This window comes from Lemur catta, chromosome 1, assembly GCF_020740605.2.
Source record: "Lemur catta isolate mLemCat1 chromosome 1, mLemCat1.pri, whole genome shotgun sequence".
In the NCBI taxonomy this organism is placed as follows: Eukaryota; Metazoa; Chordata; class Mammalia; order Primates; family Lemuridae; genus Lemur; species Lemur catta.
This window is the reverse complement of record NC_059128.1, coordinates 271720367-271864545: the sequence shown is the minus strand read 5'-3', so window position 1 is coordinate 271864545 and position 144179 is coordinate 271720367. Positions and strand designations below refer to the sequence as shown.

At 38.8% G+C, this 144179-nt stretch overlaps 1 protein-coding gene and 1 non-coding gene across 5 annotated transcripts; one reads left to right on the top strand and one right to left on the bottom strand.

Annotated features, from left to right (window-relative positions):
* Positions 1 to 24005: 24005 nt before the first annotated feature.
* On the bottom strand, positions 24006 to 120360 carry BACH1 (BTB domain and CNC homolog 1). 4 transcript variants are annotated; one of them, XM_045540521.1, is made up of 5 exons: positions 120211 to 120306; positions 97791 to 98086; positions 93261 to 94604; positions 90646 to 90852; positions 24006 to 24084 (listed from the first exon to the last, which is right to left on the bottom strand). In XM_045540521.1, the coding sequence occupies exons 2-5, from the start codon at positions 98022 to 98024 to the stop codon at positions 24028 to 24030; spliced, it is 1842 nt and encodes a 613-aa protein (XP_045396477.1). In that variant the 5' UTR covers positions 98025 to 98086; positions 120211 to 120306; the 3' UTR covers positions 24006 to 24027. The 4 variants fall into 4 exon arrangements, with proteins under 4 accessions (XP_045396477.1, XP_045396474.1, XP_045396475.1 ...); XM_045540518.1 differs by lacking the exon at positions 24006 to 24084 and adding an exon at positions 76107 to 79823 and having other exon boundaries at positions 120211 to 120360; XM_045540519.1 differs by lacking the exons at positions 24006 to 24084; positions 120211 to 120306 and adding exons at positions 76107 to 79823; positions 119586 to 119819.
* On the top strand, positions 36065 to 36164 carry LOC123630964. Its single transcript, XR_006732888.1, has one exon. It is a non-coding gene; the product is annotated as a small nucleolar RNA U13 (small nucleolar RNA).
* Positions 120361 to 144179: the final 23819 nt, after the last annotated feature.

The following is a 144179-nucleotide window of genomic DNA, read 5'->3' as shown; positions in this document are numbered from 1 at the left end:
ATAGTATATAAAACCAGATGTGGACTCTCTCTTTTCTCTCTGCTTATCCAGGCCTTTAAAGAACATTTACAGATTCCAGTTTTGAATCCATTGCTGATGTTTTTTCAGCTTCTATTGTTGCCTCCAGTTTGTTCCTCCATTTCCTAATTGCTCACTTGTTTCTTCATTTTATTTATAGGTCTATTTTTTTCCCACACTGTTGGTATGATTTCCAGCTGCAATATTCGCTCTTTCAAGTATTTCTGGGAGGAAAAAAAAATCTCATCTTCTACAGAAATAGCCAACCTCAAAGTGATTCATTTCATTGTCCAGGCCTCTTTACGATTAAAAGACCTTTTCATATTATTCATGAGTCTAAACTGATTCATCCATATAATTGAGATTTTAAGCTTTTAGGTTAAGGACTACAATTTCCCAGTGACATTTTCAGTGCTAGGTAGAGAGCCTGCACTGAAATTGATGTTCTTTCTCTAAAAAGAAATGTTAGCACTTACTCCACCTTTTAACTTAGGCTGCAGAACTAAAGAAATAGGTTTATATTCTTTAAGGAGGAAAGGATTCTTAATAACTGCCTGAAGTGACAAACTGTAATAGGAAGTGGATTTTTGTGCTAATGGATTTCTGCTTAATAAAGCACACATTCGTGTAAATCAATAGAGGGAAACCATTATGTGTGGGTATACCACTTTTCAAAACTTTCTTGTTTTATCCATTCTAAATGAATATGCTCATTATGCTCATTATGGAAAATAACAGAAAAAGAGAGAAAAAAAATCAACTATACCCCCCCTAACCAAAACAATGTCAATGTTAACATTTGGTGAATTGATTTTCTTTATTCATTTATCGAAATGGAATTTGGGATTTTGTTTCATTCTTTTTTACTTTTTATTTTTACATAATTGTGATCATTCTGTATGTGGAACTCATTATATATACACATTCATATATATAATAAAAGTATCTTGCTTTCTTAATATATGGCATGAACATTTCTCCTATTACGAATTTTTACAAAAGCATTTTAAAACAATTACATAACACATCTCATTGAGTGCTGTTACCTGACCTTATTTAACTATTTTACTATATGGCATGTTAAAATGGTTTCTAATTTTTACTATTACATTAAGCTAGAAAGGAATATCCCTAACAGAAAGCTTTTTCATTAGTTTGGCTCACTTTCTTAGGCTTGATTCCCAGGAATAGAGTTATTAGTTCAAAGGGAAGAAATATTTGAAAGTTTTTGACATATGTTACCAAATATTTTCCCAAAAGACTTGCAACAATTTGCACTTTCTTCTGCAATGTAGACAAAAGCCCATCTCTTGTACCCTTACCTTACTAGCAGTCAGTACGCTCATTAAAAACAAATTATGTTTGTGAATTTTCTGGGAAGAAATAATATTTTATTGGCATCTTGATTTGCAAGTCTTTGATTACTAAGGTGCTGAAAATGTTTCCATATGTTCATTTATTAGTTGTTCATCTTTTATGATTTTCTGGTAATTATTTTTATACATTATCTTTCATGGCTTTAAAGTTTCTATTATTGATTTCTGTGATTTTTATAATAAATAAAATGAACTTGATTCATAGTTGATGTAAAAATATTTCCAAAGTATTTGTCCTTTGATTTTTTCTATAGGCATACGTTTTTATGTTTATAGTATTAACACTTTCTTTGCCCTTTAAGCTTAGTAAGTCTTCCCCTATCCAGAGATTTCATAGTTTTCTTTTAATTTTTTTAAATTATATGACTTTTACATTAGTCTTTTATTCTTGTAGTAATTGTTTGTTTGTTTTTTAGTGTGCAGCAAGAGATAAGAATCCCAAGATCCCTTTTTTTTTTGGTAAACAGATAACCAATTGTCCCAATATGACTTTTGAAATACTACATTCTTTAATCATTTGTTTGTGGTGCCTCCTTTACCATATATTGAAGCTTACATATCATAGAGATCATCTGAGTAATCTGGTTCTGTGATCATCCTCTATCAGGCCCATGCTGCTTAATGTATCCTAGTTTCATAATACTTCTTAATGTATGGTACAGTTCCTCACCATGCGTTAATCTTTTTTTTTTTTTTTTGGAGACAGAGTCTTACTCTGTCACCCTGGATAGAGTGCAGTAGCATCATCACTGCTCACTGCAACCTCAAACCGCTGGGTTCAAGGGATCCTCCTGACACAGCCTCCCCAGTAGCTGGGACTACAGGTGTACTCCATGACACCTGGCTAATTTTTCTACTTTTAGGAGAGACGGGGTTTCACTCTTGCTCAGGCTGGTCTTGAAATCCTGAGCTCCAGCAACCCTCCCACCTTGGCATCTCAGAGTGCTAGGATTGATTACAGGCATGAGCCACTACGCCCAGCCAATATTCTTTAAAAAACATAAATAATGAGAATTTAAAAATTTTTTTTACAAAGTTTTATTATTTTTTTACAAAGTTTCTCTCAAAAGAATCCCCCAAGACATTGAATAATTATAGTACAATGTCAAATTAATTTGAGGCAAGTTGAGAATTTTATAATATTTAACCCTCTAATGAATAAAATAGCATGTCTTTCGTTTGCTAAAACTTTATTTGAAGTCATCTGGTAATCTCTTATAGTTTTTTTCTTATGTGGGTCCTGCTCATTTGTTATTCAAATTATTTCTAATAATTTCAGATTTGTGTTGTTCATGCCTTTGGCTATTTTATTATACTTTGTAACCTAAGTAGTTATACAGTTGTCAAGAAAAGCTAAGCAAATATCTTTATGTTTAACTTATATTCAATATGTTTATTTATTCTTTTATAAAATTTAATAGTTTTCCATTTGAATTTATTTATGGTTTCTAATAATATGATACATTATAATAGAATCCACATATATAAACATATCATAAAATACATTAATATAAAAATCCAATTTAAAGTTTCCAATATTATCACTTGCTTTATCCCTTCATGTATTTATAAACCCTATGTATGTTTAATCTTTCACTGTATTGACTGGACATTCTAGATTGGTAAATAGAGAATCCTGAGTTTGTAAGATAATTTAATGGGAACTGAACTTTTTAGTGTTCTCAAAAAGCAAGTTATTTCAAATAAAATCAGTAATAAGTTTCCATAATATGTGAAGTAACCTGGTATAAGAGATTCTTTTGTAATTCACAAGTCCCACACATAAAGAGTGTTTAAAATGAAACTCATTTGTGATAATACATGTAAAATACCGTTTACTGGAACCATAAATGAATTCTTACATTCAAAAGTACAGTTTTAAAGACTTCTTTGAACACTTCAGCTGATTCTAACTGGTTGATATCTTCACTATGTGTTAGATTATGAAAATTTGCAGCGAGTGGAAGCCTGGGAAAAAACACTCCCCCTTTAATTTATGATGAATTATGACACTCAAAATGTACAAGGTGATAACATATTATGTCAAAATTAATTTTATTAACCTTGGTATCAGATCTAATTTATTTACAAAAAGAAAAGAAAATATTCTGGCAAACCCAGGGTATGGGAAAAAAGTGAAAAAAATAAAAAGGGAGGCAGGAGGAAAAACAAGTTTAGATAAGCCAGAAAGCTGGTATACAGGGTAAACATTTGAAGTGCTGCAGAAAGCTGCCACTAGAAAATAATTGTAAAGATACAAAAGGTCACTGCAGGGAATTAATGTAGCCAGAGAGAAGAATGCGGGAGTACAGACTTAATAAAGAGGTCTTTGGTAGGATCTAGGAAAGGATACATGGCAGGATATTAAAATGTCACCCTTCCTGTCTCACATCGTCACTGGAGACCCTAAGTGGAGACTTCCCCTCCCAAGGCCCCTTGGCATGGCTAAAACTAGTTCTAACAGCTTTTGCCAGTCATCCCCACTGTCAGAGTACATTAGCGAAAGCTGAAAGGAGAAGAAAAGAATATCTTTGAGCAGAAAGCTTTTTCTTTATTTGGGCTTAGTTCCTTAGGATTGAAACCCAGGAATGTAATTATTAGTCAAAGGAAAGAAATATTTGAAAGGGCAACCTCATGAGGAAGTTGAAGATACTGGCGTCTGAGGATTGCTTTAGCCATTCTGTGTTATGGAACTTCTTGTCCCCCCCTGGAGTGCAGGGAAGATGGCTTTAAGGAGACCAGTCAGAGGACAAGTGTCCCTTAAACTCAGGGATGGTACCAGCCTCATGCACAGAAAGTCCAAAGGAGAGAGGCTATCCTGCCAGGAAGCAGAGCCAGAAGGCAGGATCTTATTGGTAGGCAGATGTGTGTCTAGAGTTGAACAAAACAGAAGTCAATAGAGAGGCCAGACATGGACAGCCACATCTAGAATCTGAGGGAGAATGGGAAATAGCCAGCTGCAAGCTCAATCTCCTCGCTAGAAAATTGGATTGGAAGTCCTCAGGGAACAATGTCTGAGGAAGCCATGAAAGGGTCCTACAAGAGAAAGAGGCAGCTGGAGACATCTGCCATCGCTACCCCCCACCAGCTGTAGCAGGAAATAAGACCTTCTCTCCCACTCACCAACACCCTCAACCCCTACAGTCTTCAACCCTGAAAAAACCAGAAGCAGCATGGGGGGGGGGAGTTGGCGGGGTGGAGGGAGTGAAAGAGCAAGATAAGGAAATAGCCATGAAAGGCAGTCCCAGTGCTCAGCCCCACAAGACTGGGCCTTGGGCTTGGAACACTTCCTTACCAAGTTCCATGGTCAGTGTATTCTCCTGTTAGCCTTAAACATGTATGTTGATGGCCCTTGGTCATGCCCCCAGCTTTCAGTATTTCAGACCCCACAGGGACAGGAGCAATGACAAGAGCAGGGACAGTGTCCTTCTACTGCAGCACAAGAGGGATGTGTGAAGGCCACTTGCCCTGCATCAGCTGCCAGGGGGACCCACTAGACGAGGGGGACCTGCACACATTGTTGGGGCTGATCTTGCCGTCTCTTCTCTACGTGAGTAAAAGCATTGCTCCATCCAGTGTTGTACTGTGTTGTGTTTTCGTTGGCAAGTCCAATACCAAGATGCATGGAGCAGAAGTGTTTGGACTGCTATTCCTTCTACCCAAAGTGATGGTCTTTGCATTCCTCCAGGTAGCTGGAGTCCTCCCCTGGCACTGGTAACTGGTCCATGGTGTTCTGCTCCACAGTAGGTTTACAGACTAGGGCAAGTCCAAACTGGAATAGAGAAGTTTTAGCTTGAATGAGCACTTGTATTAGACTTGATTAGATATTTTAATACTAAAAATTACCAGAAAAGCTATAAGATCTGCCTGGGATTTCTTCCAGGTATGGGAGAGGGAAAAATGACAAAAAATTTTTCATGTAGCATGCCACACTAGTATATTCCATAAGTGAGTTAGAGAGAAAACTGGTTAATGGGGCACTAGAGCCACCTAGTGAGATGCCACTTATATGCATTTCTTTCCAATTCCAAGTTCAGTGGCATCACACTGTAGATTGGAAATCAGTCATTGTGGTAGTGTTTACACCATGGAAATGGGCAAATGCTACAAATCAGATTTTTCTTCTTCTTCTGCAAGCTGGTTGTTAAACATTTACCAGCACATAACAGGAAAGAAACTGTCATCTAAAGTTCAGATGGCCTGTAGAGAAGTTTTAACCTGAACCAAGGGTTGGAACCAAGAACCAGCAAATAGAAGAACTTGGCATCCCCAAGAATCAAAGCTAAGAGAGGAAATAATAACCACCTAAAAATTAACCCAAGCATATAATATTATAAAGTCCACTTTACCTTTGGGTATGCCATTTAGACTAAAAGTCACTAAAAAGTTAGCCTGAAGGTTAGCAAAGAAATGCTGGAATAAAAACAGGAAGGCGAGACCAGCACAGTTCAGAGACCAGTGGACCTTACGCTGACTTCTAAGCATGCTGGGCTAGTGCCCAACATAGATAGCACTAAAAAAATTAATAAGTAATAAATAATAGAAAACACTAACAAAACAAGCAGGAAATATCGGTGGAAGGAGTCTGCAAAAGAGGCTACCAGAGTGTATATGCAGCCCTGTTTACAGTTTAGAGAATTCTAGGGACGATCGCCTTAGTATATTTTGAGATTCTTCTCTGAGACCTGTTTTGTCAATCCACACATGTTTTTCCATAGTTCTTAGCAATATAAACAAATAACAATGAAAGAGAGTTGTTAGACTTGCCTCAAATATAGCAGGGCAGGGAGAAGTTAAGGAAAATATATGCATAGGAGAAGCCTAAGGGAGAGAGCTGGGCAGAGGAATATGAACAACCATAGTTGGAAAAACTAGTTCTGTGGTCAATTAGCCAGCACGAAAGTGTCACCATTCCTCATGATTCCTCTGAAGCTCAGGAACAGTACCATTCACAGGAATAGTTTTTCTTAAACACACTCCTGCATCAGGCATCTCATTATCCTGTGGATTTGCTACAGATTCCTTTCCCTGTTCTTATGGTAATTTTTAGCATCTAAATTTTATCTGTTAGTCATGATTTGATGTGGAATTATAAGCCCCACTAAAATGAGTTAAATCTCTTAGAAAAGGCCAAAAGCTGCTGCAGTTAGTTCTCTCTGTGATAACACCACTTGAAGATAACAACCATACTTGTCCAGAGCGACTGAACAGTCTTTTGCTTGTACATAAATAAGTCTTGGCATAGTTGATCTTTCAGGAATGCTGATCATTCCATCAGAATCACTGTTGGTTTATTATTTCCTCAGCAAAGATAAAGCATGCAACTTAGATATCATTTCCCATAGATGTCATATCTTGAACCATGATGAACTGGAAGATCATCATTGAACTTTAGTATTGAAAGATATTCTAATTTAACTCATCCATTTTATAAGTAACCCAGCACTAAGAGAAATTAAATGACTTATCCAAAATCACACACTTCAGTAGAATTCTATTGACCTAGGCAATTAAACATTTAGCAATTGGTTAATTCAAAAGGTGATAAAGTGGAGAGGCACTGCACGTTAGAGAAATTAATTCTATTTTTCTATTCCTGCATTAATGTAATGCCTCTTCATAATGACCAAAAGAGCAAGTCAATTAAGGCACAGAGAGGTGGTTGCCTGTTTATGCAATTTAAGGTGTAACAGAAAGGGCCCCCAGCTCACCAGTCACATACCCCACTGCCTGGAAGCACAGACGGAGCTATTTGTTTCTGTGGATTAAGTTCTCATACTTCTAAGTAGTATATGTTAAATCCCTCAAGATTGTGTGATCTTGGGAAACTCACAGACGTTTTTTGAGACTTGGTTTCAGTAATATTTTTTTAAATGTTGGAAAGCAGACCTTTAAGCTACCTCCCAGTTATAAACGTAATAGAAATGAAACTCAGATATGAAAAAAGAAAACACACTCAAACACATACACACACACACACACACACCCCAAAACTCATCAACAACTGTTCATCGGTTCATTCTCAAACTCTATCACAAGCAGCCAGAAAATCAGTTCTCTTTCCCAGGAAATGGAAAGAAGTATCTGTATCCTGTCCTTCTCCTGCAGGAGGGGTGGGAGAAGGAGACTGCTAAATTTCCATATCAAACCAGGAGGAACTTGGTATTATAGTCTATGATCTACCACTTGTGAGTGAAGTCAGTACGGATATTGTTATCAGAGCATCTCTCAGAAGTCAGAGTATTGGAAATAGATTTCTCAGGACAGTATTAGTCCCAGGAGAGGTAAGTTTTAAAAGAAGACAATTAGCAAGGGAAGAATCAATGGCAGACCAAATACCTGAGAGGTAAGACAAGAGAGACCTTTGGGTCCCCAGAGGGCACAAAATGGTGTTAAGAGGCTATGTTATAAGGGACTAAGAGGCAAAGCCTTTGAAAGAGGAACAAAGGCAGAGTTACTTTCCCATTATTCTAAACCTGCTGGATTATTTTTCTTCATGTGTGCTCTAATTTGAGGTTTTCATATGGACTCCACCCCTTCTCAGGTAGTTTTCCTCCGAAAGGTGTACTTGATATAAGTAGCATTTTCTCCTGTCCTTCAATAATAGCATTTATCTGCTAACCACTCAGCTCGTGGTGGGCTCCGATGGTGGACTCTCACTGAACACACAGTTATCCACTCTGGCTGCCATGAATGCTGCATTAATTCCTGACTCGCCGAGATAAAAATTAAATTGTGCTCTAAGTTCTCAGGAGTTTACCTGACATTGCTAAGTGATTGATTCCCTGGCAATTATAGAATTTTAAATTAAGGCTGGATCTTTAATTAATAGCCCACAGAACCTCCCTCGGACCTGCAGTCATTTTTGTGATATGCTAAAATAAACTGTGATCCACCTGTCCAATTCTCATCACGCGCTCGGAGACCAAAGGGCAGGCGACTTTGCCATCCAGGCTCACGCGCCTCAACTGATTCCACGTTACTGACTTACTGAGAGATAAAAGCTTTTGTCTTCAGCATCTCCTCTGCCAGGTTGGTGATAAATTTACCAGTGCAAATTACCATCGGGGCAATACTGCAATTCCACTTCGCTAGAGGCAGCTGATTTTCTTTTTAAAGGTGAATCGGCTCCTAGTTCCTGAAAACAACTTTTTCTTCTCACATTCAGCTTTCACACGTTTGCAGAAACCATTATTAGGAATTTTTTTTTTCTCTCCCTCTCCAAGTCTAGTAGGAGACAATTGCTAAATACAGAGCACACCCAAAACTGAAAATGGAGGAAGATTTGTGCTCCTGGCCCTCAGAACCACCATTTAACCCTTCCTGAGTTCTGAGTATAGTCCATATCCTCTGTGATGGATTTTTTTGGTGTCAACTTCCCCAAACTATAATCCCCACTTATTCAATCCAACACTAATCTAGGTGTTGCCGTGAAAGGATTTTTTCATATTTAATAAATGTCTCTACTCAATTGACTTTATTTATTTATTTTGTATTGGATGAAGCAGCTTTATTTTTTCCTTTAAGAAATCACAATAAAATGCAAGCAATTATAATGACAAAGAAATGTGCCTTTGCTAATGTCAAAGCTTTTGGATACGTTAGTAGGTTAACCCACATATTATCTGGAGAGAGCACTGAACTAGGAGCTAGAATTCTTGAGATTTGGTCTTTTTTTTTAAAGGTCTTGTTTTTTAATTTCAGAGTAATTTCAGGGGTGCAAATGCTTCGATTACCTAAATTGCCTTTGAGATTATCCTGGAGAACCTGGGTGGGCCTGGCTTAATCAGTTAGAAAGCCTTAAAATGCAGACCTGAGCCTTCCCTGGGAGAAGGATAAGTTCCACCTGTGGACAATTTTGGCCTGTGCCGAGGAGATCATCCCTTCCTTCTGCACCTGCTTCTTGAGTGCTAGGTGATGTGCCCACATACTGTCCCACACCTGTGCCCACTGGGACTGTCACTCTGGTGGCCTCTGCTCTGGGCTACCCTTTCTCTCTTCCTTTACTCAGATTTCACTTGTATGCCACAGTGATGGTGTTTCTTGAACAAAAAACTGGGACCTGTGGTCTAACCATAGATTTTTTTTTATGGTTCGTGAACTTGTTTAAATGAATGATCTCATCACAGTATGAATATCAAATTCTGTTTAATTATGCACATCATGGCCCACATTTATTGAAAGGAATAAAACAACTTGAAATTGGTATATCCAGGATAATTCAGGGCATATGGTCACCACAACTGTACCAAAACCAACTTATCTTCCCATTAGAAATGAACATTATTCCATTTATGCTAAGGTGTTAAATATCTGGACATTGGATATTTATGCCATATAGACATAAACACTTAAGTGTAATGTATCTCAGGGTGTATTTTTATTTTTATAGAACTCTTCCAAAGTTATTGCTTCATAAATCAGTGCTTCTGACACTGTGGTTCCCTGACCAGCAGTATAAGCATCATTTGGAAACTTGTTAGAAACAGAAATTTAAATTCTTATGACCTTCCCCAGACCTGCTGAGTCAGAATCTCTGGGGTAGGGAGAGGGTTCCCAGTAATCTATGTTTTAATAAACTTCCAGGGCAGTCTGATATCATCTGAAGTTTGAGAATCACTTCCTTAATCTAAGGGAAAGAATCACAGTCCTGGGAAAACATGGACTATTTTTGAATGGCAAATTTGTGGGGAGTTAATTACTTAAGGTTTAAGACAAACCAACTAGAAATTGCTCATTCAAAAATGATTCATTGAGGAAGTACTGACATCTACCATCAACCAGGTGAATTTAACACCTTGGGATATAGGTAAACAGGTAGCCCTGGCTGCAGTCCCAGTGTTCGTGAAACTTCCTTCTAGAGCACATAGCCACTAGCAACTCAGTTCCCACCTCCTGACAGTTACTACATCTCAGTTCAAACTAAGAAATTCCAGGTATTCTGGACTAGAAAGGCTCAGCCTAAGTCAGGGGTTCACCCCAGTAGCCAGGCAGGGTCACAGAGTGGGAACACAACCATGAAAATGTTTCATCCCTGGGTCAAAGCCTTTTGTTCCAGAGAAAGAAGAAAGCCTGTAAGCTAATCAGCTACCCTAAGCCATACCTACTAAGAGGCATCCTTGAATTGCCTTGATTCTCACATGCTGCATGGACTGCAGATGTAGTTTCCCTTCCTCAGCATGACACCACATCATGCCACTTCTATTCATCTTGCCTAGTTCCTTTTAAATGTCATCTCCTCCAGGAAGCCTTCCATAACCCTTAGATCTGGGTTAGCTGACATTTCTCACTCTCATCACACCAATCAGAGTTCACATCAGCCCCTTTTAAAATCCTTCAAACTCTCCCTCTGCCTCCAGTCTCTTGCCATATCATTCCACCAGACTACATGAGTTTCTAACAAAGATACACATTTAGAATACAGAGTTGAAGGTCAGGAAAAGGATATTATTTCAATACTTTCAAACTAAAAGTCTTGAGCACATGATAAATTCAATAGAAAATGAGTTATATAAGCTTCCAGTCTCTGGACAAAATTGAAATCAGCAAAGTATTTGGAAAATAGTGTAAAGTTCAGCCCTGAATAGAGTTGCCCTTTTATTCAGAAATTAAGAATAATGTATATATGCTGGGACCATGTAGTGAAGTACCGTTGTTATTCTCCGTCAACCTGCCCCATCATACTAACACCTCTCCTCGTTCTGGCTGCTGGGCAGGAGGAGTCCATGAACCACGTTCCATGTGTGTCATCACAATCTACACAGAGAACTCTGGCGTTGCATTTTAGCTTTTAATTTTAAAAAAGTTTATTTTCCCGGGTACCATCACCCACACCCCACCATTTCTCATCTGTACAGTAGACACAGAAAATTCTCTGTCTGGGGGAGAAGAAACATGCAAAGCAATTTAAACCATTTGTCCACAAAAGAGTGAGTTTTAGTCATATCAGACAATTTGGGAGATGTGCAGACAATCTTATTCCACAGTTAAAAAACAGAAAGGGAGCAGAGGGAGGCGGGAATGGAGGGGTGGGGAAGAAGAGAAAGGACAGATCTCAACCCGAAGCGAAGCGCTTGTTTGGGCTCTCACTCGGCCCTTGTTTGGGCTCTCACTCGGCCTCCTGGAGAGCCATCTCACAGGATACAGAACAGCCCCAGCAAAAGCAGGTGAGCTTGCCAGCAACACTTGAGTAAAATGTCCAAACACCCTGGAACAACATGGAAAAGCAATGTGGAAAACTGGAGAAACAAGGACCAAATTGGGAAAATTTGTAAGAGTGTGTTGACCTCAGAATCATGACCTCGTACTTGAGATTTTCTCAGAAGATGACCAGAGAAATTTGATTGACCTAATTGAATTGATGTTATTTCTAGACACCCTCAGGCTGTCTGGAATTTCCAAGTTGTCCAGCACTCATTTTTTTTGACCCCGTAGACTTGGCAACATTCTGTTTAAAGTGAAGGATCAAATACCATGGATGTCCTTAGATCTTTCTCTACTCTCTTCCCCTCTGCTGCTTTCTTATATCAGTTCCATTCCTTTCTTCCCTCCCCACCTCAACTGTTCTTATCTTCCCTTTTTATTCCCAGTTCCTTGGGTCAGCCGTATTTGGGAGGTTCAAACTGTCTGGACTTACCTCTTACTTTGGGTAAGAACAGCTTCCCCTGTCATTCTCTCTTCTTTGTATTCATGCTTTAGAACCTGCTCTTGGGCAGTTTGCTTATTTATTCTGTGCCTTTAAAAAGTCTGTAAGAGTTAGACCACTGGAATCAGAGTAAAGAGGACTGCTTTCCAGCCCCACATTTTTGTTCTCTAAATAGCTGGGAAAAAAACGTTTACTTTTTAGTCATTATTCTCCTCATCTGTAAAATAAATGAGTTAGGCTAAATTTCCATTAAAGTTCCTTCCAGTTGTAAAATGCTCTGATTCTTGGTAGAGAAAGACCCATATCTAAATTCAGGTTATTCAGGGAAAAGAAATTAATTTTGTTTCAGACACTAAGAAAGATTCTTCTGTGTTCAGAGAGGAAATAATATAAAATCTCATAGCAGATGTTCATTCAGAACCACTACAACTAAAAATTACCTCTCTCATTTTTTTCTGTCTTATTTTCTCAACTATCCTCTAATGTATTAATTTCTACATTGATGGTATGTTTTTTTCCATGCTTTCTCCTTCCTAGCTTGCAAAATGGGAAACTAGTCCGGTTCAAAGCTTTCTTCTTCCTCTACATTACTAGAACCTTCTGTTCTGCTTTCCTGAGACATCACCTAACACCACTTGCTATCTTTACCTCCTACTCCCATTTTCTTCTTATCCACAGGGCACTGTTCAATCATCCCTCTCTCTGCTGTTTCCCATGTGAGCTTCATGCAAGCAAAGCAGTTTCTTATTTGCCTTTTGTGTCTCTCAGCTTGCCCAGGACTGGATGCAATGCATTTCGTAACTAAGGATTGAATTAATTAATTATAAAAATTGAGCTATTAAGGCATGAAAGAAACTTTAAATGCATTTTGCTAGGTGAAAGGAGCCAGTCCAAAAAGGCTACATACCGTATGATTCCAACTATATGACATCCTGAACCAGGCAAAACTATGGTGGTAGTAAAAAGATCAGTGGTTGCCAGGAAATTGGGGAGATGGAGGGAGGGAAGTGTAGGTAGAGCACAGGGGATTCTTAGTGCAGGGAAACTATTCTGTATGATGCCGTATGGTAGATGCATATCATTATACATTTGACAAAAACCATGGAATTGTACAACACCGGAAAGAGTGAGTGAACCCTAATATAAATTATGGGTATTAGTTAATAACATTGTATCAACATTGGTTCATCAATTGTAACAAATATAGCACACCTAAGTAAGATGCCAGTAATAGGGGAAACTGAGACAGGGATAGAGAAGGCACATGGGAATTCTATACTATATGCTCAATTTTCTGTAAATCTATAACTACTCTAAAAAGTGAAGTCTATTAATTCTTTAAAAAATGAATGCACCCCCATCACACGCTCTTAGGTCACTTGGTTTTGTCTAAAGAAACTTTTAACATGGAGAAGGTAAGGACAGCTAGCTAGACTCACACAGTTCATGCTGGCGTTAGAACTAGATTCTGGGCCTCCTACTTTCCCACCTAAGGAGTTTTTCTATAGCTGATTTGCTTTTCATTCAGGTCTTATTTGCCTGTTAGTTTAGTGTTGTTGTTTTTTTTAATATGGGAGCTTTTACCTTTTATTTGTAGCTTTTCCTGCAACCTGGGCATGGTTTATATCATTATCCTGGCTGTATCACTGATTTTCGATTGATTTCTAAAAATTTAGTTCATCATCAATAAATGCTGTTACTAAGTAGTCAATTAGAAAGAATGTCTCCCAAGGATTTATGGGGTTATTAAGTCTTGGATGTAGTCTTGGTGGAGGCATACATTAAGCCCCCATATCCCAGGAGGACTGTCTGTGGTGACAGCAACAGGAGGTGAACCTGCTCTGCCCAGCTGCAGAGTTCAGCAGCAGACTGGCGAATCCGTCTTCCCGAGACCTCCTGCTGTCGCAGCCGGCAGACTTATGCTCTAATTATGTGCCCCTCTTTTGCAACCCCTACAGTTTAATGGGTTTCACATTTTCTTCAGGCCTAATGTCCATTTTTAAATTGACTGCCATGCCATTAGCTTTTAGGTTTGGGGGGACTCGCTTCTTCCTAGGAAGGGAGTTTTGCAAATACATCTATCGACCTGCTCCTGCCTGGTGCATAAAGGAGAGCTCTTCTTCTTCAATCTTGTCTTCCCGCAAATGGAGTAGCACTTTGTTCTCTTAGAGAAACTCTTTTTATGTCACTGCATTAATCACCCACATAAACCCACCTCCTCACGCATTCCTGCACTTGTGTTCCTCCTCTCTGAAGCCCTCCTCAGTTGGCAATGAAAGGAAGTGTAGACAACGAGCTGCGGCTTCTTGAGGGGCACAGGTGGGCTCCTCAGTCAGTCTCTGAAGAATGATTACAAGAATTCATTGTGCAAGGTGGTGAAAAACACCTATGTTGATGCAATATCCGGGCTTTCAAATGCTCCAGATGATGTCTACTGGGCAAAAATTAACACAGCCACCTCACTCAAAGCCTGGGTCTCTGAGCAGCAGCATTAGATGTGCTCATTTTAAATCAGAGCTAACTATCTCTCTGTGTCTCTCTCTGTCTCTGTCTCTCTCTCCCTTCCTTCCTTCCTGCAAGCCTATGAGAGAATGAATACGACAAAGACAAAATATGAATGATTTGTTTTAAATAAAGAAAGACACTATCTATAGGCTATTTCCCTGGCCAGTTAATAGCTTAAATAAGTGAGGAGAGTGAAAATAGAATTGGTGAAGAAAGGTCATTCAACAAGTAATAAGAGTTACTGGTAATGGTGTTATAGAAAAAAAAATCACCTATGTAAGTTTCAAATTCTAGTGGAAGATAACACCAGCCCTTAAAAATAACATTTTAAAAGAATATTTATAAGACCATATGAAACGTCAATATACACCACCAGAACACTAAAAATAAAAAATAGTGACAATATCAAATGCTGGTGAAGATGCAGAGAAACTGGATCTCTCGTACTGTGCTGGCAGAATGCAAAATGGTACAGCCACTCTTATACCATATAACAGGGTAGTTTCTTAGACTTGTCAATTTCTTAAAAATAATTTTGCAGTTCCTTAAAAAAAAAAAGTTGAACATATATTTACCTTATGACCCAACAATCACATTCCTGTGAATTTATACCAGAGAAATGAAAACTTCAATCCACAGAAAAACCTGTACACAATGTTCATAGCAACTTTGTTTTATAATAGCAAAGATCCAGAAATACTCAGACATCCTTCAGCAGGCGATTGGTTAAACAAACTGTGGTACGTACCATGGAGTACTACTTAGCAATAAAAGGGGTTGAACTGTAGACACGCACAGTAGCTTGGATAGCTCTCAGGATATTATGCTGAGTGAAAAATCCAACTTCAAAATGTCACATACTGCACAATTGTATTTATATAACATTGTCAAAATAATATTATAGAGATGGAAAACAAATTAGTAATTACCAGAGGTGAGGAATTGCAGAGGACAGAGTGACAGTATAGTTATAAGGGGGTAACATGAGTGAGATCTTTATGGTGACGGAATAGTTCTATATCTTGACTATGATGGTGGTTACACAAATCTGTATACATAATAAAATGACAAACACGTTGTACTGATGTCAATTTCCTGGCTTTGATATTGTACTATTGTTATATAAGATGTTATATTGGGAGAAACTGGGTGATATTGTACTGTAGCTTTATAAGATGCTACCAATGGCAGAAACATGGAACTTCTCACTACTATTTGTGAATAAATAATTTTTTCAAATATAAAAAGTTTTAAAAGAATATTTAGTAACATTAGAAAATACTCCTGTTATAAGCAGGATACTGACTATACATGCAGGAAAACTATTTATATTTACATGCAACCACCAAATAGTGGCTGGAAGGAAAAAAACACCCCTATTGATATGGTAGTGATTGTGCCTAGGAAGCAGAATTTAAATTTTCTGTTTCTTATCTGTACTTTACACAGCTCCTACAATGGGCATATATTAATTTTATAATCAGCTCCCAAAATTCTGTTCCCGTGTGCTCCACTAGAAGGACAGTCCTTTCAAAAATGGCAAGTTGTATATGTTCTGCTAAAATTAGCGAGCTAGAACTTGTTTCTGGAAGGAAACTGCAGAAATGAAAGTAATTCCCAAAGAGAAACAACTAGTCCCCCATATAGAAATCAAGCAAAATCTTACTTTGATTACAAGGGCTCTACTTGTGGTGAGGTCATTTGTTTTTTAGTTAATATAGACCCAAAATTAATAAGACTAACGAAATACCGTGACTATACCATTTAAATCAGATAGACTAATTTTATAGCTACTAAAGCAATGATGTTGATTTACTTGGGGTATATTTTCCGACTTCAACAAGGTAACAATCAGAAAGAATGTGCTACTCATTATGCCTAATATAAATCATCCATTATGGCCACTAGAGCAAGATTGACCATGAAGTAACTGGCAAATTAACCTGAGGTAAACATAAATGTTCAGGTCTTTACTGAAGTGTTTTATATGGAGTAATTACTCTGAAGCTGTGCTCCCTTACATCCTTCCTCTGTGAGCTTTGTTGGTGTTCACATATAACAAATAAATTATTCATACTCTCTACATTTAACACTTAATGTTTTCTCTTTAGATAATCTACATTTATGAACTTACTTTTCGTAAGTATTCCTAAAGTAGACTCCACACATCACCAGGATGAATTTAATGACAGGAGATAACTGAGATTTATGATTTTTCTCCAGCTATTTAGGAAAACAAAGAACAGCCTATTTATTATTCAAATATAAAGCCTCTATTCATCAAAAAAGGCATTGATTTCATATTTTTTGACTAAAAGAATCCTGAATTATTTTAACTCATAAGACAAATGCCATCCAAATTATGATTTCAAGATAGGTTCCCAATCAAAAGGAACATAGCACTGAGTTGAAATTCAAATATTTCATCTCATTTTTTAAGAAACTTGAATAATAGGAATGCAAATGAGAAAAAATACACACACAAGTCCAAATAAAGAAAAATTCTCTTAAGCCAATTGACATTCAAAAGAAAATCCTGCCCGTTGTATCAGAAATAGAAACAGACATAAATGTAAGCATCTTGGAAGGACAAAACAAATATACGCGTAGATGTAGGCAGTGCGGTGTAGAGAAAAAGGACAGACAAACACAGACTCAAATCCTGCTCCTCGAGTACTCATAGTTGAGCAATGATCAAGGTCAGGGCCAGACCGGGAACCCTCTAGGTTTCAGGTTATAGCCCTGCCTTGGAACCTCTCCGTAAGTCAGCACTGCTACGTCCCGGTGCAGAGATGCCCAAGTTCTTGGTGCCACTCACGCCAGTGCTGCACCATTGCTGTCAGAGCTCACTTGAATGTTCTGAATTTTTCAAATTGCTGATCCATAATCCCCCCTCACCAGATACCTCCCACCCTCCCTGGAGTGAAGTGGTAGACCCTGGGGCTGGTGGCCATCATAAGGTTCCTCTCTTCCCACCCTCTCTTGAGCCCCTTCTAATATTCTGGCTAAGAGAGAGAAGTGGTCATCCAGCTCTGCTGAGGATCCACCGCATAGGAACTGTCTCATTCCCAGGTAGCTGTACTCACCCCAAACACCTGTTCTGTCTCCACCTTCTGGACCCACACAGAAAAAGCTCAGTTTCTCTGCATTAGCATTATCATCCCCATGCTTACTAATATTTCATGGGCCTTTGTTCATGTATCAGACACTTGGCTAAAAACTCTACTTATATTACCTCGTTTGATCGGCTAACAGTCTATATCAGCAGGTGCTAATATTTTGTTCCATTTTACAGAAGAAATCCAAGGTCAGAGAAGTTAAGTAACCAGCCCAAGACCGCAAAGGCAGTGAGTAGCAGGACCAGAATTTGAAACTTCCACTCTTAACCATACATCACTCTCCACATATTAGGGCAACAACTTTGGACACTTCCTGAGCCCGCTCTCATGCAGATTAAACATGCTTGTTTTCAAAGCAAAGAAATCATGACATTTTATTACAGTGCAATAACCAATAGGACATTGACTCAGACATCCTAGTTGGGACGCAAACAGTTCATTAGAACGGCTGGTAGAATTCAGAATATGGCAAAAATAACACAGAGAGTGGGATGTGCAGGAGTTGCGTGTTTGCAGTGTCAGAGCTGAAGTGGAGAAGACAATGTCAGATTACTCAGTCCCACTGCTCAAGAAACCCTGCAGGGCCTTTGTCTTCTTTCTTTCCTCTCAATACTTCAAAGTTGCAGAAGAATCTTCCAAGAACTTTGCAGTGATGACTGTGATGACAAATTTTTATGGATTATAAACTTTTCAGTTTGTAAACTCTTTGAAAGTAGGAGCCACACCTTAGCTGTGTATCATATACACGTATGTTTGACTAAATGAAGGAAAAAAACAATAAGGAGCAATCCACCTAAAATCAACAGAAAAAAGCAACTCAAAAGTAGACATTGCTTCAACCTCACAGCAAAAAGTTACCCCAGTCAAAAAACCACTTGTTTAAGTTTAGGTTCCCCAAGAAGCAAATCTGGAGTTGAAGACTTGGCACCAATAGTTTGTTCAAGAGTAAACCCCCAAAACAGAAGTAAAGGAATAGAAAAAGTGAGACAGGAAGGGAGAAAAGTCAATAAATAATGTGCTAATGAACTGGATTAACACTGTGGGCAGCTGTGGCTCAATCTCACCAGAGACGCCCTGGGCAACTGTGTCAGATGTTCCTCAGAATTGTACCAGGTGACAGAAGGCGAAGGCATTATTCCCCTCAGGTGAAGGTTGCCTCTGTGGGTGCTAACTCCCCTGAAATTCTTTATTGTACATGAAAAGGGCTAAGCAGGCTTCTGCAGCTTTGGAGAGAAGGCAGCTCAGAGAGACCCCCAAGAACAGGCTTGGGGAAGGACACTGGCAGTGGTGCATGGTGCAGCTGTGCTATAATCGAGCAGGCTGAGGGCATATGGCATGGTCCTTCACAAGTGTCTATCCACCATCTTTATCCAAGCCTTCTAAAAGAAGTCATGGAATAGAACGTTTCCTGTGGTCTCATATTTTCAGGTAAAATTCCAGAGCTGAGTACAGTAAGCATCCTAAAGAGTGCAATCAAGAAACTGCCTGACACTTTCCAATTTTTAGAAGTGGGGGTGCTTATACAAAATGGAAATGAGTTTTTGTATCAGTTTGCTAGGGCTGCTGTAACAAAATACCACAGTGGTGGTTTGAACAACAGAAATGTCTTTTCTCACAATTTTGGAGGCTAGAAGTCCACGTCCGAGGTATCCGCAGAGTTGGTTTCTTCTGAGGCCTCTCTCCTTGACTTGCAGATAACTGTCTTCTCCCTGCATCTTCACCTGGTCTTTCCACGCATCGGTGCCCTAATGTCCTCTTCGTACAAGGGCAACAGTCATATCGGATTTGGGCCTCCTCTAATGGACCAATTTTAATTTAATTACCATTTTAAAGATCCTATCTCCAAATACAGCCACAAGTTGAGGTACTGTGGGTTAGAAAATCGATACATAAATGTTACGGGAACCCAATTCAGCCCCTAAGAGTATCTCACTCCCCAGCTAGAGGCTTGCTACACCATACAAATTCTTAGGTCTCTGGAGAAGGATACAATGGAATTGTTCTCAACTGGACGAACTAGAATTTCGGCGCATATGTGAACATAGGGACTGGTGCCTGCCTCCCACTGGAGAATGTGGAAAGTGGGGCTGCAGGCAGGAAGAAGGATAGGGGCCACAGAAGTAGCCCAAGCATGGCATGACAAGGACCCACATGATTTCCATAGTTTCAGTGAATGCGAGAAGGCAGCCAAGCTTGAGCTGTCTTGGTGGGCTGCAGTGGGCTATGCAGTATATCACAGGGGCAGAAGATGGTAGAGGGAGGGTTGAAAGAGGTCAGCTGTCTATTATATCTCTTGACACACTGTGCAGAGCCCATGTGGAGCACACAACAAACCTCACAGCACCCCAAAAATGAGTCAGCATATGGAGGCCTACCACATGGACCATCAGCAGGCAAGAGAAACCTACAAATAACACAAACTAAGTAAAAATACCTTTCCCCCTTTCATGCTAACCCCTGCTTCCCAACCCTGGAAGAGTTGGGAGAAAAAGAGAAAGGAAGAGCATAAGAAAAGACCACACCTATTTTCCTAGACCACAGATCAGACCTGAGCTTAGGGAAGGAGAGAAGTTCAGAATTGGACATGATAGTGAAGTTTTTATTTAGACTAGACTGGACTGTTTAAAACCTGATGGTGAATCTTAACAAAATAGGACTTGTCCAACAAGCAAAAAGGACAAGAAAGCTATAAGATCATCCCCCAGATTGCATCCAGGGATAAGGAAAGGATCTAACAGAGCATAGCTAAATCCAATGGATGAAGAGACAGTAAATGGGTTCCCATTTCTACCCCATTGAGTTCAGCTCCCTCAACAAACCAATAGCACTTCATGTTCTCAAGTAGAAATTATTGATCTTTTTGATGTGTTATTGAATTCAGTTTGCTAGTATTTTGTAGAGGATTTTTACATCTGTGTTCATAAGGGATATTGGTCTGTAGTTTTCCTTTTTTGTTGTGTCCTTTCCTGGCTTTGGCATCAAGGTGATACTGGCTTCATAGAATGAATTAGGGACAGCTCCCTCCTCAATGTTATGAAACAGTTTCAGTAGAATGGATGCCAGTTCTTCTTTGTAGGTCTGGTAGAATTTGGCCATGGACCCATTTGTGCTGGGGCTTTTGTGTTGTTGTTGTTGGAAGATTTTTTATTACTGTTTCAATCTAGCTACTTATTATTGATCTGTTCAGGATTTCTATTTCTTCCTGATTTGGGGTTGAGAGAGTGTGTGTTTTCCAAGAATTTATCCATTTCCTCTAGTTTTTCTATTTAATAGTTTGTGTACATAGAGGTTTTCATAGTAGTCATAGACAATATTTTGTGTTTCCATGGTATCGGTTGTAATGTCTCCTTTTTCATTTCTGATTGAGCTCATTCGAGTCCTTTCTCTTCTATTTCTGGGTAATCTAGCTAGTGGTATATAGATTTTGTTTATCTTTTCAAAGAACCAACGTTTTGTTTTGTTTATGCTTTGTATTGTTTTTTGGTTTCTATTACTTTTAGTTCTGCTCTGAGCTTTGTTACTTCTTTCCTTCTGCTGGCTTTGGGTTTGGATGTTCTTCTTTGTCTAGTTCTTTGAGGTGTGAAATTAGATTGCTAATTTGTAATCTTTCTGTCTTTTTGGTGTAAGCATTTAAGGCTGTGAAATTTCCCCTTAGTACTGCTTTTTCTGTATCCCATTTATTTTGGAAGCTTGTGTTGCCTTTGTTGTTCAGTTAAAAAAAATTATTTATTTCTATCTTGATTTCAAGGATCCTTCAGCAGAAGGTTGTTTAATTTCCATGTATTTGTGTAGTTTTGAGAGTTCCTCTTGGAATTGATTTCTAGTTTTATGCCACTGTGGTCTGAGAAGATGCATGGTATGATTTCAACTTTTCTAAATTTTCTGAGACTTGTTTTGTGGCCTAACATATGATCTATCTTGAAAAATTTCCATGTGCCAATGAGAAGAATGTATTTTCTGCAGTTTGGAGGTAGAATGTAAATGTCTGTTAGGTCCATTTGTTCTAGAATCCCATTTAAGTCCAGTGTGTCTTTGGTGATCTCCTGCCTCAATGATCTGTCTAGTTCTGTCAGTGGGGTGTTGAAGTCCCCGGCTATTATGATGCTGCTGTTTATTTCTTTCCTTAGATTTAGTGGGAGCTTGTGTGTTAGATGCATATAATTTAAGATTGCTATGTCTTCTGGTTGATTTATCCCTTTATCATTATATAATGACATCTTTGTCCTTTTTTACCATTGTTGATTTAAAGTCTTTTTTATCTGATGTGAGAGTAGCTAGTTCTGCTCACTTTTGGTTTCCATTTGTATGGAATATTTTTTTCCACCCCTTTTATCTTGAGTCTATGAGAGTCTTTGCAAGTTAAATGGGTTTCTTGTAGAAAGCATATATTTTAGTCTGTTTTTTAATCCATTCAGTCATTCTACATCTTTTAAGGGGGACATTAAGACTGTTAGCATTGATTATATGACACACTGTTCTGGTCATCATTTTCACTGTTATCTAGTTGCTTTGTTCTCTCCCTTGTGTTCCTCTTTTATTAAGAGCTGTGAGTTTTAACTTTTGGATGTTTTTACACTAGTAGGTATTAGTTGTTCTGCTCCATGTATAGAACACTTGTAAGCATTTCTTGTAGGGCAAGTCTGGTGGTGACAAATTCCCTTAGTGTTTGCTTGTCTTGAAAAGTATTTTATTTTATTTCTCCTTCATTTATGAAACTTAGTTTTGCAGGAGACAAAACTCTTGGCTGGCAGTTATTCTGTTTAAGGATACTATAAGTAAGGCCCCATTCCATTCTGGCTTGTAAGATTTCTATTGAGAAGTCTACTGTTAATCAGATGGGGAAAACCATATTTTAATCTTAGAGTTTGGAAAGGCTACCTCATTAGTTTCTCAGGGATTCTTTCATCATGACCTGGGAGGTTTTGAAATACAGATTACAGGTCAGAGAACCCAAAGCCATCCATGCCCTCACTTAACTATAAATAGCAAGTGTTGGCTACAAAGTATGAGCAATCTATGGCTCTCCTGTGTCCCAGCTTTCTTAAAGATTCCATGTTACCACTAAGTAGGGTCCATTATCTTTATATCTGACATTTCCCACCTTATGAGGTTGTACCTCAGGACCTGATGATGATTCTCTTTCATATATTTGGACCTTATGTAGGAATCCAAAGTCTAGCTCTACCTTTCTCTTAGTTGTCTTTGGTACTAAGTGAGGCCAAGAAAAGAAGGTAATGTAGGCCTTTTTATATGACCCTGAGTTTCTCAAACCCCTGACCCCCATCCCACAGAGGAGAAAGGAAACCCTAAATGATTAAACTTGATCTTCTTACTGCTAAAGAGATGGGACCAAGTAAAATAGAAACCCTGAAAAATTAAATGTGCTTAGGAAACTCTTGGGCAAGTTATCGAACCTCAAGTAGCAAAGTCTCTATAAGAGTTTCCTTGGACTTTTACATTTTCTTGCAACAAATAACAGATTTAAAGGGCAGTGGATCTCATCCTTTATCAATCAGAAAACACATTTGCAGAATCCATAATCCAGTCCAGAATTAAGATGAACTTTTTTTTTCCTGGTCCTTTCATTTATTTCTTTAAAATTGTTTTATCATTACTATGCAAGCTTGTGCCTGAATTACAGCCTTTAATAAAGCAATGACAGTTTTATTTCTCAAATGCCTGATGACCATATTAACCTCTCTTCAGTCAAGTTATTAATTGCACACGTTCTGCCTGCATCCTTTTGGTGTGGTCTTTAAGGAGAGAGAGTCAGAAGGCTTCTCAGGAAGGGAAGGGCATGTTTATAGTTGACTCTGTAGGAGTGTTTGCATAATTACTGGAATGATTAAGGTGGTGTTTTCTAAAACAGACAAGTGTACTAAGTTTTAATATGTTTCATGACAACGCATAAGACAAGAGTGCGTGTCGTATCTGATATAGGACCTTGCAGGTCGCCAAAATAAATAAATATATGCAGAGGTGCCGGAATGAATTCAGTTATGAGTATAAACAGAAACTTCAAGGGGAAATGAGCTTTGATTCTCGACAAGAGAATTGTTTGTGATCTGAATGAGGACAGCTGTATAGCAAAGGTGACAAAGAGCCTGGGGACATGAAGTCTTAGATAGTTTTCTCTAATCCCATGTTGTAAAGACAGCTTAATATGAGGGAGGGATGGCAGGATGGGCTTTGATGAATCCTGAGATTGGAGTTAAACCTTTTCTAATTTCACTCACCAGTATTTAATCTTATAGCTGCGCATCCTTAATCAAAACTCAGAGGGAATCTTTAATCTTGTGTATATAAAATGAAAGATGATTAGAGGCCCCTGACCTACCTGTGCTTCCAGCTGTTGCCTTCTGTTCTATCTTCCACGTTCTTCATGTCGCCCAGTCGTCCCAGTTACAGAAAAGATAGTATCCTGATTTTTTAGGAGAATGAAAATGAAGAACCTAACAGTTAATGTTGATGTTCAATCTTGCATCTATTCATTCATTAATACTTTCTGTCAGTGGTTAATGGACATCTCTTATGTGGCAGGCGTTGTTTTACATATTGATACAGAGCATGAACAAGACCCACATGTCTATTTTCACGGACTGCATTTTAGAATCTAACAAGGACTTTTTCACTCTTTCCTTGCTAAGTAAGCAAATGCGACTGATCCAGGAACATAAATATGCTCGTAAGGAGTAAATAATACTATAGAAAAATTTTTCTGTTTCAGATGACTGCAAGGTACAAATGGTTTACTGAAGAAATTCTTTATGTAGCTGGTAAAATGTTTGGATCCTGTTAGGAGATTGATAACCAGGTGATAAAATGCATCATTCCAGCATCACAGGATTTTAATGACCAGATGAAGGCTTTGAATAATGCCTGATGAATCTTTTTATGCACAATAAACAGGACTCCAGGACCAAGTCCCCCGCCCTCCCACCATGCCCCATCCTAAATGTGACTTTTATAGTGAAATGTCCCTGGGGACAACCAGGACAGTACTCTTATTGTACTTTTTCCCTTGATCCAAATCCTACCATATCCAGGTCATACCTTCTTCCTATTACTGCTCTAGAAAGCTTTTATTTTAAGAATATTATTAATATTAAAATCTTTCAATTCTTCAGCAACCAAATTCAATTTCAGTAGAGGAACCAGATTTAAATGACTGACAATTGACAAAAGTAAACACACTGAAAAAAATACACAACAATAAAAAATATTAAATTCCGGAGAAAGCATCACTCCTCACTATAACCAAAATAATTATTTTTATAAAATACAGATTTTCAAGGGGGAAAAAAGTATGCTTTCCATCTTTGAAAAAGTTTTCTAGGTTGGACTCTTCTAAATTTTCATCAGCAAAGGAGTGGTAGGTTTCTTTGCATTCCCTGCTGTGGTCCTTCTTTACAAATTAATGAGTCTGCCACACAGGATGCTGGTAAGAGGACAGAATCATGGAAATAACACAAAAAGAATAATATTCTGCACTCAGATTTACTCCATCCACCGTACTAAGATATTTGGGCAAAACTCACTGCAGCAAAGTATTAAGTGACAACATCCACAACCAAAATGGTATTTTCTGTTGACATTGGTGTGTGTAAGAGCATAAGCAATAGCGAGATTGCTTATTAACTTGGGCGGAAAACACCTCCCTCTTTTCAGCTGTTCTTTCTGATTGAGACCAAATAGATTCCCAGAGATACAGTATAAGCCACTCTGGAGTCACCAGACACCAAGCTCATTGATTCTTCTTTATTGCTTGTCTTGAAGACCGTTTGGTTGTGTGGAGGGGGAATATTAGCTGTATGTCAGCCATACTTCATTTGTGCGCTATGAGCAGGTTAATAAAAGGGATACTAGAAAACACTGGATCAAAAATGGCGTGGCAAACACAAAAGGTTAGAAACCACCATGACTCTTCAAAAACAAGTACTCACCCTGAAAAAGAACTTGACTGCCCACACAGTAGCCTATCCCAACCAGGAGGAAGAATGAACTATAGGACAGAAATGTAAAGATCCTGGTCTTAGAAGAGAAAGAAGAAGAGATTCTTATAGCACGTCTCTTTTCCCAGCATTGTTCTGGAATAGGAAAAGGGGTGTGAAGGGAAGTCAAAAGCAGCAAATACTATGGCCACTTCCTGCCTGTCTTCTAACCTGTAGCCCCAACATTTGACATTCAAGTGCATCACTTTCTCCACCAAATTCAGTGGCTGCCAGACAATCTCTTTCCTTTCTTAAAAAAATTATTTTGCAATATCTGAGACATAGAAAAGGAAATAAGTACTGTGAATCTATTGGGGTCAGAAAAAAAAGAAAAGGAAATGAGAATGATGCTAATACCTATGTATCCACCACTTAAGAAATAAAATATCCCTAACCCATTATATTTGAAGCCCTCTGTTTACCTCTTCCCAATTATATCCTCTACTTCACTCCCAGAGGCAACCATTGTCCTGAATTTAGGGTTTTCCTTTCCCAAGCATTTCTTTATACTTTTACTCAACATATATGTAGTTCTAAACAATTATTGCATGATGTTGTATGTTTTTAACCTTTATATGTTTTTGTATTTTTTAACCTTTACATAGTTTTCTTTTGTATGTTTTTAATTGTTATATATTCTTCTGCAACTTGATTTTTCAAGCAACATTATGTCTATGAGGTTCTTGCATGAATATGTTTGGCTCTAGTTCATTAATTTTCAGTGCTATATAGCATTCCATTATATGAATAAATCAGCATGAGTTAATCCACTTTTCTGTTGAAAGGTACTGAAGTTGTTTCTAAGTACTTTTTTTTTTTTTTTTTACTGCAAACCATTTGGCTCTATCTCCTTGCATATATGGGCAAAATGTCCCAGGACATATTTCTAGGAGTGAACTGTGAATCACAGAGCAAGTGAATCTTTAACTTCACTGAGTATTGCAAAATAGATCACCACAGTGGCTATACTGATTTACATTCCCCCCTGCTGTGCATAGGACTTGGTATTGCTTTATGTCCTTGTCATATTCAGTATTGTCAAATTTTAAAATTTCTGCCAGTATAATTAGTGTTAAATTTTATCTCACAGTGATTTCATTTTCCATTATACCAAATACTGGTGGATTTAATCACCTTTTCAAATGATTATAAATAATTTATGATTTCTCATTTGTGAAGTTCCATGTTCTCTTTTTTGCCTGTTTTTTGATTGTCATTTGTCCTTTCCTTATTTATGTGCAGAATTTCTTACATAGACTGGATATTAATCCTCTGTTGATTACATATGTTACAAATATCTATCTCTTTTTCACTCTTATTATGGTATTCTTTGATAAACAAAAAATTTTAATGTAGTATAGGCCATCAATATTTCCTTTTATAATTTGTGTTTTTTTGTTTTATTTATTCCCTACCCTAAAGTTTTGAATATATTCTTCTTTATTTTCTTCTAAATTTTTTGAGTTTTTATTTCCACAGTCAAGTGTTGAATGAACCTTGAGTTCATGTCCATGTGAGGTGTGAAGCAGCATGGCACAGTGTCTAAGAGCGTGGAGTCTGGAGCCCGACTACCTGGCTTCACTTCTCAGCTCTTGCCCTTTTTAGCCTGTCATTTAACTTCTATGTGCCTCAGTTTCTTAATCTGCAAAATGGGTATAATAATAATAATGTGCCTACTCATAGGTAAGAGTAAAGTTGCAATTAGAATATGTAAAACCTTTTAAAACAGCACCAACCAAGTGCAATGGAAAGGATTACTGCTATTATTATATGAGATCTAATTTTATTTTTCCACATGGATAGACAATTTTCCCACTCCTATATATTTTCCTAGTCCATCTCTTTCTCACTGACCTAACAACACCATGTGTGTCATACCTCAGCTTTCATGAAGGTGTAAACATTTTTCTAGGTTCCCTATTCTTCCACTGGTCTATCCTGCAGGGAAATTTCAAGCCTGTATTTAAAATTTCCTGAATTCTAGAAATCCCGGCAGTTATCATTATTGCCTCCTCTTTCATCTATAGTCCCATTTCCACAATGTCATTTTAATTGTTTGTGAAACCTAAAGGAGAATATTTCCTATTAGTTTCCTAGGGCTGCCGTAACAACGTACCACAAATTAAGTGACATAAAAGTACAGGAATGTCTTGTCTTGCTGTTCTGGAGGCGGGAGGTGCAAAATCAAGGTATCAGCAGGGCCGGGCTCCCTTTGAAATCTGTAAAGAATCCTCCCTTGCCTCTTCCTAGCTTCTGGGGATTTTCTGGGCCACCTCTGCTGTTCCTCGGCTTATAGGTGCATCACTCCAATCCTTTATCTTCACATGGCATTTTCTCCATGTTTCTTCTCTTCATATGGAGTTCTTTTTAAAAGGGTACAAGTCACATTGGATTAGGGCCCACCCTACTCCAATCTGACATCATCTCAACTCATTATATCTGCAGTGTTCCTATTTCCAGTCACATTCTGAGGTCCTGTGGGTTGGAACTTCATTTTCTGGGAAGGTCAAAATTCAACTTGTAACAAGGGCGCAATCAAAAACACTAACCTTGGGCTTTAATCAAAGCATCTAACCCTCTCCCGGATGGCCCAATCCACCCCCTGAAGATACTTGCCATACTGTCTTCAAGTACAATAATGAAATCCTCTTGGATCCAGATGTACTAACTCAGATTTTAAAACAAATAATTGCAAACTGAAAATTCTAAACAACTGCCTTGGGAGTTTGTGAAGAATGAAGACTTCAGAACTCTACCTCCAGAGATTCTCATTCAGTGATTCAAGCGGATCGATGCTAATGCAGGTGGTCAAGAGACCATGCTTTGGGGAACACTACTCTACGCAGAAATGTTAAAAGACATGTCCCCCAGGGGAGGGACACTTGGGGGAGCAGGCAGCCTTGTCACTCAGCTTTCAAGTGGTTGCCCCCAACCCAAAGGTCTTGGAAGAGACTGTCTATGGAGAACTCTGCTCTGCCACTTGATAAGCACTCTGGAAAGTTCAATTAATACTACTTCACTATTTAAAATCCCTTCCTTAGAGAATCATAGAATTGAACTGGTTCCAATTGTTAATTAGCAATTCAATTGTGTCTTTAGTTTTCACAGGCTGCCGTTTCCCTCAAGGCTCAAAGTATGACACTGCAGGAATCTATTCCACATTAATGAAACTCGGAGCAAGGATTGCTTCTTTATTTGGAAAAAAAGAAAAAGAAAGACAACAGCTGATATTTTTTGAAAGACTACTATTTTGCCAGGCATTCTTCTAGGCACTAGCAATATGGCACAAAACAAAACAGAAAAGATACCTATTATTATGGAGCTTTTCTTCTAATAGATGGGAAATGATTGAGAAGCAAGACAAATTGGTAAAATATGTGTAAATGCCATGATGGTGGAGATTTCTGACTGTTTCATTTAATGCTCCATCCCAAGTGCCCATAATGGGTCTTGGCACATAGTAGAGGGTCAACAAATATATATAGATTACCTAATGGTGGTAATGGCACACAAAGGCAAAAATAAAATAAGGTAGAGAAATGAAATAGGGATTGTGGTATAATTTTAAATGGAAGAATCATGGAAAGACTCCTAGAGAAGGTGTCATTAGAGTACAAACCTGAGGAAAATGAGGATGCGAGCCACGTACACATACCTGGGGAAGAAGAAAGCCTTAGAACAGCCTGTGCAAAGGCCCTGAGGTGGGAGCATACTTGGTGTGTTCAAGGAACAACATAGAGAGAAGGAAAGGAGGGGAAGAGAGTAGGAGTATGGAAAGACAAGGAGGGCAAGGGGCAGCCAGAGCAGGGAGGGCGAGATATGCCACTGGGTGACACTGGCATTTGCTCTGAGATGGCAAGCCACTGAGGGTTTTAAACAGGGGAGGGATAGAAACTGCTTATATTTAAACAGGTTTATTTCAACTGTTGTGTTGAGAATACACTGAAGGAAAACAAGACATGAGCAGGAAGCTATTGCAAAAATCCAGTGGGAGATAAGCGTACCTTGGACGAAAATGCTAACAGTAGTAAGATAAGAAAGAGTAAGATTCCAGATATATTTTGAAGGTTTGGGCAATTAGATGTGCTGATGGATGGGATATTGGATGTAAGAAAAGGAGAGCAAAGATGCAGCCAGGTGAGGATGAGAAAGAACTGGAACTATAACCCACGGCCACTGGAAAAGCAAAATGGTACAGCCACTGGGAAAACTGAAAGATTCTTTAAGAGTTACACAACACACCTACCATCCCACCCAGACATTCCACTCCTCGGTGATTTACTCAAGAGAAATGAAATCAAATGTCTCCAGAAAGACCTCTACTGAATGTTCATGGCAGCTTTATTCATAATAGCCTAAAACTAGTAGCAACACAAATGTCCATCACATGGTGAATGCATAAATAAACAAATCACAATTTCTGTCCATATAATGGAATATTAATTACAACAAAAAGAACATGAATGCATATCAAAATATTTATTTGAGATAAAAGATACACACAAAAGAGTACATGCTGTATGATTCTATCTATATAAAATTCTAGAAAATGTAAACTACTCCTATAGGAATGAAAAGCCAATCAGGAGTTTCCTGGGGACAGACATGGAGGGAGGGATGGGTGACAAAGGGAGATAGAAATGTTCTATAAATAATTGTGGCAGTGGATTTATGGGTATCTACATCTGTCAAAACTCATTGAATTGTATGCTTTACATGGATACAGTTTACTGAACATAAATCATGTCTCATAAAGTTGATTTTTAAAATTTAAGAAAAAAAGATAAAGCCAGGATTTTTAGCCTAAGTGATTGGAAGAATAGAATTGTAATTATCAGAGATGAGAAAGATTGTGAGAAGAGCCAATTTTGTTGGTGGTGAAATATTAAGAGCTCCATTATGGACATGCTGTTAATAACTTTGAGATGTCTATTAGGCGTCAAATTAGAAATGTTGAGTGAACAGTCAGGAATATGAATCTGGAGTTTAGGAAATGGGCCATGCCGGAGATAAACATACAGGAATCACAAACACATGGATGTTACTTAAAGTAATGACACTGTGTAAGATCATTACAGGAATGACTATAGATAAAGAACAAAAGAGATCCAAGGACTAATTCCTGAAACTCTCCAACATTAAAAGGTAGTGAAGATGAGGAATCAGCAAAGATTCTGAGAAGGAGAAGCAGTGATTAAGGAAGAAAAGCAACAGAGCCCGGGACCCCAGAAGCCAAGAGAAGCAAGGGCTTCAAGAGGAAGGAACAATCCCAGCGACAAACACTGCGCATAAGTCAGCAGACGGGGCCTGAGAACCTCTCATTGGACTTTGATCGGGTAATGGCAAAGAAAGAAGGGAAGCAGTGATACTGGAGTTAGCCCCTGTAGTTAATTCATTCATGGAGTTTTGCTGAGAAGAATATTAACGGAGGGTAAGCAGTAAGTGGAGAAGAAGGTAGGGTTAAAGGAGAGTTTTTTAAGATGGGAGAAATCACAGCATGTTTTCACCCTGATAGGGAAGATCCAGTGGAAAAAAATGTTAGTGCTTTAAAGGAGACAGGCAGAGCGGTTGGGGCAATGTTCCCGCGCGAGTGGAAGGCGGCAGGCTGGGCTGCACGCACAGAGGGGCAGGCTGTGTCTGGAGACCAGAGACGGGAAGAGAATGTGGGCACTGCGAGGCGTGGCACAGGGAGCTGGTCTGTGCTGCTCTCTGCTGTTTTCTCGATGAATGAAGAGGCAATATTGAGAGAGAGCATGAGTGAGAAGCTGTTGGAGGCTTGAGAAGAAAGAAAAAACTGCCTAACAGTCAGCTAGTGCAGGGGCTGGCCCACCTATTTTTGTATGGCCTGAGTACTAAGAATAGCTTTTACATTTTTAAAAGCAAAATATGGAAAGGACTATTAGCCTTTGAGAGAAAACAGGTACTCAAAGAGTTGAAGACATTTCCTCTTGGCCCGCAGAGCCTACAATATTTATTATTATCCCTTTATAGAAAAAGTTGGCCAACCCTTGACCTAGCAGAGTGAGCGAGTGAATGGGCTGAGCCACACAGCACGATATGCCCGGCAGCAGGGAAGCACTGGCCAGGAGCTTGACAGAATATCAATCCAGTGCATCCTCACACAAGGACTACAAGTTAAATATTAATAACCGAATTTTAGATGAGCTAATTGTGTCTCAGAGAGGCTTGATAACTTCCTCAAGGTCACACAAGTAGTAAATGGGAGATAAAGATTCATTTAGCAAATACATTAATGTCTCAAATTCCTGTTTCCTTTCCACTCTGCCATGTTGCATTACAAAAGACTGTGACCTCTTTGTCTTTACCTTGCATCTTGGCATGGGCAACTGCAAGGTGACGCAGATTTCCATCTGCAGCACCTGCAGCAGAGCCAGACAGACTTAGGTGTACACCTCAGCCTGCTCTCGCTGGCTTTGTGGCTTTGAAAGAGATTTGTAACATTTCCATGTCTCTATTTTTCTCATCTATAAAATCAGATTAATAATAATTAAACCACTTGAAATTGCAAATATCCAAACAATTTCAACCTATGAAGATGACTATTGGAGTTCTCACTGATATCTATCATGCAAGGATTTTGTGTGGATTAAAGGTAATATACATAAAGCATGTATACTTTGTAGACCCTTAAATGTGATTTTGTGGACAATCATAATAGAAGCATCCTAGCATCTAAAGAAGTATTTATTTAGAGGGAAGGGGCTATGAAATAATCTCAATTATGTACTCCCAGCCCAGAGCCACAGGGAAAAATGAGATGTGGGAGACTGCAGGAAGCCTGGATGGGGCCTGTCGGTCTCAAGCCACACTGACCCTAACTCTAAAGTCATCTTGATAACAGTTGGCCTGTGGGCCACTTAATGGCCAATTTCCAGTACCTGGAAGACTGTCATGGGGAAGACAGATTCATCTTACTCCGTTTGGCTACAGAAGATAGAAAGAGGAATCATGGGTGGAAATTACACGAAGACAGGTATAAATACCACTAAAACTAAAACTTTCTGATAATTAGAATTATTAACCATGGAATGGGCTGCAGTGGAGGGTACAGACTTCCAGGGGAGACCAGGAAAGCAGTAGATAACATATTGCTGGAGGAATCACATAATGGGTAAGGGTTGGACTAAATGACCTTTGAGATTCTTTCCAACTCTAAAATTTTATGAGTTAGTAGCCCCTGGCGCTGGCCTAGCAGTGCTCTGAACTTGCACCAGCTAGTCAAGTGTCCAGAGTAGTACCTGACACAGAGTTGGCATTTAAGGAATGTTAACTCTCTCCTTCATAGTTCCTCTGACTCAAATTCAAAAACAACCATTAAGTTGTCCTATCATTCAGCAACTGTACGTATCTCCCCTTTATTTCATTCGTTTTGATTCATCATCAGTCTGCTAATTAAGAAATAGAGGAGACTGAAATTTGAATCCTAGTCTATTCTTATGAAGCTGCTGTCAGATCAAAGTCAGTGATATTACGTTTGAATAGGCTTTTCCAAGAATGGATTACTGGGATTTATATAGCTAATAAGGAAAGAAATTGTTTTCCTAAAAAGACAAGATTAAAAAGAAGCAATTGGCATTCGAGAGAGAGTCAGATCGCTTCACTCACAGGTGGAGGGAATAGAAATGAAATAGAGGAAGGTGAACATTAATATTTAGATTGTTTCTTCCCCAGTCACAGGCTGCAGCAAATTTTAAAACAAAAGAGCTGTCTCATAATATAATGATTAAAGCAAGTTTCCTTTGCTTCTCTTAAAAGAGACAGGTTATAAGTAGGAAACTTGCCTGGTAACAAACACTTCTAAATTACAGTAATGGGGAAGACCCATTACTCCCCCAAAATTAAAAGCAATTGAGAGTTATTAGAAAGTTCTTCATATCTTCCAGGTACCAGGGTTTGAGGAGAACTGTGCAGGGAAATGCACTTAGAGCCATCCAGACCCCACGGCCTCCTAGCTCAGTGACCTTGGACAGGTTACTCACATCTGCAAACCTAGTGTCTCATCTGTAAGTGGAGATCATATAACATCGACATCATAGGATCATTTTGAAGATTAAATAAGATAATATTTATCAAGCAGTGAGCCTATTACCTGGAAAATCACGAATGTTAATTACATATGCATATCTGTTAACCCAGAAGGTGACACCATGGGGATTAGCACCCACTCCCAAATATTGCTAGAACACTTTATAAAGGCAAAGATTAACACCATTTCCACCAATATCTGAAATCGACAAGCAATTACTGTCAAAATTTCCAACCATAAATTCTGTGGAGTGGAATTGTGAAAATCAATCTGTAGTCTACACAGTTTTGTCCAAATAAAATGAATGGCAACTTGGATGTCCTTATCAGTATGCCCCAGCTAATATCCAGAAAACTTAAAAAGTAGTTGCTTCTCTATTAAACAGGTACTATGTTTTGAAGTGATCAGAATGTTTCTACTGCATCGTAATTTTTCTATATTTTTTCAGTGCTGCAACTCCCCAAGAAACAGGGAGTCATTGGGAATAGTAGAAATGATTCTATCCTGGGCAATATTATTACAATATTTTAAGCTCTGCAGGGCAGGGCAGAGAAAATTAAGGTACTAGTGGTAGTGCATGCTGGAGATTACAGTTTTTAGCATCCCACTCTCAGAAGACCAGAGAATCAAGCAGAAGGAGTAGGAGAATAGTCCACTCCAGTACACCAGCACCATGTCAGGGAGAGCTTCCTGGGCACTTGGGATAGGGGCTCCCACAAAGACCTGCCTTCAGCTGTCCATCTGAGAAGGAAAAACATACCCGCTCCCCTTACCTACACCAGATGCCAAATCCAGACAGTTTCTCCTTTATGGCTAAGGAGGAAAGAAAACAAGAGCTTGGGACCTTGCAAACAATACATCAGAATAAGAGAAAGGGGAACAACAACTATAGACTCAAGAGATAGAACTCACCTCTGAAAATTATCTACAGAAAGAAACAGAATTAGGATCTAGGAAACTGGGGGCCTTCAACAAGCCACAAGACCACCTGGCTTCTTCCAAGAGCTACAAAGAGCAAATAGATAGCAGTGAGCAAAAGAAACGATGAAAAGATGAATTAAATCTAAAGCTGAGATTTAAAAATCATCATAATAACACATGACTACAAGGAGGCAGACTGTGCACAAGGAGGGGCTGGAGGAGGGAGACTAAAAAGTTAATAATAGCAGAGAAAAACGAGCGAGTGAAAAGCAGGTGTCACCATGACAAATCAAACACATCTGATGTTCAGAAACTTTAAAGAGAAGAAAGAGACAAAGACGCAAGTGATGAATAAGATGATGATTTTGAAGGAGAGTTTGGAAAACCAATTAAATAATTTAATGTCTTCCTCAGGAGAATACCAAGATAATTAGGAGCAAAGCAATAATCGAAATCATGAACAAAGAAAATGTTTTTGAGCCGAGGAAGCCCTAAGTATGCAAACAAAAGGACATACTCCCTGTGATCCGTAAAATAAATAGAAGAAAATATAAATTACACATAAAACATTCTGAAACTGTTGTATAACTGCAAAGACAATAAAAATACATCTTTAAACATTCACCTGGAAAATACCTGGTCACTATGCAGAAACAAAGTCAAGATGATCTTATACTGCTATGTAATGTTAAATTTCACACACACACACTCACACACAATGTTTACAGAATCTTAAGGAGAAAAATGTGGAACCCAAGAATTTTCAATTCAGGCAACAGGAAAAACATTTTTAATATCTAAGTTCTTATGTAAGGCTTTATGATACCCTTCTTGGAAAAAAATAACCTAAAGATATCTTTAAACAAAGCAAAAGAAAAGAAAAATTGAGATTACAAGCCTGAGAAAGTTGTCTTAGAAAATAAATAGTATCAAGAACCAAAATCATCTCAGTGGTGAATTTAGTCTAAATAAGTATTATTACAAACAGAAATACAAATTATACAAGGTAAACTTAAAAATAAGAACTGTAAATTTTTTCTAAATAATTTAAGGGTAATTATATACATTGTATTAGCAAAGCCTAGCATGGTAAGAGACAGGTACCAAAGTGAAATAAATTTATCATGCTACTTAAAATGAGGACAAATGATCCAATCTCCTTGATAACTGAATAAAAATGTGTTCAAAAATGTACCTTTAAAATTCAAGGGCAATCACTAGAAGACTCTGAAGAGGATATGTAACTTCCAAACCATGAGAAAATAGAAATAAAGCAAATATGGTTAAAGATCAAAAGCTAGGAGACAATGAAAACTACAAAATGAAGTAAAAAATGAAAATTATAAAATAACATGACACATTGAATTAGTTAAGAAAAACTAAATTAATAATGGCTTTAAAACGTGGTTTTGTTTTCTTATCTAAAAAAAATATAGAAGTAAATCTTTTCGTGTTTCATTAGTGTGATGATTGAGGGTCTTCATGCTCATGTGTGAGATGTGGCCCCCTCAGACCTTGTTACATCACATTACCTGTCTGATGTGAAAAAGAAAAAGGGGGAAGGGAAGAAAGGGAAAAAAAAAAAAGAAAAAGGAAAAAAAAAATCCAGAAGTAGGAAATCTGGGCAGACTTAGTGGTGCCACAGAATCATCCAGCATCTGGGATATGTCCAGTTTTATGCACTGCTTCCTAGTGTGGTCCCTGTCCAATACGGATGCTCCAGCTCCAAATATCATGTCCAGATTCTAGCTAGCAGAAGGCAAAAAGGAGAGAGATGCATGATCCCTGCCCCTCCAAGGACACCATCCAGAAGTCATACCAACTACATCAGCCTTCATCCCTTATCTGCAACTTAGTCACATGCCAAACTTATCCCACAAAGGAGCATGGAAAATGAATAAAGACCATTCAAGGGGCCCTCTGGCCTTTGCTCGGCTAAAGATTGGGGTGCCAGTTCTATATTTAAATAATTTTCATAGATCAAATCTAGGAGAAAAGTGTGTAAAGGCCAGCACTAGTAAAACGATTTGGAAAAACCAATTAACTTGGATTTCCACCGCACTTTTTACACCAAAATCAATTTTTAACTATGAAAAAATGAAAACAGATCAGTGCTAGAAGTAAATGATGAATAAATATTTTTGTAATATTTGGCAAGAAGAGTCTTTGTAAGAAATGCTAAATTAAACATATAATCCTTCAACATGAAAAGCATAAATGTAACAAAAATTAAAAGTAATTAAAATCTGGGAAAATAGATCATATATGATAGTGATTTTATTTCTATAATATATAAAGAAGTGTTATAAATCAAAAAGAAAAAGATGAATGCTTCAATATAAAGATGAGTTAAAAGCATAAAGAAGTAATCTGAGAAATGAATACTAAATGGCAAATACACGTTCAAGAAAAGTTTTTATGTTACCAATCATCAGTGCAGTTAAAATCAAAATAATAAGATGCTATTTTTTCTCATATCAATGTCAAATTTTCAAATACCATAATGCCAATGATGGCAAAAACATTTTGAAATGGAAAATCCCACTTAACACTGGTAAAAGCATAATTCAGCAATAAAATCCAAAATTCAAAATCTCAAAATTATTTAATGACCATTGACCCAACAAGTCTCCTAAGAATCCATCATAAGCAATATAAGTAGATTATACATATCATATACCTATAAAGATGTATAAATAATGAAAAATTGGAAATAGCCTAAGTGTCAAATAAGAGAAGTTTATTAAAATAACTTACTAGACCCCACAGGCATCGCTTTTATTTCTTTCTTCTTTTTTTTTTTTTGAGACAGAGTCTCACTCTGTTGCCCGGGCTAGAGCGTCATGGCGTCAGCCTAGGTCACAGCAACCTCAAACTCCTGGCCTCAAGCAATCCTACTGCCTCAGCCTCCCGAGTAGCTGGGACTACAGGCATGCGCCACCATGCCCGGCTAATTTTTTCTGTATGTGTTTTTAGTTGTCCATATAATTTCTCTCTATTTTTAGTAGAGACAGGGTCTCGCTCTGTCTGGCTGGTCTCTCAGGCTGGTCTCAAACTCCTGAGCTCAAACGATCCACCCGCCTCAGCTTCCCAGAATGCTAGGATTATAGGCATGAGCCACCTTGCCTGGCCCATTCCTTTTATTTCATCCAAAAGTACCCTATACTTCTTCTATAAGATTAATTGTATTGTATGATTTTGAATCTTATTGTACAAAGGCATTGTTTATTTTGTATATGCCTATATACACAGTTATACCCTCTGGTAGACATAAGCACCTTGAAAACAGAGCCATGTTGTCTTGTTCAACAACAAGAATCTTGCTTAGCTCTGTAAATGGTAAGAACTCAAAAAATGTTTGCAAAAAGGAGTATGACCCACTAAAAACAATAATGTAGAGCTGCAGTCCCCAACCCCAGTGAGTATACAAGCACCATGTCAGAGCTCTGCCACCCACCTCCAGCCCCCGACCTCCGTCTGTGAAAAAATTGTCTTCCCTGAAACTTAGGAAGGGGCACACACAGCAGAAGGTGAGCAGTGGTGAGCAACCAAAGCTTCATCAGTATTTACAGCTACTCCCCATCACTCACATCACTGCCTGAGCTCCACCTACCCATCCTCCCATCCCCCTGTCCATGGAAAAATTGTCGTCCACAAAACTGGTCCTTGGTGCCAAAAAGGTCAGGGTCCACTGATGTAGAGGAATTCTTTTGTTCATACAACAAATAATCACTGAGTACCAACCATGTGCCCAATACTGAGCTAAGCACTAGGGTTCAAAAGTGAACAAGATATTCTTGACTCTCGTGAAGGTTACATTTAGTGTGGAAGACAGAAAAAACCCAAACAAACAAATACAGTCATGTGCCACATAATGACATTCTGGTCAACAATAGACCACATATACAGCAGTAGTCCCATAAGATTATAATACCATATATTTACTGTACCTTTTCTATGTTTAGATACACAAATAATTACCATTATGTTACAATTGCCTATAGTATTCACTTAGGTTTATAGCCTAGGAGCAATACACGATATCATATAGCCTAGGTGTGTAGTAGCCTGTATCATCTAGATTTGTGTAAGTGCACTGTATGATGTTTGCACAATGGTACAATAGCCTAATGATGCATTTCTCAGGAAGTATCCCCATCATTAAATTACAAATGACTGTGTATAAATGTTTATATAGTGTGAAAATAGCTATGACCATAGCCATCAAGAAGATGAAATAGAAAATAAGAGAGACCTACTTTAGTCACACTGATCAGAAAAGGCATCAGCATGACAATATTTAAGCTGATTTCTGATGGATAAAAAGTCACACATGGCAATAATGGAAAGAAAAGCATTATAAGCAGAGAAAATAGCATATATGAACAGCTAGAGGCAGGAAGATTTGAGTGTGTTCGAGAAAGCGTGACTTTGGTGTAGTGAGGGAGTTGCATAGCCTGAGGTTGGAGAGAGATGAGGAGACAAACCATGAGGATCTGTAGAGCCATCCAGCCTCTGTACAGAGTTTGGATCTATTACAGGTGTAACTAAAAGCCACTGAAGGTTTTGAAGTAAGATTTAATTTATATTCTAAAAGATGATCACTCATGCTTATAACATGGGAAATGGATTGGGGAGGAGCAGGTGTGAAATCAAGAGACTCATCAAGGAGGTGTTGACATAGTCCAGGTAAAGGATGGGCCATGGCCAAGGTGTTGGCCATGGAGACAGGGAAAAGTTGACAGTGTCAAGATATTTTAGGGGGTCAAATCAAATGGAGTTGCTGATGCTTGAGATATAGGGGCTATGGCAAAGGTGAAATCAGGACTGACTCCTAGATTTCTGGATTGAGCAACTGGTGGATAATGGTGCCATTTACTGGGCTAGGACAGATAAAGGAAGGACTGAGTTATGGGCAGAAAATGAGAAGTTCTATCTTGTACACATCTAATTTGAGATGTTTGTAAGTCATCCGGGTTGAGCTGTCAGGTAAACAAAACTGGATATGGTGTTCAGGAAAATTATCTGGTTGAAGGTATAAACTTTGAAATCTTGAGTCATGATGATAATTTTAAAAGCTGGTAATTAATGAAATCACCCAGGGAAAAAGGAGAAAAGAAGACGACCTGGATTCATACCAGAGCAATACCAACACTTAAGGGGAGAAATAGGAGCCAGCTGGAAAAGGAAACTGATGGGCAAAGCCAGTGAGTTTGTAAAGCAAAGAATCAATGGCCTGAACATACCCAAGAGAAGAGTGTTTCAAGAAGTGAATGGCCAACTCCTCCACATGCTGCTGAAAAGGTAAGATGAGGACAGGGAGGTATACATCACATGTGGCCACATGCATTTCCAGTGATTCAGAGACAAGAAATTTCAGTACAGTGATGGGGCTGGAGAGAAGCCAGACTGGAATATGGAAGAAAATGAGTTTAAAAAGTGGAAACGATGTAGTTAATAACTCTTGAGAAGTTTGGCTAAGCAAGAAAATAGAGAAATGGATGGTACCTTCCAGCAGACATGGAACGAGGGAAGTGATTATGTTTGTTGCTAGTGTTGTTTTTAAGATGGGGTTGGGAAGTTAGAATATAGTGACAGAAATGATCTAGTAGAAGACAGGGAAATGTTGATAGAAGGAGGGAGGGAGGATAATCAGAGTGAAGTGTTTTTAAAGGTCAAAGAGCATTGGATGTAGAGAAGAAAGAGAGGTCCTGGAATTTGCTAGGAGGAAGAACATGCCCTCCATTGTGCCTAGAGGGAAGGAGGTGACGATAGCTACAGGTGAGGGCAGTTTTTGCGTTGGGAATTCTAGAGTTATTATCTGAAGGTTTTTACTTCAGTGAAGTGTGGGGCAAGGTCAACAGCTTAGTCAAGGTGAAAGAGGGAAGGATTGGGGTAGTTTGAGGAGAACATCTGAAATAGTTTCTGGGTCACAGTGAGTGCATGTGGAGGCTTTAATCATCAAATGCAGAAACAGTTCAGTTAGGCTCTAGTAACAGCCGCTCAGACACAGGTGCAGAGGAGGTGAGGGTTGAGGTTTTGCCACACATCATGTAACAAGGCTAAGGATGAGGGGTGGTTGACAGCGCTTCTGAAAGTGATTATAATGATGGGTTGTGGGGTCGTTAATGATATATTAATACATAAGAGCAAAGAAAAAGAAGGAAATTCAACAAAATTTGGAAATGGAGATACTTCTGGGTGAGGAGAATACAAGTGATTTTCATTTTTATCTTTATGTAGGTCTTTGTTCTTTAAATTTTCTACAATAAGTATATTTTAGTTCTAAGTACAGTAATATTTTTTAAAAAACAACAGAATGGCACATAAACAGTTTTATACTGAATTTAAGAGCAATCCCATTAAAATTGACATGGAGACAAATTTAGCGTCATTTGCAATGGGTTGCTTAATTGAAACCCATTGATTGAAATATATTAAATATAAGTATATAAAATCTTCTACTATATTAACATATAAAATATATAAACATATAAAAATTTTAAGTGCATAATGATATTTTGAAAAACAGAAACCACATTGGTCACATTTGGATGTTGTTGGGCTCATTATTCTGAAATTGGATAAATAAGTGTATAAAATGAAGCATTTATCTTGCCCCTCTCACTTAGGAACTGTGCATCAGGTTAACCAAATAGATGTGAAGGAAGATTCTTCCCCATAGAAGAATTCCAACTAATTCAGAAAAATGATTGAATTAGAAAAGTGTCATTTTGCGACCCCAGTGAAACAATGGATGAGGCCATGATCATAAATGGTGGTTGATGGGAAATCTGATAATGGGTTGGTCATGCTGATGACACCTAAACCCACAGATCAATCACAGCATCACTCAAAGTGGCAGCAACAGACATCATGTGCCTGTCAATGTGATGCAATAGCTAGTACCCAACCCTGCCTTTGAAATGGTCTTTCCCCCCACAAAAAATAAACCTAAATTTAATTATATTTCTGGACTTACTACCAGTTAACAAGAAATATGGGGCATAGAGAAACCAGGTAAACAATACCAGAGGATGTGATCAAATAAGTCTAAGATGTGGGAAATTCAACAGGAAAAATGGCTCATCTCTTCAACGAATGGCTTCGAAAAAAGAGAAGGAGAAACTTTTTTTTTAATAAAAAAATTTAAAACAAAGTTGAAATGAAAAAGACAATTTGCCATCAAAATCTAAAAAAGGGAGAGGAGAAACTGTTAAGTAGTAATAGAGGCTTAAGAGAGAGAGATCAACCAAATTCAACAAAGGAACTCATCCGGGTCCTGATTTGAACAAATGTATTATTAAACACAATTTTTGAGATAAGGAAATTTTAGCATGGACTGGAATGATATTTAAAATGATCGCTTTGATAGGTGTAATAATAGCATTGTGGTCATATTGTTTTAAAGCCCTTATCTGTTAGAGGTTCACATGGAAGTATTTACAAATACAATTAGTGTGACCGAGAGTGGGGATTGATTAAAGATAATTGGCAAAATATTGATAATTACTGAGACTGGATGGAAGTAGCATCAAGTGTCATTACATTATTATCTCTAGATCTGAATATCTCTGAAAATGTCCTTCATAAAAAATGTAAAACAAAGTTGAAACAAAAAAGACAACGTGCCATCAAAATCTAAGAGTCTTGAGACCAGAGGCTTATAAAGCCCTTTCAGAACTTTAAATCACCTGCAATTTTATATTATACAGGAATGATACAACTAGCAAGGTGCGGCGATATTCTGTGGGACTGACATTTGCCTGTTTTCAGTGTCAGTTCCAGAATTTATGATAATTCAAGCCATTCAGCAATCCATGAAGAGCTTTCTTGTCTTTACCATTTGGCGGAGAAAGAAACAGGTTGCTAGACCCATTAAAATGCCACCCACCCCAATCTTCAGGCAGGTGAATGCCTATGAAGGGGCTAAAATTCCTAGCCAGTTATCTCATAGCCAGCATTTAAACTAGCTGTCTCACACAGATCCTTAAGGTAAATCAGAAGAACAAAGAAACACAAGTAGTAGCTGTGTAGAGGCAAATATTTGCCTAGCTTACTCTTCGAATGCACAGAGTTTTCACATGTAGTCTGAAAGCATAAAATGCAGATACAAGCATTGTATGTGAGGCCAAGATGTGTCAATTTAGCAGCCCCTGTGGGCGGCTAAACCATCTAGGAATTTCATTTCAGAGAAATCTCAATAGGAGAAGCATCAGCTGTCAGGAACACATCAGTGTTTCTCTTTCTCTTGTCCTCTCTCCCTGACACCTTTGGAACTTGGACTCGTTCGAGAACATCTGTGGCTTTCTCACAAAGATCTATACCTGCGAGCTTTTCTAAGTCCAGGCCCTGCCCTGGTCACACCCTACCGCTACTCCTGCTACCACCACTGCCACTGCATACACACATACACACACACACACTGACTTGTACATGAATTGTACATGGTACGATAGCAGCCGATCTGCAAGTGTGGTCCTTAAACCAATGGCATCAGCACGTCCTGGGAACTTGTTATACGTGCAAATTCTTGGGCCCCATCCCAGATCTACAGAATCAGAACTCTGGCAGTGGGGCCCAGCACCCTGAGTTTTAACTAGCTTTCCAGGTGACTCTGATACATGTTAAAGTTTGCGAACAGTAGAGGAGATTCTTGCCTGCAAAGGAAGGGCAGACTTCGGGGAACATTGCAGCTCCTTTTAATCCACAAAAACCTAGGATGAATTCTCATTATACATAAGAGGGAAAAGGAATAATTAAGAAACTGAAAAATATATAGTCAATGTAAATTAACCATAGAAAACAGTAGGGAAGAACATGTCAGATAATACTAAATAAGTGTCAAATAACTGTTATTGTTTCTGCACACTCATGTTCCAAACTGTGTCTACTATAAAATTGGTTTGCATTTAATCAATTTGTTAACAAGTATTCACTGAACACCTTTGATGTCCATTACTTCAAAATATACCAACCAACGGAGACACCAGAAAGAGAGTATTTACAAAATTCTCTGAATGATTTACAATTTTAAAATCATAACATGAGTAATGTAATGTGAATATGTATAAATGATATCATAGTAAACCCTAAAGTGATTCCTACAAGGTTAGAAAATACAACAGAGTTTCTACAGTATTCTCTCTTCTGCCCCTCTGTTGAGAGTAAAAAATAATAAAAGTCTGTATTTTCAAAGGAACAAATAAGGAAAATATGCTCAAAGACTATGAATGTCTGTTCTGTATCTCAGTTCAAATGTAAAGCCAATTATTGCTGAATTTGGATTCAAAGCCAGGTATGGCTCCTAGAGCTTCATATTTGCTAAGTCCTGTTGAGAAGGGCACCGATGGGCTCCACTTCTTTGGAACATCTCCAAGAAAAGAATTTCTAGAATGAGGATTCTGAAGTATGAATGTATGGGTAACGTTTCTAATTTCCCAAAATACATATGATTTCTTATGATTAAAATACCCAATGTTTATCTTTTACTTCGATTTTTATTAGGTTATAAAACTGGTGGGATAATTATTCATGTTAAAAAAATTATTTTCACATTTTAAGCTATCACCATATTTCAAACTCTTTTTGTGTTATTTTAATTATGGTGAGACTGTAGACTATAAATTTAGAATAAATTCACCCAGATGATAATATTTCAAATACTCCCTGCATTCTTTTTAATTAATAAACCCAGAAGCCATCTTTTGCAGAAATGACTGCCTTAAGCTTCAAAAAAATTTTCAGTTTGAAAGTAGCAAAGTTCAATATTTTAAAATGGGCTGTTTTATTATAAATTCCTGTAGTGACAGGAAAAATGGCAAAAGTGATCCATGGGGGAGATTCAAAACATCCCGAAGAGAACACCCCTTCTTAAACTTTTATAGAATACACACGATTCTTATTTTTTTCTCACTGTTTTGCCATTTTACTAAAGGCCTTTCTTGTAATTGTGATTATCTGAGTATCATTGAATTTATTTCTATAGAAATAAATTAATACAAACCACATGAGAAAAGCAAAGTCTATTTAGAGCTTGCTGTGTCAAGGGAGTGAGCCACCATCACTTGCATTTTGGCTGGGCAGAAGGGTGGGAAAACTGCACAGTGTAAAAAGGGAAGGCCCTGGTATCCCCCGACTGTGGGTGGTTGGCACGAGGAAGCTGTCGGAGGCCTGAGTAGAAGCTGGACATCCTGTTGCCTATTGGCTTTCTCTGGTTGGTCCTAAGTTGGAAATAAGGACAAAAATTAGGGAAGCTGTTAGTTGTTCATAAAGTCCTAGCCATATTGTTAACCTCGGACTGTCACCAGAGAGCAGTCTGACTTCTACACGTCTCCCTTACAGAAGGCTGGTTCCTGGAATGTTGATTGAAAATTAGAAGTTGGTTTTCTGGGCATGTTGGTGCAAATGACAGGTACAGGATTCCATTTTTATATAAGGTCTGGCCATCGTCTGTTCGTATATTTAGTCCTTCGTTTCCAAATCAATTGTAATTTAATGTGCAGCTGAATATTGATATAATTCAGATCCAGAAGAGAGAATCTGCCTCTATGGAAAGTTAAGCCCAGCAACAAGGGGAGGCTTCATATAATTCCACTTGTATGAGGATCTGTACATGTGGTGACGAGCTGAGAGGACATGTTAGGAGAGAAATTGGAGCTAATAGCTGCTGGACATAGACCGGTCCACAAAGAAAGGTTTGAGAACAGCCTGGCACAAGCAGATGCTTTTCAGAAACCGGGAGTAGCATAAATGAATGAAGCCAGCCAGCTCTAGGACAAGGGACAGGAGGGGCTACTGGGAATTAGAAAGTCATGCTTAGCCTAAAAGCATTCTAACACTGTATTTCAAAATCACTCTGCATACGAAACAAAACTAATCTGCTGGCAATGTCGCCCAGAGTCCGGCCTGTTTGGGCCCCTGCCGAATCTGATACTCACACAGTAGGCAACGGTTAGAACACACTGACTGGTCAGTTACTGAGGTTATCAGCTACCCAACACACCTGATCATTAAATATGCATTTTGAGTATCACCCCACTCGGAAGTGAGAGAGTCAGGGTGTCACGGCCCTGTGCACGGCTGAACTTTGAAGTGTTGCCCCCATTCTTGGGCTCTGGGCTTGGAAGAATCACAAGCCTTGGTCTGCACAATGGAGACAGACACTCAGCAAGTATGCATGAAAAATTTGCTGTGAGTGAAGTTTAAGGGTGCAAAATGAAAGTACATTTCTGAAGGGGAAATGGGTCTGTCTCCACGAGTGGAGAAGACACTGGCTACTTCTATGTTTCCCTTTTTATATGCTTTACGTTTAGGTAAAGGTTAGTTGTAAGTAGGACTGAATTCCTTTCTATGTTTGGACATGACTTAAAGGTTATGTTACACGTACCGTGGGGAAAGTTCCATAACCTGGTGGTCAGTGTTGCACGGCCTAATTACCCCTTTCTTTAAGACTGAAATAACTGTTCCTTTTCGTATTTTTCTGTAACCATTTCCTCCTTATTGTTTTTTCTATAACTGGTTTCTCCTTTCTGTCTTTCTGATTTCCATTACCTCTCACTTGTTTTTCTGTCCCTAACAAGGGTGCCCCTCAATTGGTGGTCACCAAGAATAAACGATTTGGGGTGTAGTTGTGCAGGTGCACTGCACTGATGTCTTCTTCCAGGCTAGGCACCCAGTAACTTGTGTCAAGCTTTCCCTGAGTTGAGAAGTTATGAGAACTTAAAAGAAGGAATCAAAGAGGAAGTACCCCTTATGAGAAGAGGGCACTCTTCCCTTGATAAAAGAGAACCACAAGAGAGGTACAAATCTCAAAATCACACGTCCATTGCCGTTCTGGGAGCATCAGGAAAGGGAGACACATGCAGAGCAGAGGATGGAGGAGATGGAGGAGATGAAGAAAGACACTGGCTGGGCGCAGTGGCTCACACTTGTAGCCTCAGGGCAACATAGCAAGACCCTGTCTCTACAAAAAAATTTTAAAAATTAGCCAAACATGGTGGTGCGTGCCTGTGATTCCAGTGCTTTGGGAGGCTGAGGCGGGAGGGTCTCTTGAGCCCAGGAGTTCAAGGTTACAATGAGTTATGATCATATGATCACACCATGGCCCTCTAGCCTGGGCAACAGAGTGAGAGCTGGAAGGAAGGAAGGAAGGAAGGAAGGAAGGAAGGAAGGAAGGAAGGAAGGAAGGAAGGAAGGAAAGAAGGAAGGAAAGAAGGGAGGGAGGGAAGGAAGGACAAGAAAGAAAAGAGAAGGACATTAATTCTGATAATTTCAACAAGACACCAGCCATCCCCACTGATAACGTGAGAGTTACCCCCGCGACCCAGCCAAAGAGTCTTGTCGATGGAGGTTCAGGGTATTTCTGGGCAGTGCTCAGGGCAGAGACACTGTCTTTATCCCTTCATGTGACAACTTGACCCTGCACCCTTCCAGGGTAACATCTACTTCCAGTTAAAAAAGAAAAAAGAAAACTGAAGGGGCATTTAATGTACCTTTGTTACCATTTGAATTTTTCACAATAGCTAAGTCTATTTCTACAATGGTAAATTCACAGACTCTACTTGAAAAAAAAATGTTCATTTGTCACACAAGCATGGTGAATTGTTTACTAAAATGGCCTAATAAAATAAAAGCAATTTTAAAATATCTTTTTTTTAATGTTAGGAATTCAATAAATTCTGGAGTTTCTACAAATAAAACTCTCACTAATAGTAAATATGATATGAGTTTTTTTTCCAAGTCACTTCTATTTGATGGAAATGCATTAAAACCCAAAATATCTTCACTAATCCTGAAAAGGTGGAGTACTCATTCTATGTTTAGGCATTTTTAGTTTTGCCTCCTTTTAACTCTGGAAAATACCTGCCCCGGGGCAGTGTGTGGCTGCAGTGTGGACCAGGTCCACACTCAAGGCCACAGGCCTTCTTCCAATTGGACAGACTTTCCTTAACACACCACCCCTTGGCCATGTGCTCAGGCTTGTTTATAGACATTTCAAAACTTCAGTTTCAGAGCCATTTGGCTTACTTCTTCAAAGTATGGACAGGGTAGATGATATGGATCTCTTGTCCCACGTGCAGTGGGTGTTGATGGTGCTATTTCTGTTGTCCTAGAATTGGTGAACAAGACCTGGAGCAAAACCAAAGCCAAAGACATATCAAGAACCTCCCATTCTAGAAGGAGCTTCCAACAGCTGGAGGCCATATACCCCTCCAAGACATTTTAACAGCTGGACTTGATCAGCTCTGTCTCTGCTAGCTACCCACAGACCCCCCTCTCATTCCCTCTGCCCCATACAAGCAAATTGGGAAGGTGGGAGAGAGGAGAGACTGCTTGTCATGAGTTGTCAGTGGAGAGTGGAGAGCTTTGTCATTGTCCATGGAGGAAGAGAGAAAGAGGAGCACTCACAGACATTGGGGGTGTCAGGAAGAAGAAGAGGCATCTGGATCCACAGTGGGCCATTGATTACGGGCAGGGGAGATGAAAATTTAGATGGGAGAGAGGGAAGCAAGTCCTCCTGCCATTGGGTGTTCCAAGGAAGCCTGAGTCTCCTGTGGCCCAGGTGGACACTGCAGAAGGCAGCTGTAGTCAAGCTATCTTGTACCTGAAACAAGAGGGCCACCTGTGTGTTGGGAGTCTCCAGCAACAGGAGACAACAGAGGGTGTTACTGATGGCAAAAGCTGGGGTGAGATTCAAAGAGGTTGAGCTAGAGCTGATCTCCCATGTCAGAGTATTTGGCAGACACTTAGAGAGAAGCCCTTCCCTGACCCTGAATGGCCCAAGTAGAACCCGTGTATGTACCCCAGGAAGGAACCAGCCTGGGATGTCCATCATCAGTGAGCATCCCCACTTGGTCCACCTGAGCCTAAGAAACAACAGCCAAGAGAAAGCTGGTGCACATTAGGAATGAGAGCTCTGTCCCTTTCCATTTTTCTTCCCTACTCTAGGGGAACAGTGCCTTGTGAGAGGGGATATGAAGAGTGAAAAAGCAACCAAGCCTCTTCCCCACTCTAAGTCCCCATGGAGAAGCATGGCCAGGGCTCGGCAGATAGGGGAGGAGGTAGAGGGAATTATACTGGATCTGAAATGGATTTTTTTAAAACTTGACTGGCCTTTCCTTAATACTCAGAAGGAGATAAAAATTCTATGGAACTCTCTGAGCACAATATAGAATTTCCCCCCAAAAATGAATAAATATTTACAGGGCTAAAATTGGAAGAAGTGTCCTTCTGCAGCAAGGGATGTGGCCCTGAGACGCTCCTGATAAAACAGGAGCTTCTAGGAAGTGACCCCTGCAAAGAGTTTAAATTCCAAGACTCTCTCTCCCTGGACTTCAGGAAAAGTAGAATTAAGCAGATAGGTTTAAATTAGTTCTCTGCTAGTTTCCCAAACGCCTTAATAAAATTGGGTATAGCTTCATATCAAGTTTGAAATGAGTGAGATACTGGGTCACAAAAGAGAAAGAGGGAAGCTTACCTGGATTCAATTCCCTCCACCCTGTCCTCACCTCCAGGACTTCGCAGAGGTGGCAACATTGTATCAGAGGGTTGTCTGAGCCCAGGACCTCCCTGAAGGGCAGCAACTAGGTACTTGCTTTGATCTTGTGGACTGAATGTTTGTGTCTCCTAAAAATCATAAGTTGAAATCTTGTCCTCCAATGTGATGGTGTTTGGAGAGGAGGTGGGGCCTTGGGAGGTAATTGGGCCATGAGGGTTCCCAGGGATTAGTGCCCTTATTTAAAAAAAAAAACAAAAACAGCTCCATTCCCTCTTTCTAAGTGAGAATACAAGAAGACATCAGCTGGTGAAGAAAAGGCAGTCTGGAAAATAATCAAAAGAACCTTGCAAGAGCCCCCACCAGGCTCAGTGAATACACTAGAGCAGTGGTCCCCAACATTTTTGGCAGCAGGGACTGGTTCCATGAAGACAATTTTTCCATGGACAGGGGGTGGGGAGGGCAATAAGGATGGGGTTGGTTTCAGGATGATTCAAGCGCATCAGCATCACATTTATTGTGCAGTCAAACCTCTCTGCTAATGATAATCTGTATTTGCAGCTGCTCCCCAGCACTAACATCACCACCTCCGCTCCACCTCAGATCATCAGGCATTAGATTCTCATAAGGAGCAGCAACCTAGATCCCTCACATGCACAGTTTATAGTAGGGTTCGCACTCCTATGAGAATCTAATGCTGCCGCTGATCTGACAGGAGGTGGGACTTACGCAGTGATGTGAGTGACAGGGAGCAGCTGTAAATACCAATGAAGTTTTGCTCACCCGCTGCTCACCTCCTGCTGTGCAACCTGGTTCCTAACAGGCTATGGACTGGTACTGGTCCGAGGCCAGGGATTGGGGACCGCAGCACTAGAGCAGCAGCTTGCAATCTCCCTGTACCAAGACTTACCAGAAAAGTGCACTTTACATTGTGAGCCTATACACATGTGCATGCATAACTGATTAAAGTTTCATAAAATATTTGCTCACTATGTATAATGCGCACTGATATTTTATATTCTGTTCTGTTTTTTCGATGCTGGTCACAACCTATATAAATTGGTCTCTAAATCCTAGTAGTTTATAACCAACAGTGTAAACAACTCTCATTAGAAAGAGATGGCCCTTAAGGGGCAGGCGAAACCGTGGGTTGCGCAGGCATGGGCAATGTTGTTTCTTCTCTCTGAGATATGCCTCCCACAGCCACAGCTCCTTCTTTCACATCAGACTGGGATCCTAAATTCCCAATTACCTACTTTCCAGGCGAGTTATTCCTCTGGAGTTCATACCTCTCTCCTGGTTCTCTCACCTAACCATCCTCAACATCTTTCTAGTTCTACTCATTGTATGTGGATTGGACTCCTCAATGCTCTCTCAGTTAATTAGATACTTTCCAAGCCCTTCTATACACAGCATGTACAAATTGTCCCCAGGGCTTTATTAACAAGCATGTCTCAATAATAACAAGTAACATTTATCTAATATGAGGATGTGTCAGTCACTGCTGTCAGCTCTATCTTTATCTCTCTCTCTGCAATCCTTACAACTATCCGATAAATAAGAACACAGAGGCCCACAAAGGTTAAGTAAAGTTGCATAGCTGTGAAGTGGTAGACTTGAGCTTTGAATGCAGGTGTTCTTGGAAAACTTGCGGATCATAGAGAAGCATGGACACAAATAAGTTTGATCTTCTAACGGTGGGTGTGTGGAGTGTTATGAGACACAGGGCACTGGTAGGTCTTCTGCAAAGCCTCTTTAGAATTTTATGCCACAGGTAGAATAATCTCTCTCTAGACCAACGAGTTCAAACCAAAAGACTTCTTGCTGTGTCACAAAGACACACATTTGTCTATTAAGCCACTGGGTTTCCCGTGGACCCTGAGGAATGACAGACCTTTGGGAGGCTCTTGTTTCTAGGTATGAGAGCTGCTGAGAGACTGGAAAGCATGTGACAGTCCTGGCCATCCTGTTCTCTAGGCAAGAGGGATGGTTATTAAAGTGCCTGGCTACCTGGCCAAAGGTTTCAGTCACAAGTCCTCCTTTGTAAGTCAAACTGTGAATTCACTTCATCCCACAAAACTGAGAGGGGAGAAACACATGGTGACAGTATTAATATATGGTTTGTTAACCACCTTCTACCTTTTTCATTTGTTTCAAGAATTTAAGGGCTAGAGTTAGAGTATTGCTGAAGAAAACCTTTCTCAAAGTCAGAGCTCTCTCAAGGGCAGGGCTCTCAGAGATCATGTTCTCACAGGTTCCAGGAACTAATCCTCAGGTTTGCTGGTTTTAAGATGACTGGAGTCCAAGGGACACTCAAATCACGTGTGAATAACAATACTGGGTCATGCGTTGACAATGGATGATATTCTTGCCTTGTCCACGAGGGGGCGCCATTCACACAGAATTCAGTACCAGCGGCCTCCACAGGGACTACTAGGCAAAGCGGTGGTTCTGAAAAATACACTTGACCATCCCATACATCTGAAATATCAGACACCTGAGAAAACAAATTAATCAAATAAATCAAATTAATTCTCATATGGTTGCTTGGTATCCAGGGAATTCTAAGGAAATGTAGAAACTGACCCTTACATCACTTCTTTCTTGATGGAGTGTGTTGGCTACATTTTCTGCCCCATTATTTAAGGTTTCTATTCTGACCATCCATCTATGATGGACATATTGTCTTTAGATGCATCAGTTTTATTATTAGTCAGGACTGATTCTCAATCATTCTGTTAGTTGACTCTGCAGAGACCTGATCTCACCCTCAATAATATAGATTTTCACGTCAAATTTAGCTCTCAGAGTTCCCCTCAATGCAGTGGTGGTTCTCATGGTGTATTCCCCAGGTGCTAGCATGGATGTCACTTGGGAACTTGTTAGAAATGCAAATTCCTGGGCCCCAACCCAGATCTACTGACTCAGAAAACGCAATCTGTTTCTTTGCAAGTCTTACAGGTGATTCTAGTGCATGCTAAAGTCTGAGAACCACCAACTTAAGGTACAGTTTCCAATCCAGTTGATGCTAGAAACAACCACAGAAATTTTTTAAAAATCTAGATGCCCTGGCTTCCCCCAGAGCCATCGGGATAGTGGCAAGAACATTGGAATCAAATGGATCTGGGTTTGAATTCTAGTTTTGTCACTTGTCAGCTGTGCACCTTGTTGAGATTCCATCCCCTCACCCATAAAGTGAAAGAAGTGGGACCTGCCTTAGAGGAAGGTGTTGGAGGGAAGGTGCAGCCAATGCCTCATACAGAGGCTGACACGTGTACGTCCTCTTCCCTGGCCCCCCTCACAGCTGGAACCTCATTCGTCCAGCCTGTGATGGTGCAGTGCTCATCTTACACCAGAATCACAAGACAAGAATGAGTTGCTAGAACCTGTGTTCTGAAGTTTCACAATAGACAAACATTATCCCAGTAGTTATTGGGGTTTTGCCATGAATCAGTGGGAACAACACAGCCCTGAGATCTGACAGCTATTTCAAACTCTAGAATGATGAGTAGGGGAGTTCCTATGAAGCAGTGTTTACCAACTAAAAGTATGATCATTGTTAAAGTAGCTCTTGGGAGCCAGATTAAATTCTTGTCAATAATGGGGAAGAAAAGAATGAAAGTTGTTGCCTAGAAAATTAGAAGCAACTACCCAAGTTACCTGCCACATACAGGTTTGTTTTTCCTTAGTTATCTAGGTAATTGCTTTGGTTCCCCTACTTGTCTTTACCAAGGGACACCTAGACAGAAAAGTGAAGAATTAAAGTATCCATGGAGTTTTCCTGCCAAGTAAAGCTCAGGCTGCCCATTCTGTTGCACTGGGTCCTCTGCTGTCAGTGGGCTGTTCCTACCAACGCCCCCTCCCTCAAAAACTCATTAATGAGGCCTCTCTAATTAATCTGGGTTCCTGCTCTTGTAGAGTTGGGGGGATTGTTTTTGATATTAAATTATCAGCCTAAAGCCAAATCCTTTCATTTAAAAACATAATACTTAAACTGGCCTCCTAATATAAATGCTAGGGGAATAGTTAAGATTAGAGACCTTCAGGTTTTGCCAAAGATGCAATTGTTTTCTCAAATGTAGTTTTTAACAATTATGTATGAATCAAACCAAAGTTCATCAAACACACTCTCTGAATTAGTCTGGGTACATTGCTCATAGACAGCTATCCCTAGAGACAGCTCTCCCCCTGAAGATTATGGGGAAAAAAATTAAAGGCAAAAGTTGAAATTGGAGCTGGTAAGAGAGTTAAAAAATACACCATTTCCATGGAGGAAAAGACATCTCAGAGGAGTATAGATATACTATTTGGCATCAATATAAAAGCCCATGTGCAAGTACAAGTCAAACAGCAACCCAAAGACTCACAGGTCTTCAAACCACAGAAAACTTCCTCCTACTGGATGGGAACAGAAAATTCAGTCTTCCATATTCTACTTCCTTTGTGTTTGTGGAAAACACCATTGTGTAAATCAGTGTAGGCCAGGTTATGCTACAGTAACAAATAACCTCAAAGTCTCAGTGGCTTACAACCGCACAGGCTTACTTCTTTCCCACTGTATTAGTCAGGGTTCCCCAGAGAAACATAACCAAGAGGAGAGAGAGAGAGAAAGAGAGATTTATTATAAGGAATTAGCTCACTTGATTATGGAGGCTGAGAAGCCCCATGATATTCCCCGGCAGAGGCTGGTGGTGTAGCCTGGTCTGAGATCCAAGGCCTGAGAACCAGGAAAGCTGATGGTGTAAGACCCAGTCTGAGGGCAGGAGAACGATGTCCCAACTCAAATAGGCAGAAGCGGTGAATTCTACTTCCTCCACCTTCTGTTCTATTGAGGCCCTCAATCAACTGCATAATAGCCATCCGTTTAGGGCAGGGCAATCTAATTTACTGAGCCTGCTGATTCAAAGGCACATCTCAGCTGGACACTCCCTCACAGACGCACTTAGAAACAAAGCTTAGCCAAATATCGGGGCACTCCATGATCCAGCCAAGTTAACACACAAATTAACCACACACCTACATAACATGCCAAATGAAAGTTGGCTATGGCTTGGATGTCCCCCGACCCCAACCTTCATTCCAGGACCCAGGATGGAAGAACATCCAGCTGGAATATAATTAGGACAAGGGTGATGGAAGAGAGACGTGGAGAACAATGCACTGGTTCCCCAAAAATGACACATTTCTCCTACCCGTATTTTATTGATCACAGCAAGTCAGATGGTCTCCCTTGAGGTTAGCAAACTAGGAGAGTAAAATACTTCCATAGCAAAAGATGGAAGACAAATAAAATCTTTGCCAAACAGAAATACAGTCTGCCATACCAATGGAATTCTGATGAGTCCACACCTTAACTCTCATCTGGACCACTGATCACCATTGCACATCTTCTTGTCACTTTTCCACTCAAGCCAGCTCTTGCTTTATCCAAGGAGAGTTGCAGGCTCCTCCCTTAATTCCCAAAACTATAGCAAACACCTGGATGAGCATTTAAGACAATTTACTGAAGGCTTGAGAATATCAAGGAGAAGTATAATGGAGAAAAAGAAAAATGTAGCACTGGATATGAACTATCACTGCTCCTGGAGCTGCATCCATCAGCCGTGCCCCTCCACTGGCTTTCTCTCCACTTGGCCTCCCCTGGTCCACCTGTTAGCATGAGCCTCCCATGCCCAGGGCACACTCCTCAACCCTGCTTTTCCTCACTGAATAAAGGACATTATCCACCACATCCTCATCCACAGGCAACACCATCATAACCCTACAGCCTTTGATAATGTTATTCAGAGCTGTGGTTCTAGCTTCTTGATTCCAGAATACGATTTTGGCTTTCCGTAAATAAAGGGCCCATTGAAGAGTAATTTCACTCAAAGATGAAGAGTGTCTCCTATCTGAACAAGAGAAAATTACAGATAGATTTAAAATGTTATGCTTTTTCCATTGCACACAAAAAGAAAATGTTTGTGTAGGTTTGTGTGTGTCTTGCGTGTGTTTGAATGTGTAAAGTAGGTATCCATGGCGAGTAAGCATATGTACATAGTTTGGATATTTATGTAAGGACTATTTTATTTTCTGCTTTTTCACGTATTATGTCATGAACAGATTTCAATATTTTATATGATTTTCTTAATTAACATTATTGAAGACTACATACCAATCCCTCCTAAAAAACTGACAATTTATTAAAGCATTCTCTTATTTTAGACATTTTCCTTTATTGAATATTATGAATGAGGCTGTCACAAACCATTTCATGCATAGGGATCTTTGCTTCTATTCGATTATTTTATTGAGGTAAATTCCCAAGGACAAAATTGCTAGGTCAAAAGTATGAACATTGTTGCCTTGAGCTAACTGGTTTTATATGTCTTTCCCAATTTACACTGATTATATATAATTTTTATGGCAAATTTTTATTTGAAACTTATGTGGTCCAGTTTAATTTAATAAACTAATAACCTGTGAAATACAGGTGATTCGTTTTTCTAATATGAAAAGAAATAATCCCCCAAAAAATAAACCTAAAAAGCTTTACATTGGGATAGGAAATGCATCCCTTGATGTAAAGGCCCTCTGATGTAGGAAAAGAGTATATATGGGCACCAGGCCATTCGTGAGGGATCTACCCCCACAGCCCAAACACCTCCTGCCAGGCCCCACCTCCAACACTGGGAATCAAACTTCAACGTGAGATTTGGAGGAGTCAAACATCCAAACCACAGCAGAGACACATGCAACAGACGTGCAAACATGCAGCGTGGACTGCAGACATCCCAGCTGCTACGGTCTAAATCAGTTAACCCACTGCCAGGCTGAAGACACATGAGCAAGGCTGCTGAGATCAACTGAGCCAACCCCGGCAGACCTACAGGTGTGTGAGCTAAATAAATGCTTACTGTTTTCAGTGACTTTTATTTTATGGTTCTTTGTGATGCACCAGTAGCTGACTAATACAGGGGGGAGGGGTTCCCTCTTCCAGCTCTAGTTTGAAAAGTCTCAGGAAAGAATGCTCTGGCCCAGGTTGTGTCAAAGGTCTATATCTGTCCCCAGTCAGATACCTTAAGAATAGAGAAATGATGGTGGGCATCAGAAAAAATAATAACTTTTTACCCTGTCATGAACCCTTATTTTTTTAAGAGACAACTATAAAATACTCCAGTCATCCATTTTTTTGAACTAACATAAAAAGTGAGTTTTGTTAATATAGTAAATAATAAAACAACATGTAATTTAAATCTACAGTATGACAAGATAGTAAAGAGAAAGAAGAGATAGGAAAAGAACAAATGAAAAGAAATATTTGCCCAAACTCTGAGAAGCAGCAATATTTCTTTAGATAACAAAATTTAAAAGTCTATTTGCTAATAAACAGATTTTAACATCTGTCCAAGTAAGAAAAAAAACAGAATTTTTGAAAATGTCATTTTACCCCAACTGAGGAAAAAACACCAACCATTTTCCTGGGGAAGTAAAGACTAATGTCTCTCAATTCACAGGTATAAATGTTGCCTTTAATATCTTCTTATTACCATCTGGTTACCAGCATAAGCTCCTTGGCAAGGGATTAGAATAAACTCCTATTTGGTGCCAAATGCAGACGGCTCAGACAAACTGAGCCAGCAGAAGATGTAGAAGGAAACTAGCTAGAAAAGTGAGGCAAAGGAGAAAAAAACAGTAGGCTCAGAACAAGGACCCAGAGGGAGCAGGAACAGGAGAGTGTCACACCCATTCTAGTTCCAGATCACCCCAGGGGGTGATCTTCAGTGAGCAGGAAAGAAAACAACAGAGCAGAGAATCCCGGAACATCAGATGGCAGCTTCTGATGTTTGCTCCATAGGAATCTATCCCCAATAAATGCAAGAAGAAGGAAAACAGGATCCACAAGAATGAAGTGTACAGGGGGGGAAGGAGATGCCAGCTCCTGCCTTGGGAAAGGGCACAAGAGCAAAACCCAATCCCAAGAGAGGCAGGCAAAAAGAGGCCAGGTAGGTAGCAGGGCTTCTCTAGGAAGGGCATTCCTGGGATTGATCGCTTTTGTTAGGAAGCAGCTGACATCTATTTCCAAACTTCACTCTTTGGCAAGAATGATTCCATTGATATATGGTCCCAGTGGCCTCTCCTTGGTCCCAGAATGAACTGCAAACAGCCTGCAGATGATTGAGTGCTCAGTAGGAACAGCTGGGATGGGGCTAGAGCAAAGCGGAGAATGAAATTTGGGGGCCCTTTAGGATTCTGCCACTAAAGACTTTAAAACCGATGTTACATCTTTATAACTGTGGGCATATGTTGATCCAACTTTTGATATTTGCAGTAGGAAATTGGGTTAAGTGCTAAAGGTCTCCTCCCTTGCCTTACACCTTTTTAAGCATTTATGGCTTCTATAAAATCGTGTTTCCTCTTGCCATGAATCCTTAAGAACAATGGGCAAGTGTTATATATAGCAAGTTCCAACTTATAAATAGTAGTACACCAAAAGTATATTTTTTGGTACGTTGAACTCAAAAAAGCATATTATTTTAGAAGTGAATATATGCATAGTAAATTAAGCTTTCAGGCTAGACCACAAACCTCTAATTAAAAGCCATACAATGGCAGAAATAATTTAGGTTTTTAATGCCACCTGGTATATGTCAGACAATCACAAATGTTCAGTATTTTCATTACACTTATGGACTTAAGAACTTGTTGTGGGTTAGCTAAGAAAGCTAACCAGCATTTCACCTGTTTTTTATTAGAAAATGAAATCCAAATGGCTGTGGAGTTTGCTATAGCGGCTTGAAGAAGTTTTGTTTTTGCTTTTGTTTGTTTTTGCATTATAGATCAGAAACACATTTCTATCTCCCCCTTCTTTTATTTCCATCTCCAATGTAGCATTTAAAATTCTTTAGGTAGCACGGGATAGAAAACCCAACTCAAACCATCTCTATAAAGCAAATGGTTCATGTACCTGAGGACACAGGTGCTTCAGGCAAGGCTTGATCCAGAGGCATAAGCACAAACCCTTGCCAGCTCAGATCTCTGCTCTCTTTATCCTCAAGCTCCACCTAGTGATTTCTCAAAAGGTCCTGGCGCTTCTCTTATGAACACAGCTGCAAAATTTATATCCTTACATCACACTCAGAATGCTCTCTCTCAGTAGGCTCCATGGAAAAAAGGAGAACATTTTCTATCTCAGGAAGCCTTGAAAATATCTTTCCCCAGCTCTGACTCTCAGGGGTTTAAATGCCCATTCTGTACTTATGACTATGGCCAGAGAGATAGGATTGTCTGCATGATTTAATTGTGCAGGACTGGAGCTATTGTGTGCAGCTGTACAAGTCATACACCGCAGAACTCCAAATTCACTATTCACATTTACTACAATGCAGGCAGTGCCCCCTGGAGCTATCTGATACAGCAGCCCTGTTTGGGGCCCATTTCTTGAGATGGGGAATGGGACCTACATCACTTATAACTGAGGTCCCCAACCCTTGGGCAGTAGACTGGTGCCAGTCTGTGGCCTGTTAGGAACCCGGCTGCACAGCAGGAGGTAAGTGGCTGGGGAGCAAAGCTTGATCTGTATTTACAGCCAGTCCCCACCACTCACATCACTGCCTGAGTTCCACTTCCTGTCAGATCAGCGGTGGCATTGGATTCTCCTAGGAGCGTGAACCCTACTGTAAACTGCGCATCTGAGGGATCTAGGTTGTGTGCCCTTTATGAGAATCTATGTGTCCAGCACACTTCCACTGTGCTACTGCCTTATGAGAATCTAATGCCTGATGATCTGAGGTGGGGCTGAGGCGGTTCTGCTAGCACTGGGGAGTGGCTGCAAATGTAATAAATGTAATGCATTTGAATCATCCCAAAACCAGCCCTCCACCCTGGTCTGTGGAAAAATGGTCTTCCATGAAACCAGTCCCTGGTGCCAAAAAGGTTGGGGACCACTGACCTATAACACACATTTGTGAACAGGGGAGGCGGTGTTTCTGCACTGGCTGGAGAGGGTACAAAATAGGAGCCCACTACTGCCAAACGGCAAGAAAGTAGCAGAGCCCCGGCCCCTTTCACACATTCCCTACTGTGAAGTGGGGACCCCAGATTATTACAGAAAGAAGAGACCAAAGCAATTTTGGGAATACTCCATCCACCTTTGAGTACTTACTATGTGTAAGTAAAATACACAAAATGCTCATTCTCATCTATGCCATTATTTACGATTTGCAAAGCACTTTCCTGGTGAGCTCTTGCCCTACACAACAGCAGCTCCAGGGGGCAGCTGGGTGGACACTGTTACCCCCGTCAGAGACGTGCAGCAAGCCAGGCTTCTCCCCGCTCAGGTGGAACCCGTCTCACACTTACTTCAGGGGACACACCCTGCTTACATGTGCTATGAGACTCAGAGGCTACGAGAGGGGGCGGGAAAGCTGAGAGACAGAGAGGCCAGAGGAGAAAGCGCAGAGGGAGGAGGATGGGAGATTCAAGCAGGGAAAGGAAAGCTACAGAATTATGGCACAAAGCAGCAACTACCAACGAAACGTTCTACATTAGTTTGCTACAGCTGCCATAACAAAGCACCATGCAATGGGTGGCTTAAACAACAGCGATTTATTGTCTCACAGTTCCAGAGGCTGGACGTCCACAATCCAGGGTTGATTCCGAGGCTGTTTCAGGCCTCCCCTCTAGTTTCTGGGGGTTCACTGGCAATCATCGGCATTTCTTGGCTTGTGGAGTTATCACTCCAATTTCTGCCTTCACCGTCACATGGCATTCTCCCTGTATGTGAGTCTGTCTTCAAATTTCCCCGTTTTATAAGGATATCAGTCATATTGGATTAGGGTCCACCCTAAAATGACCTTGCTTTTCCTTGGTAATGACCGTATTTTCACATTTCACATTTTGGGGTCCTGGGGAGTAGGATTCCATCATATAAATCTGGGAGGACACAATTCACCTCCTAACAGGTACATCTTTAGAGCCGAGTTGGGTATTATAGTGGCCTCTGGCCATACACATATGGCTAGTGAGCACTTAACAGAGTGGCTGATTCAATTGAGATGAGCTATGAGTGTAAAATGCCCACCCGATTTCCACAAAAATAAAGAATGTAAAATATCTCAATAATTTTTATCTAGATTACCTGCTAAAATAATATTTTGGCTATACCAGGTTAAATAAAATATATTACAGTATTCATATTAATTTCACCTCTCTTTTTTACTTTTTAAAATGTGGTTTCCGCAAACTTTTAACTTTCATATGCAACTCATTGGTGGCTTGCTTTATATTTCTATTGGACAACACCAACCTAGAGCCAGAAATTCCCAAATCCTTGACACGTGGTCACCTCATGAGAAGAGTTTCTGAACTTTTTGCATTGTTCTCTGACAATGATGGCAAAGTTAAGCATTCAATTCACTTAAAATGTGACAATATTATAATAGATGGTAAATATTAAACTATTAATATATACCAGTGCAGCCTACTCTAACTGTTTAACTGTCTACTCGTATAACCTAAGAGACAGATGTACTTGATCAATAAGAGTCACCCTTCAATTTTATTACTAAGAACTCAATTTGAAACAGGCCACCCAATATCATCTTGTAAGAGTGGCTTTCGGCTTTTGTTTAAGGTAATCACCTTCCATTTATCGTGTGTGAAAAAAAAAATGAGGCTCCATATAAAGAGTGCCTTTATTAATAATTACATCAGAATGGCACTGGTCCTTATTAAAGATGGTTTATAAGTGAGATTTTGCATATGCTTCAGACAGTAAATCATGAGTTCCATAGTGAAGTTACATAAGTGTAGATAGGTTTTACTTCACGCAATGCACTAGGCTATAAATACTCTGACCTTGTTTATAGAGAAAGCTGGTTTGTTCGGTTAATGAAGACATTAATTTGCCATTCTGCTTGGACTGATTACTCATTAACTGCTCTTTCCTGACCAACAGCTCTGACTTACAAACCCAGCCTGTTTATCTGATCGTAGACAGTGGTGTGCTGCCATCTATAGCTGGAAAGGAAAAAATGATTCCGTGCATCAGAAGCTCTGACAAGGCCACAATTGTTGAAAAGAGTTATAGCCAAAAAATAGAAATTTTTTAAAAAGCTAGAAAAAAATTACATTTCGAGGTATGCAACTATGACTTTTCCCCACGTTAAAATCATTGTCAGACATTGACTGATTTACAAAGTAAAATCTAGATAAAGCAAGCTGTATAATATCCCAGCTGCAAAGCCTTAACCCAATTATTCTTGCTGAAGCAGGTTCAGAAAGGTCCACACTACCGATAACTTAAATGGTACAAATTCTACTATAATTGTTTTCCAAGTCACCTACTGCTTTTATTTGCCCAGAATTCATGTCATGATTTTTTTTTTTTTTTTCACTCTTCAGTCTTTTTGTTTTTCTCTACTCTGGGACTCCACCATCAGCAACATTCAACAAACATTTTTGGAGACCCTCCTACGTTCCAGGCATTGTCCTAGGTACTAGAGAGGCAGCATGGACCAAACATATCTCCTGCCCTTGAGATGCTTATATTCTAGTGCAGTGGGACAGATAGTAAACACAAGACAAAATAAATGAGCCCATTCTACAGTATGTTGGAAGGTGGCAGGTGCTATGGAGAGAGAAAACAAAGGACAGGATATGGGGGTTCGAGGTAGGATGGTAGGAAGGAGGAAGAATTCAGCTTTAATTAGGGCAGTCGGGAGCCTCAGTGGGAAAGTGTCAGTTGGGCAAATGTACCTGGCAGGGGCTAAGGAATATCTGCAAAGAGAGCATTTTGAGAAAAGGGACCACTCAGGCCAAGGCCCCATGGTGTGATGGTACCTGGAGTGTTGAGAAGGAACAGGTCTGGACAGTGGGGGACCCAAGAGATGACAGCGGGCTGAGGAGGAGGCCAGAGAGAGGGGAGCTCTTCACGGAAGACCTCAGAGGCCACTGTCAATGTATCAGCTATCAGCTGAGTGAGATATAACTTCTTGCTTCTTGATGGATCCCTACATTTTTCTCATTTCATTTTTTTGTTTTTTAAAAACATGTTTGGTTTTACCATTGTGGTGGTGATTATTGTCTCAAGATTCATGAGTACTCATGAAAGCAAATTTTAATAAATAACAACTGTTTACCTTCGATAGACTTCTTTTCAATATTTTTTTATTCACAGAGAGATTTTAACATGCCTGGTTATAGTCATACTGGATATGTAAGTCACTGGCATTTACAGTAATCATTTGTCATGAGCATTTTTTATGTTATTCTGTGTTTGTCATAAACACAGAAGGAGCTGAAAAACTCCTAAAGGGAGACAAAAATAGGAGCAAACTTTTGAGGTTATTGTGAGGATTAACTGAAAAAATTTATGGAAAGAGCCAAACATGGTGTCTGGCACAGGGCAAGCCCTCAACAAAGTTTGGCTTTGAGCAGATAGATGGAAAATACAGTGATTTGCTTTTGTTCCATTTCTAAAAGTTTATTCACAACTGCTTACTATGATAGATAAGGCTGTGATGAACATCTTGATACAAAAAGGAATTTTTAGGATTATCTTTCAGGATGGATTCCTAGGAGCATAATTAATGGATCAAAGGTTATGGCTAGTTAACAAGGTTTTAAATAAAATAACAAATTGCTTTCCCAAAGCTTGAAAACTATTTTAAATACTACCTTCTCTGTGTGACAATGCCTATTTGACTACCCCTCATTTTTTTATATGTTTTCTGATTTTATTTATTTTCTAATTGTTTTTCTACTTAACACTTTTACATATTTAATGAGAAAATAATAATAATAATACTTGTGTATCACTTAAATAGTGTGTATGTCAGGGATAGTCTAAGAACTTTACATGTATAAACTCATTTGGTATGTAAAACAATCATGAAAGTTAGATGCTATGATTATTACTGTTATTATCTCCATTTGACGGTGAAGAAACTGAAATATATAGAGATTAATGAGCTTGCCCAAAGATATGCATGTAACAAGTGGAGGAGCATTTTTAACCCCTGCAGTCTGCCTCCAAAGTCTTTGAGTCTATGCTTCCTAAATACTCTTGTTTTTTTCTTTTCTATTCCGTGAGTCCATGTCTGTTATTCCTTCATCTTTTACAGTTTGGTGTTTTTCTTCTTGAATGTTGTTGAATGTTTAAATATTAAAGATATTAACCCTTTAGCTGTTGTTTGGATGACTGTTTTAAATCTTGAGTCCAAATTATTTTCACTTTTACCCTTAATTGCTAACATCCAAAGCACCCTTCCTGTCTGTATCCACCAAGGGAAGGGCAGAGGAAGAGACTTGGCCCCTGTGTCCAGGATAGAGCATCACCCATCTCCCTGGATCAGTCACTCCAGCAGGGAAGCATCAGGAAAGAGCAAAAGCTGGGCCACAGGGACTAGCTGTAAGGGCCTACTGGGGCTATGGGAGTCAGAGGAGAAGGAGAAGGAGAAGGATTAGAAGGAGTCCACCAGATCTAGAAAGAGGAAACAGAATTGGTCTCTGGAAACCAGTCTCACATCCTGCTATGGTCTAATGCTTATGTCCCTCTCCAGAATTCATATGTTAAAATCCTTACCCCCAAGTGAAGGTATTTGGAGGTGGGAACTTTGGGAGGTGATTAGGTCATGAAGGTGGGGGAGCCCCCATGAATAGGATTAGTATTCTTATAAAAGAGGCTCCAGAGAGACCATTTGCCCCTTCCACTATGGAGGGACACAGGAAGAAGGCACAGTCTCTGAATCAGAAAGTGGGTCCTCAGCAGACACTGAATCTGCTGACACCTTGATCTTGGACTTCCCACCCTCCAGAACTGTAAGAAATAAATTTCTGTTGTTTATAAGTCATCCAGTTTGTGGTATTTTGTTATAGCAGCCCTAATAAACTAAAACACACCCCATTCCAGGTTCCTCTCTCCCTAGCCTGATGTTACACAATCTGCATGAGACATGGAGATCCTCAAAACAGTTTTGCAGGAGAAAACAACATATGTGGTTAGACTATTTAAAGAGCAAATTGCACATCTACACGCATACACCGCACCCTGTTTATGCACACTCACTCTCTCTCTCTCGCACATACACACACAAACACACACATACCAGACACTATGCACATAAACACACATACACATACATACACACACATGCCCTTGAATTTGATCTGTATATATCTTACATAATTCAGAAAGAAAAAAAGGAAGTAATTATATGGTATCAAGCCAACAGAAAGGGAGCCCTGACTATAAACCAATGTGTTTTCCCATATGCTACTATGGCAGTTTGATTATTTTTGATTTCTCCCTTTTAAATATGCAAAAGATTTTTACTTTTATCTACTAAAATATTTCATATAATTTTATTCCCATTATTTCTACATTTAAAAATTACTGGCATCTTCAAAGGTTTGATAAAGATTTACTTGCATTTTATCTTTCTATAATTTGACTTTTTATCACTTAACTATAACATATCTGAAATTTTTTTGATGGTAATGTGAATGAATCCCTTATCTCCTATCCCTTACAAAAATATCTTATTAGAATTTTAATTTGAAATTCATTTATTTGGCTAGAGCTAACATCTTGATGGTGTCCCTTTGTTGTGCACTAAATTGTGCCCGCCTCCCACAATTTATATGTTGGAGCCCTAACCCCACATGTGATTTTATTCAGAGAGAGGGCCTTTCAGGGAGATAATTAAGGTTAAATGAGGTCAAGAGAGTGGGGCCCTAATTCCATTGCACTGGTGTCCTTATAAGAGGAAGAAATACCAGAAAGCTCGCCCTCACTGCACGTGCATAAAAGAAAGGCCATGTGAGGACACGGCGAGAAGGCAGCCACCTATAAGCCAGGAAGGGAGCCCTCACCAGATGCCAAATCCATAGTGCCTCCATCTTGGCCTTCCCAGCCTCCAGACTGTGAGAAATAAATATTTGTTAGTTATAAGCTACCCAGTGTATGGTATTTTGTTATAGCAACCTAAAAGAATGAGATAAGGTGGCTTAAACAACAGAAATTTATTTCTCACAGTTCTGGAGACTGGGAAGTCCAAGATCAAGGCACTGAAAAATTTAGTGTCTGGTGAGGGCTGCTTCCTCGAAGATGGTATCTTCTCACTGAGTTTTTGTGTGGTGGAAGGGGAAGGCAGCTCTGTGGAGTTTCTTTTATGTGGGCACTAGTCCCATTCGGGGGGCTCCATCCTCATGACCTAATCACCTCCTAAAGGCCCCACCTCAAAATACCGTCACCTTGGGGGTGAGGATTTCAACATGAATTTGGAGTGCCACAAACACCTCCAGACCATAGCACCCCCAGTCTGTGGTATTTTGCTATGGCTGCCAGAACAAACTAATTCACCTTCTTTCCACTCAGGAATACGGTACAGTTCTCTATTTATTTAAGTTTTCTTTTATATCTCTCAAAAATAGTTTTTCAATTTATTTTAAATAAGATCCAGCCATTTCTCACCAGCTTTATTTCCAGAAATGGCTGTTTTGCTCTTATCGTTATATATGAGAAATCTTCTTTATTGGGATATTTTCTAACAAATTGCTCATAAATAGAAAAACTGCTCATTTTGTCCATCTTAAATCTAGCCACTTTATTGAATTATTATATGTGATAAATTAATGCAAAAGCTAAGAAGGAAATGGAAAATAAAATAAAGCCAGAAATAATATTAAAGCATATTGGTCTATAAGGTTCTATGTAGGTACAAGTGGGCCTCAAATCTTCTCTGTGATTCAAAGCAAAAAAAAGCAAAGGAGGAAATATAATCAGTTCAAAGTTACTACAAGTAGCTGCTGCAGTTGGTCACTCTTCCTACTTCTAAAGTCTTTCCTACTACTGAAAAGCAATTTTTTCTCACACATCTTAAAGAGGACACAGATTACTAACCAAAGAGACTACTGTGTTCTTTAACAGGCCATGATTTAAACATGTTGACCCCTTCAAACAAAATATTTCAGTCTGTTTCCAAAGTTTCTAGTCATCTTGGAGTTCCTGCAAAAAGGGAGAGATTCAGAATCTTAACCTAAAAGGAAGTCATGCTAGGCACATATATTACACACTTTTTCTGCAACAACAGGTTTCTCTGCAACTTGAACTCACAAATATTCTACTTAGCCTCTAGAGAGGGATGTTTGTAGAAATTTCAACTCATTGCTTTATCAGAGCAGTGTGTCCATATTTCATATGCTTTCTTCTGTGATGATGCAGTTGATGAACATTCTATTAACTCCCCGAAATCACATCTATGCTCCATCATTTCCCCAAAGTGGAAAGCCCAACCCGATACACATCATGCTCATTGCCTGAATCATTTGGCAGTCTTCCTTCTTCCAATGTCACTATTTCATTATGAGGAATGTTTCCATGGAGATGGGCAGCACATCAGCTCAGCAGTCTTCGGAGACTTCTCTAGGTTTGCATCAGTTGTGGTTCCTAAAAATGGACATAAATCCCAATCCTGAAAGAATGCAGCAGCTAACAGATAAAAATACACAGCAAGATCTATTGTACATCATGGTGACTATAGTTAATAACCATGTATTGTATACTTGAAATTGCTAAGAGAATAGATTCTAAGTGTTCTCATCACACAAAATAATGTAAATATGTGAGATAATGCTTATGTTAATTAGTTAGATTTAGCCATTACATGCTGTAGGTATAAATCAAAAAATCATGTACACCATAAATATATACAATTTTTATTTGTCAATTTTAAAAAAGAACACACAGCAATATAGGAGTCAATGGGGAAACATGCATCATGTTTTTCTTCTTAACTCAATACTAATTTTACATATTCATTAAATTTACTCATCTGCATCCCATATTCACCCTCCTAAAACCAAATTAATGTGTATTTTATTTATAATTTCCTTTTAAGACCATACTGTTGTTTTTGCTTGTTCTCGATACTTGTAACAGTCAACACAGTATCCCATAATTTTTAAAGTAATTAATACTAGAAACATCATGATTTTAAAACCACATTGGAACAGATGAATGGACAAACAAAATGTGGTATATCCATATAATAGAATATTACTCAGCCATAAAAAGGAAGAAAGTTCTGACACATGTTGCAACATGGATGAACCTTGAAAACATTATGCTAAATGAAATCAACTGGACACAAAAGGACAAATATTGTATGACTCCATTCATATGAATTACCTTGAATAGTCAAATTCATAGAAACAAAAAGTATATCAGTGGTTACCCAGGGCTTGGGGAAGGAAAGAATGTGGAGTTATTATTTAATGGATATAAAATTTCAGCTTGGATTATGAACATGTTCTGGAAATATATAGTGGCAATGGTTGCACAACACTGTAAATGTACTTTATGCCAATGAATTACACACCAAAAAATGGTTAAAATGATAAATTTTATGTTGTATATATTTTCCCCAATAAAAAAAATTTTAAAAATAAACCCATTGCAATATATAGGGAGTCCCCTAACCTAAGCCTTGTCATTCTACCATCATAACACCATTACATACAGTTTTAGCCATATTCCTTTAACTAGACCATAAGATATTAAACAACATTGTGAATAATAATCTTTAGACATTGTCAAACCACCACCAGGAAGTCTGTACAATTTACTTCTTAACTGATAGTCTTCTTTCTTCACACAGTTGTTGAAATTAAGTTTTCACAATCTTTGAAATCTTTCTCTGTAAAACTTTAGTTTTATTTTCATTTCCTTGGTTATCAGTTGAGTTTGAAGATCTCTTCACATGTTCATTGGCCACAGCAGACCAGGTGTCTCTACACACACTGTCTCTGCTCTTGTACCTCTCACTTATGAACTCATCTCATCCCACCTCAAGGCAAGCTCACGGGGACCACCTCATCACAAATGGAGATGCTTAATCCTTATCTCAGCGGCCTCTCTCCTTACACTCTCCTTCCTGACACTGCTCTTCCATGTTACTTTTCTCTTCTGATTTTCCTTCTCCACTGGTGCTCTTTCTTATCTCTTTTGTGGTTTTTTTTTCCCTAACCATCAGTATTCCTTTGGGGTCTGTCCTGGGCTATCTTTTCTGTTCACTGTACACTCTTCCTAGCCAAGCTCTTCCATTCACACAGCTTCAAAAGTGGATCTCATGTTAATGGCATGAACATAAAGCTTTGGCCCAAATCTTCCTCCTGGGCATGAGTCATATATCATTTACCACACGGATGTCACATGGCAGGTCACACCTGCTGTACTCTGCTCACTGAACTTCAGCATCTGGTGCCTCAAGCCAGCTTTGACCTTGTGTTCACCATCTCATTGAATAGCACCATTTTCTACTCTGTTATTCAAGAATGAAACGTGAGACTCATCCATGATTCTTCTTTTTTAACAGCACTTCTGCCCTACCTCAAATCAGTCACCTTCCCCATGTTTCACGAATCTGGCTGCCATTTTACTTTCCCACAAGCACATTCCTAGTCCAGCCACCTTGCCCTCTTCCTTAACTCCAGCCATAGCTCCCTACTGGTCTCTCCCATCCCACTCTTCCACTCCACAGTCTGCTTTCCTCGCTTTTACCAAAGCAAACTTTCTGAAACACAAGATTGATCATATCATACCTTTCAAAAGTTTCCCATTGTCCTTAAGATATATTCCGAACTCCATAATATTTCTAAGAAATCTGGACTCTTCTCATCTGTCTCCCAGCTCATCACGTGTCATTCCTCCAACCTGGAGCCATCATCTCCCCCAATCACAGCAATCAACCATGCCAAACACATTCTGGCTCTACAAATAAATCACAAGAGGCTCTCTCTCATCCCTCAACTTTTGCAGATGCAATTTCCTTGGCTCAGAACTCTTCCCTAACCCTCCTCAGCCAGCTTCCTGCTCATCTTACAGATCTCTGTGGGTTGGCCACTTGCAATCCCTCCTCAGCTTCTGCACCTGAGGTTAAACCTCAGCCTCTTTCTTTTGAAGCTACCTCCCTCCCTGCCAGGAGCCCTCTTGTATAGGAGCCCTTTGTAAATTACCTCACTTGGGTTCCACATCTAGTGGCTGGAACCCTACAACTCTGACTCCGACCCGTGCCAATCCCACTTCTTCCAAAATGCTGCTACATACTGCTGCCACAGGTGTTTCATCCAGCTTCTACCCAGCCACTTTTTGTCTTTTTTTTAAATCAGTAAGGTGCCAGTCTTTTGTGTCCCCCCCAAACTGTAGTTGACCTCATGTCAAGGCTTTCTTACTTGGCCTTTCATAGCCTCTTTCACTAAGATTAAGATCAGAGTCCCAGAGCTACCACATCTTTATCTAAAGAAATTCTCTATCTTCCCCAAAAAACTCTTCTTAGTCTTTTCAACCACCTTTGTAGGCTGGAGGTGGGTGGTTAGCTAGGGATTCCAAATGCAGTTCTTGGCCAGTTCCTTTTCAAACGCTGCACAGGAAATGGAGATGAACTTTAACAAGTTGGAGGAACAGAGGGTACCTCTGTCTGAAAGGTAATAAGAAAAGAAGGCAGTGATATGTAGCTAATGGATACGGTATCGCATGGCACCATTCTATATAAGAAGAAGATGAAAGCTGATTGCATGCTAGCTATTATGTACTAACTGAGCCTTCTAATAGAAACTTTTTCTTACATTATTTCATTTGATCCCTACTGCAACCATACAGGATTGGTATTTCCTCCATTTGTACTTATAACATAGTCAAAAATAATTTGCAAGGTGTAACCAACTAAAATTCGCTTCTCCCCCTTCAGTTCTTTATTCAAGTATCACTGTCTCAGTGAGATCTTCCATTGCTACCTTATTTAAAACTGCAACCACTATCCTTCTTCTGCACTTATTTTTCTTATGTCAATTTTCACCATCTAATACGTGATTTATGCTTCTGTTTATTGCCCATTTATCCCATTTGGTGAAGGTAGAGATTTTTGTCTCTCTTTCTCTAAAGCATCCCTGGAACCCAGAACAGTTGTGGCTCCTCCTGGGCTTCATAGATACTTTTGAGTGAGTAATGAGCTGCCTTCTAGAGGGAGCAGATCCTGCTCCATGAAATGCCTTTCTGTTCTGCTGAGCCCTTGTGTGGATTTATAAGTGAAGATGGTCGAAAGCCAAGCTCAGAGTGTGAGACTGGGGAGAGATGAACTGCTCCACGTATTCCAGGGAGAAAAATGTGGGGCCCCTGGGGGCAGTCAAGGAGTGGTAGGGAAGAGAGTGGAGCCAGTGGGTGGAATGAGGCTGAGACACAGCCTGGGCTTGGGCAGCCTCTGAAAATCCCCCAGTAGGAAGGGAAGATCTTAAGACAAGGCTATCTAATAGCATTCACTTGCTGGCTATCTGTATTGCTGTGATATAATACAATAGTTCCCAAAATCCCAATAAGTCTACTCTACTCATAAATGTCCAGTGCCAGGGGTATATGAATCATTTCTTTATTTACCTATTTATAATATTTATTTTGGTGGGACTCAAAGAAGTGGTCAAGTTTAATGTCTCTATCAACAATGTATAAAACATAGAACAAGACAACTGATAAGCAGGATGAATTTAATGGAAGCAAGCGCCTTAAACAAAGGGACCATGAGATTCCAGAAATCTTCCCCCATCCACTGCACCAAACTAGGGAGAGCATAAAAAAACAAAAATGTGTGTTGAATTGATTTGGATTTTCACAGGGTGTGAATGGAAGTTTGAGTCAGTCTTACTCTGATTTCAAGGGCCAAAAGATCCAAAATGAAAGGCAAACATATAAGGAAACTATCTCTGAGAGACACTAAGTGACTTTCCTGTGGCTACAGAGTCGCTAAGCATCAAAACCAGGTGGGAACAGAGCTGCCTGAGCAGATAGCCAAAGTTCTCAGAAGGGTATGGAAGCCTTCTTGGCAGATTTTAGATTTTTCCAAAGAACCCTGAAACAGACCCCTCAGATGTCAGATGTTGAGCATAGTGGTTGAGATCTTCTAAAAACCAGATTAGAAGCTCAGATGAGACCAAAACATGGTGTTTTTTTTTTTAAAAAAGAATTCCTTCCTCTGAAAAATTTATTTTAAAGGTAATAACAATAGTCCTGTGCCCAGCATTTAAGGTTATCATTTAAATAAAAGCAAGCAAAGCACAAGCATGCCTATTTCACAAAGGAAAATTCTTTGAGATTAACAGCCTAAAGCAAAAATACTGTCAGTCTCTGAGGTAGACCAAAGAGGTATTACTTTAGAAAGATTAAATTATAGTGGATATTTTCATATGTAACAGCACTCTGGGTATTATGAATAGGATCTTCTTGCAAGAGATTAATTTATCACGAGAAACCTGCATGTCAAGATGGTATCTAGACAATTATTTAGGTCCAGTCTCGTGAAAGAAGGAAATTAACCGTTTAGGAAATAGCTGACTTTCTGGACAATGATTAAATGGAAACTAAGAGGGGAGAGGGAAAACAGTAACTGCTGAAAAGATGGCTATTTTTATATGAAAAGGGAATGGACCGTACTCCATTTTTAACATCTTTTCCATGATCTTTTCATTTATACCTCAAGAACAATGTAGGTAATAAAAAAGAGGGAGAGGAAAAAGAAAATGTTTGCAGTTAAGTACAAGGTCAGACTTTGTTTTTAAACCTGAACGTATGTTCCCACTAGGGGTGGAGTGTGTGGATGAGAGTGCAAGTTCGTGGCTTTCATTGGGGCCTGCTCCTTTCCCTGGCATCTTGCTGTTTCTCTTCCTGCAAACGTTTCAAAGCCTCCAGACCCGCAGCCTCCATACAATTCTCTCCACATTCTTCTCTTAACCTCCTGCACTCTTGGCCCTGGGAGAAGATCTTCCCTTAGCCTGTTTTTTTATCAGTCCCTGGACAGATGGAGCGCCCTGGCTGCTTGATAAATTTGAGAAGAGTAACTGGTTGTCCCTGCCCAGCACATTCTTCCTCTTGGGATATGTCTGTCTCCAAACCCCGCCACACAGCATGCTGCCCGGAGCAGAGGCAGAGTGTAGTGATATTGCACTTCCTACGGGAAATCTTTCTTCATGGACACCAGGAATAGGAAAAACTTACCTCCCTCTAACAACAGGAAAACAAACTGATAAAGTCAACTTGCCTAGTTCTGGAGTTTGTACTACGTTCTTACTCTAAGCAACTCCTTTATTAGCAACTGAGGTTTTATTCTGGTTTTCCATCTACCATTCCTTTGTTTTCTGTCTTGAATTGTTCAAAACTCAGAAAATGAACATGAAATGCTCCTTTGGAAACTTATCATTTGGGGAGCAATGTTCAGAGACATTAAAATCGGAAGAATATAACTTGGGTGGTCACGTATACATATGACTGGGAATCTCGTGAGCCGAGGTGTGTCGTGGAGGCAGGGACATTTTAACTTTACGTGTGGAGGCCAGGTGGGTTTTACAGTAGTTAAGCTGGTCTAGGTGGGAGGTTTTAGAGCAGTTCGAATGTGGAGGGTCACTGTGGCTTATGGCGTTTTACCCTCAGAGTGTGACTTTCTGTGGAGTCCCAACTGCCCTACTTGGGCCTTTGAAAAGGTTGAGTGAGCATCTTTAAGCAAAAGGCTCCAGGACCTCAGCAGAGGTGTGGGTCACCTCTCACTGGAACAGTTCAATTGTTTTTCAAGGACTCAGAAGTTGAATTGGCTCAATGCCAAGGGTCTAAAGTGACTCAGCGTTAATAATGGGACACACAAGATTATCATGGCATTTGCACCACTTGTTTTGAAAGCAAGCCAATCCCCAGCCATTAGAGCAGCCATCCCAGGAAAAGTTACATTCCCAGAGTGCAGCACCTGGTGTGCCCTAAGGCCATGCAAGACACTCGGTGGTATCTGAGGGAAGGAAAGTGGCGAATATCCTTACATCAGCTTCCCTGATGCCCTACCAGTCAATGCCACTTCCTAGAATGCACGACCTGTGATCTTAAACACGCCTGGCAGAAATTCCCCCCACACACCCACCCTGTGGGCTGCAAGAGGCCTTAAAAAGTGGGTGCAATGTGGCATACATGGAATTGTGGGAAGTGGGCCTGTGGGGTCCCTCTGCAACCCCAGCAGCACAGACCCTCGGCAACAGACCCTCGGCAGAGGCAGGACCCTCAAGGCGCCACTGCTGCAGTCTCCAGGGAAAAAGGAGCTTTCACGGGCCTTTTAAGTGTGACTGGGAAGAATAACGTGCTGCTTTGCAACTCCTTTCGATACAGCCAGGCTCCAAGGTACTACAGAGAGCTCATGAGGTTCTAGCTTGTAACTGGTAGTGCCAAGCCAGCACGGCCCGGGCCCATAGGCTCCCCCAGGGAGGAGACAGTGGAACGACCAGCCTCAGATGCATGTGGCTCATCTATAGTTGACTCTGGATTGCTTAAATCTATATTAAAAAAAGAAACCATCCCCAGGAGGGAACTTTCTTAGGCCTAAACAGCCCTTGTGTCTCAGGCCTGAACATGCCTGCACACAGGAATGTGGGCTCGAAGCCCCTAGAGGGAGCCCTCACTCAGTCAGTCCCAGGTGCCAGAAACGCCTCGCAGGAAGGAGAAATGTAAACGAAGGCCGCAGGCAAAGGTGAAGTCTTTGCCCCAGAAATGATCCATGCATAAAGCCAAATTAAGCCCTGAGAGTCCTCCCAGTAGAGATTAAATCACAGGTTGTGAGATCAAGAACACTGGCATCTCTGGGAAGCTTTTGTTTTTTTCAGGTACCACTGAGTTTGCACTATGGCCTTTGGCAGCACTAGGTACAGAGTTTTGGGAAAAAACTTTTGTCCGTGATAACGGCTTTAGTCCCTGGTAATTGGCTTATTTCGAAACAAGTGTGGTCGTGGGGCCAACCAAGGCTGTGATAATTTTGTGGTAACTCTTCAGACTCTAAAGTGAGCATATCAGAGACTCAGCCTTGAACCCAGCTCCTCCCGGGGCCCTGGAGGAACTACTGCACCAGGAGAGAGTCCAGCTCGGCTTCTGAAACCACCTCGGCTGCACACACACATCAAGAACTCCTCTGGCTAAGACCAATCCAAAGGAGAAATCTAGCAGGATAGTTTTTGGATTTTATTTTTTGTAAGGTTTTCATACTTTGAACTCAGGTGGGCAATATAATTTGATTTAATTCCTTTAGACTTTAATGTCTTTGGATATTTTAAATCCAAAAGGATTTCATCTCTGAACTGTTTTTTCCCCTAAAAGTTGAACAACAGGAGATTTCTATTCAGATTTCAGATATCATTATGATGCTAGCATTTTATTATTGGACTATCTTTCATTGCATTTTCATATGGGAATCTATGTTGGGATTTCATCTCAATGCAGAACTTCTGATACACTGTATGGGGCAAGGAGACAGGAGTGAATTGGAGACGGGAAATAGAATAGGGAGTTATTTTTCAGTCTCTGGTACAGAATAGCTGTTGAATTTATTTGCTTACTAGTATATTCTCGGATCCATTTCAGAGCCTTCTGAGCCAAATATCTACCATCCACTAACAACAGCTCCAGGGAGTTACAGCTCCAGAGGCTGGTACTGGGAAGCAGCCTCACAATGGCGAGAGTAGATCTGCCCTCTGAAACCGCCCTCCTCCTCCAGGCTGTGAGCCACAGTCCTGGCTGTGTAACGAGCCTGTGTTCCAAGTGAACTTAGAGCTGGGGTCTCCAGGGAAAGAAAGGGTTTTCCCCTACACACCCTCCTGGCTTCTGTATCCCTTTACTCCCACTGGCCCTGTGGAGGAAGTCTTTGATCCTGATGAGTAAATTTGAAGAGTAACTAAGCCTACTTGCCTCAGCCCACCCCTAGTCTTAAATTTGCCCACCTGTATATATGTTCCTGCACCTCCAGGGGCTCTGCCCCTTTGGGGGTAGGCTGGGGTGACTGGGTAGATGGCTAAATCTACCTAATCCCTGAAATCACTTCTAGCAAATTCACCGGGCTAAACAGCTAGGAGGCAGTGGTTCCACCCTGGCCTCCATCAGCCATATGGACTTCACCCACCACCTTTTTATTTCTCAAATGGCTCAACATTCTGGCCAGGGAAAGGGTGCTATTTGCCTCAAAACCCTCAACACCTGCTACCTACACTTCCGTTGTTCTTAAAGCCCTTACAATCTGACCTCAGCCCTTAATAACTTGATCCATCTGTACAGGGCAATACTGGAGCTGCTGGGACACCCTGGTGAGGACACTGGAGTAGGGCCTGCCGTCACAGAGCTTCATCTAAACTGAGCCTCCTCTTCCTCCCTCCACTGGGACACAACCTCCTCTACTCCATTAACACGCCACACTCATTTGTGCCGGGTGGCCTCCTCTCCCCAGAGACCATTCTCCTCCCAATTCAGCTTAAAATCTTTCACACCTTGGTGAAATTCCACTTAGCCACAACTCTGCCTCACATACCTGAGCAATTTCTTACAAGTCATCTTGATGCCATCGTTGGTCTAGTCAGTGCTCCTCCATGTCTGCATGACCAACATCTCAAGTGGGTAATTCTCTGCTGAGAGGGCTGCCCTGCATACTGTAGGAGGTTTGGCAGCAGCATCCCTGGCCTCGTCCACTAGATGTCATACCCTATATTCTGCACTCACTATTCATGTCTCTGGGAATTGTCAGATGTCACTGAGGTGGCAAAATCATCCCCAGTTGAGAGTCACTATTACTAGACCAGAAAACCGTGCCCTGCATGGCCAATAGCACTGAGCAAGCTGCTCAAAGCTCAATGCCTGGTTAGAATGTAATTCAGTAGAGTGGACTCAGCAGACAAGTTTTTAAAAATTAATGACTGATAGAGATAATACCCTCCACATCTCTAAAGATTAAGTAAATCAGAGGCAAGGCTAAAATTTGTGCTTCCTAAAACACCTGAGTGCTGGGTTTTTTTTTTGTTGTTGTTGTTTTGTTTTGTTTTGAGGCATGATAATCAACTAAGGAAGCATTCTCTCCTACAAACCCAATCATACCGATTATTTATCAAAAGACAAACTAGTAAATCCACAAGAGGTGAGAAAATGAAAATGGAATGTACAACTCTATTCCATTAGAAGCAATTTTAAAGAATTTTATTTGTCAATTTATTACCAACATCTAACATTATAGTTTTGCTACATTTGGGTAAGCACATTAGGAAGAAAATGTAAATTAAATACTACGAAAGTGTACTTTTAATGAAACATGGTTTTAATAGGATATGGATATATAAGTTTAGTGGTTTTATTGCATTGTTAGAAAATCATTATGAAAGATACAAAAAAAACCAATGTTACCATTTGTTTCTTTTATAATCAGTATGCCATCTTTTACCACTATGGCTTTAAATTTTCATTCTACCCAACAAGTTTCAAAGAATAGTTTATTACATGCCTTAATAAAACATTTAAAATATTTACAAATTCAAAATAGATGTTTCATAAATGATAAAAGTTCACCTGAGAATTCATTATAACATTGCCATTTCTTTTTTTTTCCAAGTTGTTAATGAGGCTGAGTGTCCACATACAACCTGTATCGTCTACTGTATCAAATATATTTAATTCCTTATTTAAAATTGGTTAAGCAATTAGCTGTAGTAAATTGTTATACAACTTACAAATGGAGAACCAAGATTGTACCCACATTTGTTTTGAATATAACAATTTAACAAATGATTTGCTATTGTTACAGGATTCAAATAAAAAATTTTAAGGTAATGATATTTGACTGAATTAGACATAACAGCTTTTTAAAAATCATCAAGCATTGAGAAGACCAGTTCATAAAATAAGGAACAATGATCATGTAAATATGTGATATACAAACTGAAAACATTTTCAAGACTCTGCATGAAGGAAAAGGCATACACTGTATACACATAATCCTGTCATTTGTCTTCGGCAGCCTCAAAAAAAATATATTGTCTTGAAACAAATTTTCTTATAAAAAACTTCTTTAGAAGTTAAGGTTAAAATAAGCATAAATGTGTAATGCTATGCAATATATAGAAAACTTCCCCACCTTATGGTCAAAAGACAAAGATAAAATCTTTTTATCTGTCCATCTGTATTACAACTTGAAAATCATATAGGTATGAGGTAGTGTAGTTACTTGTATTACATGCTGGCTAGTAAAATTAATGCTAAATTTTAAGAAATATTACACTTGGCCAATAATCAGATATCATTAAAATAACCCTTAATGCTAAACTTTTTATAGGTAGAGAGAAATTTAAACCAAGTGCCTTAAAAATTATACTGAAGGTCTGAAGACAACTAGGTTTTATCATAAAATAAAAAGCAAATATTTACAGTAGCAATTAAAGCAAAAGATTATTTGACATTTGCACATACACAAACTGATATGACAAACAGTTGAGTGTACACTGAGGTAGGAAATCAAGGATTCCATTGGCTTGTATAAGATTTTACACTTTGTAAACCAGAAATGTTTTTATATTATTTTATATTGTGAAGTTGAAATTTAAAATTACAAATATCAAGGAAACAGCTACATGGGGAGATATATGTATACACACACAATTTTTTTTTAGTATGGGATGCATTATCATACAATTATCATTCTCCCTGACAAATTTAGTGTACTTATGAAAGCCACTAGAAAATAAACAAGCCCAACTAGTTTTCTCTTACAACTAAGTCAATAACAAAGATAACATAACTAGCCACTGAAAATATACTAGCAATATCCTCCCCGCACATTGTGATCAAAAAGGGTAACATCTGACAAATGACTCTCAGACATGAAGACTGGCCCCGACATACACTCACAGCCAAGGCCTCATTTCTTCAGACTCATTCACACAGTGGGTGGTTGTCACCCACATTAGCTAGACAGGCCCTCATTAGGCTTAGGATGTCGTCTACAGAAGTATCTCCTTCAGGTGTCTGACATTGGTGAAATGAAGTACTTTTTATTCCAAGCACTATAAACTACTTCTTTGTACCCTTTAAAACTGGGTTCTGCAAATGTTTCTGTTGATGTGAATATATGCATTTTTTAATAGCTGAGAAAATCCATAGCTTTCATTTGACTCTCAAACAAGCCTACAACTCTAGAATGCTAAAAACATTGCAAAATGTTATAGGATAGGAGCTCAAATTATACAACTATTTTACAACAGGATCGAATAAACACAAAGATTGATTTTTAAATGCCCAAGTCAAAATGATTGCTGTGCCGTACCATACCAGATTTGGGGAAGAGAGAAAGGATTAAACCTGGTTTCCAAATGCAAACCCACAAAAGAACAAGGTTGAGTATCGTCCTGTTTTACAAACCTGCAGAGTTGTTGTAGGTACATTTTTATTTATAATAATGCTTTTTACAAGTAAACCATGGACTTCAAAAACAGGATGAAAAATGAACTGCACTCCTGGGGAATGTAGGTAATTTTGTTTCTCCCTGACTTCTGGCTTTGTGGCATTGGTGCCCTGTGCTGGAAGAGTGAACAGCCTCGTGTGTCGGTAAGCTCTCCCGGATTCTGGGAGCCTAAGATAGATAATGCTGCCAAGTGCCTTCACTCATGCCACCACAAGAACATCAGGAAACAAAGTTCGTGATCGGCCCAAATGTAGCAGACTAAAGAGAGAAAAAAAGAGGGAAAAGTGACTCTCATCTACTGGTCATGCAGCCAGAACTTCTAGAGTCCATACTGAGGAGGAGCAAAAGCCCCCACCTTAGCTCAACCACCTGCCCATTTACTAATCTTCCCAGTGTAGTTTAAGAGTCACAGTGACGTCCAACCTACCTCTGGTTTTAGTAGGAGCCAAAGGGCAAAGCTCTAGGATTCAGGCAAGATGACCTACTTTTCACACTGAAGCTCTACACAAATAGTCCCAGTAGTTGATACCCCATTTCTTTGTAGAATAGAACTCTTTTAGCATTGCTTGGGAAGAAATTTTCTTATAAACCAGTATATTGCAATAAAAAGCCAGATTATTAAACTTCTGCAGGCCACTTCTTTAGTAAGAACTATCTGCTGACATTTCGAGCTGTTAAACTGCTATTTGATGTGTTGCAGTTTTCATTTTCATATCTAACTTAAATATTGGGAAGTTATTACTAATAGTTATTCTTTAAGACATGAGTTTTAAAGGCTTGCTACATTTTCACACATGATTTTTTCAGTATCCAGGAGGCAAAATCACTTCTGTGTCTCTTGTGGAAATCAGGGACAAATCAGGGTTGACGTAAGAGACATTCCCTTATGGCAAACTACTAGGGCAAAAAACAATATTGTTAAACAACAGATGGCAATATTAGCTTTCAAGGCAATGCCAAAACTTCAGTAGAAAATTAGATGGTGTGAAGAAAGTGAATGCAAGTTTACTCATCAGTAGTACATTTATCAGTCATCTGCTGACAGAAATCTGAGATCCCGCCACTCTGACGACACTGCTGCACAAGCCCAGCTTGCTCAGCGGGGGCTGTGGACGTCTGCTGGGACTCCAGCCTCTGCGGGCAGCTGGACTCACCGGCTCCTCTCGCGCTGGAGGGCAGCACCGCTGGAGGCCCGTTAGACAAACTAAAAATTGATGGTAAAGCAACTTTGCCATCAGGAGTACTTTTTTCTTTTTCAGAAACTAAAAATGAAAGTGGGCAATCTGAGGCTGAGTACTTGGCTAGTATCTGTATCTGTTCTTGACTTAGAGCTGCTTCTTTACAGACTTGCTGGCAAAGTCCAGTTAGATTCTGCTTTGTCTCACCCAGTGTTGACAAAATGTGGTCTCTTTCCTTCAACAAGTTCTCCTTTTCATTTTGCTGTGAGGGGGGAAAAGAGAACACAATGACTTGTGTCTATTAGCTCAATCAACACTTCTAAGATGATCAAACAATATAGTGTCTTCTCTTAAATAAGATCATATGGAATTTATCTTTTCAACTCAATATAAATATACATTAAATACCAAAAGTCCATAATCCCCCATTCAAAACTCTTGGGGAAAATATCTTTTGGAATTCAGAATATTTTAGATTTTAGAAAGGTAATATGGGTGCACACATACTTCCGCTAACAGGTCTGGGACAGCACCTCGCTATCAAATATCTTTGCAGTTCTCTTAAAACATTAAAATAACAAAGAATGCAAAAAGTATGATAAAGACTCTATGAAGCCTAATGGTAATTTGGGCCAGTTTTTTTGGTCAAAAGAGTTTGTCACAAACTTTCATGGTTTTCAGAGTGTTTTAGATTTGCAGACTGTACATAAACATGTGGGCTTGACATTTATGAATGGAATACAACACAAAAAAATAAGTACAGTGAACACATCTTAACTACTGAGACTCAAAACACTGTAAGATTCGACTAATGACTAACATCTGTTGAGCAGTTACTCTGTACCAGATATTGTGTTAAATGTTTTTAAATATGCAATCTCTGAAATGTAATCCACACAATGACTCTGTTGATTTAAGTAATATTAAACCCAGTTAATGGGTAGAACTGAGTTTAACATGCCCAGAGACAGAAAGTTAGCGGGTTTGTTACTAAACTGTGAAGAATTTGGGGGATAATTTTGGGTTTGTTAATTATTATTTTTGTTATTACAATTTTTAAATGTCACCCCTACAAGAAAGTCTACCACAGAATTTTTTCAAAAGTTTTCCTGGTTCCTGCCCTCCTGTCCAGATCACTTACTGCTACTGACAGCATGTCCTTTTCTCTCACCATCCCCCCTCATTCTTCCTATTCTACTATGTTATTGCATCTAATCTATTATGAGCTAGGAAACCACATAATCAAGCTATTTATAAGGTAAGAGCCAATAAACACTGATAAAAAGTCAAAGGTTTCTCTTGTGAAATTTATGACAATTCTTAACCAATCAGAGGTTTCGATCTGCTTGCTTTCTGCTCCTTGGCAGGTTCTAGAAAGTTGAAGTTGCCAGTTAACACTGAGATGAAGTATTTCACAGTGCTAATCTACAAGCAGCGTTGTTTAGATTCTTTTCTGAAACAAAATTAGCTAAAAGGGTAAAAAAAAAAACAAAACAAAACTAGGCTTTATACAAAAGTACCGTTAATGGTTTTATTTAAAAGTATTCCTACAAAATTAGGTATCAATCCAATTACTGGTAGTTTTTAAATATTTTAAGGCCATCTAATATTTTGAGAGGATATGCTATGAATACAAAGTACTTAAATTTTTATACTGCAAAGTATTCTCCAATTTGTTCACATTTTTATACTTTCTTTTTTTAAAAAAAAAAATATATCAAGAATCAGAATGTGTGTTTGCATGTCTGTGTGCATGTGCAGGTAACCAAGATCAATGTTCATGCAGTTGTACTCTTCTGATAAAAGGAGTCTGCAGGTGCCCAGGGGGCAAGAACAGTACCTACTACTTGCCCAGAGAAGGAACACATTTAATGCAATCCACACCCATTTCTTTTTATGGCCTCTCAGAGGTCAATCCAAATGAGGACAGAAACAAAGCTTCCAGAGGAAAGTGGGCAGTATCCTTCTTCAGTCACAGCACTATTCAGCCTTGGATTCCTCTATCAAACTAGGGATGAAATCTGTTCTAAAGAGCAATCTACAAATTTCAACTGCTGGTTGGTTTTTTAAATTAAATGTGGTTAAACAAACTAATGAGTACTTGAGCTTCCTCCCAGAAACTAGGACCACTACTTAACCTATAGATACTATGAATATTACAACTATTTTACAACTTCTGCATCTTTATACAAATATCCATATGAGCTTTAAATATTCTCACCCCTTCCAGCCCACTAAATTAGGGATGACAACATTCTTTAAGTATATCCCATACAAGATGGCTTACTTCTTCACAACAACTATTTAATAAAACCAATAGGTACATCCCTGGAACTCCACTATGATTATTTCTATAAATTAAATGGTCCCATCTGTTCCTCTGCACTTTAAGCTAACTCCTACACAGCTCAATTTCTAGGCAATTATCTGACATTTCCATTTCACTCTAATTTTAAAACAAATTTACTACAACAGCAGTCAGCTTAATAACTGAGAGTAAAATAAAAATAATTCAACTGTAATCACTTCATAACATCATTATTAAAGATACCTCCCAAACATATTCATTACCAGTGTCCTGCTACCTAGTTCCACAATATATTTTAGTTTTCTTACAAAAGCAAATGTATGAGTCATAAGTTTGAAGTGCTGTGCCTTTAATCACAGATCTATAAAATATAGAATAAAAACTGTTGTTCTGGTGCCATCCTACATTTTATGCAAACGAAGTAACTTTACATTTAAATCCATATTTTGAATAACTAGTGCACAATATTTATTTAAATATAAGAATTTTTTTTAAAGATTCTAAATATAACTCACCCAATTAAAGATAAAGAGAAGAATTTGGCACAAAAAGAGCCAGATAGATGACAGTGATGATTTATTTTAAGGTAAAGAGTATTTATTGCTAGAAAATTATTATTAATAGTTCCTTACTAAGTAAAACCTATGAACAGATAGGTCAGAGAAACCTATAAATGGCACTTAAAAATATGAAAAAAGTACTCAATTTCACTCTTAAGAGAGAGAAAAATAAAAGCTACCGTGAAATACCAATTCTCAGTATCAGACTGGGAAAAAACCTCAAAAGCTAACAACAAATTTTTTGCTAAGGCTGTGGATGGACACGCATATACAGCCGGTGGAAAGCCAAATGTTACAAACACTGTGGAGGAGAATTTATTAATATCTAACAAAACTGCACATGTATTTAACCTTGATCCAACAATTCCACTTCTGGGAATCTATCCTAAAGCTACATCTCCTTAAACATGAAAAAACAACGGATGGTTATTCACTGCAGCATCCCAATTGTCCACCCCTAAGAGACTGGTCTGAATTGTACTATATACAGCCACAGTAGAGTAACGTGGAGCTGTCAAAACAATGGCAATCTCTCTGAACTAAGAAAAATATTTCTAGAAACCAATTCTTAAGTTAAAAAAGTAAAATACAGAACCATGTATACAAAATACTTCAATGTAGCAGAAAGGGTTATAAGAATACACATAAAATATAATATTAACATGTTTCTAGAAAAGAAACATGGGAAAAAAATCCAGAAACTAATGAAAATGGTTACCTATAGGAAGTAGCTATGAGTAGGGTATAGGGAGAGGGCAGATAAAAGTTTTGGAGTAAAAATTTTTTTCAACAGTTTTAACTTTTGAACCATATAAATGTTTCACATAAATTAAATTTAAATATATAACTAAATTTGTTTAATTTAAACAAATAAAAAATGTAACAAGTAAATCTCAGTAATATAAATAAAAACAAATTCATTATATATCAAATTGGTAACATAGGCAAAGAATTACTTCAAATAACTTTAAACTTCCACACTCTGGGATATATTTAAGAACAAAAAAGGCAAATAAATATCAATTTTACTCAATCTGTTTATTGTTAATGGTAACACTGATTGTAATTTTGCAACTATTTTATATACAGTGAGTCCTCACTTAATATCATCCATTCATAGGTTCTTCCAAACTACAATTTTAAGTGAAAGGACAAATAACAAAACCAAGTTTTTTCTCATCAACTTTATAATGTAACGATGTTGAACAGTTCAAGACAATGTTAGTTGAGAACCTGCTGTACATCATTTTGCTTAAAGTTGCACTTTCAAGAACCTATTGATGACCTAATGCAGACTTACTGTATATCTTAGGATAAAGCAAATAGGAAATATACTAACATAATTGAAGTCAAGATTTTCCCTGCAAGTGATAAGAGATAAAACAAATATATAAAAGAAGCAAAGACAAAAGCTCTATGCTGCTAAATTTGAACTGGAAATCATAGACTCATGATTTCTAATATGCTTTTTATTTTCCTTTACTGACACTTAATATATACAGTGAATGAACTCATGAACACACACACACACACACACACACACACACCTTTCCTAGTTGTGCCCATTGAAAGGGCCCAGAAGGAGTAACACTTCAGCAACAGCTATGCTTTCCAAAGTCCAATATCTGTAAAAAGAAACCAGGGCGTTCTGGAGAAATGGGTGATTCCAAATCTTGGAACAAGAGAAGTAAAAGGTGAGTCTACGACAGGTGTTAGATGGCACAGCAGCTATAATAGGGTCATGCTGACAGGACAGCAGTTGGCTTAAAGGGGCTCTCCCTGACCAAATTTGAAAAAATGTCAACATCAAAAAGACTAATGATTATTATTGATTCTAACAAACTGAATCCAAAAAAGTTAACCCATGAGTCCACAGCAACACCACAGGACAATAGGACAGAGGGAAAAGAGGAAGGAAGAAAAATCTTTTTTTTTTTTTTTTTTTTTGAAACAGTCTCGCTCTGTTGCCCCAGCTACAGTGCAGTGGCGTCACGATAGCTCACTGCAACCTCAAACTCCTAGGCTCAAATGATCCTCCTGCCTCAGCCTCCCAAGTAGCTGGGACTACAGGGGTGCTCCACCATGCCCAGGGGTAATTTTTCTATTTTCAGTAGAGATGGGGTCTCGGTTTTGCTCTGGCTCCTCTTGAACTCCTGAGCTCAAGCCATCCTCCGACCTCAGCTTCCCAGAGTGCTAGGATTACAGACATGACCCACCAGCCAACACGCCTGGCCGAAAATCCTTTTTAAAGAGGAATGCCAAATAATAAACGTAATCCCCATTGCAAAGGACGCTGGCATAAAAGCCAAAGGATGTGGGAGTACTGAGGAACACCACAGTCACCAAGTGCCTAGCTAACACGCCACAAGTCACTAAGCAATTTACAAGGGTGAAAAATATAGCTTTGAAAATGAAGAAATCTGGCTATTCCCACCGACCTACATGGGACCACCGTGACACTGTGCCTCCCCAGGGGACACAGTATGAAAGACAACACTCATGAATGTTTCATCTCAACTACTCAAACATTTCCAGTTTATACGCAATAAAGGAATGGAGGAATGAGTTAAATAAAGCCATGGGGAAACAATCCATATTAAAAGTAGAACATTTTCTGAAAAATCTGGCTTGGACTCTTTGAAAAGTTATTGTCATTAAAAAAAATGAGAGGACTTATTCTAGATTAAGAGACTGAAAAGGCTTAACCAAATATATTATGTGATGACTGAAAAAAATCTATGAAAAATATTTTGAGAAAAGTCAGGACAATTTGAATAAGAACCAGGTATAATATTTATAATGTACTGATTTTCTCAGGTGTGATAAAGATATTGGTCTTATAGAAAAATGTCTATTTCTAGAATATGCATGTTTAATTAAGCATTTACAGATGAAGTGTCATAATATGGTGGCTTTAAAATGATTTAGAAAATAAAAGCAGAGCAAGAGAACTAGAGAACAAAAAAATAGCAAGTTATCAGGACAGGAAGGGACAGTGAGAGATCAAGATCAACCTAGTGGGGTCAGAAAAAGACCAAGACTAACTGACGGAGGCACAGGGACCCAGGCACGGAAAGACAGATAAATCGAGGAAGAGACCTAGCCAGAGAGAGAGAGAGGGGGCAGAAAGGAAGAGACCAAGACAGAGAAATAAAACAAATTTGGCAAAATTTCAATAATCGTTGAATCTAAACAGAGAGTATATTGTTGTTTATTGTACCATTCATTCAACTTTTCTGAAAGCTTGTAATTTTTGGAATGGAGCAGGGGGTGGTGAGACAAAGTACAACACACTTAAGTCTGGCTCCCTAGGAGACTGTAAGTGAGGACTATGTCTTACTCATTTTTGATCTCCTGGTACCAAGCACATTTAACATGTAGTGACCAGCAGACACTTCTAGGAAGAATAGAGAATCACTTTTCTTTAAAATACAACTAGTATTTATTGAGGCCTGACTATGTGCTGGGCAGTGGAAAAACTTTCCATCCCTGATCTCATTTGATCCTTGCATCAGCCCTGATGTAAGTATTATTCTCATCCCCATACTAGCAATGAGGGAATGTGGGTACTGGAAGTTAAGCAATTTCCCCAGGCCACAGAGCTACTCAGTGGCCAGGCAGGATTTCCAGCCATTTGTCTCCAAAGCCTCCACCTGACCTCTGTGCTCTACTGCAGTGAATTCTCAGAATTAACAATGTACATTATGTCTACCTTGGAAGCTTGTATAAAATGCATGCTCTGGGGCCCCTCCCACAGGTCTGGGATGGGACTAAGGAATGCCCATCTTTAAGGGACACTCCCAGATAACTGATGCCCATGGTACACAGACCACATTTCAGGAAATGTTGCCCAAGGGCAACACAGAATGACAGAGGACAGGTTCCAGAAGGACCATCAGAGTTTCTTTTGGTGGAGCGGTCAGTAAAATGTGACTGGTTGTAGACAGAATACATTTATTTTAAATAAAATATAATCTTAACCACAAAACACAAACCACTAAGGACAGGTGAGATCCTTTTATTTCTGCCGCATCACAATGGACAAGGGTAATGAAACAAATTGGTGTCTGAACACTCAACCCAAAGCTCAAGAGATTTGTGAATGTTCTGATCACTTGTAAGTTGATATCATAACAACATTTGATACTCTCTAAGGTAAATACATTTTAGTATTAATAATTTATCTATTTTTCTTCAAAAAGTAAGGTTCCCTTCATTTCAGGGTTACATCTGAGGCCAAAATGGTTATCAGAGACATGTATATTTTCTAACTTAAGAATTCATCTTCCAGAAAAGAATAAACTTAGACCTTATACAAAACGCTATATAGCTAAGAGCTTTATAAGCCAAACACATTAATAGAAGTTGAATGATTCTTCAACTTTGTTCAAAGACCTTGTATTTATTAGTTTAAAAAGTCACGTTTTATTGGCTTGTACATTATGCATATTTAATCCTTATAGTAAAAGCAGTTCTGAATTAATGCCTAACCTCTAATATACTATAAAATTCAAAATAAATAGTAAAGTCAATACTAACGATTTATCCACCAAATAAATACACACTTTTTCTTCAAAGGTTCTATTAGACTCTGACAGAACTTCTTGATGAGAAATTTAACGTATTTGTTGAATGCAAACTAACATCTCCCTATGACTTTCCCAGCACATTGAGACTATAAAAGTGTCCTTTATACATGACTGTAATACTGACTCACTTTGCAAACATTTTAGAATGATTATTCTAGTGTAATCAAAACTTTTTTTCATGTGCTGATCCATCCACAGTCTATTATGATATTAGTCTCAGGATTAGTTGCAAAAAGTTTTAAGATTTCTCTCTAGGAAAACAAGCAGCCAATAGCCAAAGACTCATACTAAAATATGGGGCCTTTTGTCTGGACAATGTAAGTTTATTCATATGTTAAACCCAATCAGTCATTCACTGTATGCAAATGGATGTTTAATTATGAAACAAGCAATTTCCCTTAAATAGGTTTGCTAAAAGACTATAAAGGCTGGGAACACTGCCCATCTACCGGCCGCGTTTCCAAAAAGTAACATCTCAATGATATTTAAATATCTATATTATATACAGATATATATATTCACATGCCTCTGTATGCTCAACTCTCTATGCTACTAAATACAAAACTGTGACTGTGACCCCTCTTGGTATTCTTTTACAAGGGGTAACAATAACATCACCCAATAACCAGGGTCCAAGCATACTTCTTAACATAATAAATATCTTAAGGATCAAATTCCTTTACTTATAGGAGAAGGGTCAGCTTCCTTATTCTTATTAGCTAATAAGTAGCACATTTTCTGCTTTTTTTTTGTCTGAGAAAGACATCTGTGGCAGAAGAGAAATCTGCAATATGCCCCTCACATTCTGTAACTGGAGTTTGCCTATACAGACCACAGTAACTCAGACCAGTGTGAAGCACCAAGTCAGGAGTCCAAGGAAGCTGAAACACACAGCAAGTCACTGATACAAAAACTCCAAAATGACTTCTTTGGGGTTATTTCGGAAGAGGTCAGAGAGTGAACAGAGCTCAGATTGGCCCCTATCTGTGCGCAGCAGACCCCTGTCAGGCTGTCTGCTCTGCCCACCCAGAAAGGACTCCTAGCTCTTTTGCTATTTGGTCCCTGCCCGCCCAGAAAGGACTCCTCTTAGCTCTTCTGTTATTTTGTCCCTGCACACTGGGCACAGAAGGGGACACCTGAGTCTAATTAGGCTAATAAGATGCTAGGAATTTAGAACCGACTAAAATTGTGGTCTCTGGCTGAGTCCCTGCAGGAGAGTGAAACTACTCAGGAGTTGTGCAAAAGCCACTCTTCCCATACACCTTTGGCAGCACACAGCCATTCTGTGGGTGGAGGGCAAAGCGGGTGCAGAGATGAGCTGAGAGAGAAGAGTCCCTGAGTTCCTAGCAGTCTTCCACTTTCTTGTTCCATGTTATTTATGAAGCCTGGCTCCATTCTCTAGCTTCTAAATGAAACACACCTATCTCCTTACAACAAATTCATTCATTCTGTCTCTTGAAGCCAGAGAGTCCAAATTAATACAATAGGTAAACAGGGTACTAACCACTCTGATTTTTGGTTTCATTAAAAACTGCTGAGAAACTAAACACTACTTTGTATTGAAAATTAACCGGTAGTTATTCCATTGACCATATGAAAGGAACCTAACTACAATATAAGAGTAAAATCCAAACCCAGAATTTACAGTTTAGGTGGAAACATTAGGAAGGAAGCCAATTAAGAATGAGAAAACTGGAAACTGATAATAAACATGCAATATTTATTGAGTAATTACTATGGTGCTAGGCACTGTTCTAAGTTCTTTAGATGTATTAACTCACTCAATCCTCAAAATGAGCACCTACTCCATAAAAGAACTAATGTTATCCCATTTTTTCAGATGAGAAACCTAAGTCACAGAGAAATTAAATAGCCTGCCCAAAGTTACTAAGTGCCTGATTTAGAAGCCCAGAATTTTACAGTCTCTCTCACTTCTCTCTTATAGTGCAAAGGCAGGGTCAGAGTGCCCAAAGAAAGTTAGCAAGGCCTTTCATCCTAGATATCTGAAATTTAGTAAAAATACCAATAATCCAGCAATCCAATGTCTGACTTCAATCAAAAAATATAAATAAACCGTTTGAACCAGGAAATAGTGTAGTTCTAAAGGGTAACAGTTCTCAAATGTATTTGTTTAGTATCTATTTATAAAGTAAATTACTAATGAAAGGCTTGTTTCATTTTTATTTTTGTTAAAACACTTTTAGGAGAGTAAGAGAACTGGATAAACTCTGACAGCTATAAATGACAACTAGTTGAGAAGGAAGACTGAACTATCAGAAGTAGAACTAAGAACCTGAGTAGTACAATTTTCTGTAGACTTCAAATAGCTTCCCATAACCCCACCGTAGAAAAAGCATCTCTGTGTTACCGTACAGAACAATAACTAAAGCTCAAAATGCCATACTCTATCTAAAGGCAGGTAAGTGTTTAATTCAAAGCTGGATAATAAGAAAGAACACCAGTGCTTAAAGGTATGGCTGATACTCCAAAAGCACTGAGTAAATACGAGGGAATTCATAACTTTTCCTTTTTAGTCCTAACAACTTTAATTATTCAGCAATATCATACAGATTTTTTTATAACCCTCATGCCTCCATTTGTAAAACATCTAGTTTCTCCTTTATCCTTTTATGGTTACATTTCATCTTTTTATGTAAAGTATATGCATATTATATAAATAATAAATTGTTATATTTCAGCTTTTCTTGAAGGCATAAAAAGGCACAAGTTTTTCTAAATTGTTGCTGTTTAATTGCCATTCATAGCAAGAACGTTCATGCTTGAAAATTTGCTACAATCACAACTTTAAACTTTCACCAATAATTAACAAAGACATAAAACTGAATATTCAAGGAATGTTGTTAGTACTCCTAGGCTGCTGCCTTGCTGTCTTTAACCATATTTTACCCTCAGTGGGCCTGCACGGCCACAGCTGTCCTTTCCCATGCAATGCTTCCTTCCACCAACCACCAGGGGAAAAGAGAAACAGGGGAGTAAACTAATCCATTTTTCAGTTAATTTGTGTTTTGATGCTGGAATAGAAAATAAGATTCAATAAGCAGGCATGAATCTTCCTTAAAATCGCATGAGATATTAAAATTTTCAGCTTATATCACCATATCTTACCAGAACTTTTTTCCCTTAGGAAAGATCCTGGCTGATGTGTTTGTTCTGGTATCAGCCAAAATAAGTTACTCAAGTCTTCAGTTGATTTAAACTAACATTTGGAATATTAGCATTTATGGACACCAAATATATCACAGAGAAATTAAAGTGATTTATAATTTCTTTAACCTTTACTCAACCACTAACGATTAGGTAGATAGTAAAATCCTTAATTTGAAAATCTTTTTAAAAAAGCACCCAGAAATAGTTCAAGTTCTATATCATTGTATGTCATGCTAAAAATGTTAAATACTTATGTAAGTAAAATTTGTCTATGAAAATCCTACTTTTTTATTTCCTAATCTTTCTGAAAATGCCATATAATTTTTCCTAAATTGGTAATTGATACATATGAAAATTAATATGTAATTGAGCATTATATCTGACCTAGGAATTTAAATAGTAATTTCCTCTACATGAGAATGGTAGAATTTAAATATTAACAGGAAACTTGTCACTTACCAGTTTCTCTATTTCTGATTCAAGGTTCTGTATGCAGTCCAGTTTTCTCTTGCGACAGCGCTGTGCAGCAATTCTGTTTTTACTTCTTCTTCGAATATCGTGGATACAATCCAGTTGTTCTGGAGTCAGCTTGTGCATTTTCAGCAAGGACTGAAAATCGTTTCGAGAGAGTGAAATTATCCGTTGTGCATTAAATGGCAGTTTTACCTAGAATGTAAAATAAACATTAGTAATTATTGCTGTAATTATACTTTTGTAATTATACTTTAAATCTAAGAAGATGAAGATATATGTCTAGCCTTTTCAGAGAACTTTAGATTTTAAAAAAGCCTCTATTCCCAATTTCTATACAATCCATTATAATAAAAACTGATAATATACTTGATATTTCTGGTCTATTTCAGAAGATAATTAAGCAGATATTTTTCAGCAAATCAAACATATTAACACAAGCATTAACATACTTAAAATGGAAAGATAGAATTTATTTTACTATTGGATGTTAATACCCCACAGATGTTTTTACAACCTAAAAATAAAATCTATTTTATTCTTTTAATATTACTATGCAGCACTGATTTAATACTGGTATAATTATGCTAGTAATTTCTAAAGCATTTCAGAAAATTTGTTTTTCTGTCAAGAAAATGGTAGCCTCACATAACTCATTTTAAAAGCTACACATTTCACTTGCCAATGCAGAAAAGGTTAGAAAAGTCTTATGAATATTTTAAAGTTCATTTTCAATGTACTTACATTTGGAAAAAGGAGAAGATAACTTTTTTAAAAATAATAAAATTGTGGAAGTTTAATTATATTAATTATCAATAATGCAACGGAAACATTGCTCAGTCTGGCAACCTACTTAGCTTGCCTTTCAAGCTTACAGGAATTACAAAAAATGTTTTAAATTTTTAAAAATGTTTTATTTTTAACAGTCTTTATCGTATCCGAATGCTACATTTATAAATGTCATAAAAATCTATAGATATAATCACATATACATATTAGTTCTTAAATTAAATCACCAACCCACCTCCTCCCAAAACTAAGGAAAAAAAAAGCTCCTTCAAACCTATGTCATCTAACAGATACAAAACCAAAGAAAATGCTAAAGGACAGGCTGTGGAGAAACAAATCTTTGCAGACTGTTAGTGGGAAAATGGTACAGTTGCTATGAAAAATAGTATGGAGGTTCTTCAAAAAATTAAAAACATAACCACCATATGATCCAGCAATCTCACTCCTAAGTATTTATCCAAAAAAACTGAAATCAGGATCTCTAAGGAATATCTGCACTCCTATATTCACTGCAGCACTATTCACAAAAGCCAAATTATAGAAACAATCTAATATCCCTGAGATGGATGGATAAAGAAATTGTGGTGGGTGTATAAACAAATACTATTCAGCCTTATAAAAAGCAGGAAATTCTGCCATTTGCTACAATATAGATGAATCTGAATGGCATTATGCTAAGTGAAATAAGCCAAACACAGGAGAGTAAATCCTACATGGTCCCACTTATACGAAGTATCTAAAATAGTCAAACTCACAGATACAGAGAGTAGAAAAGTAGTTTCCAGGGGCTGGGCAGAGGGGAAAATGCAGAATTGCTGTTCAGTGGGTAAAGTTTCAGTTATACAAGATGAGCAAGCTCTAAAGATCTGCTGTACAGCATTGTGCCTATATTTAACAACACTGTATTGTACACTTAAAAATTTTTTATGAGGGTAGATCTCATATTAAGTGTTCTTATACAATATAAAATAAAATAAATCCTAAGAAAAGGCAAAAATGCAATGGGTAAAATAGAAAAGTAATTTATAAAAAGAAACTATAAACTGTAACTCTAAAAATTCAACCTTTGAAAAGTAAACAAAAACATATTAAGGAAAAATTGTTTTAAATAGTATTTTTTAAATTAACAGAACCCTATTATTATTGGATTTATAGTAATATTCTATAAACAGCAGCTATCAAATATAAACTTTCATATAGAGTACACAGATCAAGCCTGATATGATTAATATCATACCAGCTACATGTATGTAACTCATGCTAAATTATTAAAACATTCATGAAACTAACAGCTGAAATGGCTAAGGGGGGAAAAAAAAAATCAACGGCCATGAAAAATATAGGTCCAAAAAATTTCATTAGAAGCCACATTCCTACAACTAATCACTGCTAAACCACTGCTCAGTGACTAGGTTCCAGGTCTAGAGATCCCTGTAGCAATGAACTGAATATATGCTGCAATTTTCTAGGAGTTATCACATAATGACCACAGAATCATTATTCTTTTTTCCTCTAGGGCATGGCATTTGATTTAAACAGTTAAATGGCCCATGTGCGAACACAGCCAATGTGCTGTGAACCTACTCCATGGTTAATACAAATATGCCTACTTAAAATACACAAACACACAAGTGCTTCAAATTTCATCTCTCTCTTTTGGTATTTATCACACAGTCTTATAATTAACTGCATAGGAGTTTCCTCCTCCCTGCCTGGGCCTGCTCATAGCCCTGGTGATACAATGGGAGCTGACACAGAGTAAATCCCAATTAGTAGCTATTAAAACAATAAATTAAGAACATACTCCTGCTCACCTCACATTCTTGTTCTCTGGCTGAACAGGACTCACTGTCTCCTTCTGTGTCCGTCTCAGAGTCATCTCCCAAGCTAATTACACAAGCATACGGACAAGGTTCCTGCTGGGGTTCTGAAACATAATCATCGTTTCCAATTTCCAAATTGCTTGAACAGCCTTCAGTACTCAGAGTACTTATAAAAGGGCAGTTGACAGAACTCAACGTTGTAAAAGTCCTCTGACCTGGTTCTGGGCTCTCACTGATTCTGATCCCTAACCAGGGACACTCAGACCGTTTCTGTGAGTAGATCTGTTCTGAGCCATCTTTGGCCACGGCAGGTGATAACTGTGTTTGGCAAGGAGAGTCTGTGCTGCAAATGTCACTCCAGAAGCCTTTTGCTAGGTGTTCTGCCACTTCTCGTTCCACACTACTCCGATCGCTTGAGGCAAGGCTACTATCTTCCCTGGGGCCTGGGTCGGATTTCAGAGGTAAACCTTGACTTTCACCAAACGTTTTATCTTCTTGAACATCTGTCCCTGACAAAGGCTTTTCTGTTAACACTGCTGTGTTTTGCATACCAGTAAAATTCAAGTCACCATATTGGTCGTATGTGTGTAAAAGAGACAGAGAATACAGTCCATGAGGGTCTGTGGAAGAACTGTAGGGGAAAGGAGTCACTTCTGTTTTTTCAGTTGGGCAATGAGGAGCAGGATCTTTCTTCTTTGTTTCTTCAGGTTCCATTGCCAATTTACTTTCTTCACATTTTAAAACCACCTGCAAATCTGCACACTCCTGGGCCCCTCCCAGGCATTCACCTTCAGATGTGTCATTTGGCTGCACAGAAGCCTGAGCGTCTTTGACACTGGATTCCACAGTGCGGACTCTGTCAGTTCCAAATGCCTTCTGGAATTTTCTGTATTTGGGGCATAACGATGGCAAAGCTAGAGCAGCATCCTTTTCTAAGCACATGGATTCGTATGTTTGACTGGCACTGTCTTGTAGAGGAGGTGATGCTTTTGCATTTCCTTGAGACCTGCGTAGTTTACATTGAGGAGTCTGAACATTTTTATTTTCCAGAAATTCCTCCACTTCATCAGTTTCTAGATCCCTCTGGTCCAAAAGTGAAAATTTAAGGTCCGTTTTCTGACAGCGTGACGGAAAGCATTTTTTTCTTGGGCATTCTGGCTGGTCCGCAGTGGAGTCCAAAAACTTAAATTTGAGAAACTGAAAGCAGGATTCCTCAATATTATGCACACTTAAAAATTCCACACACTTGGACACTTCATCCACATTGTCTTTACTTAAAATCAGTTTAGCAGTGTAGGCAAACTGAATTAAAGGTTCAAATCCTTTAACTGTCACCTGTTAATATACAAAATAAAAACAATCACATCATTTGAAAGATGTCTAGTAGGTAAAAAGAGAAGGGGAATAGAGAGATGTATAACTTGTGATAATTATAAAATATATATTTTAATTTGATAAGAAAAAAATATTCTTCTAGGCAATGTAAAACTAAGGGAGCCTGGAAAAGCATGTTTATCACACCATGTTTACTGGAAACCCTCTACTTTATAGATTCCACCCTTAACTGCACACGAATTACAGTTTACTCACATGAAGACATAAGATATTACCATAATGTTCCCATGTTAGCAGAAATAAATCATCTATGAAATACAGCAGGATGGTCACAACTTGCTACACACATATTAAGCTGCCATGTGTCTGTTACTAGCCCAGCTCAACAACTCCAACTGTTACAAAGTACAAAAGAATTTTTAAGGATAAAAAAATACACATAAAGCACTTACAAAGAAGTCCTGACCCACGGTAAATGCACAGTAAATGGTAACTATTACCTCAGCTCATGCCAAAGATTTCCAATAATAAAATACTAAGATTCAGGTTTTAAAAAGCAATCTAAGTGGAGTTTTTAAAATCATGCCTCACCACTGTTCAGTAAAAATTCATGAACTCTAGGTAACAAAATCTTTAAGCAGAAATGTCCATTTACATTAAACCTGCCTCTGCAAACTGAGGGGCAAATGGAACCTGCTTGAAGTGCAGAGAAAGCCTTATACTAGATTAAAAACACAAAACTAATTTTAATTCACTTTATTCCTGTAAGAGTGATCAAGATATTATTAGTATTTGGGACACTGAAAATATGCTCAGCCAAGGCGGGAGGATCGCTTGAGGTCAGGAGTTCGAGACCAACCAGCCTAACAAGAGTGAAACTTTGTCTCTACTAAAATTAGAAAAAAAGAGCCAGGTGTGGTGGCATGTGCCTGTAGTCCCAACTGCTCTTGAGGCTGAGGCAGGAGGGATCTCTTGAGCCCAGGAGTTTGAGGTTGCTGTGAGGCAGGCTGACGTCATGGCACTCTAGCCCAGGCAACAGAGCAAGACTCCATTTCAAAAAAAAAAAAGCACAAAACCATGCTCAGCTATGAGTATTTAACTAACTTTTAAATGGCTAAAATAAAAAATAGTGACACCACCAAATGCTGGTGAGAACAAAGAGAAGCTGGATCACTCACACATTGGCAGTTGAGAACATAAAAGCAACTGCACCTCTGGTCTTTTAACCCAGAAAAATAAAAACTCATGTTCACACAAAAACCTGCATACAAACGTTCACAGCAACTTTATTTGTAATAGCCCAAACTAGAGTTAGCCTGATTTCCTTCAATAGGTCAAAGTATTTTAAAAAAACAACTGGTAATATGAAATATACTCAGCAATAAAAAGAAACTACTGATATGCACAACTTGGATAATATCAGCAAAGTGGAAAAAAGTCAATCCCAGAAAGTCATACTGTATGATTCCATTTAAATAACATTTTTTGAAATGACAAAACTTTACAAGAGGAGGACAGATCAGTGGTTGCCAGAGGTTAAGGACAGAAGAGGTAAGGGAATAAGGGATGGAGAATGGGAAGGAGGAGGGTGTAGTTATAGAAGAACAACACAAGGGATCTTTCAATGTTAGAACTGTTCAGTAGCTTAACTGGTGGTGGATACACAAACCTTCACAGGGGATAAAACTGTATAGAATTTACACACACAGAGATTAGTAAGAGTAAAATTGGGGCAATCTGAATACTATGAGTGGACTGTATCAACTTCAATACCCTGGTTGTAATATTATACTGTGATTTTGCAAAATGTTACCATTGGGGAACACCAGGCAAAGTGTAAAGAGCTAGGCTGACACCACGGCACTCTAGCCCGGGCAAGAGTGAGACTCTGTCTAAAAAAAAAAAAAAAAAAAGGTATTCTCCACATTATTTCTTATAGCTGTACCTGAATTTACAAAATTTTCAAATAAAAACCTTTAAAAACAAGTTAAAATAGCCTAAAAAAGGCCTTTAAGACAGTAAGTTACACAATGTTTTCAATCTGTCACTATGATGAAACACTTCAAATATTTGAACTGATGATTTACAATTCAAATTAGAATGAATGACTAGATACATGCGTGCATGCACACACCTTTCCTCCTAAACTCATGACTCAAACTTTGCTTTACTTGGAACGTCTTATGAAATCATTTGAAAATATGAACCATAGTAAGTATATCTCCATTATGATATGTTTTCTTTTTTAAAACAATTACTACTCTATAGGTTGGCCTTTTATTTGCCATTTTCTTGATACTGCACCATTCACTCTGACTTCTGCCATAGAAAAGACAATCTATCTGTTCCTAAAACTGTAGCTACAATTTCATAGAAGTATGCATAGCCAGCAACAAGCTATGTAGGCACAGTTTATTGAGCTGTATCCAACAGGGCACATCCTACACCAACTTGTGGACCTGTCGTACACAAGGAAGTTCTAAACACTTACTCCATATTCCTCTTAACAACTTCTACTTGTGTCCCAATACCAAAGGCTTGACACTCTTAGTAAGAGTCAGTGTAACCATCATTCCTCTGCCCGAGAGAGAAGTCTCTCAGAGGCAGGACGTTAACAAAGACACAAACATTTATGAACATGCCAGGGAAAAATAGTATGTAAAACTAAGGTTCTATAAATATGACACAAAACCATTTCTTTTTTCTATAACACATAAAAACAATCTCAAAAAAGAAAAATGGGGAGAAAAAAGAACACTTACGGAACATCTACTTTTCATGGGGAATGTCTTGGGGAAATGGACGTTTTATAGAACCCTAAACCTAGTTATAGTTGGCGATCACAGGAAAAGGTCCACAGGGAGAGAATGCCACACATGGCCTCTCCAAGCCGTAACCTTTCCAAATGTCTACTATGCACTGTGTGTGCCCTCATCTGGTTATTGTATCAAAAAAAACATCAGTGGGTCAAGTTATTCAACTGCTCAATAAATATTTTTAACTAACACCCAAAATTAATGATTTTACAAAATTAATGATTTTTCAAGGAAATGGGTTGCTACAGAACCTGGAAAATACTCCTCAGCCACCTGACAAGGACATTGTGCTTTAGTTTTAACTTTATAAACCCTAAGAAACTTAATTAAGTAAAATGAAGTTACAATCGCCAGAACAGGGCCCTCTCACCTCTTCTGGCAGAGTAATGTTAAGCTCGGCATCAGCCTGGCCTACGATTCTTGAGTGGAAGTAGCTGCTGCATGCCGCCAGCACGGACCGGTGGGCGCGGAATCGCTGACCCTCCACGAAGACAGTGACGTCGCACAGCACGTCTTTCTTCCTCTGGTCATTGAGGCTGAGCAAAACGTTGGTGCTGTGCACCGAAGACTCATAGGCAAAAACCGAGTTCTCACTCAGAGACATTCTGCATAACAAGTGGTATCCAAGGAAGTTCAGTGGAAAGCATGCTTCTAATTGTCATCAACCTGCAAAGACACACGCAATATTTCACTTAAATAAAATTTTGTTTTAAAAGGCTTTAAAAAATGCCAGATTGTGAAATATAAATTAAAATGCATACTCATCACTGCAATAAAAATGAAAATAAAATCTTCCAGAGGAACAACCTAGAAGCATTTATTCAGTATACCTCATTTAAATAGGTTCTGGACAGCAGTTTTTCTAATTTTGGATAAAGTTTCTTAGGGTAAGGGAGAGAAGAACTTTCTGAACCAAGTATTTTCATGGCTCTCTGAAAGTGAGACATTTCACACTGAGAAAACACTATGAGCAAATAGATGAGGCCAGGAAATTTCTGGGTGGCATCTCAACCCTGTTGCTTTAAGACAACGTGGGGGGAGGAGAGGAAGTCCCCAGAGGTAACACCTTGGGATGAGACTGAACAGCAGAACAGGCATATGGCACTCCACATTCTCCTCGCCCCATCCCCCAACATCTGACAGACAGTGGGTGGGTTTAGCGTTTTATAATAAGGGACACCATTCCACAAAAGGTAAAGTTCCTCCACTACAAAGAAGAAAATGACTCAAATTTGTCAGTCCAGATCTCGGTAATGAGTCTTTTTATACATTAAGTCTTACTTCACGCTACAAATATAGGCAACAAGTAAAACTATATTACTTTCTCCTTAAGAGCATGGTTTAACATATGCAGAAACATTTGGTTTTCCAAGATTTTAAAACATAAGAGAAAGTTATTAAAAGTTCATATTTTTTAAAATACATATTAACACGCCTCCAAATATTTTTTTGATCACATACACACTACTGGCAAAATGGGGGGAGCACCCCCAGTACATGTATATTTATCTGTTTTCTTCATACCTGTACTACTATTCTGATATACATGTTCTGAAACACAGAGGAGTTGAAAGAAGTTAAAAGAGAAGTTCCAATATTTTTTTCCAGCCCCCCAAGGCCTGTGGTGAGCATCCCAGGAGTGCGGATCCCACTGTGGTGATCACAGGGACGGAGGATAAGCTCCTCAGGGCATCATCCCTGCACCATTCACTTCGGCTCTTCTGACACCTTCCTCACTGCCTGAAACACGGGAGGCCCTCAAATGGTCAGTGAATGAGTAAATGTTACTGTTTTCAGATCCACTACCCTCCAAACAAAAATGAAAGGAGAAACAAGGACTACTCAAGTTCAGACAGACCAGGCCCAAATCACCAGCGAATTCTACCTCAAAGATAGGCTTAGTTTCAAACACATGAAATGCATCTAAAAATCCTCTGCTTCTTAGTGTTTATTTTTAAAGTCTTCAGTATAACTGAATGTTAAAAAACAGTTGATGAAAATAAAATTTCTCACCATGTGGTTAAACTTTACCAAGGTTAAGCATCACAGTTTGTTATTTACTGATTCAGCATACCACATGAAATCATTGGTGACTTCTAAATTACAACTAGAACTAATTCAAACTTTGGGTTGTGCCCATACAAAAGAGCAGTAAATTCCTTTTAGCAATTGGTATCAATATTTCAGTTACCAATACAAGGAATGAGTGCTAGGGATAATAAGGAAAACCACCATTCAAAGAAATTACGTATCTTCTGTAGATGGTACCACACAGACCACTGCTCTCTTCTTTCTCCGAGACTGTACAGCCTGTCCAAAGGGCACTGGCCTCCCCAGCCAGGCCAAACTTCACCGCTGACCACCTGCCCTCCTATGTCCCTGCACCTAAGACCCCAGCCTCCTTATTCCTTCCTGGCATCTGGCTGGCAAACCCTTAAAACTATACTACTCTTGCTTTTACATCTCATCATTCTGCTGAACACAGCACACCAGAAATAAATAAATAAATAAACAAACAAACTATGAAAACACGCAGACTGGTATAACTACAAACTTATGCTGTACAATCTCAGGATCTCAGCACTGTTTATCAATTCTTTCGTATGTCTGTGTCTCCTGTTCTCCATAATTGTTTTCCAACTTGCCACCTTTCTCCTCAATCAGCATCTCTCCCAGCAGACGACCAAAACTGGAACCCAACCTCAAAAAAAAGTCCCTCCTCCCACCTCCATCAGGTTCTCTTCTATTGAGAACAATCCGCAACATCTTCTCTTGATCCCATATCGTCCTTGCTTCTCTGGGATCCAAGACCTTAACGCCCTCTCTCATATATACACAGCCTCTCCCACTAGGCTGGCTCCTTCCCACAGTTTTTGTTCATAAACGTGTTTAAGTCTCTTCAAAGACTGTCCTTAAAAAAAAAAAAAAAAATCAACCACTAAGTATTTATTAAGCTCTAATTTTGCACCACCTACTGAGCTAAGTGCTAGATAACACTTTATCTCACCTACTCCTCACAACCACCCTGGGATGTTCTTCTATCATCCCAGTTTTACAGATGAGGAAACCAAGGTTCAGTGAGAAGTATCTTGGCCAACAACAAAAGACCAATAAGACAAAGGGGAATTTCTATCGAGTATTTTTAACTACTCCACCATTCTGTCTCCAGTTAGTGTTAGCTGAGTGCACACTATGGAGACCCACTATAGTAATGTGGGGAGTTGCCTATTACTAAAAGGTTACGCTTGAGAATGAGGAAATGAACCTCACAGAAAGCCAGAAACAAAAGAATTGCACCTGACCTTCAGAAAGAGAAGTACTCTAGGCCTTGGACACTGGGACTTAAAGGTTCTTTGGATCCCAAGGTGGCTCCAGCATAAACAATTCCTACACCTTCACTCCAAAGCTGCTGGTAGCCCACCTCATGCATGTGTGGCCTGCTGCCTCTCATCCTGCTACCAGTTGACTCACTGCTCACCTCCAATTCCAAAGAGAGCCTTTATTCTTGGCTCCACATCTGTTTAGGCAGTTTTCAGTAACAGATCACCTCATGGGTTCACAGCCAGCTTACAGATTTGCTGCTCTTGGGCAAGATGCCAACCCCAAGTCCTATGAGCTGCAGCTGGGAGAAACTAGAGAATCAGGTGGTAAAACAGCCACCAAAGAGAACCCCTCCAAGAAGAGCCCGTCTCTGAGTGCGGCATGCACCACGATCGATGCTATCTGGGGCTCCCACACTCAATCTCTCACTGAGTCCTGCCGCCTCTGCCTCCTAATGCTGAGGTCCTCTTCTCTCCATATGCACTGGCACAATTCTAACCCAAGCCACCATCAGCTCCTGCCTGGACAAATGCCATTTAGCCATAGCTCACAAGCTCACAAATGTACAAATACAGTTACATAAAATACAAAGTGAAATCAAGTTTCACTTATGAATATTTTATCAGAGTACTTTGCATTTAATAAGGATATTTACTACTATATTTAAATTGTAAAAAGAATACCAGTTGTGATCCATTTAATTTCAAGTCCCACTAATGGCCATCACCTCACGCACTAAAAATCATGGGCCCAGTGGCTAACAGCTCAGGATTTACAATCTTATACTGTCTGGGTTCAAATCCCAGCTGTCACTTACTAGCTCTATGACCCTAGCCAAGTTGCTTAACCTCATCTATAAAACAGGGATGACACCACCTCACTGGGATGTTGTGGAGTTTACATGAGTTGATGAGGGAAAAGGGTTTAGCACAGTGCTTGCCCTACAGCAAGCAAATAATAAACATTAGCTATTAATGATAACAATAGTAACAAAAGTCTGACACCCCTCAAGCCCCTCTTGATCCCCTCCAATTTATTCTCTCCATATCAAAGTGATTCTTCCCTTACTGAAAACCTGCAATATCTTCCAAATTACTTAGGATCACTTCAAAATCCTTAACATGTTCTCAAGACCTGTGTGGTCAGGTTTTCTACCTATTAACCCAGGCTAACCTCAAGCTGCTGTCTCCCTCCCTTCCTGCTTCTGAGGCTCCACACTCCTAAGATGTCAGGGCCTCTGCATATCCTGTGCCCACCACCTGGACATCTACTTTTCATGCTTACACCTCAGCTTTTAGTTCTCAACTTAAATGTCACAACCTTGCCTCTGCCATATCCCAAGCATATAATAGATCTGCGGTCCCCAACACCCAGTCCGTGGCCTGTTAGGAACCTGGCGGCCATTACCACCTGAGCCCCCCAACATTCCCCTCCACACCCCGCCCCCCAGTCTGTGGAAAAACTGTCTTTCATGAAGCTTAGGAACCAGGCCACACAGCAGGAGGTTAGCAGCAGGTGAGTGAAGCTTCATGTGTATTTACAGCCGCTCCCCATCACTGGCAGCACTGCCTGAGCTCCACCTACCCACCACCCACTCCCCTGTGGAAAAACTGTCTTCCATGAAACGGGTCCCTGGTGCCAAAAAGGTTGGGGACCGCTGTAGAGTATCCAGTCTAATACAGGTACTTGTTGCTAAATGAACTTGTCATTTTTAATACAATTCCAAAACCCAGATCAGCTAAATCTTCTTCCATACACAGCCCATTCAGCTATTCCAATATAGACAAAACGTCACGGAGCCAAGCACTCAGAGAAAAGTTCTTAAATGGCTTTTCCAGAGCTACTACGGGCAAAAGGGAGCTCCAGCTCATCCATCTGGGAGCTAGAAACATACCTGTGAGACAACTGGCCAAAGAAAAGTAACGGTTGGTTGGCAACTATAAACACAGCCAAAACAACCAACTTGTGGAAATGAAGATGCATGCACCATGGCTCTCATTAGCACGGGGCACTACAGACGGTGTTCTTTTCAGTTTCCTCATTCTAATTCCTAAGTGATCACAATCCGTTTTTGCCCAATAATTTGACTATGCAACAACACCAGATAAGAACGGCACACAACCTTCTAATGTCCATCAGGCACCTTCTAACTTTTCTCCAACCTAAAAAGTAAAATATAACACTCCAGACTTCCACATCTAAAATTCTATTAATTTGTTAACACCAAATTTTGATTCCTATGTTACACCTGAATTGTTCCACATTCTTGGAAATATATACTACTGTTATAACTCAAAATAAAGGTTTGCTGACCTTAGCAAATTGCCAATTCATTCACTAATACTGATAAAGGATGAATAGGCATTTTAAAGCTTCCTGCGCCTCAGTTTGGAAGTAACTTCTGCTCTCTGCTCAATATACACAATTTAAGTTTTAATACAGTTACCACTTGATGTTTTTGCTTTCAATATGATACAGAAAATAAAACAAGATCCTATGGCTTTATCACATTTTAATACTTTAAAGATAATTTACTTAAAAAGAAACTTAAAAACCTAAGGTGAACATCTGATCATGGAGCCAGGTATATAATACTTCATATAACAGAAATTCATAAGAATGTTCTATAGGGATAAAGTCCCATGTGCACAAAAGAGCTGGAATTTTACTTACCTCAAATCTCAAAAGACTATGTTGTATTTCAATTCTCAACGTACAAGGGTACAGTAAATAATTTAACACCAATGATTCACTTAAAAGAAAAAGGCCATTAATATCCATTTTTTTATTTCACTGAACAATGACAACTGGTCTTCCTACAAGGGTTTACCTGTGCCACATGATGCACTAGGTGCCATGAAAATACAAATAAAAGACTATCCCTACATTCAAGAAGACTATAACCTAGATATGGTCAAACAAGAATGATGCCTCAGGGAGAAAGAGACAACCAATGGTCATTATAATCAACTTACACAGCAATATGGATGTTTCTAAACAGTAAGTCTGCAAACAAAATCTACTTTCTGGCCATTTTTTTTTTTCTGCTTGACAACCTAGAGGGACCAACTTTCATTTAACCACAATATTCGATTAATGAGAACAACTATTTCCGCCATCATTCTGTGAGTCAAGGGTTTGTGTGTGTGTGGTTGGCTACAGGTGGTGACCTGTGGACATCAGAAATGGAGCAACACAGGCAACTGTCAAATAAAAGCCATGCCCTGGATCTGCAGCCCGGTCTACTCCTCAGAACTGCCTTCCCCTGCTTTCGAGTGGCCATCTGAGACTTCCACCCTTTCCTTCTCACTGCTTCTGCCAACCACCTACCACCCTGTCGATTACTTTTGCCTCACTCAATTTTCAGGGCAGGGTCTTTAATGGCTCAGAAGACAGGCCAAATTCCTCTTACCAAGGCATCTTAGCTCCAGTCCAAGCTTCAAAATCTCCTCAACCAGTTCCTGTTACAACATACCCAAGATATCCAGAGTTTGAGTGTTGTTCTGAAATGTGGTGAACATTGACTTCAGTGTTCCAAGTGGATGGCAAAGACCCAGCAATATCATGTGGACCCAACACCTCTGACTTTCCTTTAAGGGCCTTTCTTTTAAAAATTATTTTAAAATTAAGGTGGCAATGCCCATAAGAAAGAATCTTTTTAAAGCCACGGTTTTTCTTTCTATCACTCTCCAATTCTCAAAGAAACTTTGCATCAAAAAGTCTGTGGAAATTTAAATCAGGACAGTGATTTAACACAGCATTCTTCCTAAGGTCCCAAGGCCTGACTCCCCTGCCAGGAAAGCCAGGAAGGATAACTCAAGTGACCAAGATTTGCTATTTTCTTTAACCTTTTGTGGGCTTAAATGTCACAAGTGTTTAAACATCTGTTTTTCACAATCACATTTTCTAAAGTCATTTCTCTCAGCCTTAAGAAAAACTTTAAGTATGACTGGATAAGGCACACAAATATATTTTTAAAATGCTAAATGAAAATGGAAAACAAAGAAAGAGTCTGAACTAAATACAGAAGTGCTCATAGCAACAGCAAAAATGATGACCAGTAAATGACCTGATAATTTATGTTAAAACTATATGTAACTAAAGATGCCATACATGTTTTTAAATGGGAAAAAAAAAATCGCTACAATTTTTGCAGCTCAGGATTATTACAATACTATTTGAGGTCCCAGACAGGCAAAGTTGGGTTTTTTCTTTTTTCATTTACTTTTATTAATATTAAATATTATGTATTAATAGTTAAGTCATGGATGTTTGTTATATTTACTGGATCTAAAACCATATTTGAAATTATATAACTAGGGTTAAGCTTTAGAGGAGTCTGAACTGTTATAGAAGTTTGAAAAAGTTTTTTATAGACTCACTACTCAGAGGTTAGAAACAAAAGGTTTTTTACTTCCCAAATCAACAAATCTAACTTCAATAATTCTAGGTCATAAGTTTAGAACAGCTTGTAAGAGAATAAAGGAAGAAAGATGAGAAGGAACGTAGGAAATCCAAGTTCCAGAACAGAAACAAGACTAATGGATTCCACTGTCATACCTTCTTACTACAAAGAATTTAAGAAACAATGAAGTCTTTTATTTGCTTAATATATTTGGCAGCTACTTGATTCTTAATGGGATTGTTACATCTTTGTTATGAAAATAGAAACTAGCAATTAAAATTGGTCCACACCAACAAAGCTTATTTACAGCATATGTATTTTATATCTAGCATTTGTCAGTCACTATTTCCTAATCGACTTTGAACTATGATTTATATATCAATAGAATGAACTACATCTATTTAAAAGCACGCAACTGAATGAGCTTTGACAATTTTATGTGTGCATAAAACCACTACCACCACCACCACAATCAAGATACAGAAATTTCCATTACTCCTCAAAATTTCACATGTCCCTTCAAGCTTTCTCCTCTCCTGTGCTTCTGGTTCCAGGTAACCAATGATTTGCTTTATATCACCACAGATGAATGTGCATCTTCTTTTTATATAATTGGAATCGCACTTTATGTACTTGTTTCAGATTTCTTTCATTCCACTTAATGATTCTGAGATTCACTCATGTTATTGTATACATCAGATGTTTGTTCCTTTCTATTGCTGGGTAATATTCCATTATACGGATATGCCACAATTTGTTTTATCCATTTGACTGTGATGGAGTACTGATATAAAGATTGCACTGTTCTCAGTTTGAGACTATTGTCATAAATGATCAATGAACATTTGCATGGACATATTTCATATCTCACTAGAACTTTAGTTTGCATTTCCTGATGAGTAATGACGTTGAGCATCTTCATAAGTGCTTTATTAGCCATTTGTATATCTTTTTTTGTGAAATGTCTGTTTAATTCACCTGGGCTTTTTTATTCTTAGTATTGAGTTATAAGAGATGACAGAATTTGGGTTAAAATTGCAATGAAAGTATAGATCAATTTGGGGAGAACCAATATTTAAAAAATTGAGTCCTCCAGTACATGAACATGGCATCTCTCTCCAGTTACTTCTTTCATTTCTCTCAGAATCATGATCTTTTTAGTAAAGGATTGCACAACTTTTGTTGTATTTATTCCTAAGTATTTTGTGGGTTTTTTTTTTGTGGTTACTATAAATAGAGTTGGTTCTTAAAATTCATTTTCTGGTTTTTTGCTACTATTATGTAAACACAAATTATTTTTTAAAATATTAACCATGAATTCTGCAACCTTACTTAATTCACGTACTAGTACTGATAGTTACTTTGTAGATTCCTTAGGATTTGTATGTACACAATCGTGTTGTCTGCAAATAGAGATAGTTTTACTTCTTTCCCATCTTTATGTTTCTTAGTTCTTTTTATTCCCGTATTGCAAGGACTAAACAGTGAGAATGGTGACAACGGTTGTCCTCACCTTATTCTCTTACAAGGATAGTGTTCAGTATTTCACCATTAAATATGACATTAACTGTAGGTTTTCTAAGATGAGCAACAAATGGGCAGAGAGGGAGGCGCAATAGTTACTATCTATCTCAGTTAACTTAAGGCTTCTGTAAGAAACTCAAAGGGGAAGAAAAAAAGGCAAAGAATGAAAATTCCCAAAAATTCCCCAAGAGAGCAAAATTCCCCAACTCACTCAGCCTCCTCCATGGCATGCCCCCATCATTTTCTAAATGCGTATACCTCAGATATCCCTAAAATCTCATAATCAGAGGCTAGAGATGAGAAAGACAGAGAGTTGTTGTCAGAGAGCACACAAAAGGATTTAAAGACTCTATCAAAACCTAACTAACGTAACAGCTAGCTGCTCTACAAACCACTAGGGGTGGACAGCACAAAATCGTAGTTTATAACTTGATAACTCCCCTGCCAGTTGAACAAGTTACTTTACATCTCTGTGATAATTTTTTTCCTGGCAAACTAGGAACAAGAATAGTACTTTTTGTTGGAAAGTTCAAATGAAATAATATACATGCTCTTAGGGCAATGACTGGCATATAATGAGTGCTCAATAATCATTACCTATTATTTGAATTTGATGCTAGAAATGTGTTTTGAGTAACTGCAGGCAAAGAAGTGTGAGCGCAACTACCTAGCTCAGTGTCCGGCACTGACACAGCACAGGGATGGTAACACACACTGCCAATCAGCTTTCAACCTTCATAATAGAGAAATAATAGAAGATTTAACTATCGTTACAGAATAGAATGTAAACATTAACTTTGACAAAATAAGAGTAAAACTGACAAGGCTGGGAGATGAAATCAGAGAGAATGGAAAAGTAGTATTTCTATATGGCTGACCATGTGCAGGGTCAAAAGATACTGCCTTAGATTAATGAGACCGAAATACACACACACACACACACACACACACACACGTTTAGAGCTGGAGGCTGGAGTTTCAGGTGACCAAGAGCAGAAATGGAAATGATATGCTTATAAATACAGGTGGGGGGATGGTAGAAGCAAACAAAATCATCATCCATGGTAACAGGAAGTCTACAGATAATGTCTTAGGTTGATAAACTTAGGTATAAACATCTTAGAGAGACAGAAGTAGCCACCAAAACAATTAAACAGCAGAAATGAGTAAACATCGTATACATCTATGAAGCAGAATGAGGGGAAGCGTGAGGTGCAGTAGACAAGGCTGCTCTCTGAACATTTTTTAAAAGCCAAGAACATGTATTACTTTGACCAAAAGCACAAACTGAAAATATGTTTAGATAGTAAACAAAACTAGCAAAACTAAGTTAAATCTAAATTGTTGACAACTTGGTTGTGAGTCTTAACGTAACTTTTTAAACATTCTTCAAGTAAAAAGGCATTTGATAGAGAAAAATCAATCCTGAACTAAAATCTTGTATTTTGACAAAACTAAGAGATGGGGAAGGTAGAAAAAATACAGTAAGATATCTTCTTGTTTGGGAACAATAATATGCATACTATTTTTTAATATTGATAGATGGCAATAATAGGTTCTTTAAAAATCTAAGGGTATCCTCTAGAAAAATGAGCTCTGAACTGCCAAACCACTAGAGCACTGATTCTTCATCCTGCAGAATCTGATGAAATCTATTAAACTTCCACAAAGAAAATCATTCACATAATAAAATTTTGCATTTGCTTTTAGTAGAACTGATGGATTAAATCAACAGCTAATTCTTTGAGAAAACCAATAAAACTGACAACCTTCTACAAAGTCTCACCAAAAAAAAAATGAGAAAAAAATGAATATGTAGCATTCCTATCATTATATAAAATGTACCATAATGAGTCCTCTCTTAAAAATTTCTTGACTCTCTCTATACCCCTCCATCTATAATTCTCTGTTCCTCTTGATATAGTAGAACTCCCAAAAGAACCGTATACACCCACTCTGTCTCCACTTCCCTCTATTCTCAATTTCATTTAAGCCCAGTAAATTCAGGCCTTTTCCCCTTTCAGTCCATGGAAATCATTTCATGAAGCTCAATGTCCTCTAAACAACCAAATGGCAAATGTTTAGTCTTCTTACTCAGCATTTCAGCAATATTCAGCAGGTTGGTGATTCCCTCCCTGAAACTAGTTCTTCATTTGGCTTCCAGGATATCACAATCCTCTGGTTTCCCACCTACCTTAAGGGCAGCCACTTATCAATTTTCTTGGATAGAGCCTCCTCCAAACTTCTAATTCCTGGACAGCCCAGGGCTTAGTCCTTTGACCTCTCCTCTATATTTGATCTAATCTCCACTTCTCTCTTGAACTTCCTACAAAATGTATCCAACTGCATGCTCCAATTACTACTTATATGTATAACAGGCATCTTAAATTAGACATATCCAAAAATTTTGGTTGCCACCCCCCTACACACCTTCTTCGGATAGATATCAAAATCTTGATAATGCTTAGATCTAGGTAAATTTTTTTGTTGTTTCTGCATTCCAGTTCTTAACCATAACACATACTACTTTACAATCAGAAAAGTATTAGAATAAACAACTATGAACAAAAAAAAGTGTCCCGGTTAAAAATGTAGTTCACATTTATTTCGATTGTCTTGAAGCCTCCCAAAAAATGCCAATTACTTTCCCCCCCTTTATAACAGATGTTTCCTCTAGTCATGAGCAGATATTGGTTTGTTACTATATGGTAAATTCATGGTAAACTCTAAAACAACAGTCTCTTCACAGTAATCACTAAAGATTAAATTTTGTAGAAACTCAAAATATGACGATGTTGGAAAAAAGAGAACCCTACCACAGGAAAATAAGGGGGAAAGACCCCACAAGGTGGGTCTAGCCATGTGAACGAGGACACACGCACCTCTGTGAAACTGGAGTAGATAGCTCTTGCCCTACGTGTCTCACAAAGCCCTTTGAAAGCTACGAAGTGCTAAACAAACTCATAGAATTATGAAAGACAAAAGGAAATCAAGTTTTAATTTAGGTTATTGTAATACTACCAGCAGCAATGGGATATAATTAAGGCTCTACAGATATCATCATCTATATGATCTTCTGTAAGTTACCTAAACACTTCCTATAACAATAAAAATTCAGTAAGCCTAATAAGGATCTCAACAAGGTAAAAAGAAAATATTAAAACTACACAAGTCTGCCCAAGATAACTGCTAATTTCACAAAGCTAAATAATTTCTAATTAAAAGAGCACAGTCATTTAGGATGACCCGCTTCTGTTACAGATAAGGAAACTGAAGCCCTGAGAGGGTCAGTAACTTACAGGTTGAAAAGGTCTCTGCTCCCAGGTCCAAATATTACATTTCAATTCATGTTACAAGACCTAAGTCGTATGTGGGGGGCGGGGTGGGTACAAGTGAGGAGGTACGGAAGAGCAGGTACAGGGAAATGCCTCAAATATCCTGTGTGTAATGCAAATGAACACCATTAGACAAACAGATTAAATGGACATTTATGGAATAACAAATTTTCCCTTATTAAATATTTGGTGACTTAATTTCTAATTAACATTTTTTGGCTTATATAACCAATTTCAAATGTGATTTAAAAGGAATCTGAAACTAAACTACGCTCAACGTAATCTACAGTTATACATTTCACCAAAAGTTGCTTTAAATACAGAGTATTAAGTGTCCATGTCCTATATCTATAATAAATTAAAGATTTTTCATGTCATTTTGTTTTCAAACTGTAGAAATTATTACCATAATCCAAATTATTTATTTCCAACTGCCTAAAGGAGGTGAAGTCCCTAAAATTAGTTCAAGGTCAGAATGATCCTCTGTAGGTTTATGAGTTGACACACATAGTACGCAAAGTAACTGAAAAGACAAACAATAAAAAAGTGCCCTTCAAATTCCCGACCATACACCAACTCATAATAAACTTGAGTCAAAAAGGGAGAGGAGGAGGTTAAGAGTGAAAAGAATGTTAAGTAACAATTTTAATTAAATAAAGCAGCAGTTATAGTAGAGCAATTAGTGTATCACAGGAATCACAGACTTGACACTCTTTAATTCAAGCAGAGGTACTAAATTAAAAGGCTTTATTTTAAAATAACCTAATCCACTAATCCCTGACATAAGGCTATGGTGTCTCAATGTATTATACCTAGCTACAACTAAAAATTGTTAAGTCCATTTTTTATTATTTATGTTACCTTGAAAGTCAAAATCATTTCTAAAATGGAGATTTCCAAGCTACAGAATTTCCACCAGAGCTCTCAATAACCACTTTTCATTATATAATAATCACATAAGATTCAGTCAAATAAGTAATAATTTGGGGCCTATAAATAAAGCTAAAATATATTTCAGTTCAAACAGTACCTGAGGAACTACTGGGTAGATAAATATGACTGCATTTTATCGAGACAAAAATTATTTTGGCAGTATTACAAGTCTTTCCAAATGTTATCCAAAAACTAATACCACTTCAGAAGCCTACACTGCCCATTTATCACAGTCTATTAGTTTCTCTCAAATATTAATAGAAACTATTAGCAATTAATTTCTATTTTGTAACACTCAAGTGTTTATGTATTTACATTATTTGTGTGCCTTTCACATAGCAAACAAAGCACCAAAACCTGGGATTGAGAAGAAGGAACAAGAATGAAACATAAAAGTTCTTTGCACAGAGGCCATAGTTAACAATGTATACAGTAGCCACCTTTATCCCTGGGGGATACATTCCAGGACTCCCAGTATATGCCTGAAACTCCAGATTGTAACGAACTCTATATATACTGTTCTTTCCTCTACATACATACCTGTGATAAAGTTTAACTTATAAATCAGGCACAGTAAGAGATTAACAGTAATAATAAAATAGAACAATTTTAACAATGTATTATTATAAAAGTTATGTGAATGTGGTATGTCTCAAAATATCTAGTAGATGTAATATTTTCAGACTTAGTTTGACCATAGGTAACTGAAACTGCAGAAAGTGAAACTGTGGATAAAGGGACAACTACTGCCATTTCAAAATTGCTGAGAGAGTAGATTTAAAGGTTCTCAACACAAAAAATAAGTGAGGTGATGAATAGGTTAATTAGCTTGGTTTAATCTTTCTACAATGTACACATGTAGCAAAACATCCCATTGTACCCCATAAATATACACAATTATTATTTGTTAACTAAATAAATGTTTAAAGTGCTTTGAAAAGTTTAGGAGTGCTACAAGAACACTGTATAAACTTAAGGTGGCATTATTCTTGAACTCTGAAAAGAATGGCAAATAAGCTGATGCCAAACAGCTCTCCCTTCTAGGAGGGGAATGAGTGTGTAGAGAGGGAAGGAGTGATCCTGTTTGGATCCCTGATTCAAGAATTTGGGTTCTAAAGAATCCTGGCCCATCTAGTCAATGAAATTACCATTCTATTGGAGTTGGGCTAGCTAGCCTCACCACTCAGTGTCAGTCACAGATACCACAGGTGGGTACGCCTTTGCAGATAAAGAGAGAGCGCAGTCATCTTCATATAGATAGAATCAGAAAACTACAAGATATAATCATATGTTCTTCTCTCCCTGAAAGTATTAAAAGAATGACAGAGAACTTTTGAAATGTTTAGAGTACTGAAATCTATTCCTTCTATCTATACATTTTTGGGCATAATACGTAACTGAAATTTTTAAATGATTTTTAAAACAAACACCACATGTACTCAGTATTAAATTGGAACTAACCAAACAGCATCACGTGCACAGAAGGAAGTAAAACTCAACAGAAATCACGCAGGTGGAAGGAGGGAAAGGGTGAAATCATACCTAACCGGTACAATGTACACTATCTGGGTGATGGGCACACTTATAACTTTTAACTCAAGAAGTACAAAAGCAGTCCACGTAACCAAAACATTTGTACCCCTGTAACATTCTGGAATTTAAAAAAAATTTAAAAAACATTTATTTGATTGTAAAAGTACTACTTGATCATAATATGAATTATAATGACATATTAAAAGAAAAAAAAAGTCACCTAAAATTCCAAATCCAAAGACAAGCACATTTTCTTTTTCTCCTCAGAAGCATGTGCCTATGTGTAGTGGTGGCAGGAGTAGTAGACAAAGACAACACTGCTGACCACCAAACCCAAACCCTGTGTTCACGTATCTACTCTCCACCTAAGGCCATGTATTTCTGGGGAAGCAAACTCCAGTCTCAGCCCAAGATGAATCATGATCCATCTAAGCCAATCACAGCAGTGCTATTTTCCTTGACATTAACTGATTTAGGCAAGGGCTTGTGAGCAATGCTGACCCACAGAGAAGAAAGAGATAGGGTAGCATCTACTATGAGGCTTCTGGGAAAAGCTTTTCTGATAGAAACATCCCAGAAAAAAAAAAAAAAAACAGTGTCTCTCCTTCTTCCAGGAAACTTAGTCATATTTTCTTGTGACACTTGAACTTGTAGCAGACATCTTGCAACCATAAGAGGAACTAGCCAAGGACAAAACAAGGATGTTGCTTGCATTTTTCAACCTTTTTCCTCTGATCGAAGTTTTAAATACACACACAAACACACAACCTTCCTGACCCAACATCTCCCTACTAAAATCTATTTCTCTCTACTCTAGTCTTCTTCACAGCTAAGCTTCTCAATATTGAGTTGTCAATACAAGCTGTTTCCTCCACTAAACTATGTATTCATTAACATTCCTAAGGCTTTCCTAATTTCCCAAAACTCAGGTTTCTAATAGTCTGTGCTTTTATATGTTGCTACTACAACAATTAATACATGCTATAGTAATGGCTTATTAGGCTATAAACTTCTGAAAAGTTCTGTATTGTCAATATCTAGAAAAGTTCCTGGCTTATAAAGGCATAAATATTTGTTTCACAAGTTAAATGTAAACCCAATACCTAACAGGTAGAAATTCCACAAATATTGAAAAGAATTTAGCCAACCTACTATCTACACACACCAAAAGTTCAATATGTGTATGTGTGTGAGTTTGGGGGCAGAAGCATCATGCATCAGAAGATAAGAGAACAAAGTGTCTTGAAATTTAAAAATACAGTTATTCCTTACTCTTCAGGGATTAGAGATCTGTTCCAAGTTAACTCACCAGAAGAGAATACGGTGTTTCTACACTGGCATCTGAGAAGCAATGGCAAGACAGCACACTAATAACTAAACTCCTCTGCTTCTGGTGACCACTGCTGCCAACCTGCTCCAGAGAAGAAAAGGTACCCAGCCCTTCTGGGGTCTAGAAAACGGACAAACTAGGCTAATGACAAAAGGCATGCCCTCAGAGGCAAAACATATTGTTTAAAAATCTAAAGAAATATGCCTATAGCGTGATCAGCACTTATGACAGTCCTTTCCCACAAAGGGACAACTAAGCAGGGAAAGCAAATAGTAGCTACAGATTCATCCCCTACTAGCATTTCCTTTGATTTCTCTGGATGACAGCTGAAACTGAAGGCATGTCAGCAAAGAACCCTAGTCAGCTGGGCAAAATGCTTTTCTACTTCAAAGTCTTCCGCTAATGTGAAGAAAAAATCGTAAAGCTAATAGCTTTTTTTCTTACTTCTTTTAATTTAAATGATGAATCCTACCTGGAGGAGAATCCTGAACCATGCTGGTAACACTCCTTAGAAAAACATAGTAGATAGACATTAGATACTTTGGAAAGTGAAGAGTCCTGGGCCAAAACCTTATAACCACTTTACATTTTTAAAAATAATCTTTAAATATAAAATATACACTAATGAAATTACTAACCTTACCAAAAATTACAACCAAAATTACAAACTTACTCCAAAATTACAACCTAATTAGAGGCTCATAAATTCATTAAAATGAATCTTTTATAGCTACACATTTATAACAAACTGTCTAATGGATGAGTAACTGCGCTGATTTAGAGGATTTCCAAAAGATGCTGGCACACTTTAAAGGAATAAGGCATTAAGTATGTAAAGATACCAACAGGCAAGGAGTTGAGTAGGTAGTTCTCCCCATTTTTTCAACAGGGCCCTGAAGAGTTCACCTCCTTAGGCCAAAAACACTTCCCCTGGGAGTCCTAGAGGCAGAAAAGCCAATAAAAAAAGAGATTAATGGAAAAAAGGTGTGTAGGAACAGAGAGGGCTATTTCCCTTACTACACTATTTAGTCTATAATCTTGGAGATGAGCTATTACTAACGTTCAGGCTACAAAGGAATTGAAAATACTTCTTAGTGTAATTCCACTTTAATGAGCGATGAGGAAGTGGAGTGTAACTGTTCCACTATGACTCTGATCCAATCTAAAAAATAACAAATAAAAAAAAGTGAAAATAACTTTACCAGATAGAAACTGGTAATAATTATTTTACTACAAAAATATTCTTTTGAATAATGAGTTTCCCCTGGCATTAACAAAAGGATTTAAATTTATTTTTAAAAGAACATGATTTGCACACAGTTTCAGCTGCACTAAGGTAACATTTTCTAAATTGTGCCAGTACTGAGAAAGGAAATGAGCAGCCAGCCAACTTCATTGCATGCCCACTGTGCTCACACAACAGTCTTTAACAACCAAGATTCTGGCAACCACTATGTCTTTGTTCCTGATGTTTGCTTTGAGGCAATTATCTTATTCATATTTTCCAAACTGTCCCTGATCCTAAATAAAACAAAGGATCTGTTCTAGAGGAGTGATGATATTGTAAGTATTAGATATATAAGATGACTCAAATTATATTTTGCTCAATTCAATTCTGAGCCAAATATGGGTAAAAATAAGTCACAAGTTTTCTATCTTAGGAGAAGAACTAGAAGAATGACTTAATTACAGCTGCTTCCTCAATAATCACACCAATGATGAAAACAGAAAGTAGAAATCTAAATAATCAAGAGTTTCAACTCAGTACACACTTAAGAGGTACAACACATAATGTTCTCTCCTTCAATCTGTTAAAAATTCCTAAGTTTCAAAACCACTGAACCAGAATGAACTCATATTATACCACCCAATGGAGCAACCAATAGTTTACTGAACAAACAGACAAGGCACATTCAAGGCCATAGGAAATAAAACAGAAAGACATAGATCTTCACCATCAAGAAACTTATACTCTACTTGAAAGGATGGCCAAAATGTTTGATGACACAACCTTTCTGAATTACTAACAGGTACAAGAAGCTATACGATAAACGTGTCTACTGTATTCATATGCATATCTTGTATAATTTTTCTATATTAGTATAGACATGTCATCTAAAGAAAACACAATACTTAAAAGTAGTAAATGACAGGTAAATTTATGTTCCAAATGTTCCCAACAAACTGTATGGCACCCAGGAACATGTATTGAGAAACGAGTTCTGCCCTGATATTAATAAGCAGGAACGGAGTGGACAGGATACTAAACCTGCTGGGCCATATATGTCAACTATAATGTGAAGACACTGGACTAAGAATGGCAAGTGTTTTTATTTCTCCAAAAGCCAATTTCAATTAACTGGTAGTAACTGCCTCTAGAGCACTCTGCTGAAACTGTTGGAGTCTTTTAAATAAAAAGCTATGTCCTGTGTTCCTTGCCCTCAGAAGTTGGGTGTGTTTGAGATGGTGCTACTGATTTATCATCAGAGCATTCACTTGAGTTGTTTTTCCAGCAGCAGTGACCTGGGGCACTCCTCAGTCTCACTTGTGATCAATGGCTACAATTCAACTCTGGGAAGCTACAAAATGTGGCTGTGTAACTAAGTACTTCCCTGATTCTGAACAAAAGATAATAACACCTAACATTTGTTGATGTTTAACACATTAACTGCCATGTGAGTTGTATTTAACTCACTAGTTTTGAGCCCTGGGCCTCCCTCGTGAAGCATATGCAGTTAGTCCCTGAAAATCTTACTTGTTAATGTTCTTATTGTTACAACGAATATTGACAATTTAATTGCATCTAATTCATGCACAGAAAACAATAAAAAATAATAAATTTTTCATTAACTTAGGATCATTTTATTTTCGAAGTTTTTATTCTATTTTCATAATAAAACACCATGGCCCCAAGGAAAAAATTTTTTTTTCTAGTGAAGCAGTCAATGTATTAATATAGAGCTTACTCTGTTCCAACCACATTGTAACCCACATTAAAGCATTTAATCCTCACAACAATCTCTATGATATAGATTCTATTATCACCATCCCCGTTTTACAGAGGAGACAATGAGGCACTAAACACTAGGTGGAACAGCTTGCTCAAGGGTTCAGAGGGGGTGACACAGCCAGAACGTGACCTGAAGCAGTCTGATCACCTACTATTAACCATTTTGCTTACTGCTTCTCTGTCAACTGTACAGAGATCATATTCGTGACTTCAGTTCTATTAATGCTACACGTTGAGTAAGCCAGATGCCCAGACTTCGCAGTGGTACAACTCAGTATATTATCTGTAGTCCTAAAATGTTTACTCTCTCCAAGAGGCCTGCATTCTGGCAAAACACTAAAATTACTGGTGGATTACCTTATTTGGCATATTTTTTAAATACAGGAGAGGGGGACAGAAGGCATATGAAAGTTAACGGAATGCTAAATATTAACATTAACCACTCCCAGCACTCATAAGACGTTGATTTTCTTAATAAATGTGACTTCCCAAGAGATTTGCTAAATAAGTAGTCTTATTAATCCTCATTAAGGGCTGTAAGTTTGGCAAAAAAAAAAAAAGGGCAGACTTCAAGGAGTAACAGAGTAATTTTTAAAAGAATTTGCTATATACATATTACACTCCAATGTGTAGATTATCTTCAAGTGTTCCCATTACACCTTTTTACACATCACTACACTTCAGGTCACACATACATTAAAAAAAACAATTGCTGGGCTTGTCTCCAAATTCAAAATATGTTATCAAATGCAACTATTTTTTTCTATTTCCATCTTCAACATCAACAATGTAACAAGAAATGTACACTCAAGCTTCTAATCTTTAAGGTACAATATAAAAAGAACTACATATGAAATAAAAATTAAATGGAATATTAAGAACATTTTGAAAGGACTATAGCTTTTAAGATGTAATCAGAAGCTTTTTAAAAAGCATTTCCATTATTGAAAGAATGTTATTGTCAGTAGTTAACACTTTTTATATTTTCCAACAGAAAAGGGGTAGAGGCAGGCACCCAAATTATATAATTTGCATGCTCTACTTTTAGTCTGTATCTTTAAGCTTAATGTCTTTCTTATTTCACATAAAAGTAAATTTAAAAAGCAAAGTTTTAATATTTTCTTCCCAAATAAATCACCTTCACCCCACCTTCGAGTCCCTAATAACTAAAAAATTCGTAACTTCTAATCTCCTCTATTCCCAAACTTAGAGCAACAAAATTAATCATTTTTCCTAATTCAAAATGTTTTAAATTACCTACCATTAATAATAATTAATCATTCTTTTGACCACAGGTCAGGGCCAAATCCCCCCTCCACATTTCCCATTCCTGAACTTTATTATGAGGACACAGATGTTTGGGTTGTATCCTCAGTTTTTAAGCAAGCAGCAATGACACAAGATGTAGAGACACTAGCACCATATATCAAGAGAATGAGACAGACACGTATGGTTTGCCTTTCATTAAACAGTTCTTTCTAGACTTGACCCAATGAGATCTGTCAATTCCACCCATAGTCTCCTTACCCTCCCTCCTCTGGGACACCAGAAACTACTTGTTGTGTATGCATGAAAAGCCAAGGTCCACGTCAAACAGAACAAGTCCCCTTCTGTGTTCTCACAAAGAAATTTTTATGAAGAACAAAGTCAATTCACTTTTTGAAACTTATAGACCACACAACAAAACCACAAAAAGGAAACAAAAAACTAAGTACAGTAAAAGTACTAAGTATTTTTGTTACAGTACTGCTTATTGGGTTACTCCTAGCTGCAAATTTCTTTCCCAGTCTTAGTTCTCTCCAGCACAAATTTATTCTCAGGCACTAGGTCATGAGGATACTGTGTGTTTAAACACCACCTCGGTGCCACTTGGCCACTAAGAGTGCTATTGCACTTCACCCACTGATTACCTGTATCAATACAGGCAACCCCAGCTGGGTCCCCTTCAGCCTTGTGAAGCAACCCCTTTAGAGTGCTCCTTGGCCTTTTATAGTGGAGGCATGTGATGAGTGTCTGCACCAGCTGTTTCTAATTACCTCTCTGGCTGGGGTGAATGACTCAGCAACCCAACTTTTTTAGAGTCATCCCACCTTGTTATCCAACAAACATATTGAAGAATGGTAAACCACTTGACAGAACGATAGGTTAAACAACAATACCGACGCAATCACTACACGGAGGCCACTCTACTCCAAGCTGACTCACCAGCAGCCTTTTTTCCCTAGGCTTCTTTAAAAGGGCCAAAGGCAGAAGTGGCAAGTGCCTTCAAGCCCAGCCCAGCCCAGCCCTTGCACCACTACCCCAAGACCAGGAAGAAGCAAGCATACTTCTTCCCATTTCTCTGGTTGACCATGTGAAGCACTAAAGTGCAGGTCTAAGGTTTATACCCTTTCTTTCCAACCGCCTTACATGCAAACCCTCTGGGATGTAAGGACTGTTCAATTACATGAACAAAGACCTAGTGGTGGCATCCACCAAGTGTAACAGTCCTAACTAACACTCAGATAATTCTCCAAAAACAGTAACATCCTACAAAACAATCTTTGTTCCTCAAAGCATGACACTGTGGCTTTTCTCCACACTTGTTCTTTCACAATTACTGCACTTTACCTTGAATCAGCCCAAGTTTAGCGCAGAAGGCTCACCGCATAAAAGCATTCCGCACAATTCTACTCAATGACATGAAACTGCCGTGGAAGAAGGAAAAAGCAATGGCACATGTTACATTACACGAGCACAAAGCTGGTGTCTCTATCATCAACACCCACTCTCACCATATTGTGAGAATCTCAATTACAACGTGTGGGCAAAACTCCAACAAAGGGAGCCCTGGGATCTCCAGTCCCGCAAATCAGTCTTCACTAAATCCGGCTCAGCAAGGTGGTATTGTCGCTCCAGCCAGGGACTCGGCCTTCCTTACGCGGTTACTCGCGCGACACGCCCAGGCCGTACCCAAGACGAGAGGCAGCAGCTCTCCGGACGCCGCGGCGGCTGAGGGTGGCGGCGGAGGGTGGTGGCAGGGGCGGGAGGACAACACGGGCCCGGGCGGCGAGGGCGGTGCTGATGTGTCAGCCCCGGCGGGCCGCGGGCTCGGGTGGGGAGCGGGAGCCGGGGACCCCGGACCCCAGCACGCCCCGGCCCCCGGCCCGGGTAAAGTGCAGCGCGGGCCGGTAAACAACAGCGCGGGAGCCGCGGGCACCGACGGCTCGCCCTTCCGGGGGCCGCGGCCGCCCCTGGCAGGCCCGGCTCTGCGCCCCCCGGCCCGAGAGCAGCCGCTCGAGCCCCTCGCCGCCTCCCCGGACCTGCCCGCCGGTCGCCCCTCCGGCTGGCGGCCGCGACCCCAAGCGGCGCCGCGCGGATCCCCCAGGGAAAGGGCGGCAGGACGGCCGAGCCACTCACCAGAGCCGAGGCGCCGCGCGGCCCGACTGACGGTAGCGAGCGAGCCAGGCGGGCGGCGCGGGCAGCGGTCAGGTGACTCACTCCCTCCGCGCGGCCGGCCGCCCCCGGCCCTCCCTCCCTGCGCTCTTGTCGCCGAAGCCCCGCCCGCCCGCCGCGCGAGGCCCCGCCCCTCCCAGCGAGGCCCCGCCCCCACCGAGGCCCGGGTCAGCGAGCGAGCGCGGGCGGGGGTCGCCGCAGCCGGAAGCCCACGGGAGCGCTCGCAGGGAGCGCCGCGCGGGCGGGGCGGGCAGGGCTGGAGGCGGCGGCGGAGTCCCCCGGCCTGCGCGCGCGGCACCCTTCACCGGCACGGCCCGTCTCCTGAACGGACGAGACACCCGGGGGCCCCCTCCTCCTTTCCCCGCTGAGGGCGGAAAGGAAGGGCTGACGGCCCCGCCGCCCCGTGTCCCCGGACTCCCTAACCCAGCCAGGCCGCCGCGAGCCTCGGGCGCCCGCGGACGTCCCGGGACCCCACAGGGGTCGCCTCCGGCCCCTCAGCAGAGCTCCTCGTCTGCCTTCCCTGGCGGCGGCCGGGCACCCGAGTGCTCCAGGTATTTGAGCTCGCTGACAGGGACGTGTCAAGTCGTCCAGGTTTTTGCAGACAGCATCCGGGCAGCCGTCCTGGTGTGTGACAGCGACCAAGGGTGCCCGCTGACAGGTGTTCCCTTCACGCTGTGGCTGCCAGGGAGCTTCTAGCCGGGTTCGGCGCGCAGCGCTTTCCTCCCCTGGTGTTTCTCCAATTGACAGTTTTAAAGTTTTGTCCCCAAGCCCTTTAACACCTCTGGAGTTTAAAGCACTGTCTCTCTGCGGAGAGGGACGGACACAAGACAAGCTTATCCGAGTTCCTGGGCGGGTAGCGGCGACCCTGAGGCCTGCAGCCTTCGCATGGTCTGTGCGCAGCGATTTGGTTGTTGGCTTTGGGATTCAAGTGGAGAGAGATGAAGAGAAATTGGAGGCTAAACAGCGGCAGCCCCAGAGAGTATGGACTCGTTCTTGAACAGCGCCCAGGGCAAAAAAAGGCTACCAAAATAATAAATTCAGGTATTATCACTAATATGGCTGTATTTTTACACACAGGCTGTGGGACTTTGGGACGTTTGGGTTACATCCAAAACACATGAGAAAATGACATAAGTGAAGTTGAATGGGAGGGCAAGATGATACACTCTGACTTAGAATCAGAGGAAGCTTCCTGGAGGAGGTGACATTTGTATTGGGTGTTAATTTGGAAGAATGGGGCTCATTGGTCCAGGGAGGGTCCAGAGGTAGAAGGCAGATGGCATCCTAGACTGCCTGAGTTCATGGTGGGAGTACAAATATTTAGTGAAAAATGAGGAAAGGACACTTGTGAATAGTCCATGAAAGAAGGATTGGGGTTCTTACAGAACTGTGAGAGTTTCTGAGGCTTCACTCTTCTTCAACGCTGAACCAATAGAATTATATTTTTCTTTCTCCCCACACCTGTGCATTTTCTTCTAGGAGAAAAACAGACACTCCCCTGTTTGGGAGGAACTCTTGCCTCTTTACTCTAGATAAAGGTGATGACATTTTCTAGCCTGAAAATTATGACATATACCGTGATATATTTAATTATTTAACAAGTTCTTACAAAGGTATATACCAAGATATTGAGACTATCAAGGCAGTTAGGAATGACTCTCAAACTTCAGAGTGCATAGGAATATCTGGAGTGCTTTTTAAAATGCAGGTTCCTGGGCCCTGCCCCCATAGATTCTGATTTTGTAGGTCTGAGTGGGACCTAAGGCTCACCATTTTTAATACTGACAGAGATGGTCTTTAGATCACACTTGAGAAGTACTGAGTTAGAGCTTATGGTGTATAGTAGGGATAGGATGGAAAATGAAATTAGAGAATGAAACAAAACCAAGTCAGAATGGGAAGGGCCTCATGCTCTGTGCCTACAGTTTGGACTTTATCCCACGGGCTGAAGGGAGTAAGTAGAGGTCTTTAAGTCATGTGATTGTTTTTAAAAGCTAATTCTAGTGTGGAGAAGGAACCAACAGGGGGAGGGGAAACATTGCAGGTTGAACAAAAGAATGAATGAATGATGATGCAGTAAAACATTCAGTAAATGATGTGGCACTTTTTGTTTTCAGTATTCTCTTGCTTTAAACAAAAACCACTTAGAATATCTTTCTTTTAAAGGCTGAATATCAATGCAGACATTCACAAGTGACTTTCTCTTCTGACCTATGCCTTCTGAACTTCCAGAGTTAGCATTAACATTATTAGCTGCCAGGCCAACAAAACCTTGAGTAATCCTACTGTACTCAGAATCAAGAAAAGAGTCCACTTAATTGGTTAACTGTTAAGAATATCAGCCTCAAGATCTTTTACATTAACTCACATATTTATTAAAATATCTTAAACAGATTTTTAAAAATTATCTTGTGGTTATAATAAGACATAGTGCCTCTGCCCAATTCCGATTAAAAAAAAGAAACTTTCTTCTGGGGCACAAAAAAAAATTATAATTGCTTTCAATTGGTATTGATAATAGTTTGAAACAGAGAAAAATTAGCCTAGTGGTGCAACATGAAGATTCTGTGCTACTGTTTCACAGTGATTGGCAATTAGTGATTCTTTGTCACATAGTTTTGTTTATACTGCATTATTTTTTAGGAGGATTTATCCATGAAGCATGGGAATCACAGCTTACTGATATGTCCTCAACTCACACCTCTCATTGACTATGAGAAGTGATGACAAATTTTTCTGCTGGGAGCAGTGTTTGTCAATATGCAGCACTGCTCCCAAGATGTTATATATGTACCATGTCACATTTCTTTCAAAAATGATATTCCCTTTTCAAAATTTTTCCAAACATATTCTCTTTCTAGTCATTGCACTGATTTTATCACCAAAATAAAATCTTATTAAATTAACTGAAAACAATTTAAATAACTACAGGCCACAAGTCAGGGAATGATTTTTAATAAAAACTAGAAATATAAACTATCATCTTCTCCAACAACAATCAGGTTGCCTTGCCTGGCTCTCAAAATTGAGAGAGCCAAGTTATATAGATAGGTGACATGTCGATGGCTATAAGGAACAATATGGCATAACGTTTGGGCAATAAGCCATGATACATATCCTGGGAAAACCTTAATGTGTAGTCACTGTAACTTTTGTCCCCTCTCTCTTCCCCTTCCTAACCTCAAGAAAGATCCACAAATCCCCATTTATCCCCTATCCACCCTTAGTTTTGTATCCTCCTTTCCTCAGATGCAGCGTGACAACTGTAACCCCTACACATCTTTATACCTCTACTGCCTCCCCAGAACTTCATTCACTCCATCTCCATCACTGTAGCTCCTTTTGTCTTTAAATATTCACTCACTAATTCAATCAAAAAATTGGGGGAGGGGACAAAAAACTAGGGTTTAAACTGTGGGAATTACCAAGATAAAATAAGCATAGGCCTCTCCAACTTGAAGAACTACCATTTGATGCCTCTTCCCTCAAAAGTGATTATGGATTGAAATAGCACCCCTGCCCCCAGGCTGGAAGGTTTTTGTGGAAAATTAACATATTTTATTAGAAGACAATGAGAACTTTCTGGAGCAGGACAGGTAAACACACTGCAGTGTTTACCTGATAATTGAAATGAATGATAAGGTGAAGGTGAAGGGAATGTAGCCTCTGGTTTGAGATGTTACAAAGTCTAAGATCAAGAAGAAAGGGAAAAAAGATAATATTGCAACAGAAGAACTCAGTGAGATGGCCCAAATTGGCAAAAGATGTACTGCTCAAATACCAGATTTAATGACAACCAAAGTGGCTCAAATATGGAAAATTTCTGGTGCTTCTGAAATCCAGTAGGAGGCTGTAGTGAACTAAAGATGGCCATAATTTTTTTATCATTCTCCCTGTCAACAATAGGAGTTTATTTTCCATCATCTTGAATCTGGCCCTGTGACTGCATAGCCAAGAAAACACTACAGAAGTGATGCTATGCCATTTCTGGAGCTAATCTTTTGGAAGACTGGTAGCTTTCACTTCTTCTTTCTTCAAATGATTTTTCTTGACACACTCCCTCCCAGAATCAAGCCACCATGCTTTGAGAGACCCATCATGGGACATGTATAGCCTCTCCACTCAGGAGCCCCAGCAGAGCAACCAGCCAATAGTCAACATCAAATGCCAGTCATGTGAGTGAGCCATCTTGGATGTTCTCTGGTCTAGAGAACATAAACCCTTCTCTGGCCTATACACAAGAACCTTCCAGCTGAGCCCAGCCAACTGATAGAATTATAAAATAATAAAATCGTTAATGCTTTAAGCCATTACGTTTGGGAGTATTTTTTATATATAGCAATAGATAACCAAAATAGAGGTTAAAGAAAATATCTAATGATGAAATGGAGCATGAAAATGGAATTAAATTTAAAGAAGAACCACAACCCCCATGATTAAGACTTAGAGGAAAGCTCAGGTAAATAGAACAGAAAATACAAGACTGTTTAATTTTAAACCTCTGTCAAGCCCCTAGACATGAAATGACACTTGAGATTTTCTTCAATTATAAATTCATTGTGCTCCAAATTTTGGCAGGTGTTATAAGGAGCTCAGCTGTCTCCCTGGAGGGCCATGGGTTGGCTGTGGCTATATTCTTCTACCAAAGGTCCCAGCTCCTGCCAGGCAACCCTCACCTAGGGTTATAGCCAAAGCAACCTCACTCGGCGTGATGGTGCCTCCTCACTTCTGCTAGACCCAAGGTGTGTCACCTCCTTGGTAAGTTTCCTGCCTTCAACCTTGTAAGTGGTCCCATCTGTTTCCTGCCAGTTCCCTGACTTATTTATCAGGTCAAGGCTTGGGGGTAACCAGAGTAAATACACTAACACATCTAAGGGAAGAATGTGACTATCATAAAAGAAGAGTCAATAAAAGGGAGAGCCAGATGTACAAACGGGTAATAGATCCCTTGCCCTGCCTAGGGGTGGAGGTGCATGGCCAAGGACAGAATTTTACTTCTGGCCCTGTTACCTGCAGGACATGGGGAGGATGGTGGTGCAGGATACCATGGCTTGGTTCTACTAGATTACCCATCAAGATCTTTGCACTCACATTCCTCTTTGATATCTTTCTACTAATTATTTGGCTTCACGTGTACCTTTGCCTAGAGAAAGAAATAGGTTGGTTAGTAAGTATCAATATTTGATATACTTGTTAGCTATATCCTCATTATAAATTAATAAATTATGTTTTCAATGTTCTTCCTGCCTCTGCAGTTTCAGGTGAGTCTGCATCTGAAAGCAAGATGACGGTTGATGTGTCTACAGTTCGAGTTTCTGCATCACCAAGTTCAAAATCATGGTGAGCTTGACAAGTTAAAGCCTGTAGTTGCCCGTCCAGGTGGTCCCTACTTCACAGAAACACCCCTGGTGTTTGTCATGAGTGGCTTCAGGACTGACCCTTAGCTCAGGGATGCTTTATTCCATATTCACTTACCTCCCTAAATCCTTTTGTGGTAGACACTACTAGTTGCCTATCCAATATCCATTTCTCCTTCCTTTCTAATATAATCCTGATTAAATGTGCAGTGAACCCATTTAAAAACACTTTTTCAAACTCCCTTAGCCATGCGACCTAGTTCTGCTCAACCAGACATAAGCAAATATGCACTTGATGGAATTTCCAGGAAAGCTCTTACTTTCCTGATAACAAAACACTAAATCAGCTGAGCTGGTATGCACCTTTGCTCTCTGCCCTCCTAACCTGGAATGACTTTAGGAGGAGCTCTTTTCCTTCAACCATGTGGATGAAAATCACAGGCTAAGGAAGCTCGGGTGCTTTATGACTTTCTTGAGCAACTGAGCAGCCCTAGTTGCTGGTTTACTCTTCTTACCATACCAGAGAAAGAAAACCCTATTCAGTTAAGCTTCTAGAGTTGAGTTTCTATGACACGAAGCCAAATTCAGTCTTAACTGATACCCTTTCTTAATCTCAAGTCCCTCATATCATTCTGTATAGAAGCATGTACTAAGAACCCTGAAGTTGTGCATCCTAGATTATGTGGGAGTAAGTGGATTGTTATGAAAATATTCAGTGTAATAGATTGAATGTTTGTGCCCCATCAAAATTCTCATCTTAAAATTCTAACCCCATTGTGACGGTGGTAGGAGATGGGGCCTTTGGAAGGTGATTACGTCGTGAGGGTGCAGCTCTCATGAATGGGATTACTGCCCTTTCCTTTTATAAAAGGAACCCTAGAAAGCTCTTTCTCCCCTTCCACCATCTGAGAACACAGTGAGAAGTTGGCCATCTGCAACCTAGAAGAGGGCCCTTACTGAGCTTGACCATGCAGGATCCTGATCTTGAACTTCCAGCCTCCAGAACTGTGAGACATAAATGCTGGTTGTTTAAGCCACTGTGACATTCTGTTACAGCAGCATGAATTGACTAAGACACTCAGCCTGTACACATGACCCTGGAAGCTAGCAAGTGAATTGCAGTGAATAACAGTATGATATTGCTGAAAGTAATGGAAGAACAAAAAATGGATCCTGTTGTGAAATTATGAAGGATATTATTATTGACCTCAGTATTGCTACCCACCCTTGGATATAACTAGGTCACAAATAAAAAACAGAGATGCAGATAAGCCAGTAAAAATACTCTGATACAGTTCCAGGAAATGGCCCTTTTGAAACATGGGACAGCTGCCAAAGAAGAAAAAAAAGGAAATTAAAATCCTTCACAAAAATTTCGTGGATTTTAGTTCTGCAAAAACATGGAAGAGCATGAGAAATTGTGCAGAATAATTCTGATATTCCAAACTCTTTTATTGTGCATTTTATAACAGAATAACTAATAAAATATCTGCATCATAATTAATAGATTACATAAATTGAAAAAGATAGATCCACTTAAAGTGGGCAAAATAAAGAAACTAAATGTATGTTAAATCCATTGCTATGGAATGAAGCTATAGGAAGGAGGAGATGCTGAATCCGAATTGATAAAAGGAGATACATTTTTTTACTTACAATTTGAGAATTTTACCTAAGTAAAAGGAGGCTTTGGAATTAATATTAGGCTTAGAATTCTAAAAGCATTTAAATTGATTAGAATACTGGAAAATTGCCCACTGGCTAAATAAGATTTACAGAGGAAATACTATTGAAAATGGTTTTAATATCCCTTAGGATAAACAGGCTAACGAAACAGAGGGCATATCTCTAATTAACTACACGTGCCCCTTGGGTTTCCAAAAACAGGCTCTAATATAATTTGATTCTTTACCCTTAGCAATGAGAAGTCAAGCGTAAAACCATTTGTAAGCACCATATGATGTAGCATAGGAAAGAAAAAATTAATCATATACATTTCTATCACTTTTTAATAGACAGAAAAAATCCATGTTTCTATTAGCAGATACAAACGGATCAGATTTTGCCTTTATTACTTCTCCACTTGGTGCCTGAAAGCCCTTGAAGATCGATTATTTTGGGAGAAGGTTTTGTGTATTCAGAAGTTCTCTGTTACAATACAGATTCTTTCAGAGGGCAAACACATTAAGCCACATTTAAAGACAATCACAATCACTCTAGTCATAAGAAGCTTATAAAAGTACTCATGGTGAATGGGATTTAAATGCATCTTGACAGGAAAATGGAAGGGAGTATCTAGAATAGGATTCCACGCCACTGTAAGGTCCTGAGTTTGGGGGGCTGGGGAGAGCAGAGGAGGGCACCCAATGCTAAATAGCGGGAGGATCACCGAGACTAATTCAGAATTGTTGCCAAACTAGCATGGCTTTTGGAAGCAAATGTTACCAATTCAGTAAAATTTTTATTAAAAATCCACTTTCAAGTATGATATTGAAAATGAGGTCCTGAGAAATTATAGATTCATCATGATTAGTAGAAAAATAAAGAACAGCATATGTCATGAAAATGCAAAAAGCAGGAAAGATTCAGATACATCTATCTACCATTTAATATTCTGAATGTATTTTTATGTATTTAGTACTTGTTAATTTATAAACAAATTTTATAGATTTTGTTTCACTTGATGCACCACCCTTGCAAGTAGGTAAAACAGGAATTATCCCAAAGGAAAAAGTTGAATTTTCAGGCCAAAAGCTAGCAAAGGTTACCATGCAGCTCTCTGGGCTCACAAACCAAGAGCCCTTTCTTCCACCTGAAACATTCCCTGAAGATCTCGTAAATAAATAACAGGTAAATAAATGTGACTCCATCGATTTCAATATTGTCTTCTTACATCAATGTATATACATGTTTAAGAGCTTTATATTGTGCAATGTGCAGTTATAGTCTTTATTTTTTATTAAGTATAATTTGTGATCATTTTTATAAGAAGTCTATCAATTCTCTATTATAGCATGATTGGTTGGGTGGGAGTATTTTGATTTTAATCAATTTTATTTATGATGGTCAAAAATGGCAAAATCCTTGCCCCTGTGGAATCCTGCTGGGAGGGAGTATGAAGCAAGCCAGGGATGGCCTGGAATAGAAACTGGGAGGAAGCTAAGTTGTGCTTCCAGCTATCTGAATCACCATATTCAGGGACTAAGTATTTACTAGTCTTGAGTACTTATTAGTCCAATTGAGGTTGACAGGGAGTCACTGATGAGAAAGTGGATGGAACACAAATCAATGCAGGCTGCCTTTGGAGGGACTCTTGTCCTTATGGAGAGGCAGTTCATCATAGTTGTTTCTAGCTTGGACTTCAGACCAAGACTGTTTGAGTCCCACATCAGCTACTTACCCATTTGTGTTTGTTTCTTCAACCATTAGTAGGGATTATGCTGCTACTTATTACTACAGAGTTGTTCCAAATATTAAATGAGTTAATGTGCAAAGAGCATTTAGAATGGCACAAAGAGAGAATTATATAAGTATTAGCTTTATTATTCTGGAAGCCAAGAATATTTTAGATGAAAACAAGGACAAAGCAGAGATCAGGTCCTGCACAAGCCTAATTTGCTGATTCTGAAGGGGGACTAGATAGTGTGAAGAAATAAGGTGATGGCACAGAGGATTTTTTAGTTTTGCAGTTATGTAGTAGGAATATTAATCCTTAATTAGTGTAAAAGTATCTAGGAGAGCTTACCCTGATTTAAATCTCAGTTATAAATTAGTTTGATGATTGTCTTCAAAATAGAGAATATATGTGTGCTTTGAGATAAGCCTCTTCTAACGTGAAAAAAATCCGTAAGTACTTCAAGTCCCCCAACTTCATAGGGACTAGGTTGCGGTCATAGTGGACAATGTTAGTGACCTGCCTAGGTCCTTCAGACCCCTTTCACCATTTTTGTGCACCTCTCTGGCTTCCATATGCTTTTGTGCCCATTGGCCAGCACCTGCAGCCCTTCTTTACACTTCCCTCAGTCTCCTGAAGCTGCTGCTCCCTCCGCTGCATGTCTGATTCAGAAATACCTTCTACTGTAACTCTCCCTGGGTGGTGCTCAGCTGATGGGCCCAGGAGTATGAAAGCCAAGCTCTGTTGCCTTAGATTATTCTTTAAGTTTCCCTATGGGATCAGGCCGAGCCTACCTTCTACAGGACTTTTGTCTGAGATTGCACCTCGTTTGGCTTCTTCCTCTTCCCTATCCTTCTTCCTTCATTTCCTCCCTGATTTCCCCTGGGAGGAAATAATAAATAATAAATCACTTGCACATGAGTCCTTCTCTCAGGGTCTGCTCCTGGGGAACCTGACTGATATGATCTGAATGTTTGTGTCCCCCCCAAAATCCATGTGTGAAAATCCTAACCCCCAAGGTGATGGTTTTAGGAGATGGGGTCTTTTCAAGTTGACTAAGTCAGGAGGGCAGAGCATTCAATTATCGCCCTTACAAAAGAGACCCCCGAGAGCTAGCTAGCCCCTTCCGCCATGTGAGGACACAGAGAGAAGACACCATCTATGAACCAGGAAGCAGGCCCTTGCCAGACATGGAATCTTGGACTTCCCAGCCTCCAGAAGTGTGATAAATAAATTTCCGTCATTTATAGGCTACCTGGTTTATGATATTTTGTTATGGCACTCTAAATGGACTAGACACTGACTTAAGACAGAATTGAAGATATGTTTTTTCTTATTTTATAATATTAATAAATGGTTGGTAATTAAGGTAATTTCTAGGGCAAATTTTATCTTGCCACTTAGCTGTGCCAACTTCTGTGAGCCTGCTTTCTGTCTGTGAATGTTTTGTTTATGTAGTATATCATTTCTTCTTAATACAACCAAGAACTATCTTAGATTTTGAGTTGCCTAGGGAGAGGAACAAACCAGCATTTGCTGAACACTGGACATAGGGCTGGGCTGGGTTCCATTGACATGTAACTTCATCTACTCTTCACAACGACCAGAAGGAGCACGTATACCATCCCTGTATCATGATGAGGAATTTGGGGATCATAGATGTTCAGTAATTTGTCCAAGATTGCACTGAATGAGTATTTAAATGCAGGGAAGCTTATATAGAATGTAGAATTATAAGAAGGAATCACAAAAAGATAAAGATTCCATTATATGCAACTTAATGCTATAAAGAAAATCTGCATGCAAGTTTGCAAAATAGACTGCAATCAAAAATTGAGAAAATGAAAAGATACATGAAGCAGATCTCGCTGAACATCGTGCTGAAAAATGGCAATTCAAGGTTTCAAGAAGGAGAGAGAAAAAGGAGCAGATGAAGAATGAGCTACTAAATATAGCTGGCAGGAAAGAAAATCAAAGAAGAGTGGGGGTAGTGACTCTCAATGTTAAAATATTGTGGGAAATCAAATGAATGAGGTCGAAAGGAACCATTGGAAGAATGGAGAGAGATTTCTCAGGAAAACAGTGGTGAATGTCAGTGCCCTGAGATTGGGGCCAGAAAAATCCTTCTGCAAGTTCTTATCGGCATGATTGCCAGGGTAAACTGAGTAAGAACTCGAGGGTGTTAGTCCAGGTCCTCCAAAAAGCTGACACTAAAGCAGAATGAAACATACGAGGATTTGATTAGAAGGAATGCCTAGGTAAAAGGAGATAGAGAGGGAGGCAGAGCCATAAAACTCCACTGCAAGTCTAACCTCAAGCAAAGAGAGGAGAGAAAGTTGCATGGAAGCATCCTAGAACTGCAGTGCAGTCTAAGGCAAAGCCATCAGAAAGCCCTTAAGCCTAAATTGACAACAGTAGGAGTCCCATGTCTCTGTGAATGGGTCTGCCTTAGTATCCCCACTGCACTCCATCACTTGCAGGGAGCAGCCCTTGGGAGGTGGGGTCTTGAACAAAGGTGCCGATGCATTTTAAATCTTAGCAGTTGGTTCCATCATAAATTACAACTATGCCCTGCAGTAGAAGGTCTAGGAGGTGTGTTCTCATGGCCGCTTTATCAAGTTCCCAAATAGTTTCTGTTTGAAAGTTACAAAGTAACATCCCTTTTATTCTCAATGCTTCACAGAAAATAATGCAACTAGTCACCTTTTACTGAGCACTTATATGCACCAATCACTGTGCTAAGCACTTTGTAGATTTTTTTTTCCTTTATAGTCCTCACAGCACAGTGAGGGAGATGTTATTCCCACTTTACAGATGAAGAATCCAAGGCTTCAAGAAGTGAAAGAACTTCACCAATAATACAAATGAAGGAGTAATACCAGGATTCAACTCAGGCATGCTGACTCCTATTGCAGGTCTCCAAATGGTAACCCATAATAATAACACCAACTATGCCATTAGGTAGGGTTGCTGTGAAAATTAAATAAAATAGTTTGTGTAAAAGCCCATATCACGTTGCCTGGCCAGGTAGTAAGAGCTCAAGGAATGTTGTTGTTATTCAGTAGTTGAGCCAAGATGCAGATCCAGCTCCGATCAATGCCAACCACGTCTGTTCTCCTGGCCACTGATACAGAACAGCCTTCCGTGTAAATTCAGTGTTTCAATCAGATAGTATCGGGAATGGCTAAAAAGGCATTAAAAAAGAAAAAGGAGGGCTGGAACTAAACCTATTTTCAAGAAATAGTTTCAGTCACACAGATTGAATTCAATGATAGGAGATACTAGAAATGTAAGGTATGACTTCCTTTGGTTCCCCGGGGAAGAGTCACACAGGTGTGGCCTGTTTATCACTTATTCATAAATAAAAGTATGTGAGATTTATCAGACAAAGTGCCAGTGGGAAAAAAATGAAACAGGTTACTCTCTACACTCGGAAAAAAATGAAACAGGTTACTCTCTACACTCTTTTAAAAGAAAGCAGAAAGAAAAGAAGTCGTTTACAGAAGAAGACATCTCAACTTTCTGTTTATCACCAAGGTGGAGTAATAGGAACAAGATTTACCCTCCCACCAGAAACAACTAAAAAAAATCAGAAAAAAATGAAACAATGGCTTTTAGACATTGGATTCTGCCAACATAGGGCAGTGTTTCCTGAGAGTGAGGCAACAAAATGAGTATATGTGTAGCCCAGATTACTGCCCAAGGAGAAGGAACAACCCAGGTGTAGCCTAGGGTCAACCTGAGTTTGGAAGGAGCTGGTAATCTGGGAAAACCAAGGCAGCTGGAATTCACAGAGCAGAATTCTGAAGAAAGGGAGCTACACAGAGGAACTCAAGCATTCTGCAGAATCCCCTTCATGTCCTCAGCTTAGTGATGGTCAGTGCATGCCTGTGAGGCAAATGCTGATGGGTGGGGAAAGAATCATCTAAAAGGAGCAGAGGAAACAAATACTGGAGTTCACACAAGGCTGGAAATAGTTTAAGAGTCTCCCAGCCAGAGCAGAAAACCTCATTCATGGGGCATTGGGTAGAGTACTCAGAAAGCTATTGCTTCAGTAATGGGGCAAAATTAGCCCTAAACTAAAAGCTACTCTGGTCCCACATAACAAAGCTGAAAAGTTTGAAAGGATCAAACTTTTTATAACTGTATCTCAATAAAGCTCAAAAATATTTATGGGAATACAAAAGTATTCAGAACCCAAAAAAGGTAAAATTTACAATGAATGGCATCCAATCAAATATTATCAGGTATACAAAAGAACAGAAAAATATGACAACCCATACTAAAGAGAAAAATTAATCAAGAAGAAGAAAATGAATCCAGAAATGATAGGTCTACAAATGATAGAATCAGTAAATAAGGACATAAAACTGTTATTATAATGATGTTCCATGTTTCCAAGAAGATAGAGGAAAGATTAAACATGTTTAGTAAAGATTTGGGATATATTAAAATCACCCAAATCCAACTTCTAGAAATATAAAATACAATGCTTAAATGAAAATTCCATCTGTTAGATGGGATTAACAGCACATTAGGCACTATAAAAGGATGGATTAATTAATTTGAAGATGGCAATAGAAACTCTTCAAATGAAATTGGAAAAAAGACTGAAAATAAATGAACAGAGCATCACTTAACTGTGGGATAACCTCAAGCACCCTAATATAATTGGCGTTCCCAAAGTATGGGAGGGGACAGAAAAAATACATAAAGAAATAATGGCTAAAAAAAATTATAAATTTGATGAAACCATAAGCATATATCTTCAAGAAACTCAATAAATCTCAAGGACAGAAAAAGGCATCTTACTGCACAATGCAAACAACTTTCGAATGGAATGATTACATAACCATAAAAGATGCCAAGGTAAGAAGATAAGCCCCCAAATTGTATTCAAAACAAATATTAAGAGCTCTGATGCAGAATGTCAGGTGAAATAGGAAATCTCTATCCAATCTATTTAGAAACATATGAGGTTATGTATAAGAAGGGAGCAATTAGAAGAGTCAGAGATAAAAAATTTACATACCAGACCAAAGTGTAGAAATCCACTGGAAACGATGACCTAAGTACCTCATATGACAGTGATGGCAAAACTACCTCCTATGATAATGGTGGCAAGAAGGTATCTCTGTCCCTAACCTACCTCTAAGTTTCAGATCTTTACTTTCAATTGCCCCAGGCATATTCATAGTCCCACAGTTTCTTAACTCTGTAAATACATCTTACAATCCTACTTCCTCCATCACCCCATCTCGCTCCTCCCCTCAAAGTCCTCCATTGCTTATATTCCCAATCTCCATTGATGGTATCACCACCTTCCACCAGCCTACCATGTTCTCATCTGTGATTCCTCTGGCTTCCTCAAAAACAGTCAATCACCAAATCCTGTGGATTTTACCTCTGAAATATTCTCAAAATCAAGTACTTTTGTCTTGATAGCCTTCTCTCTATTCCCACTTCTTTGGGCCTTCATTATTTCTTTTATTTTAATTTAATATAAACCTTTTATCAAATTGGATCATACATAAAGGAAATTCATAAATCATAAGTGTAAAAACAAAAATTTTTACAAAATGAATATATCTATGTAACCACCATCTAGATCGATACGTAGATTTTTTTCATTATCCCAGAGGATAATGGTGGCACCTTCTAATAATTACCTATGTCTCCAAAAGGTAAACATTATTCCAAAACCAAACCTTACAGATTAGTTTTTAGAACTTCACATAAATGGAATTACACAGAATACAGTCTTGTGTCTGGCTACTTTAGCCCTACATTATTTTTTTGCAAAATTAATTCCTGTTAGTAGGAGTAGCAATAATGTGTGCATTTCACCACTCTATATGATTGTACTATGATGTATGTATCCATTTGCTAATTGGTAGACATGTCTGGGGCCATTATAAATAAAGTTACTGTGAATATACTTGTAAATGTTGTCTGGTGAATGTATGTTCATATTTGTGTTGGATATAAACTAGGAATAGGATTACTAGGTCAAAGGGTATGCAGAGCATCAGCATTAGTAGATACTGCGTAACAACTTTTCAAAATGATAGTTTAATTTATATTCCTACTAGTGATTCTATGAGAGTTCCAATTGTTTCACATGCATTAAAACACCTCACATTTTCAATTTTGAAAGTTTTACTCATTCTGGTAGTTGTGTAATGATATTCATTGTGGTTTTAATTTGCATTTCTATTATGAAATCCCACTTCATAAATTTATTGGCCATTTGAAAATGTGAAGTCTTGCTCAAGTCCTTTGACTTTTTCTATTGGATTATCTGTATTTTTCTTAACAAATTCTAGAAAGATTTTAAGTATATACGTATTATGGATATATGTCTTTCAGTTTTCTCTCATTCTATGGCTTGCCTTTTCAATCTCTTAATTGGGCTTTGTTTTGTTAGAGTAAAATTTATATACAATTAATGTAATGGATAGATTTTAAATGTACAGTTCTGTGAATTTTGACAAATTTATACACATATGCAATCCCAGTCATAATTTAGAACATTTCCATCATCTCAGAAAATTCTCTCATGAACCTTTGCCATGACTTATTCTCCCTCTTCTCCAAGCAAACACTGATCTGATTTCTGTGACCATAGCTTAGTTTTGCCTGTTCTGAAGTCTGATGCAAAGGATTCAGACAGTGCAGATTTGCCCATGTTATTGTGTGTATTGGTAGCTCATTCATTTTATTGCCAAGAAGTATACATTTGTACAACTATTGGTTTATCCATTCACCTGTTGAATGACATTTGTGTTGTTTCAGTTTGGGACTATTAGGGATAAAGCTGGTGTAAATATTCTTGTACGAGATTTTTTATGGATATATGTTTTTATTTCACTAGCAGTGAAATTGCTGGGCATAGGATAGGTGTGTGTATCACTTTATTATAAACTAACCAGTTTTCTAAAGTTTTGTAACATTTTACACTCCCATTAGCAATGTGTGAGCATTCCCTTTGCTCTATATACCCTGCCGCTCTTGATATTGCTCATCTTTTAAACATTGGTGATTCTAATGGGTATGAATATTATCTTAAGGAAATATATTTCCATGTCACTGATGACTAATAATGTTGAACACCTTATCTTTTCACGTATTTATTAGCCATTCCTATATTTTATTTTGTACAGTATCTATTCAAGGGTTTGCCCATTTATTTTAATTTAATTTATTTATTTCCTAGAAGTTGAATCAGAAGTTATTTTCTTTAGTGAATGGAATATTTTTACATTTTATTTTAATAGATGTAGAGGGTACAAATGGTTTTTTGTTACATGGATAAATTGTTTAGTGGAGAAGTCTAGGCTTTTAGTGTACCCATTGCCTGCATAGTGTACATTGTATGCAATAGTTAATTTTTCATCTCATACCCACCTCCTGTCCTCCCTCTGCTGTATGTTTCCAGTGTCCATTATGTCACCTTGTAGGACCATGCATACCAATTGCTTAGTTCTCATTTATAAGTGTGAACATGTGGTATTTGGTTATTTGTTCCTGGGTTACTTCACTTAGGATAATAGCCTCCAGTTCCATACAAGCTGCTGCAAAATACGTTATTTCATTCTTTTTCATAGATGAGTAGTATTCCATGGTGTATTTTTACCACATTTTCTTTATCCACTCATCAGTTGATGGACACTTAGGTTGGTTTCATATCTTTGCATTTGTGAATTGTGCTGTGATAAACTGTTTTGTTTTTTTAGAGACAGGGTCTTGCTCTGTCACCCAGGCTGGAGTTCAGGGGTGTGATCAGAGCTCATTGTAACCTCAGATTCCTGGGCTCAAGCAATCCTCCCACCTCAGCCTTGAGAGTAGCTGGGACTACAGGCACACGCCACCGCATCTGGCTAATTTTTTATTGATTGCTTCTATTTTATTACTGATTTTTAAGAGTTCTTCATGTATTCTGTATGCAAGATGCATACTCATGCACACATATGTGCACATGCACACAGAGGGAGAGCAAGAGCAAGAAAGAGAATATTTTATTCTTGTCTATCTGCCTTTCAATTTTCTTAGTGATATATTGTTCATCACTTATCAATTTTTCTTTTTATAGTTAGTATTTTTGTGTGTTGTATCCTCAAAATCTATGTCAATAGCAAGATCTCAGAGATATTCTCCTATACGTTTTCTGGAAGTTTTATCATTTTAGCTTTTATCTTGAGGTCTATTTTCCAATTTTAGATAGATGGAAAATAGATTTTTGTGGATGGCATGAGGTAGAGGTCAAGGTTAATTTTTTTCCCCTATGTAGATATACAGATGTTCCACACCATTTGTTGAAATTATTCTTTTCCCATTGATTTATACTTTACCAAAAATTGATTACCATATAAGTAGAGAACAACATTTGGACTCTATTCTTTTCTTGGGATCTAATTGTCTATGCTTACACTAATCCCATATTATCTCAATTATGGTAGCTTTGAAGTATATCTTGAAATCAGGTGTGTAAAATATCCAATATTTTTCTTCTTTTTAGGAATATTTTGGCTATTCCAGGTCCCTTGCAGTCCATAAAATTTTAGAATCAGCTTCTAAATTTCTTTTTTAAAAAAAGCATGCTGAGATTTTATTTGCAATAGTGTTGGCTATATTTGGATGAGAATTGATTTCTCAACAGTCTTGTATCTTCCAATGCATGAACATGATATATTTCATCATTTATTTAGATGTATTCCATTTTTCTCTGTAATATTTTATATTTTGTACTGTACTGGTGGTAATAGGAAGTTCAATAAGGCAACAATAAATAAAAAAGAATGAAAAATGGACAGAAATAAGACTCTCTATTAACAGGTGATATGTTCTTTTATGTAGAAAAATAATAAGAAAAAAATTTAAAACTTATGGGAATTAATAAGTGAATTTAATGAGGTCACAGAATACAAAGTTAATATGCAAAAACCAATTGTCCAGCAACACATTTTCCTAAATTTATTCTTAATATGTTATGTCAGTTGATGGTATTGTACACGGTATTGTTTTTAAATTTTATGTTTCAGTTGTCTGTTGCTAGGATAGAGAAAATCAGCTGTTTTTTTCCACCTGCTATCATCTCACCCTGAATGGCATCGTACCCAAAGCCTTGTCTTTACTAATTACTTGCTTTCAAGACCTGGTTCAAAATTGTTCATCTCCTGATTAAAACCTTCCCCAACCTTTCCAGGAAACTTAATGGCTCTATGTTACATGCTTCTGAAAATATCCAATATTTGAAATAAGTAAATAGGGGACAGTCAGTAGGGCTCACTTAATATATACTTATAATTAAGTCACATTTGGAATCTGTTATTTATCATTACTTTAAACTCAGTGAAGAAGAATTGAAGAGAGTAATGAAAATTTAATGCCACCCAAAGGAAAGTGACAAAGAAGCAAGGGAAAGCTGAAACTGTTTTTTAAATTAAAATATTCACTATCCTGATTTTTGCTAAAGTCATTTTAACAGGCTCAGTATGTGAGAGATCCAAGACAGAGCAAGGCAGAGGGGGCATTGTTTTTATAATCTAGCTTCAGAAGTCACACACAGTTACTTCTACAATGTCCTATGGGTTACAAAACTCCATCCTAATCAAAGTGAAAGGGGACTACAAAAGGGGGCAGGAATGTGAGGATCTGAGGATCATTAGGTGCCATCCCAGAGGCTGGCTATCGTGAGCCTTAACTGGAATCTAGCACTTAAGTGTTGCATCAGAAAATTATCAATTTTAAAAATTATATTGATATGAAATTCAATTCAACAAGAATTTTGGTTTTATTCTTTAATTTTTACCTCTATGTATTTCTAAAACATATATGCTTTTATTTGCTTTTGCAATTTAATGAAAAAAAGGCAGCATGCTGTAGACCAGTGGTCCCCAACCTTTTTGCCACCAGGGATTGTTTTCGTGGAAGACAATTTTTCCACGGACCGGGGAAGTGGGGGATGGTTTGGGGATGATTCAAGCACATTACATGTATTGTACACTTTATTTCTATTATTATTACATTGTAATATACAATGAAATAATTGCATAACTCACCATAGGTTGGAGACCCCTGCCAGATAATCTCTTGCCACTTAGTTTTGTTCCCCTTGACGTTTTATCTGTAAGCGTTATCCACTTTGGGTACTGCAGTTTGTCCCACCTCATACCTCCTTCCCACCGCTCCTCACCAAGACTGGAGACATGGTATAAACTTCAAAATTCCTTTGAAGTTTCATGTTTCATTATAATTTATTTTTTTTTCAATTCTTGCCTGTTACTCCAAAATATAACCATTTTGTTTCAATATAAAATATTTTACCACAAATTTTCCAGTATAATTGATATCCCAAAAATATGTGGTATGTTTATTTTGTGTTAATCTACTCTTCCTGGCATACTCACAAGTGTGTATACCTCGATTTAGGAAGCACGGTCGTAAGTGGTGGGGATATCTTGGATTTTCTTGCATAATCTCGTAATATCCATTTTTGACACAAAATAATTTCAAATTGGAAATACTTTCAAACAAATATTTTGAAAGGTTGTTTATTTTAAACCACAAATTTCTTTTAAAACATAGGTGTTTTCTTACTGATTGTTTGAATGTCATATTTACTTCTCGAATGGACAGATTGTGTTTATGTGTCCAAAATATTTGCTCCTTAACATGATTCTAACAGTGATTCACCTTTACGGAAAAAGTCAGCAAATTTAGATTGTTTGTATTATGCATACCATCTTTTAACACATCGTTTAAATACTTTGCCAGAAATTGAGCCAGGAACTTCTGTGTTACAGAATATTTTAATGGCTTAATAGTTCCACCTCTGTGATTGCTTGCAAAGTAGCCATAAATTCTCCCCATTCCTGCAATATGATTTTGCAGACCCTCCAATAAAGAGGCAGAGTATTTTCCTCTAACCTTTGAACCTGGGCTTGGCCATGTGACTTGCTTTGGCCAATGGGACATTAGCAAACGCAGTGCAAGCAAAGGCTTGAAAAGTGCTTGTGCTTCCTCTCTCTTCCTGCTATTTGCTCTTCATTAATCACCAAGTAAAGAGACCCAGGCTAGTCTGGTAGAGGATGAGAGACCATGTGGAGCAGAAACGGATTGCCCCACCCCCCCTCGCCTCCCTAGTCTGCCAGCAGGCAGAATTGTTAATAAAGGCATCCACCCCAAACCAGTCGGCTGACACCAGAAGAACCATTTAGCCTACCCACAGAATCCTGAAAAAGAATGAAAGTTGCTGATTGAGCTATGAAGTTTTGTAGTGATTTGTTACACTACAAAAGCGGATTAATACACTCCATCTCAAGTACAAAGTATGACACATTCTATATTCAAAGGTTTTATTTTTATAAATTAACACAAAGATGACTTCCTATAGCTTGTCACCAATAATGCATCCTAAGATTCTCAAAAATAAACCAATGGCAGAAGGAACCACTGTCACCCCTTCCTCCCTCCGAAGAGTATGCATTCTGACTTACGGATCCATTGAAGATATTAGTATCAATCTGTATATTACACATCAGTAAGGCATGGTTTCTATTATTCAGTTTTAGAAAAATTAAATAAAATTAGAATTGCTAATATTTTCTTTATTTACCTACATTTTGGAGCTCAGTGGTCTCGTGAATAATGAAGGCAATGTCTATTTTTCTGCTGTCTTTTCTTCTCTTTCTCTCAAACAGGCTATACCACAATAATGAGAAAGGGAAAAAGAAGGCTATGATAATTTCTATTTTGCTTTTTACCAAATACATGTTTTATCCATTTGATACTATTGAATGAACATATGATACTCTTTGATATTATTAAATTTTAACTATTGGGGGGGGTTTCACTGAAAGTAGCAAAATAAGGTACAATATTGTGTTCACAATTCTGCCAGAGTTATGTTGAAACTCATTTTTTTAAAGTTAATCTTTAGTGACCTAGAGTGACCAACCACTCGGTTTTCCAGAACTGAGAGGGTTCCTGAGAATTGGGCCTTTCGGTGCTAAAACAGTCCTGGGCAAGGCGGGATGAATTGGTCACCCTATCTGATGATTGTTCTGCCTGCTTTCAAAGGACTTGGTAGTTCCTTTTTTTGCCCAGTGTCTTTTGTTTGACCTTTTCTATACAAGAGCTCCGAGGAAACAGAAAGCTGGACAGTGCAGAGTAGAGGAATATTGGGTAGTTTCTGGTTTTCTAAATGTCTTTAGCAAGAAAAGTGCCACAAACCTTTACTGAAATAACACCCCAGTACTCTGAGTAGTGGTTTCTTAAGACTGTAAAGTAATTGGTATGATTCTGAATGTTACTTGTTAGAGGAAACTATCCTCAGAGAAAAGGACTGTGGTATGAGCTTAAATAAAATTAGATGGTTTTATAAAGTGACCTGGACAATTATGAATTAATTTTCTCTTCAAAATGCAAACACAATAATTTAATTAAATGTTTAAATAATGCTTATAGTTGACATACTAATTTAGAGCAAATTTACATTGGAGTCATATTTATATACTATGCATATTTTTGTAGCAAAATGAAGTTTTTTATATACTTAACTTTACAGTATATTTTTATTCATTTTATTAGATGGAGTTGAAGCATTAAATTTCATATTTTAAAAGGATATATAGAAATTTTACTTACAGCTTTACTTTTGTGATGCTTTTACTCAGAGCTATGAGTCATTTCATGTTGAATCACCAGTATAACCCCTAATTATATCATTAGGCTTATGACAAAATACTGTTTTAAACTGATGAAGTTTCTGAGAATACGGTGTAAAATTAGGAATGCTTTTATATTACAATGTTATATTTCTAAATACAAAGTACATATTTTCTATTTATTGTATACTCAGAGAGAAAGAGTGTGTTCAAATAGGAGGGAGAGAGAAAAAATGAATCCTGGCTGCTAGCAACAGAAACTTGCTCTGTGCTATTCAGTGCCTCTCAAATCTTAATGTGCACATGACTCAACCGGGGAGCTTGTTAAAATGCAGATTCTCATTCTGAGTTAGGTCTCAGGTGGTTCCCAAGAACCTTTATTTTGTTTTGTTGTTGTTTTGTGTGTGTGTGTGTTTGAGACAAAGTCTCCCTCTGCCACCCCGGCTAGAGTACAATGGCGTCATCATAGCTCACTGTAACCACAAACTCCTGAGCTCAATTGATCCTCCTGCCTTAGCCTCCCAAGTAGCTGGGACTACAGGCTTGCACTCACCACACCTGGCTAATTTTTCTATTTTTTTGTAAAGACAGGGTCTTGCTCTTGCTCAGGCTGGTTTTGAACTCCTGGCCTCAAGTGATCCTCCTGCCTCAGCCTCCCAGAGTGCTAGGATTACAGGCATGAGCCACCTCGCCCAGCCGCAAGATTCTTTGTTTCTAACAAACTCTCAAGGGACACTGATTTTCGCGGGCTGTTGAGCACCCTTTGAGCAGCAAGGTTCTAGTAAGCCTACATGAAGTAGGATGCACCCTCCCCCCAGTAACTCCTATGACTTCATCCTGCTGTATATTCTTAATTGCATCTTCCCCATGTGCATCACCGTATTTCCTTATTTGTTTATAGGTATATTGTCTGTCTCCCTACCATGGCATTCACCTGTATAGCTCTAGTATCTGCAATATGATGAGCCATTACTGCCAATGGTCTATTGGTTACATAATGTATTTGCACAGAGGCATGGTACATGTGTGGTGCAGGTTACCAGATACGCACCATGTATGTATCAGGCAGGGTATTACTAGCTAAGAGTATGGGCTCATAAGTGAGCTCCCCAACTGTGTGACTGGCAAGTGATGTAAAGCCTCCTGCTTCTGTGTCTTCATCGATAATACCTGCACTCGTAGTACTGTTGTGAAGACTAAACATATTACATGTGACATACAAGTCTGCCTGGGACATAATAAATACAATGTAAATGTGAGCTCATGAGTTATGATGTTTTTAACACTGAGAGATATTTTATTTACAAAATCTAGAAGCTTCTTAAGGGAGCAGGTATATCCTGTGCTCTATCTGGAAGGGATCAAGACTAGATGGGTAGTTTCCAAACTGTGCTTCTCAGAGATACAGAGGGTCTGTGTAAATCTCTAAGGGCTATCTCTGAGGGGAAGGTGGGCAGAAAAGTGGGCAGAACCCAGCAATCAGGGCTCTGACCGCCCCCCACCATGCAAAGTAGCCCACCCTCTCTTTTATTACCTATTGACTTTTCAAATAAGCTTCCCAAATAGAAGGATGTGTTGCTTTAAGTAAAATTAATTTGAGAACCACAGGACGAGGTAATCTCCAAATCTTTATTCAGCTCTATAATCTTATCGGTTCCTAAAGAGTAAGGCATTAAGTAACACTGCTTGTGGCCCATAGCAGTCTTCAGGTACGTCTTCAATCTATATTAATATTAATCTATATTATATTAATTATAAATTACATGTTAAGATATATTAAATGAATTACTGCTTGAGGCTTGATGAGATCAGCTTCAGGAGGATGGAGATCATGACCGCTGATTTGAGATAAGTAGAGGAAATAGACACATTGAGCTCCCTCGACTCTTCAGAGATAAGTAGCTCTGAAGGAAGGAGATAGCATCTGAGGATGGTTCAAGATGAAAGCAAGATTGTTTAATGGATGCTGGACAGGCAAGGGCATTGATTTTTTTTTAAGCCTTGTGTACTTAGTTCATTTCAGCAAGTATTTATTGTGTTGTTCAATTTAGGTGCTTCTACTTTTCCTTTAGACCAATAATCCCCAGCCCTGACTGCCCGTTAGAATCACCTGGGGAGGTTTCAAGCGGTACCAATTCCCACATCAGTTAAAATGCAACCTTTGATGCCGAGTCCAGGCATGGGGACTGGGGTGGGGGTGGTTGTCGCCATAGTCTCAGATGTGCCCAGGTGGATCTCACAGGCAGTCAGGTTTTACATAAGCTTTGTTTCAAATCAAAATCTCTAGGCTTTTAACATGTTAATAAAAAATTATTATATTTACCTCTTAAATAATGGTGATTTACAGATTTGCTGCTGTTTAAATGTGATGTGGTAAATCTTGTGGTCAAAGAATATTTAATGAGCAAATTTCTGATTTTATAATGAAATTGAAGGAAAAATATAATTCGATAGATGGGAATTTGTTTTAATAGAAATGTATATTTGCCTTTAGTTGGGAAAAGATGTGCACAT

Excerpts from the sequence above, each read along its gene's own strand:
- BACH1 (XM_045540518.1), bottom strand. The coding sequence starts at position 98,024 with ATGTCTCTGAGTGAGAACTCGGTTTTTGCCTATGAGTCTTCGGTGCAC. Across the intron at positions 94,605-97,790 it reads ACATTACTCTGCCAGAAGAG|GTGACAGTTAAAGGATTTGA; the intron begins GTGAGAGGGCCC and ends GTATATTAACAG. Across the intron at positions 79,824-90,645 it reads AATCAGAAATAGAGAAACTG|CAAAATGAAAAGGAGAACTT; the intron begins GTAAGTGACAAG and ends CCCCCCTCACAG.